This window comes from Girardinichthys multiradiatus, chromosome Y, assembly GCF_021462225.1.
Source record: "Girardinichthys multiradiatus isolate DD_20200921_A chromosome Y, DD_fGirMul_XY1, whole genome shotgun sequence".
NCBI classification, from domain to species: Eukaryota; Metazoa; Chordata; class Actinopteri; order Cyprinodontiformes; family Goodeidae; genus Girardinichthys; species Girardinichthys multiradiatus.
In genome coordinates, this window is record NC_061818.1 from 17,486,133 (window position 1) to 17,611,989 (window position 125,857).

The 125,857-nt window shown below is 40.3% G+C and overlaps 3 protein-coding genes across 4 annotated transcripts in view; 1 reads left to right on the top strand and 2 right to left on the bottom strand.

The window, feature by feature from the left end:
* The window catches only part of LOC124864206 (dual specificity protein phosphatase 3-like), a 9,530-nt gene extending 6,604 nt beyond the window's left edge, over nucleotides 1-2,926 (top strand). The window contains exon 3 of the mRNA XM_047358884.1: nucleotides 481-2,926. Coding sequence (XP_047214840.1) covers nucleotides 481-716 — 236 coding nt within the window. The 3' untranslated portion in view covers nucleotides 717-2,926. The remainder of the gene's footprint in view (nucleotides 1-480) is intronic.
* Nucleotides 2,927-27,311: 24,385 nt separating this feature from the next.
* Nucleotides 27,312-103,774, bottom strand: LOC124864207 (thyroid hormone receptor alpha). The gene is made up of 9 exons (XM_047358885.1): nucleotides 102,772-103,774; nucleotides 62,181-62,347; nucleotides 45,714-45,775; nucleotides 42,699-42,820; nucleotides 40,001-40,148; nucleotides 39,507-39,712; nucleotides 36,307-36,453; nucleotides 34,530-34,788; nucleotides 27,312-34,429 (listed from the first exon to the last, which is right to left on the bottom strand). Exons 2-9 carry the CDS (start codon nucleotides 62,225-62,227, stop codon nucleotides 34,179-34,181), a joined length of 1,242 nt encoding a protein of 413 aa, XP_047214841.1. The 5' UTR covers nucleotides 62,228-62,347; nucleotides 102,772-103,774; the 3' UTR covers nucleotides 27,312-34,178.
* Nucleotides 103,775-106,749: 2,975 nt separating this feature from the next.
* LOC124865053 (vesicle-fusing ATPase-like) lies at nucleotides 106,750-121,676 on the bottom strand. Of its 2 annotated transcripts, XM_047360059.1 has the most exons (20): nucleotides 121,591-121,676; nucleotides 118,730-118,829; nucleotides 118,597-118,636; nucleotides 118,178-118,344; nucleotides 117,989-118,093; nucleotides 117,188-117,263; nucleotides 115,514-115,669; nucleotides 115,158-115,357; nucleotides 114,352-114,517; nucleotides 113,224-113,298; nucleotides 112,521-112,708; nucleotides 111,613-111,708; nucleotides 111,352-111,508; nucleotides 111,127-111,260; nucleotides 110,871-111,017; nucleotides 110,366-110,500; nucleotides 109,931-110,044; nucleotides 108,953-109,008; nucleotides 108,673-108,717; nucleotides 106,750-107,638 (listed from the first exon to the last, which is right to left on the bottom strand). In XM_047360059.1, the coding sequence occupies exons 1-19, from the start codon at nucleotides 121,671-121,673 to the stop codon at nucleotides 108,687-108,689; spliced, it is 2,226 nt and encodes a 741-aa protein (XP_047216015.1). In that variant the 5' UTR covers nucleotides 121,674-121,676; the 3' UTR covers nucleotides 106,750-107,638; nucleotides 108,673-108,686. The 2 variants fall into 2 exon arrangements, with proteins under 2 accessions (XP_047216015.1, XP_047216016.1); XM_047360060.1 differs by lacking the exon at nucleotides 108,673-108,717.
* Nucleotides 121,677-125,857: the final 4,181 nt, after the last annotated feature.

The window sequence follows — 125,857 nt, forward strand, 5'->3', positions numbered from 1 at the left end:
AATGTTCACAAATACTGTGGCAGCTAGACTGGTTAATTCATTCTCTGAATTTATGTAAAATTTAGAAAGCAACATCGGAGAGAGTGGCATTCTCGTACAAACTGGGTTTAAATGTATCACTTCTAAAGCAATTTACACTGACTCTTAAAACTGTAAAACAAAGAGAATTCCTTATCAAACACACAAACTAATGTGTGTCAAATACTGGGCAATATTTAAGGGACTGTTGGTAACCCTTAGTCAACAGCTGGTAAAGCTTTTATCACGAGAACCAGAGCTGGTGGAAACTAACTGAAACTGTGTAAGAATATAATAAAAATCTATAAAAAATATTTTTTGAAACTAAAATCACTTAACTAGAAATAGTACAAATTTGCAACGTTGTGGTAAAACCTTTGTTTTCGCTCTGAGGTGGAGTGGGCCACAACTGCAGTGCTTTTTATCAAACTAAAATGTTTGCATTTTTTTCTCCCATTCTAGGGAAAGTGTACGTCCATTGCAGGGAAGGCTACAGCCGCTCACCTACCTTGGTCATTGCTTACCTAATGCTTCACCAAAACATGGACGTCCACACCGCTCTGGCCATGGTGCGACAGAAAAGAGAGATCGGACCCAACGACGGCTTCCTTCGGCAGCTCTGTCGGCTAAACCAAAGGTTGGCTGCTGAGGAGAAACTGGAACAAATGAGTGGCACAAGTAAAAGAAATGTATCGTGAGAAAACAAAATTATGTTGACAAAGTAGCATATGGCTAACTTTCCACTTGTTCTAGGCTTGAATGGGCCACAGTCCTGTGAAGTAATGCTTTGAACCAAATGAAAGGCAACCTTCTCACTGAGGGTGACAGCAGTAACTGTACAGAGCAGATTACCACATCCCACACACTGGCTCATTCACTAGGCAATTCACCTGTTCCTTTAAGATCATGTAAAGAATCTTCTCAATGTATCTATCCTTGCAGTATGAATTTCTAATCTTCTTTCAGGCTTCAGCAACATGTACACACAGTTTTAAATATAAGTAACAGTTATGAAGCTCTAATCTTAGGTTTATAGCCGTCTGCTTTACTGTAACAAAACAGAAAAATGAGAAAATTGGCTATTTATTATTTATGATGATTTATGGGTTCTTGGAATTGTAGAAATGTTGGTGCAAAAAAAAAAAAAAAAACCCTAAAGAAATACTAGAAATAGACTTTGTACTGTGAATAACTTGAGCAACAGTTGTGTGAGTTGGCAAGGAATGACCCGTTTTAATGAACATAGCTGATAACTCGTTTAACATAGAATAGGTTAAATATTGTTACGCATTTTCTGAATATCATATTTATTACGGTTTAGTAGTTATTTATAACGTTCAGTATAGTTTGCTGTGTGTTCTTTATGCTTAACATTTCAGTTAATAGGCATTTATGTATAGTTATTGTGAGTAGTGAGAAAATGGATTGTGTTACTCTCACATCTAGTCCAATTTCTCCACCCTTCTAGCCATGGGTCCTTCGTTCTGGCTCCTGTCCTGCAAACACTGCCAACTGTCTCAGTCACAGGCTCTCTCACTGTGATTTTTCATGTTAAATCAGGATAATTTTAGAAAACTAGAGGATTTTACTAGAGTATTTTTGCCTCTTGTATCTCTTATGTGTAAAGCAACTTACGAATCTTTGAACAGCATTGTGCTCACATTTAGAAAGCTGCTTCAAAAGCACTTCTGTCTTGTGGATTCTGTGCTTTGGAGATGAACTTGCTACTTTTGCACTGAAAACATGCTGAATTTATATTGATTAAAAGAATGTAAAACAAGCAATATAGTTTTAAGTCTACAGTTTTAGATTAAGATGCAAAAAAATTAGCATGGTAAACATGACAGTAATTGTTTTAAGATCAATTGTATTTGTGCTAAACTAATTTGTTGAGACCAATTGAAAATACATGATTGAATTTCCATAAAATGAAATAATAGTCTTCCACAATAAAACATGTATTGGGAGAGTTAAATGAGTAAATTGTAGCATTTCAATGTTGGTGTGGTCATGAAACTAAAAACCTTTAAACCCTGCTGAACAGCTTAGCCATTAGTCTGATTTCTATGAATAAAATAAAAATGACTTGCATTTTTAGACAAGTAAATTAAAAATGGCAAACCATTGGTTAGGGGTTAGGACACATAAAGACACATAAAGAAGTACATAAGTTAGTTTATACCATTTTTATACAAAGGAAGGCGTATGTAATGCCTTTTAGCTTAGCATAAACACTGTTCTTGTGTAACTAGCGTAGCAAACACTATGTTTTAGAGAGATATACATTTTTTCATTAAGATTTAACAACCAATATTCCCCTGTATATAAATAACTATTATTAACTGTTAAATAATTAGTATTGAATCATTTTTAACTTTAAAGCTTGCTAAAAGAACAGGAGTCCCATAAAAAAATGCTAATAATGTTTTTTTGTCTAAACAGCACACTATAATACCCTGAATGTAACATTAACACTGCCAGAATGACAGTACGTCAAACTGTAACTTTTTAACTTCTTAGACAACATCTTTGTAGAGTAGAATATTTATATGTTTGTTTTTTGGGCAGTTTAAATACAGTTTTATATTATACAGTTGCATGCTTTGTGATATGTGTCAGCCAAAGTGTTGCTTACAGTCCTTAATGGACACAGCTATGTCTCTGTGTAATTAATGTGCATTATTAATTGTGCATTATTTGTCACAGTCTGCTCTATTGTGCCTGTAACGTGTGACTCATCATGCACATTACTGAGAAGGATTTGATGTAACCTAATTGGTCAAATCAGAAGACTCACAGTGAGTCTCACAGATTATGACACAGCTTTGATGAAGTGCACTTTATCTAATGACATGGGATTCTGATTGTTCTCTTTTCATAAATTAAATACAAAATGTGAAAATGTCAACATTGTTTTCTGGGATTTGTTTTGTTTCCCTTTTCTCCTATTTTCTCTCATCCCTAAAGTCAGGTAAAGCAGGTATCAGTTTTCCTTTGTCAATTTGTTAGGTTTGCAGTCCATTTAAATTTGCCTGTTATGTAGCTTTGGAAACAGCATGGTTGCCTGTTGATAACCATGTTGTTACAAAGAGGGAGATACAGGATTGTTCTGGGTGTCCAGAGATCAGCAAACTCTGTCAAAACTGTTTGGTTCTCTAACACCTCGAAAAGAGATGCACTGAAAAGTAAACATTTGAATTTTATTCATTAAGAGGGAAAAGCTATCCAGACCAACTTGGCCTTCCATGTAAAAGTGATTCCTCCCTATACCTGATGGTGCCTTCCTTGGAGGCCACAACTCCGATCGAGCATCTGTGATATCTCAGACATGGGCTTGCCAGGGTGCCTAGGATAATAACCCAAAGGAGCTTCAGCTTAAGTTCACAAACTGATGGCTGTATGTTCTCCTTCAGGTGTTTCTGCTAGGGAGAGCAATCGTGAAGCAGCAAAGCAACCACAGATCATCAAACTACCACCATCATTTTGTCAGTATAATGCTACTTTATGACATGTTGTGTTAGCTTTGCATCTGATGTCACAGTGCAAAACCACCTACTGCTGCACTTTAGTCTCATTAGTCCACAGAATATTTTCCCAAAGGTCTTTGAGGAATAGAAAAAAACATGTTTTTTTTCACAAATGTGAGAAGGACCTGTGAGTTCACTATTCTTCAGCAGTGGTTTTGGTCTCTCCCATTGATTATATTTTTGCCTAGTCTCTTTCTTATTGTTCAGTCATGAACTCTGACCTCAGTGGAGAATGTTGTTCTGGGTCCTTTTGGATGAGCTCTTGATGCACACTTGAGGTATATTTGGTAGGCTGATGACTCCAGGGAAGGTTTCTCACTGCTCCACGTTTCCGTCATTTGTTGATAATGATTCTCACTCTGGCTCAATGGAGTCCCAAAGCCTTAAAAATAACGTTGTCCCTCTTTCCAGATATAAGTCAGTGACTTTCTCATCTGTTCTAAATAATTTTTAGATTGGTATAATAATGTGTCGCTTTTTGAGATTTTTTTTAGCCTATTTCATGTTAGAAGGTCCTATTCGATCTCTGGACTATATAAGTCTGTTAGTAATCAAGGCTGGGTGTGGTTAAGGTAATTAAACTCAGGTTTCCAAAAAATGTGGTTTATTACAGATAAATCCTGTTTTTACAAGGGGGAAATTATTTTTCACATATGGCCAGGTTGTTTTCAGTTGTTTTCCAGCCAGACCACAAGTAGGTGTTAATATCAACAGAAGAAAGACCCAGATCCTTAGAAACTACACAGGCAATGCTGGACACATAAACCTGGAAGGAGAAGCTCTGGAGAATGTTGATACTTTCACTAACCCACACTGTAGCTATCAGAGAAACGTAGCATAGCTGATGGACATCCAGAACTTCAGGGATTTCTGACTATGAATAAGATTTTGCATTTTCAACACTAACTTCAACAGAGATCAACAGTTACAGCCGTGAAGAGACTGCAAACATTATTTAACAGATGTTCTTGATAGATATGTCCATAAAATCACCAACAGTGATCAACATAAAACAGGCAGCTGGCAACATAAAAACCACATGCCTGGGGAAAGGACTGTTCTCAAGAGGCACTGGCAACTGATTGGTCACACTCTACACAAGCCCACGTATCACATCACCAGTCAAGCTCAGTCAAACCACCAACGAAAGAGGAAGAGAGGGTGCGCTTGAAACAGCAAGTGATGAGATGTGGAAGCATACACCAGAACACTGGACTACACTTAAAACCAACTGCAAAAGGAGCGAATAGGATAGGGTTGGCTGAAGTCAGTAGGCAATAAGATAGAGCAATAGAGTGGTCTGACAGTTTTAGGAACATCTGACACATTAGACAGCATTACCAGCTCTTAATGGAGTTTGATGTTGCTTCCCATGCGGGTTTGCATGAGGCCAAGTGGTTCAATGCAACTGCCCAACATGTTGAAGATACAGATGTTACAGTCTGTGTTGAAACCTGGACCTGTGGTCAACCACATGCTATGGAGATTGTGGTCACCGAAGAGAAACTCCACAAAAGGGACGATTGCCAAATAGTCATCCAAATATTTTTTTTTATTTTGACTGCTGGCTTTAACAACAGAGCAAAGACAACTTTCTAAAGGAACATCCTGTGTCTAAATGTGTTACCTTTCCTATCAAGGTCCTCCTGTGGCCAGCTGGGTTTCTTTGTTTCTCTCCAATGAAATCTGTCATTGACCAGCTTGCATTACATCATTGACCCACCAAGGAGTATTTTGCTGGACTTTATAGTATAGTTATATGTAAACCTTCTACAGGGGATTTTATTACTCTTGTTATATACAAGAACTTTGTCTTGCACCAAAAGCTTGTTTCAACCTATAGGGTGTCATGCCCTGCTAACACAGGCCTCTCATTTGGCCCGTACTGCCAGCCCTGTTATCCATTTGGCCTAGTTTTGTAATTAGTACTTTAGAGCCATGTGACTTTCCAACACTTGCAGTTTTTTTCTGTTTTCTCCACTCCATCGGGGTGCTTAACGTTTTTCTCGATGAACATATTTGGCTGTGGCTCAGTGAAAAGAGTAGTGGTCTTGCAATGGGATGTTGTGGGTTTGAATCCAGCTTCCTTCTACCAGGTGTAAAGCATGGAGTCCCATATCTATCTGAAAGCAAGTAGGGGTAACTTAGACTAGTGTAGAGGTGCTTTAAGTTGTCAAGCATTTGCTAGAGCATCTAACAGAACCATTCATATGTAGGTGTGGTGGTTTAGTTGATCTCCTTGTTACACATACAACTTGAACGTTTACTCTTTGTCACATTACGAATACAAACTTCGACATCCATCTATTTGCTATACTCAGTTCTTCTGTGCAGAACAACCTATGTCTATGGGCGAGAGGCAGGGTACAGCCTCACAGATGTGTTTTTGGACAGTGGGAGGACGCCAGAGTACCTGGTGAGAACCTAAGCATGCATGGGGAGAATATGCAAACTCAATGCAGAAAAAACGCCGGCTGGGAGTCAAACCCAGGATCCTTCTTGCTGCAAGGTAACAGTGCTGCCAACTGTGCCACCGTGCAGCTACGCCTATACCATATTGTTGAAATTTTATGTGACATACACAAAGAAGTCTATAATTGTGCATTCGTACAAAAATATTTAATGGTTTTCAAATGTTCTTAGAGATAAAAGTCTTAAAAGCATGACGTGCTATTAAGACCAGAAACGGAGGACCCAAATTCAGCTAAACACAAAGTAAAAAGTTAAAAGGTTTATTCAGCAAAGCAGGATCAGCTGACAGGAAACCAGAAGTCGTTCGTTCGTCGTCTTCCGCTTATCCAGGACCGGGTCGCGGGGGCAGCAGACTCAGCAGAGACGCCCAGACGTCCCTCTCTCCAGACACCTCCTCCAGCTCCTCCAGGGGGAGCCCAAGGCGTTCCCAGGCCAGCCGAGAGACATAGTCCCTCCAGCGTGTCCTGGGCCGTCCCCTGGGCCTCCTCCCGGTGGGACGTGCCTGGAACACCTCCCGATGAAGGCGTCCAGGAGGCATCCGGTATAGATGCCCGAGCCACCTCAACTGGCTCCTCTCAATGTGGAGAAGCAGCGGCTCTACTCCGAGCTCCTCCCGGATGGCCGAGCTCCTCACCCTATCTCTAAGGGAGTGCCCGGCCACCGTACGGAGGAAGCTCATTTCAGCCGCTTGTATCCGTGATCTCGTTCTTTCGGTCATGACCCAAAGTTCATGGCCATAGGTGAGGGTAGGAACGTAGACCGACCAGTAAATTGAGAGCTTTGCTTTTCGGCTCAGCTCTCTCTTCACCACAACGGACCGGCACAGCGCCCCCATTACTGTGGCAGCTGCACCGATCCGTCTGTCGATCTCCCGCTCCATTCTTCCCTCACTCGTGAACAAGACCCCGAGATACTTAAACTCCTCCACTTGAGGCAGGAACTCCCCTCCAACCTGAAGAGGACAAGCCACCCTTTTCCGGTCGAGTACCATGGCCTCGGACTTGGAGGAGCTGATCCTCATCCCAGCCGCTTCACACTCGGCTGCGAACCGCCCCAGCGCATGCTGTAGGTCTTGGCTAGAGGGGGCCAGCAGGACCACGTCATCCGCAAAAAGAAGAGACGAAATCCACTGGTCCCCAAACCAGACCCCCTCCGGCCCTTGGCTGCGTCTAGAAATCCTGTCCATAAAGTTATGAACAGGACCGGCGACAAAGGGCAGCCCTGCCGGAGTCCAACATGCACTGGGAACAGGTCCGACTTAGTGCCGGCAATGCGGACCAAACTCCTGCTCCGCTCGTACAGGGACCGGATGGCCCCTAATAAAGGGCCCCCGATTCCATACTCCTGGAGCACCCCCCACAGGGCATCACGAGGGACACAGTCGAATGCCTTCTCCAGGTCCACAAAACACATGTGAACCGGTTGGGCAAACTCCCATGAACCCTCGAGCACCCTGTAGAGGGTATAGAGCTGGTCCAGTGTTCCACGGCTGGGACGAAAACCACACTGTTCCTCCTGAAGCCGAGGTTCGACTATCGGTCGGACTCTCCTCTCCAATACCCTGGCGTAGGCCTTACCAGGGAGGCTGAGGAGTGTGATCCCCCTGTAGTTGGAACATACCCTCCGGTCCCCCTTCTTATAACGGGGGACCACCACCCCAGTCTGCCAGTCCAGAGGCACTGTCCCCGACCGCCACGCAATGTTGAAGAGGCGTGTCAACCATGACAGCCCTACAACATCCAGAGACTTGAGGTACTCAGGGCGGATCTCATCCACCCCCGAAGCCTTGCCACCGCGGAGCTTTTTAACCACCTCGGTGACTTCCGCCTGGGTGATGAAAGAGTCCAACCCCGAGTCCCCAGCCTCTGTTTCCACCACGGAATGCGTGATGGCAGGATTGAGGAGATCCTCGAAGTACTCCTTCCACCGCCCAGTAATGTCCTCAGTCGAGGTCAGCCGTCTCCAGCCCCCACTATAAACAGTGTTGGCAAAGCACTGCTTCCCCCTCCTGAGGCGCCGGACGGTTTGCCAGAATCGCTTCGAGGCCAACCGGTAGCCCTTCTCCATGGCCTCACCGAACTCTTCCCAGGCCCGAGTTTTTGCCTCTGCCACAACCCGGGCCGCAGCACGCTTGGCCTCACGGTACCCGTCAGCCGCCTCAGGAGTCCCACAAGCCAACCACAGCCGATAGGACTCCTTCTTCAGCTTAACAGCATCCCTTACTGCCGGTGTCCACCACCTGGTTCTGGGATTGCCGCCACGACAGGCACCGCAGACCTTACGGCCGCAGCTATGGGCAGCAACATCGACAATAGATGCAGAGAACATGGTCCACTCGGACTCTATGTCTCCAACATCCCCCGGGATCTGGTCGAAGCTCTCCCGGAGGTGGGAGTTGAATACATCCCTGGCCGAGGGCTCCGCCAGGCGTTCCCAGCAGACCCTCACTATGCGCTTGGGCCTGCCGAGTCTGTCCGGCTTTCTCCTCCTCCAGCGGATCCAACTCACCACCAGGTGATGATCAGTGGACAGCTCAGCCCCTCTCTTCACCCGAGTGTCCAAAACATGCAGCCGAAGGTCTGATGATACGACAACAAAGTCGATCATCGACCTCCTGCCTAGGGTGTCCTGGTGCCAAGTGCACTGATGGACACCCTTATGTTTGAACATGGTGTTCGTTATGGACAATCCGTGACTAGCACAGAAGTCCAATAACAAAACACCACTCGGATTCAGATCGGGGAGGCCATTCCTCCCGATCACGCCTCTCCAGGTGTCACTGTCGTTCCCCACGTGGGCGTTGAAGTCCCCCAGCAGAATAATGGAGTCCCCGGGAGGGGCACTATCCAGCACCCCCGACAGGGACGCCAAGAAGGCAGGGTACTCTGCACTACCACTCGGCCCGTAGGCTGAAATGATAGTCAGAGACCTCTCCCCAACCCGAAGGCGCAGGGATACAACCCTCTCATCCACTGGGGTAAACCCCAACACGAGACGGCTGAGCTGGGGGGCAACAAGCAAACCCACACCAGCCCGCCGCCTCTCCCCGTGGGCCACTCCAGAGTAGAAGAGAGTCCAACCCCTCTCAAGGAGATGGGTTCCAGAGCCCACGCTGTGCGTGGAGGTGAGCCCGACTATTTCTAGTCGATATCTCTCGACCTCCCGCACAAGCTCACACTCCTTCCCCCCCAGCGAGGTGACATTCCACGTCCCTAGAGCCAGCCTAAGCATCCAAGGATCGGGCCGTTGAGGTCTCCACCTTCGTCCGCCACCCAATCCTCTTTGCACCGGTCCCTCACAGTTCCCCCTGCAGGTGGTGGGCCCACTGGGGGAGGAAACCAGAAGTCGACTTTCACAAATTACTGAGGACGGAGAGGAGAGTCAGAGGCTGAATAAAACTCTGGATTTTGATCGAGTTGTATAAAGCCACTAACCTTCTCAGACTGGGAATGAAGTACAGAACCCAGAAGAGGAAGTAATCCAGACACTCTTTGTGAAGGCATTCAATAGACTAAAGTCGGATTGTCGACTGATCCAAATCCTCATAAGCTGTGGTCGGAACACAGAGAGCAGGGACAGTCCTCTTGACTGCTGCTCCAGGCAGGCTTGAGAGGCAGGCAGATGCAGGCTGAATAAACCAGGAGCTCGGCAGGGGAGTAAATCCGTAAACAGAAACAGGGTTGAGATCCAGGGCGAGACGCATCAGACAAGGGGCAAGAAGAGGCATGAAACCAGAGGCAGAAAACAGAGTCAAAAACCAGGATCCAATCTGTCAGACAGGGGGCAGGCAGGAGGGAGAAATCCGTTAAACAAGGCAAGGTCAAAGAACGAGATCAGGCAGGAAAGAACGCTGGATAACTACTCACAATAATGTTTCTGAAAATCTGGTACCGTCTGCCTGTCCGACGGCTGTATATAACTGCAGTCAAATGTGTGTGGCATGACGGTGATTGTGCTCCAGCACAGCAGCAGACAGGTGAAGCAGATAAGTTGATTGTATACATGAGAGCAGGGTAGAGCAGGCAGACGTGCCAGAATCATAACAGTACCCCCCTTCAAGGTCTGGCTCTGGACGGACCCCGAGGCTGATCAGAATGGAGGCGGTGGAAATCCTGGATGAGAGTCTTGTCCACGATAAATCGTGCAGGGATCCAGGACCTCTTCTCAGGACCGTAGCCCTCCCAGTCCACAAGGTAACGTACGCCACGTCCTTGCTGTCTGGACCGGATGATGCGCTGGACAGTGTAGACCGGGCCATCAGCAAGAAGCCGGGCAGGTGGAGGGGGCCCGGAGGTGGGCCCCAGATGGGGTACCACGTAGGGTTTGATCCGGGACACATGGAAGGTAGGGTGAACCCTCATGGAACGAGGCAGACGGAGGCGAACAGCCACAGGATTGAGGACCTTGGAGATGGGAAAGGGTCCCACAAAACAAGGTGCCAGCTTTTGTGAATCCACCAGTAGTGGAAGATCCTTGGACAACAACCAAACCTTTTGTCCCACTTGGTAACTTGGAGCAGGGACTCGTCGACGATTTGCTGTAGGGGATTGAACCTCTGACATCCTGATCTTTGATCTCCGTGCCTTTCTCCAGATGCGCTGACATCTTAGGGCAGCAGCTTGAGCAGAGGGAACTTTGGCTTCCCTTCCTCGGATGGAGAACATGGGTTGCTGAAAACCAAATACGACTTTTTCCAAGTCGAGACAGACCAGTAGCACTATACGGGAGGGTGTTGATAGCTATTCAACCCATGGTAAATTTTGAGACCATTTAGTGGCATCTGACTCACATAGAGCGCGAAGCTTGGTCTCCACCTCCTGGTTGGCCCTCTCCATTTGTCCGTCCGGCTGAGGGTGAAAACCTGAGGACAAACTGACAGAAATCCCCAGTAATGAACAGAACTCCTTCCAGAAGCATGATACGAACTCGGGCTCTCTGTCAGACACTATGTCTGTGGGTATGCCGTGAAGCAAAAAACTTCACGTGCCAGGATCTCCCCCATTTCTTTGGCCGAAGTCAACTTCTTGAGGGGAATTAAGTGAACCATCTTAGAGAATCTGTCAATGACAGTGAATAAAACTGTGAAGCCATTAGAAACTGGCAAACCTGTCATGAAATCCATGGCGATGTGTGACCAGGGACGAGGAGTAATAGATGTCGGATGTAACAATCCAGCAGGGCTAAGACTTGGCTTGGGAACATTAAGTACAGGTGGTGACGTAATCCGTCATATCTTTGATCATAGACGGCCACCAAAACAGGCTACGGACCACTTCTAATGTCCTGCTGATACCAGGGTGACAGAACAGATGAGAGTTATGGCATGATTCAAGTACCTTAGATACGAGGCGCTCCGGGACAAATCACCGGTCAAGAGGACATGAGGCCGGGACAGGGAGGTCTTTGGTGGCATCTCTGATTTCTCCTTCCAACTCCAACATAGTGATTGAGAGTCTAACAAATTCTGTGAGAATTAAGTCATCCTCCCCGGTGATCTGAGGTTCAGTGCGTTCCTGAATTCTAGACAGAGCATCAGGTTTAGCATTCTTGATTGCAGGCCTGAAAGACAGAGAGAAGTTGAATCTCTAAAAAAACAGAGTCCACCTTGCCCGCCTGGGATTAAGGCGTTTTGCAGATCTCAGGTACTCCAGGTTCTTGTGATCAGTCCAAACAAGAAAAGGTTCTTTAGCCCCCTCAAGCCAATGCCTCTACTTCTCAAGGGCCAACTTGACAGCCAACAGTTCATGGTCTCCAACATCATAATTCCGTTCAGGTTGAGACAAAATTCTGGAAAATAATGCACATGGGTGAACTCGGTCATCCAAATCTTTTTGACTTAGAACTGCTCCAACCCCAGTATTAGAGGCATCAACCTCCACAATGAACTGTCTTTCGGGGTTAGGAGACCGTAAAACAGGAGCTGATGTGAATAAGTTCTTAAGTTTAATAAAAGCTTTCTCTGCCATCTTGTTCCAGACAAACTTAACCTTACACGATGTGAGGGCGTAGAGAGGGGCTGCAAATAGGCTGTAGTTACGGATAAAACGTCTGTAAAAGTTCGCAAATCCCAGAAATCTTTGAAGCTGCTTGCGATCAGTTGCAGAAGGCCATTCCAACACCGCCTTGACCTTTGAAGGATCAACAATGACTTAGTCAGTGGAGATTATGAATCCGAGGAAAGAGGTGATGGTGGTGTGAAACTTACACTTTTCAGCCTTGACAAACAGGTGATTTTGAAGAAGACGGAGGAGGACGGCCCAAACATGACTTCTGTGAGTCTCCAGTTCCTGGGAATAAATCAGAATGTCATCAAGGTAAACAAAAACAAATTGTCCAACCATGTCCCTCAGGACATCGTTCACTAATGCCTGAAAAACTGCAGGAGCATTGGTTAATCCAAAAAGCATAACACAATATTCATAGTGACCAGTGAGAGTGTTGAATGCTGTCTTCCATTCGTTACCCTCCTTGATGCGAATTAGATAAGCATTTCTCAAGTCTACCTTTGTGAAGATCTTGGCACCTTGAATCTGGTCGAAAGCCATGTTCATGAGTGGTAGGGGGTAACGATTCTGGATGGTAATGCTATTCAAACCTCTATAATTGATGCGTGGCCTCAGGGAGCCATCCTTCTTCCTCACAATTAAGAAGCCTGCCCCGGCTGGAGAAGAAGGTCGAATTATTCCTGCCCTAAGGGATTCTTTGACTTACTTCTTCAAGGCTTGATGTTCAGGACACTATTCAAACCTCTATAATCAATGCATGGCCTCAGGGAGCCATCCTTCTTCCCCACAATTAAGAAGCCTGCCCCGGCTGGAGAAGAAGGTCGAATTATTCCTGCCCTAAGGGATTCTTCGAGGTACTTCTTCAAGACTTGATGTTCAGGTCCAGACATAGAATACAATCTGCCCCTAGGAGGAGACGTGCCAGGTAGGAGCTCAATTGCACAATCGTAAGGTCTGTGAGGTGGAATTGCTGTGGCCCTGGACTTGTTGAACACCTCTTTAAGAGTATGATACTTGGGAGGCACCTTAGACAGATTGGGGTACGTCTCCTCAATGTCATTATCAGGGACTTCCTCAGTCGTGGCAGAGGACAGACATGTGGCAGGACCTAGCCCAGCCCAGAATCTCCTTGGCTTGCCAATCAATATGGGGGTTGTGTTTCTTTAACCAGGAGGCCCCCAGAAGAATGGGTAGTTTGGGCAAGTTGATAATCCTGAAAGTAATCTTTTCAAGGTGATTGCCTCCTAGTGTCATGTTGATTACTTTGGTCTGGAAATGCGAGCTGTTGATGCTGTGGCCATCCAAAGCCAGAACGTTTCGGGTGTAAGATATGGGAACGAGCTTGATGTCATGGTTCGTGGCAAACAACTCATCCATAAATTCTGTGTCCGCCCCTGAGTCGATGAACACTGACACCTTATGAGAGACAGAAAAAACTTGAATGCTGGCAGGAAAGGAGCATATGGAGACAGACAGTTGGCTTCGGCTAAGTAGAGTTCTCCTCACCTTTACTGAGCCTGGGCTTTTAACAGACACTTCAAGGCAACATGACCCTGTCCCCCACAATAAAAACAAAAATTGTGTTTCTTCCGGCGAGCATGCTCCCCCACAGAAATCTTTGATCTGCCCAACTGCATGGGCTCATGGTCAGAATTGTGTCCAGAGGGGGGTGAACCATCCTTAAGTTCTAGGTGGGGGGTAGGACTGTGAACTGAGGAGGGCTTAACCTCCTTATGATGGCTCTCCCTTCTGCTTTCTGTGAGCCGTAAATCTATACGGGTTGCCAGGCCTTCGAGTTGGTGAAGAGAGACAGGATAATCATGGGTTGCTAGTTCATCCTTTATGTTCTCATTGAGACCTTGCATAAAAGCATCCATCTGAGCATGTTCGTTCCAATTACTCTTGGTTGCCAGCAAATGAAAGTCAGTGATATAGGCTGTGATGCTTCTCTCTCCGTTTCATGGAGAGTAAGCCTCTGGCAGCTTCACGACTAGGTGGAACAGGATCAAAAACTCTGATGAGCTCTTTTGAGAAAGTGGAATATGAAGTACACGTGAGTGAGTCATTCTGCCACTCAGCGGTGCCCCATTGCTTAGCCTTTGCAGATAACAGGGAAATCACAAAAGCCACTTTGGAGCGCTCAGACAGGAACGAAGATGGCTGAAGCTCAAAATGGATTTCACACTGCGTCAGAAAAGCATGGCACTGGTCAGGATCTCCCTTAAACAATTCAGGAGGCGTGAGTCTAGGTTCTCTTAACACAGTGGGTGGGTCAGGAACTCTGACGGAGGCAGACTGTGAGGACGCTGGCATGGAGGCAGGAGTCATGGAGCGTAACATAGAAATAATTGTCTCCATACCGGAATCCAGACGGGCAATGGAGTGGTCCACACAAGTGAGGCACTGTTGTGCTGGCGATGGGACCATCTTTTGGCCAGATTTTACTATTAAGACCAGAAACGGAAGGAGTTCTTTGAGGATCTCCTCAATCTTGCCATCACGCATTCCCTGGTGGAAACAGAGGCTGGGGACTCGGAGATGGACTCTTTCATCACCCAGACTGAAGTCACCGAGGTGGTTAAAAAGCTCCGCGGTGGCAAGGCTTCAGGGGTGGATGAGATCCACCCTGAGTACCTCAAGTGTCTGGATGTTGTAGGGCTGTCATGGTTGACACGCCTCTTCAACATTGCGTGGCAGTTGGGGACAGTGCCTCTGGACTGGCAGACTGGGGTGGTGGCAGACTGGGGTGGTGGCATTCGACTGTGTCCCTCGTGACACAGTCGAATGCCCTTTACTAGGGGCCATCCGGTCCCTGTACGAGCGGAGCAGGAGTTTGGTCCGCATTGCCGGCACTAAGTCGGACCTGTTCCCGGTGCATCTTGGACTCTGGCAGGGCTGCCCTTTGTCACTGGTCCTGTTCATAACTTTTATGGACAGGATTTCTAGACGCAGCCAAGGGCCGGAGGGGGTCTCGTTTGGGGACTAGTGGATTTCGTCTCTTCTTTTTGCAGATGACGTGGTCCTGCTGGACCCCTCTAGCCAAGACCTACAGCATGCGCTGTGGTGGTTCGCAGCCGAGTGTGAAGCGGCTGGGATGAAGATCAGCTCCTCCAAGTCCGAGGCCTTTGTTCTCGACCGGAAAAGGGTGGCTTGTCCTCTTCAGGTTGGAGGGGAGTTCCTGCCTCAAGTGGAGGAGTTTAAGTATCTCGGGGTCTTGTTCACGAGTGAGGGAAGAATGGAGCGGGAGATCGACAGACGGATCGGTGCGGCTGCCGCAGTAATGGGGGCGCTGTGCCGGTCCATCGTGGTGAAGAGAGAGCTCAGCCGAAAAGTGAAGCTCTCGATTTACCGGTCGGTGTACGTTCCTACCCTCACCTATGGCAATGAACTTTGGGTCATGACCGAAAGAACGAGATCCCGGATACTAGCGGCTGAAATGAGCTTCCGCCGTAGGGTGACCGGGCATTCCCTTAGAAATAGGGTGAGGAGCTCGGCCCTCCGGGAGGGGCTCGGAGTAGAGCTGCTGCTCCTCCACATCGAGAGGAGCCAGTTGAGGTGGCTCGGGCATCTATACCGGAGGCCTCCTGGATGCCTTCCTCGGGAGGTGTTCCAGGCACGTCCCACCGGGAGGAGGCCCAGGGGACGGCCCAGGACACGCTGGAGGGACTATGTCTCTCGGCTGGCCTGGGAACGCCTTGGGCTCCCCCCGGAGGAGCTGGAGGAGGTGTCTGGGGAGAGGGACGTCTGGGTGTCTCTGCTGAGTCTGCTGCCCCCGCGACCCAGTCCCGGATAAGCGGAAGACGACGAGTACGAGTACAACCAGAAACGGAGGACCCAAAGTCAGCCAAACATAAAGTAAAAAGCTAAAAGGTTTATTCAGCAAAACAGGATGAGCACACAGGAAGCCAGAAGTCAACTTCCACGAATCACTGAGGACGGAGAGGAGAGTCAGAGGCTGAATAAAACTCTGGAATTTGATCGAGTTGTATAAAGCCACTAACCTTCTCAGACTGGGAATGAAGTCCAGAACCCAGAAGAGGAAGTAATCCAGACACTCTTTGTGGAGGCATTCAATAGACTGAAGTCGAATTGTTGACTGATTCAAATCCTCATAAGTCCTCAGAACACAGAGAGCAGGGACAGTCCTCTCGACTGCTGCTCCAGGCAGGCTTGAGAGGCAGGCGGATGCAGGCTGGATAAACCAGGAGCTTGGCAGGGGAGTAAATCCGTAAACAGAAACAGGGTTGAGTTCCAGGGCGAGAGGCGTCAGACAAGGGGCAGGAAGAAGCATCAAACCAGAGGCAGAAAACAGAGTCAAAAACCAGGATCCAATCCGTCAGACAGGGGGCAGGCAGGAGGGAGAAATCCGTTAAACAAGGCAAGGTCAAAGAACGAGATCAGGCAGGAAAGAACGCTGGATAACTACTCACAATAATGTTTCTGAAAATCTGGTACCGTCTGCCTGTCCGACGGCTGTATATAACTGCAGTCAAACGTGTGTGGCATCACAGTGATTGTGCCCCAGCGCAGCAGCAGACAGGTGATGCAGATAAGTTGATTGTATGCATGAGAGCAGGGCAGAGAAGGCAGATTTGTATTCAACTCGCTGCTCTCTGCTACCAATGAATAAAATAGGTGAAAACAGATTTGCTTTAGAATTCACCTAATTAGTAAATAGAATATCCCTGTGTGTAGTTTAATCCCAGTATAAATAGAGCTGCTCTGTACAGGCCTCAGAGGTTTGAAGGAGAACATTAGAGAACAATCAGAATTGCAAGACCAAGAAACAACTACACAGGCATTTCTGTCCGCCTAATCATCAATAAAAGAAGTAACCAAAACACCCACGGTGAGTCTGGAGGAGCCACAGAGATCCACAGCAGGTTGGTTAATTTGTTGAAAATGGAAACAATCAGATGTGCACTCCAGAGAGAGAACAAGAAAGCCATCGTTGAAAGAAAGATGTAAGAAGTGCTGATTGCAGTTTTCCTCAAGTCATGTTTAGGACACAGCACAAATTATATACAACCTTATATTAGTTGATATGAAAGAAAAATGCCAATGACATACATCAAATTTGGGGGTACAACATAAACTGGGGACAATTTAAGGGGAACAAGGTGCGTTTTCCCTTAATAGTGATGTCAAACCTTTTCTTTCAGTTTTAATAAAATTTCTTTATTAGCTCAGGCAACAAATGTCCCCTCTCCCTCAAGACCCACTTAATATTTTTACAGAAATGTCTGTTTTGGAAAGAATTGTAGAAATGTTGGTGCAACATAAACAAAACCTAAAGTAATAGACTGTGTACTGTGAATAACTTGAACAACAGTTAGGTGAGTTGGCATGAAATGACCTGTTCTAATAAACATTGCTGAAAACAGAAAGGCTTAATAAAATCTCAACGACACAGGTGTTACTTCTAGAGTTTACCACTAGAGGCCAGACTACTACTTTGCCCAGATCCAATTTATTGCACCAAAGTCTCTCATTCATTAAAATAATCTTATATCCCATGCATGAAGCCTGTTGATGTTTGTAATTTCATAATTCCCCTTGCCCTCATCACATGCACTGATATTTCTAGATTAATAACGTACTTTTTGAGCTGCTGTCTAATGTGACAGAACCAACTTTAATAGGATCCATGATATTTCTGATTAAATCCATTTTTACCGTACATCTGCGTGGGCCTTTCACAGCTTTTAGCAAGGCAGGATCCTTGACATGGGGCGTCCCTTCCCTAATGTTGTTTCTCCTACCGAGTTGAAGCAAGGACATGTCTGTCAGGATAGCAGGGTAATGCTCTTATGCAACGCCAGTCTACATGAATGGATCAGTGGGGTGGGGCAGCCAATCGGTTTAGTGTCCAATCTACTTTTGTAAAATTCTTCTCAAACTGCTAGAAATACATTAGGCCATAAAATAAATCTCACACAGCCAGGGTCTCATTTATCATAAAACAAACAGACGCTGAAAGGACTTTTTAAGATCTAAGAATGACCCGTATAATGATGTGACTGAGTCAGTCATTTATGATGATTCGTAACCCAAAATAAACTTGGAAGCAGTTTCTAGTAATGCCAGCTCCATATAAAAACATGTAGGGGATCCCTGGAAGCACTTTCCCCTTACAGGAAAAATCTGTAATGGATGTCCTGGCCTGTCAAACTGTATCTGTGGGCAAGGGGATGAGCATCTCCCACTCGCCCTCCACACAAACACGGGAGCCTATACACACACAGACTATCTGTGCCGGTCTGGTCAGAGAGGGACTCTGGATTGGTGGAGAGCAAAGCTGCTCACTGTTACATCATCTCCACCACAACAAGCTACGAGCAAATGTGACGTCTGGCTGTCATGACAGGAAGGTTTGGGAATAATTTAGTTGTCATCTTCTAAACGTTGTGCTTCACATCACGTTAAAAGTATTATTCTCATTATTCTGGAAGTTAGGTGTATGCACCCTTAAGATTATGAATGCAAAACTACCAAAAATGTTGGTTAATATTTCAAATCTTCCCTTAATGTGCCCTGATGACTTTTCTGTAATGCTGTGTTACTTTTTTATATACAGCCTTAAATGTCCAACACTGACTGACATGATGCTGATAGTAAGGCAAAATTGTGACACTGATCAATGTTATCATAGCAGTATGAAAGGTGTCCTGCCAGCTTAAGCTTTTTTATAATTTGTTGCACTTTGACTGCAAATTGCAATTTATTAGATTGGACCTTTCTCTGCATGTACGTATATGGACCCTACCAGTCTTCACATCCAGAGACTGAAATTTTTCCGACAGAATCTCAATTGGTTTTGGTCTGCACTTTGACTTTTCCATTTTAACTCGTGGATATGCTTTTGTCAAACAAAGTCTCAACTCTGTATTTCCTTGTATTTGCCGCCATCCATCTTCCCTGTTCTTCATTAAGAAAAGCATTCTCACAGGATGATGCCGCCACCACTAGTCTTTGGAGATGGTGCGTTCAGGGTAATGTGCAGGGTTAGCTTTCCTACAGGTAACAGCTGTCCTGTAAACAGATTCTCCCACCTGAGCTGTGGCACTCCGCATCTCCTCCAGAGTCACAAAGGGCCTTTTGGCTACTCCTCTGATAGTTGTTCTACCTGTCTGGTTGACTGCTCCCTTCAGCTGTGGGGTCAGTGTCTGCCTCAAGTGGAGGAGATGGGGTAACCAGCAGACTGTTGTGATAAAGTACAAGCTGAATCACACGCTTTTCACATCAGAAAGTAGAATAACATCAAATGCTGAAGGTTCTTTGCTCCATGAGGAGATTTTAGGCTCATTTTCAGACACTCATCTGATCTGTTCCATTCAAAATTAAATCAAAATTAAAACTGCAAGTGCTGTCATATATACTGACCAAATAAACTTTGCTAACATTGTTTATATATTGATTGGTGTGTGGTGTGTTGGTCTCTGTGGGTTGCTAAAACACACTCACTGTTTGAATAGTAAATTGTGAACTAGCTCCATATTACATGAATACATCATTAAATATTATTCACTCATTTTCATTGCAGGATAAATTTACAGGTGATCCATTAGACTTTTGTCTGGTACTATAATATGTCCAAAATATCATTAAAATGAAGGCCATTATTTTAATTAATACTTTGTAGAGCCACCTTTAGCTGCAGTGACAGCTGTACAGGTCCTTCTCAAAATATTAGCATATTGTGATAAAGTTAATTATTTTCCATAATGTCATGATGAAAATGTAACATTCATATATTTTAGATTCATTGCACACTAACTGAAATATTTCAGGTCTTTTATTGTCTTAATACGAATGATTTTGGCATACAGCTCATGAAAACCCAAAATTCCTATCTCACAAAATTAGCATATCATTAAAAGGGTCTCTAAACGAGCTATGAACCTAATCATCTGAATCAACGAGTTAACTCTAAACACCTGCAAAAGATTCCTGAGGCCTTTAAAACTCCCAGCCTGGTTCATCACTCAAAACCCCAATCATGGGTAAGACTGCCGACCTGACTGCTGTCCAGAAGGCCACTATTGACACCCTCAAGCAAGAGGGTAAGACACAGAAAGAAATTTCTGAACGAATAGGCTGTTCCCAGAGTGCTGTATCAAGGCACCTCAGTGGGAAGTCTGTGGGAAGGAAAAAGTGTGGCAGAAAACGCTGCACAACGAGAAGAGGTGACCGGACCCTGAGGAAGATTGTGGAGAAGGGCCGATTCCAGACCTTGGGGGACCTGCGGAAGCAGTGGACTGAGTCTGGAGTAGAAACATCCAGAGCCACCGTGCACAGGCGTGTGCAGGAAATGGGCTACAGGTGCCGCATTCCCCAGGTCAAGCCACTTTTGAACCAGAAACAGCAGCAGAAGCGCCTGACCTGGGCTACAGAGAAGCAGCACTGGACTGTTGCTCAGTGGTCCAAAGTACTTTTTTCGGATGAAAGCAAATTCTGCATGTCATTCGGAAATCAAGGTGCCAGAGTCTGGAGGAAGACTGGGGAGAAGGAAATGCCAAAATGCCAGAAGTCCAGTGTCAAGTACCCACAGTCAGTGATGGTCTGGGGTGCCGTGTCAGCTGCTGGTGTTGGTCCACTGTGTTTTATCAAGGGCAGGGTCAATGCAGCTAGCTATCAGGAGATTTTGGAGCAATTCATGCTTCCATCTGCTGAAAAGCTTTATGGAGATGAAGATTTCATTTTTCAGCACGACCTGGCACCTGCTCACAGTGCCAAAACCACTGGTAAATGGTTTACTGACCATGGTATCACTGTGCTCAATTGGCCTGCCAACTCTCCTGACCTGAACCCCATAGAGAATCTGTGGGATATTGTGAAGAGAACGTTGAGAGACTCAAGACCCAACACTCTGGATGAGCTAAAGGCCGCTATCGAAGCATCCTGGGCCTCCATAAGACCTCAGCAGTGCCACAGGCTGATTGCCTCCATGCCACGCCGCAATGAAGCAGTCATTTCTGCAAAAGGATTCCCGACCAAGTATTGAGTGCATAACTGTACATGATTATTTGAAGGTTGACGTTTTTTGTATTAAAAATACTTTTCTTTTATTGGTCGGATGAAATATGCTAATTTTGTGAGATAGGAATTTTGGGTTTTCATGAGCTGTATGCCACAATCATCCGTATTAAGACAATAAAAGACCTGAAATATTTCAGTTAGTGTGCAATGAATCTAAAATATATGAATGTTAAATTTTCATCATGACATTATGGAAAATAATGAACTTTATCACAATATGCTAATATTTTGAGAAGGACCTGTATATCTTTTGAGTTACTTCTCTACCACCTTTGCACATCTACATGCAGTCTTCTTAGCAGAATAGCTCAAGCCTAGTCAGATTAAGTGAAGATCTGCAAATAATGTTTAGGTTTTGCCAAAGCTTTCTGATTACATTTATGTTTGAACTTTGACTGGGCCATTTTTACACATGATTATGTTTATGTCGTTCTAATGGAAGGTGAATGTACGCCCCATTCTAAAGCCTTTTGTCCATCCATCTTTCCATCAACTTTGACTAGCTTCCTTGTTCCTGCTGAAGAAAGCATTCCCAAAGAACGATGGTACGGCAGTTAAATTCCCCCATGGAGATGTTGTGGATGATGTGAAGCGTTAGCTTCCCACAACACAGCCTTTTGCATGTTAGCCAAAAGGTCAGTTTTGGTCTCATCTGAGCAGAGGACAAACTTCCACACTGAGTCCCATGAATGACTTGTGACAAACTGCAAACATGACTTCTCATGGTTTTCTTCTTGCCTCTCTTCCATAAAGCCCACATTTTTGGAGGGCAGGAGTAATATTTGTATGTGTAATGTTTTCCATAATGTTCTTAATTTTATGAAGAATCCTTCCCCAGAAGAGAGCCAGCCTTCTTTATCAGCTTGTTGAGCTTTTAAAAATCTCTGGCTCTGATGCTGCTACCCCAGCAGATGATGGGAAAGAGATCACACTCTCCACAACAGATGCATAGAAGACCTGCAGCATCTTGTACTGAAGGACCTAAGTTTCAATAAGAAGTACAGTCTGCTCTGTCCCTTCTTGTAGACGGCTTCACAGTTGCATCTCAACTCCAGTCTGTTGTTCAACTGAACACCGAGGTAGTTAGACTCCTCCACCACCTCCACTTCTTCTCCCATGATGGAAGTGGTGTTTGATCTATTCCTGTTTCTCATAAAATCTACAATCATCTCCTTTGTTTTATTCACGTTCAAGATGAGATTATTGTTTCTAGGCCATGCCACAAAGTGGTCCAGAAGCTCCCTGTACTCAGCTTCTTGACCATCTCTGATCCACCCCACGACTGCAGAATCATCCGAGTATTTCCGCAGATGACAGGAGTCTGTCTTGTACTGGAAGTCTGAGGTGTACAGAGTGAAAAGGAATGGTGAGAGTACAGTCCCCTGTGGTGCTCCTGTGCTGCTGACTACCTGGTTAGACTTACAACCCTTCAGTTGTCTTTTTGTCAGGTAGTCTTTGATCCAGGAGATTGTTGAGGCCTCCACCTGAGTCTGGAGTTTCTGACAAAGCAAATCAGTTTGAATTGTATTAAATGTACTGGAGAATTTAAAAGAACATGATCCTCACGGTGCTGCTGGCTTTGTCCAGATGACAGTGGGTTTGTTGAGGCAGGTGTATGATGGCATCTTCAACTCCAATGCGGTAAGCAAAAGCAGAAGGGTGAATGGCTTAGGTAGAAGATAAAACATTTGAGGTGTGAAAGGGCAGCTTTGGGTCAAAGGTGGGTGGGATGTCTGGCAGGAGAGAATGATGCTACTAATGTCCTCTCTATGTGACTAACACAGTGCGTCCCAGTCTGTAGTCTCAAAGCAACCTTGCTCTTCAGCTTCCTGTGACCATTTTATCACAGTTCTTTTTATTACAGGTTCCCTCTGAACAAGGGGCTTATATTTAAATTTAATATAAAAGAACGAAATTACTTAGACGTTGATTTCTTCTCTCCAATTTGGTAATCCAAATTGAGATATCTTACATGGGAGGGTGGACAGGATATGCTTAATGTCCAGATGCTGAGAGACGAAGGAATCAGGATGGCTGCCAGCCAGAACGAAATCCAGTCGAAGGCAATAATCCAGGAAGCCCAGGAAGCGAAGTCTAGTAGGTAGCCTTTAGCCACAGAGTCTTCTGAAGCAGTAATCCAAAAGGTCAGATTCAATAACCTGAGAGGGAGCATAAGCAAAGTTTACAAGGAGCACAAAAAACCAAAGCTGAGTTTGTTACCACTGTAGGCAAACACTCTCACATCGAAGTGCTGGCAGCCTCCTGCTTAAATCCTCCTCCAAGCAATCAACATAACAAGGCGCACCTGTCCACCAGTGCACCTGAGAGCTCCAGCACCATCTGGGAAACTGAACACAATGTTAGAAAGCAAATACAACCACACACACACACACACAAACCAAAACGCCGACAACCATAGCTGTCCACATGGACTAGCCAAATAGTTCCAGCAGGACAATGACCCCCAAACACACATCAAATTTGGCTAACAATGCACTTCTTGAACACCGCGGACCTCAATGCATTTGAAAATCTATAGGTTGTACTAAAAGTTATTTTTTGTGTGTGTGTCTGGTGTTGGGTGGAGGACAACACAAGTTTCAGGTCTAAAAAAACCAATGACAAATTAACAAAGACTTTCAGATTGAATTTAGAACCCTAGCATTTTAAAAGAGCATCTTGCTCCTCGCAGGATAACAAAGGTTCCATTATTACCGGGTGAACGATTTTTCTGATGAGAGGCTTCAGCAAAGTATGGTGGTGGTTCAGTTCTCTGAAACCTCACATGTATTAAGTTTTAAAACATATTAGAATGACTCTGAACATTGGGGGTCATTTAATATCTGCCTGACCAGAGCTTTAATCCCATAGCTCTATGTTACCTTGTTCAAACATAACACTTGGTTTAGGAGCTAATCCTGACCTCTAACTCTTTGTTCTGATATGGAATATCAGTCATGATGTTTTCTAATATTAGATCAGTACCTTCACAACCTTACAAAAGTATTCACACCCTTTGAAGTTTTTCACATTCTGTCATGTTGCAACCCATGAATTCAATGGATTTTATGTGAAAAACTAACAAAAAGGAAGGAATCTTTTACACAAATAAAAAAAAAAATCTAAAGAAGTGGGTTTGGCATTTGTATTCACCCCGCTTTACTCTAACACCCTAAAAGCTTGAGCTGTTTTATGAAGGATTAAAACATTCAGTCTCTAGATGTACAAAGTTGCTAGAGACATATCCAACAAGACTTGAACAGTAATTGCAGTTAAAGGTGGTTCTACAGATAAGCTGAATGCGCATGTGTGCCAGACGGTTTAGATTTTTATTTGTAACAAAAGTAAAAAACTTTGCATCAATTTTCGTCCACATCACAGTTATGCCCTACTTTGTGCTGGTCTATCACGTAAAGCTGGCTGAACTCAATATTGCCAAGTAGTCGGTGCGTTTCTATGTTTATAAAAAGTTGACAGAATTCTCTGATAGTTGCACAAACTGATGTCAAATACCTTCATGTTAAAAATGTTTCATACCCACCAGAAAAAACTACAATAAAACATACTTTAGATTACTGAAATACTGTTTTTTGGTTACATCGACAACGATTGGTCACAGAAAACAGGAGAACAATGGTGCCTGTTCATTTAAAACTGTTTACTTAGTGGCTCCAGGCCACATCTGCTCAGCTCTTTATTCAACAAGCAGTGGAGGAAAACTGTGGCTGCTTGCTAACAGGACATAATCAGCCCAGCTGCTTCTGCTGAGTCTCACATGATGCTTCTCTGATACACTCATCAGAGCCTGTGGTACCAACTAAAAGTTACTGTGAGAGGTGCTTCAGTGTGCAACAAACCAGACAAAACAATGCATCCAGTCATTTCTTTAAGCTTCATTGAGAGGTGCACCAAGCACCCATTGCAGTATCATATGCCAAAGTAGATTCAGGATTCATCACTGAATCCCACTTCCATCCAGTTCTACAAATAAAAACAGACAGCTAAGCAACATTTTCCTATTTATTCATCATTTTGAGTTTGCTGCTCTATATCACAGAGCATTATATTTAGCCTTTGACATATATTAGCCTGTAAAGTTAACTGGCTAGAAAAATGATTCCTGAACTGTTGGAGTAGAAATGCTTGCATGAAAAGAGCTCCACCCATCCTCATTCCATGACTCTTTAAGTCAGAAGAACCTTGTTTCTTTTGTTTAGGAGGTAGTGATGGTTTATGTTTCCTCTTGTTCCTGCAGTGATTTTATTACAGTTTGTTCATAAATGTCAGTTCTGCATATTTGTCTCTTATTTCTTTGGATGTCGATTTTGCATTTTCAATTTGAGCTTTTTCATCCTGATGTCTTCATACGTATAACTGATGATTTTTCCCTTTTCAACCTTTCCACATTTCAGGCCCAGCTGACTGGGAACAACAAACATATTTTGTTTGTTTAATCTTCTTGAAGAAGTTTTAGAATCCCTTGAATCCACTGCTTCAGTTTTTTATGCACAGGGATTTTGCAATATAATAATAATAATGCAATATACAGGGTGGACCCATAATATATTGCTAAACAAGTTATCTTTTACTAAGCCGTAATGTTAGGTTGTAAATTTTCCAAGAGTAGTTATTCCATACTGATTTTATAAATAAATGTATTTCTCTGCTTTTTAAATAACCTAAAACACGTTCTAAACTAGAGATGTGCAGAGAAACTGGCTTGTGACCAGAATCTTGACTGGTCCTAACTGCTGAATTCACCACACCTGAAGCTGAGGACACACTACATGACTTTAGTCTTGACAGATTGTTTTAAAAGACTTGGCGTTCACACTAACAGGCTGGTTTTTTGTTTAATGACTGAAAGACTGATGATCATACAATTAAAAGCTGTGCCTGCTGCTGGATCAGAGACTGGAGGATCTATCAGACCAACTAAAGACAACTGAACACATCAAATGCATTAAACTCTTGTGGAAAATCTCACAAAAGGACAAACATAGCAGTAGGTGGCGGTAACAGAAGATATTCTCAGACGCCAAACAGGTTACATTTCTGTTCCACTCCACCATAAAATGATGAGATGCACCTAAAAATATGGTTCTTTTAAAGGTGAAAATGATGTGGATAGTGTTAACTGTATTCTTTATTATACTCCTGGTGAGAGTTTGGAACATTTATTTGTGGTTGTGAGCTTTTTTGTTGTTTTATTTTTTATATTTTAAATGTTGTCTGTAATCTAAACATGTTTCAATCTGAACATGTTTGGGATGGATAGTGCAAATAAACATTAGTGATCTATTATAAGTATTCTATGTGGAAAATATTTGATTCAGAAATGTCTATTTGTTAAATTAACCCCCAATACCTTTATGTTTAATATGTGAATTATTTGGTTATTTTAATGAGGCTCTTCATTATTTATTGTATTTTGGTCTGAAATATCTGAGTATCTCTGTAGTTTTTCTGTTTGTGTTTTATCACTATGTGGATTATGGCCAGTGTGTTTATGTTAATAATGTTGCAACATTGTCATGTCCCAGCCTTTTCATTGGCTGTCAGCAACATTGCAGTTGGCTTGGTAATCAGTTCACTCTACCTGACTCAATCCAGATTCGCCTCAAAAAATTCAATAATGTTTGTTTGACTGCGACTGAGGTTGGATTGGGTCGGTTCCCTTCACACACTTGCAGACTCCAAGTCTTCAGCTCCTCTCACAATGACAGATTTTTGTTCCAACTTGCCCTGCTGACTCACAACTGTAGACTGATGCGAACGTTTGTAAAGTCGGGGAGAAAATCTTGCAATGTGGCCCCAGCTTAAATGTTACCAGATCATGCTGAAACCGTTCTTCAATGTGGAAGTTGTTACTACAGAAAGAAAAGTTAAGGTTAGCTATTTTCAGTATCAGTATACCTATTTCATTAAAAAAATGAAATAGGATGAAGCAAAAAGGCAATTGGACGCGATTAAAACAGGAAACTGATATTTCTATGACATGTTTGTGGTCATTTATGCCGGGCGAAAGCTGCGGCCTAATTGAGACTCTTGCTCACAACAGCAAAGCTAAGACATTTATTCAATTGCTGTTCACTTATCTTTTACATAATAATTGTTAGGGAGAAAGTGGAATGTGCTAATCGACATAAGCAGGTCAAATTTACAAAGCTCTGATTGGTGCATGACCAGTTTCCTGACTTGTATGAGCAGAACAATTGGTCCAAAACAGTAAAACAATGTGAGTTTGAGGTCTTTTACAATGCATCTTTAATCACATAATTGCAGTATTTTACATTCCACATAGAGACACACTCCTGCATGGATTGTCATTTTACTCCACTATTGAGTGCTTGTGGGAGCTGGGTGGGCTTCTGGATGCAGAACAGGCAGAAGAAGGGAGAGAACAAAAGGACGGTGCAGGACAGATGGAAAGACAGAAGGAACTGTTTTCCTTGGGTAAGTCAGAAGAGAACATTTAGTCGTTACAGTTTTGCGCAACGGCAGAGATTAGGATCAAATTCACATTTTAGGCTACAGTAAACATGAGAGAAAGAGAGAAGAGAGACAGTGAAATCACAATCCTGCCATTAGAAAGTGGAAAAAAAACAAAACAGAAACTGTTTGATTTATTCTGCAGTTTTGTTTCAAAGGTTGAAAAATTACCCTGGGCTGTTATCATTTTCTTTCAAATTAAAACAAAGCTGGCTTTTGCAGGTGAAGTCTGTAATTGATAAACTGACCCAAAGAGGCAGCAACAAGAACCACTCCAAACATTTAGAGCAAACCAAAGGTTCTAGTCACATTTAAGAATTAAACTGATAAACTATTCTTCATATAAAAGGTGCCAAACTGAATGTGTTACCCTTAAAGAGATCAGATTTTAAACAGCAAAAGTGTCTGAAGCTTGTTGAAGCAGCAAAACCCCCATTAGACACCCTTTTCTTTTTTAGAGGATGGCTGCCGTCTCTGCTCAGCGCTGGTGCGGCCCCCTTTCAGCCGGAGGCAAAGTGCCCTGAGGTGCTGGTGTGGTTTCTTTATGATGACAGGGAGAGGACTTCTCCACTGAACATTAGGCAGAGAAGGAGATACAGAGAGGCTGTGCTGCCAGCTTAGATCTACATCACCGACGGGGAAGCTGACCCTCAGTCACAGAAAACAAGGAACAGGAGAAAAAAAGGGAAAATCTGAAGGCATGCACAAATATCACTGAACTAAGAAGGTTACTTGGTAATCACCACGAGTCAAACAAGAATCTTCATGTCAACTGAAAACACTTTCAAAAATGTTGCAGATATTCATCCAAATGGGATGGCAGCCTCTGTCACATGGTGTCACATGATCTGAACGGGGTTGACTGCATAAAAATATATATATCTTTAAATATTTACATATATGTACTGGTATAGTACATGTAGTCCATTGCAAAAGCATTCATACTTTTTCAACTCTCTTATTTTGACAAATTACAACCAAAAACCTCAATGTATTTTATTGTGAGTTAATGTAACACACCAACAAAAATAGTGTAGAACTCTGAATGATAAAAAACAGCCCCATTGTAAATAATGGTGGTGGCAGCATCATGATCTGGGGATGTTTTTCTTTAGCAGGAAAAGGAAGAAAGTTAGGGGTGACTTTTCAATTCTGTGACATACCAACACATAACAGTGGATAACTAGTATCTGTTCTAAACACTTTTACTTGTAAACATTTGTCTGCTGAAGCATTGCATTCCCACAGGATGATGCTACCATCACCATGTTTCACTGTGGGCAGTGTGTTCACGGTGATGTCGAGTGTGAATAAGGTCCAGAGAAGTTGATCTCATCTGACCGCAGCATTTTCTTCCTACATGGTCTGTGCACTAAGACTAAATTACACACTAATGTACTTATTAACGAGATGACTTCTGATATTCTGGTAACTGTTTGCATTGGACTTTATATAGTGGTGCCAAAGAGATGAGACAGCTAAACGTTTCAGATTTGCATAAAAAAATTGAAACCTACGTCTCCTTAACCTTACACCTCATAATTCTATGTAACTTAGTGATGGTCGCATGAAATCCCAATCTAATACATTGATATTTGTGGTTGTAATGCAATGAAATGTGGAAAAAGCTCAAGAGGTATTAATATTTCTGCAAGACACTACAAAATTTAAAGATACACTCTTGAGAGGCGCATGAACATATCTGGGTGAATGAACCGGCAGTTGTCTCTGTGTAGTCTGGTTCATCAGGGCTTTTGTTCACAGTGGTATTGACAAGGCGGGTGTGGATCCATATAGTTCCTTTTGCATCTGTGCATTTGTGTCCTAAATAACCCACAACATAACACTAAGAGTGGTGGCACCTAAAGGTTCTGCTCTAAATTCTTATGGTTTGGAGCTGGTAATCAAGACATGAGATGAATAAAGCAGAGGAAGAGACATAGAGAAGTGTCCAGTACAGTTAAGGATACAGACATTGTGGTTTTAGTGCAAAGAAAGAACCTGATAATTCTTTTTTCAGTGGATGGCAGTTGGGGATATGGTTGGTAGGTGTCTTTACAGCAGAGTGTATTTCTCCCTGGAGGTTTCCAGGACCAGTCCTTTGATTAGCATGCCCATTTCTCCTGGAGAAGTATTTAGCCCATTAATACGGAGTGACAATCTCAAGACATGGCGTTTCCCAGCAATCTCATGGGTTGCTCTTCCCTCCAACGGCTAAAGCAATACCCACAAGTGAACACTGCTGACTTTATCTGGAATCTCAAAGCTGTCGCCGTCCCCATAAAGTTCTCTTCTCTGAAATTCGGGCAGCACTTTGTAATGTCACTCATCCACCCGTAACCCGCTGTCTGTTCAGGTTCTGAAATAAAAACTGAACTCAGAGTATCTCTTGGTCCCACATAGTCAGAAAATGAACAAGGGTTGAAAATGACAGATTTTGCCTTGACAGATGTTAGCGGTTAATCCACGTTAAATAGGAACAAGCGGATGTTATTGGTGGAACAGCACACTCACAGTAGTTCAATGCTGCTAATTTGTTTGTTTACTGTGGGGATATATAGCATATTTATGCATTTGCGTATCTGAGTGCGCAGATGTGCTTGTGTTGCATTCTGAGGGCAGCTTCATGGAGACGAGAGGTGAGGTAGAGTCTGTTGGGATTCAGGCAGTTGCAGGTGGAGGTTGGAGTAGGGAAGGTGGGCAACCATTACCTACCTACCACCCAAAAGGATGTGCCCTGTGTGCCTATCACAACATGATGTAAAGTGAGATAAAGGAAGGAAACTGCCAGGCAGAAAATGGGAAAGAATTTCAGAGGAGAACACACTGACGCAGCTAGTGTGTGCATCCCAGAGCTTATCTGAAACTATTAAAAGAAACCAATAAAAAAACAGTAAATACATCTGAAAATTGAATGTGTGTCTATGAGGTAATGAAAAAGGAGGTATGTGTTGGGTGAGGTATTCTAGCTACAAATACATATAGGTACATTTCAACAAATTAGAACATTGTGAAAAAAAATGTTTTGTCACTCATTTCAGAGTGAAAATCAGAGAGTGTAAAGATTCATTACAGATAGGGTGACATATTTCAAGCCTTTACGTTGTGTAAGTTTGATGAGTACAGGTTAAAGAGAATGAAAACCCAAAAATCAGTGTCTCAGAAAATTTGAATATTACATAACACCAATTTAAGAAAAAAAAACCAACATTTATAATGTGTAAATGTTATGTAATGGCCATATTATGGCCTACACCATCATAGAGAAGACCGCTGACGGGACAGATTTGTCCAGAAGACTTTAGCAATCTCTGCTAGGGAGGTCAAGCAACAAAAGGTCATTGTTAAAAAAAAGCTGAGTGCCGTATACAAGCATATTCATAGAAAGTTGAGTGGAAGGAAAAGGTGTGGTAAAAAAGGTGCACCAGCAACAGAGAAAACCACAGCCTTAAGAGGATTGTCAAGCAAAATCCATTCAAGAATTTGAGGGAGCTTCACAAGTATTGGACAGAAGACTTTTCAGATGAAAGTAAAGCTTGCATTTTATTTAGAAATCAAGGTCCCAGAGTCTGGATGAAAAGTGGAGAGGCACAGAATCCATGTTGCTTGAAGTCCAGTGTGAAGTTTCCACAGTCAGTGATGATTTGGGGTTCCATGTCATCTGCTGGTCTACTGGTTTTCTAAAGTTCACAGTCATCACAGCCATCTACCAGGACATTTAAGAACACTCAACCTTCTTCTGCTGGCAGGATTTATGAAGCTGCTAATTTCATTTTCCAGCCCACTTTCCCTAATGTGCCAAAAGCTGGTTCAGTGATGATGGTGTTACTGAGACTGAATGACCAGCAACCTGACCTGACCAGACCCTCAGAGAGAATCTATGGAGTTCTGTCAAGAGGAAGATGAGAGACACCAGAACCAACAACACAGATGACCTGAAGGCCACTATCAAAGCAACCTGGGCTTTCTGAACACTTCAGCAGGACCACAGGCTGCTCTCCTCCATGCCATGTTAATAAAAAAATAATGGCTTGAAATATTTTACTTCATGTGTAATAAATCTATATATGAGTTTCACTTTCTAAAATGAATGAAACATATGTAACCTTTTCACGAAATGTTGCATTTCTGAGATGCACCTATATATGAAGACACTGCCTAGGCTGTAAATAGTATAAGATTTGTTAGATGTTATGAATACAAAAGTGCTTTCTGTAAACATATTGACTTATAAATGAATAGACCACAATGCCAACAAAAATGTAATGGGTGAACTGGGCTTTCAGAAGGAAAATGACTTGATAGCAAACAGCGACCCATCCATCTATGATTTGATCTAGTAATTCTTGATCTAGTAGCTTATTCTTGTCTGCCAAAGAAAAAAAAGTGTTTGATCAACTTCTACAACTAATTCATGCTTCTTCATATAAAAGTGGGTGACCTTTCATCTCTTTAAAGCTAGATATTAACTTTTACAACTAACCTTAGCTACCAGATAGCAAATTAGTGAAGCTTAAATACTTATTTAGAAGCCAAAGGTTGGTCCTAAAACTGGATAAATTCTCGACTATCTGCTTCTTGAAAAAAAACAACAAAACTTCCCAGAGGGGCTTGGAACAGTATACTAATCTGGTTAAAAAATTCACTACACTCTAACCAGCTGTTGGCTATGGCCTGCACAGGTATAGGTGTACACTTTTTTCAACTACCTTATAGTATTTTAATAATTTAAAAACATTTTCTGTGTACTGTGCTATGTTTTAAAGTAAGGCAAATAACACATATTGTTAAAATAAATGTATACGTTGCTGTCGGTAGCCATACATAATGGAATGAGATTTGTGCCTATAAAATCTAGCAAAGCCTCTTAAATATCAAATAAAAACATGAATGGGAGAGAAATTAAAAAAAAAGATACCTACAAAAGTTCCACGCAAGATGTAAATGTCACAATGAAACTTACAGAAAAAAGGACAGGAAAAAAAGGTAAAAAAAAAAAAAAAAAGATAGATCATTAATTTTTAACACTAATAGTCTGCACATTGATTCTGATAATTTGCTTGGGAATCCTAAATTTTACCTTTGGAAATATGTTGATGTAAACAAATCTTTTTGGCAACCCTGCTAAAGATGTGTAGAAAGGGTCCCAAAGCATCGGAGATCTTCAGCCGTACTTTACAGGTGACATGAAGCACAGTCACCTTTTTGTTAAATGCCAAACCCACTGGAAGAATTGGAGCTGAAAAGTTCAAGCTTATCTTCATCAGACTAAACTTAATGGTTCAAGTACAGTCACAATGCAGCTCAGCAAACTCCACATGTTTGCATCATACCAAAACACCATCCAGCTGGCATCTGGATAGTCCCCAACAGTTCGTATAAAGCTATAAAGTGTACGATAAAAAAACAGTTACATTAGTTTCAAAGGGATTGCTTTCCCATTGAAATAATGTACTCAAATTAAGAAGTGGCATTTGTTTAGTGTGCTATTATGCTGATGTATAATCAATATTCATCAGCACAATGCAATACAAATTTATTTTAATTTGTTTTAAAGCTTTTCACACATCTTCATCAGGGTAGACAAGCGATTTCTCTGCATATGTATTTCCTTTTTGCTTCACTGAGGCTCCTGAAGGTGTTTTGTTTGATATTTAATTAGCTTGATTTGACTAGATTGACACAAATCTTGATTCCAAAAATGATCACTGTTTAGTGCTTACAGAATGCACTTTGATGTTCATGACATCTTGCATTGCATGATGAATGGTATAGAGTCCTCAGCTATAAGACTTGCAGTTTAAATCATGCTTTGTACATTAGTGTTTTATACACAGTTGTTCCACTGAATTTTCTCCCAGCAGCTGCATAACATATATGGGTAACAGAGGGGTGCATGGCAATATATTCTCTAATTGAACTAAATCTGCCCCCAAATATAAATAAAGAAAAACATTTGACAAGAAATGAGGTAACAGTGTTGGGGTGTGTTTAGTGCACGTACATTCTGTGAGTGTGTTTCTCTGCGTGAAGGTTTGTGTGACGGAGGTAGGTCGACGAACACTCTCAGGGCCACAGTGGATTGAAAAGAGCGCAGAAAGTGGAAGCTTTTGTTGTTGGAGATGCTAGGGAGATGGGGGTGAAGCAGGATGGGGATAGGGATTGTCAGAGGTGTCAGCTGTCAGGTCCCGGACACACACGAAAAAAACCCCAAAAAAACTCAAAGACACCTGTGTGTTACAGGCAGGTGCGCAGCTAGCAAAGCCCCTCAGTTTGCATTTGGTTTGGGAACAGTCCAGCCCTCCTTACAGATGCAATTGGATTTGCATATAGATGTACCTTTATGGCAAAGTGTTTTAAAACTGTCACCTGTAGATGTGTATGTGCACACCTGTCAAAAGCAGAAAGCAGAGTTTAAAATGCCTGTGTTTCTGTTTCATGATGCTGATGAGAACTTGCTGGTGGCAGAAGGTAAGTCTCGTGTTTGACAACAAATGGGCAAACAAAAAATGTACAGGGCACGTTCTCACAAATGAAAACAAAATCCAGTTTTTCCTAATACGTTCATCTGTCGCCAATGCTTCCTTTACTGCCAAAATGCGTATGTTTAGTGCAGGGTGCAAAGTCACACTGCCTGGTCCTCAAAGACTTCCAGGAAAAGCGGTGGGAAGAGTTCGTTTGGACACTCGACCTTCATGTGGAGGAAGCGACTGGCGTGGCAGGCAGCAATCATACGCAGGTCCGTCACCTTCATCAAGAGCTTTGGCCAAAAGTGGGGAATGTTGTGCTTACGGTAGTTTATGTAGTGCTCAAACGCCAGCAGGTAGGCCTCCTGGGACCGCTCGATCTTCTCCAAGCTTGTTAGCCCTGACCGATCTGAAGCAAATAAATAAAGGGAAAAAAATAATGGTTTAAGGAGTTTCTAAAAGTTACATCACACATTGCTATCTACAGTATAACATTAACAATACCTCACCTGAACTCATGAGTAGCACAACTTGCATCAGTGCCACTTCGGAATCATCCAAGTTGAACTGTGCCAGGCTTTTGCCCAAATCAAATATAGCATCTGAAATAACCCCCAGACCACCATTCTTCAGGTGTTCACGTTTCACAGCCATCTCACCACTGAGCGTCAGCGTTTCGCTTTCGGGGTCGTAGCGCACAGCAGCGCGCAGGGACATAATCTCCATGCAGCACCCCTTCAGCAAGATAATCTGGTCTTCACAAGGCAGCTGGCAAGAAAACAGGACTTCAGCGTTATTACATTTCATAGTTCAAAGCTTTTATACAAAGTCACAAAAAAGACAGTTACAGGATTTATAAAATGTTCTTAGAATCAAAGTTGGAAGAGTGTTGTACATATTTAACAATGCTTCACTGTGCGGCTGGTCTTTCAGACCCGCCTCTAGGGTCTCGAGTAGCAGAAAAAAATAAACTGCATATTTTTATTAAATACAGTGTGGTGATATCTGGTGTTTGATAATTTATCTTCTAGGGACAATAAGGATACAAAACATGCATCGATATCCTAATGTGAAGGTTATTTTCTTCTTCTTCTCTTTTTAGTAGTCAGTGTACAAAACACTGCATTATCACCACCTATCCGACTGTAGTGAAACTGTATTTTTCTGAGTGGAAGTTTGAGGTTTACCAGAGTAAAAAACATCATGATAGGGGGGTATGCTTGTTCGGGGGATCCAAGCGACTTATGTTCACTGACACAAAGAGGTAGGTCAAGGCCTGAGGGGTGATGTGGAGTGTTACTTTTCAGCAATAGCAGCATTTTACTTTTAGGCTAAAAAGTTCAATTTTAGTCTCCTCTGACCAGAGAACCTTTTTCCATGTAAGGGACAACAAACATGGCTTGTGGCAAACTGTTCACATGATTTCTTATGGCTTCTTTAAAACAGTAACCTTCTTCTTGCCACTGTTCCATAAAAATGTGATTTGTGATGTGAACAAATAAAAGATGTTACATAAGCTGTTTACAGTTCCTCCAGAGATGTACAAGCTGTCTCTTGCCTGTTTGTCTCATTAATGTTCTCCTTACCTGGCCTGTAAGGTTGGTTGGATGACCATGTCTTTGTGGGTTTGCAGTTGTTCCATACTATTTCCATTTTCATATGATGCATTAAACAGGTCAAACTTAGGATATTAATAACCTAACCGTGCTCTAAACATTCCAACATCTTCTCCCTGACCTGTCTGCTGTGTTCCTTGGTCTTCATCATGCTGTTCTAACAAAATACTGAGACCTTTGTACAACATCTGGATTTATGCAGATATTCATTTACACAAAGGTGGATTCAACTTAATAATTAGAATTCTAAAGACAATTGTTTAACAGTGTGGTTGTAACAGGATCAAATGTAAAAAATATTCAAGCATTATCAATACTTTGCAGGACACTAGCATGAATTGGTCTACTTTGGTTGAGTGGAACTTAATACAGTTGTAAAATTGTTCTGCTGACATCAATTTTGTGGGTATGAAGCTAAAAAGGAGCTAAAACCTTTGTAAGCCTGCTAGTACATGTATGACGGAGATCAATGTTATTTAACACAACTTCCCACAGCATCCAGGCAAGCCAAGAAAGACAAAGTCTAACCTGACATGGCTACTGTGCCTTCTTTAGATCTGATTTAACAATCAGGTGTTAGTAAATGCACAACTGAAGCGACAAGTTTAAACATGGAATGATCATAATTCACTTTGAGTGTAAAATCAGTTTACCGTCCTTTCTTACCAACCTCTGAAAACATGGGCAATTTCTTGGCAAAGTCAACAACACGGGTGATAGCAGGGGTCATGATCTTGGTGAACTCGCTGAAGACCTCAAGATCGACTTTATCTCCATCTGAAGTGGGCACCATTGGACCATGGCCGATGTCGTCTGACTGCAAACAACATATTATAACATTCATCTGTCAATGAGGCAGGAAGAAAAAAAGACCCTAGGCTCAACTGTGTCTTGTCTGCCCATTAGGCTGCGGATGCGAAACCCACACAGTATATTATACACATACAGAGATCTGCTCATAATAAATACAGCAGATATAAACTTAAATATGTAAATCAGAGAGCAAATTTTAAAAGATTCATCAGCCTTTGTTCAAAGATAAACAGGTAACACATTTCAACATGTGATGGGAGATCTAAGAAAGTCTTCCATGTATATGCATGGGTTTTAAGGGTCACTGGAGAAATATATTAAGGTCATCAACTGGATACTATAAAGTAAGTTGACGAAGCTGCTTATTAAAATAAGAACATCTTAAAAATGAGCAGACATTATACTGATTACTCATTAAAGCAGCTGAATTGCTTTAGAAAATGAATTATAAAACAGTTTTTTTCTTTATGGTGAAAATACATGAACACTCAAAGGTGCAGTCCTCTGAAATATGGGCATGTTGGAAAAAAGATTTTTACAAGCAATTTTTCGATGGCTTTTCTGTGTAGATCAGGGTAAATTTGAAATGAAAAAGCAATGAGGTTGCCAAGCAGCTACAGCCATTGTGCTCCACATCTTCCCAGAGACCGTATACCTGCGTATCCTTACCTTTATTCAAGTGTAAAACTGCTTTTGCCTTTATAATGGTTGCCTGGCAACTCTAATTGTTTTCACCACTGTAAGAAGTTATCAATTACCCTTTAAAAATTTTTTTATAATATTTTATAGCTGTATTTTAATCAGAAGAACATTTTCTAGAAACTTAGTCTTTCACTTCACGTTTTCTAGTTTGACACAATAAGAAAAGGAAATTTAAATGCTATTAAATTTCCAAATAAGCATATTAATTTGCAATGATGGTTCATTAATGGTTCAATTATAAAATTAGCCACATACATTTCATAACAATTCTAAAATTTTGGTTAGAATGTAACTAATGTTGTAGCAGTTATTGTAATCCAGTGTGTATGTATAATTTGTAGCACCTTAGTAAAAGTTAACAACCTTATGAAAACCAGTGGTTAAGTAAGTTTCTATGTTGGTGCAACAATGTAAGCTAGTGCCCAGCTTCAGCTAGTTTAGAGACAGCACTAAGAACACCTGATTGAGCAGAAGTTCCTTAACTCTGTTAGATTTGTAATAGAAATACTGACAAGTGTGCCAGAATAGTTAGTATCTAATTGAATAGCTAGCATCTAGTTAGCATCAGAATAGTTAGCAATTAGATGCTAACTATTCTGGCAAGAACTATTTACAGAACATTAACAAAATTAATCATAATAAAAAAAATGATTGGAATTTCTGTCAGTTATTTAAGCTGTTAAACTTACATGTTATTGGTTGATTAAAATCTACTTGTGTTATATTTTTACTAGTTGTTGGATCATTTGTAATAATCAAGTTCATCCAGAGATAATTCCCATCTAAAAACAATACTAAAATAGAAGTACTATATTTTTTGAGTGCCTGTCCACATTATCACAAATATTATATAGAAGCAATTATTTCTGTAAACATTCACACTTCAACCCACTTCAATAACTCTATTTTGGCCATCTTTTAAGAGTCTTGAATGATTTATCATAGACTATTTACAAATAAACTTTTTATCATGCATGTAAGAAATTAATAATAATGCCAGAGAAAATTTAGCGAGAGCTGATCAGAGAGATTGACATTTAATGGTTATGGTCAGAATATTCTCCTTAATGGTAAATGGCCTAGCACTTCATCAAGTCTGATGAAGTTCCAAAGCGCTCCAAAGCGCTTTACACTACAGTCAGTCATCCACACATTCATCCACACATTCATACACACATTCATACACACATTCATACACTGACAGTGCTAGGCTAAATAGTAGCTACAGATGCCCTGGGGCAGACTTACAGAAGTAAGGCTGCCATACAATCAGTGGCATTGGTCCCTCTGACCACCATCATTAATGCAGTGAGAAATCAGAGGGTGAGCAGAATTGTCTGATTTTTAGCCTGATTCTGCCTGGTTACTGGCTGGTGGGATCTTTTTTAGATCTGTGAGTGGATAATACTAAGTGATACCAGGTTGTGCGGAGAACACCACACTTTGGTGTGGATGCAGTCACTGAGGGAAGAACACATTTTTGCTATTTTCAGTATTGGTGATATGCTGAAAATGAAGCCAGCGAATGCACTGAGACGTAAGAAGCTGTTTAAAACTAAGCTATATTTATACATTTCCAGACATTTCTGTGGTCCATGCAGGCGTTCAGCAGGTAGCAGGAACAATGGGCTAAATGGAGTACAGCGAAGTTGCTCTGTTTTAAACTTTTGAGCTCGAGAATTTGAAAATCTCGGAGTTCAGGTAATGATCTACATTGTCTGGGAATACACACTTAGAATGATGTTTAAGTAATGCTAGTTGTGCTAACAGAATTAATTTGTAATATCAGATGCTAAAGATCTTTAAATCCTATCTTTGTATTCATTTACTCTTCTTTCTTTCAGGTGTGATGTCACCTCTGCTCCTAATATAAATTATTTAAGGACTGCTCAAGGAATGAAGGGTAGAAAGAAAATACTTTCACTGTTGTTCTTATATCTTCTTATCATGACGTTCACAAAGCGACATCTCACTTGACTAAAATTAGGTGTCAGCAGGTGAAAATTGTACAAACAGACTATGGGACTTTGTCCTTGAGATTGTCATCAGTGCAGCTCTAACTGTCATAATTCATAAACCTTGCAGTAGGGCTAATGGGATAAACAATAAACTTTACAAACGTATCTTGTAAAAGATATCCACTATTAGTGGTAAAAAGATTTTTTTTTTCAGTTCAGGTAGTTTAAAATGTTAGCCGTCAGCCTTTCACAACTTTATTTATTCACCTTTCTAAAACTCATGGTGATATGACAACTTTCTACTAGAGGTTAGGAAACTATTACTCATAAATTCACAGTAGCAGCCCTGAAACTCCAGCGAGGAATCAGTTCTTTGCCTGTAAAAACTAAAGTTTACCAGAAACTTGCGCTTCCGTTTCCAGCTGGAACCCTGGGCGTTGGTTTGGCGGTGGGCCTCTGTCGCTATCCTAATCAGCTCCCATTCTGCGCTATCTGGCTCCGGCCTCATCTGCAGCGTCCGTACCATCTCTTCTTTCTTCCTCCGCTCTCGGTTCTCTTCGATGAGGCGTCGCTTAGCCACACGCTTGCTGTCATCGAGCACCACTAATAGACAGGATGGGTCTAGTCAATGGTTGGGGTGAGTTCATGTGTAGCTGACTTTTGAAACTTCTAACACGTGGTAAAAGTCCATATGTTGTCAATTTGGCTTTTTACAGAGTATCCTGAAAGCAACACAGCTGGATGTACAATTAAATTATGTTCCCCGAAACAAAGACTTCTAGTAACATTGATGATTGACAAGTTTAAACCTAAAACCCTTCCAGTAAACTATCACACTAATGTATGCCGAACGTTTTAGAGATATCGAGTCAGAAGTCTGGGATGACTCACAGTCCATGGCCATGCCCACAGAGATGCACTTCTTGAATCTGCATAGCTGGCACTGGTTGCGTGTGATCTTGTCAATGATGCAGCAGCCATCATATTTACAGGTGTAAGAAGGATGAAGATTTTTCTGGATTGTCCTGCGAAAGAAACCCTAGAAGGAGGAGTCGAGACGTTAAATTATTCTCAACCTCTGCTATTCCTAAAGGGGGGGCTGGAAACATGGGGTTTTTAGAATACTGATATAGGGAGGTGGCTTCCTTTGGACTGGTCAAAAAAATTTTGGCTCAGCTCAGCAACATGTCTGAAGGTTGAATTAATCAAGCTGATAGAATGATGATCATCCTTCTGATCTCCTTCTTTGGTAAAAAAAATCTTTCCATAACAATAAGCATGAGCTACTAGTAGGATTCTCCTTATGCCCTGTTGTATCTACATTTGAAACTTTTATTTTGAAGTATGAAAGGAATAGTTCTTGAATTGCCTTACTGTGCTGACAGAGGCTTAATAAAACATGTTTTTATCAGTTGGATGTTTGGGGCAGTCACCGCACTGAACAAGCTATTATGGTCATGGTATAAAAAATAAATGCTGACAGAGTGAAGGACAGGATCCAAACCTGGCCTATAATTGCTAACCAAAGTAAAGTTAGCATCTGATTTTTAGCTTCCTGCTGGTGCTAAACTAAAGGGCCAGGGTGCTGCATGTCTCAGTAGTGGAGTGGGCGCCCCATGGCTATCGTCCTCTACGTGGCTGTCCTTGGTTCAACTCCGGACCTCGGGCTGTTTGCTGTTTGTCTTCCCCTTCTCTATTGGCCTTGAATTCTCCTCTATCGGCTACTAATGAATAAATGACACAAAATCAAGGGGCTATTTTAAAATCTGGTTTGTATTTTATCATCTCTTGTTCAAACCTGAACTGGATAATTTGACTGTAAACAGAAATTCTTTAAACACAGTTTGTGAATTATAATACCTTTATTTTGTTGTGAAAACACAAAAAGGAGCAGTTTCAACACTCTTAGAATTAAGACTTTCTTAGAATTAGACAAGCATAAAAACTACAGTGTATGGGCTATTTAAACCTGGACTGCAGTATTCTGCAGTATCACAGATTTTCTAAAATACTTTTAACAATTTGTGGAAATCTGGCATACTTAATTTTTCCCAAACTGTTTTGTATCATCTCATCTCCTGACTTGGATGTATCATTATTTGCATATTATTATTCAGTAAGATAAAAGTATGTCTGACAGATGACACGACATAAAAAGTTGTACCTACCTTTAACTGTAATAACTTCACACAATCATCTTCGGTTTGAACTAACAATCGTTTATGTTACTGTGACAGAATCTTCCTCTACCGTCTTTCACATTATTTCAGTTTATTCAAGCCTGAATGCTATTTTTATGTGAACCTTCTATAAGATTTCACCTCAGTTTAAGGTCTCGGCGTGACAAAGCCCTTTGATATTTGTATTTTTTAGCCATTCTGTTGGAGTTTGGGATCATTGTCCCATTGGTGAGCCAGATTATGGCAAGCTTCAGCCGATTGCCTGATGGCTTCACATCTGTCTCTAGAAAAGTTTGGTATGTAAGGTCTAAGGTATAGTGAGGTCCAGTGGCTTTAAAACAGGACCGAATCATCATCCTTCCAACACCATTTTTGACAACTGACTTGAGATTTTTGGGTTATATTGGATTTTCTTCACATTGCTGTGCCTCATTGCCAAACATGTTCTGCTTTGATAGAAGACCTAGTTCAGAAGGCTTGCTGTGTGTAAGATTCAGGTTTTCTAATCTAACATGACCTCTCAACCTGAAAATTTAATTAAGCACTAATGTGTTTTCTTGCGCAGAGATATCATCACATGTTGTTTGTGTTTCAGGATCCTTGTTGCCAAGAACAGTTAAATGATTAAGTTATTAAGCAATAACATAAGTGAACCTTCTTCATGAGCGCTCACAAGAAAATTAAGACTGTTTGACCTAAATCATGTTAGTTTACAGCAATCTGACTTTAAGCAGAATAATATGATGCTTGAAAAAAAAATTAACAAGAAACACTATGATTAAGCCAAAGAAATCCCACTAATCACTAGCTAATACCAATATCTAGAATTACCGACATCCAGTTGGAATGTGAATAAAGTGTAAATTACTTTTTTAAAGTCATTATAGGATCCAATTTAGTTGAAAGCCTAAAAAAGTTTAACTACATACATTTTCAATCAGCATCCATTACCACAGCCAAGAAATTTAAAAAGGTTTTTTGAGATGAATAACTTAAAGAGGGACTAAACCCCAAATCAACCCCAAGTCAAAGTCGAGTCCTAAATCCCATTGAGAATCAGTGGTAAGTCTTGAAAATGCAAGCTGGTACCTCGACAGATAGCTGAATTTGTGCCAGAAGGCAGTTCTGCAAATGATTGATTAGGTGGGTCTGAATGCATGTCAGACTGCTCAGATTTCTATTTGTAAAACACAACTGAAAACCATGTACCAATTTATGTCTTTTTTTAAATCATACGCTACTTAGTGATTTTCTCTTAAATAAAATGTCAATTAAATACAATGGAGTTTTGGGTGTAACTTGATAAAATGTGAAAAAGTTCAAGTAGTAGAAATTCTTGTGCAAGACACGGATGTAGCACAGCCTTGAACTATAGAACATGTTAGCAAGGAAGAAATATTCAACTGTACCTTGCAGCCTTCACAAGTTATACAGCGGTAGTGGTAGCCAGTGGCCTTGTCTCCACATACCACGCAAGGCTCGTCTTTCTCCAGGTAGCTGGGGATATACCCTGGAACAGAGACACTAAGAGCTATAGGAGAGGAGGAGGAGGTTGCAGAGCGAGATGGGATGAGGTGACAGATGAGATGATAATTAGAGAACAGACAGGTGGTAAAGATGTTTAGACGAAGAGATCAGCAGTGAGAGTGAGGATGAGGAGGGGACAAGGAAAGGGGGTGGGGGGTTGAGTGTTATCACAGGGGCCTCTGTGAAGCACCTGTACACAGGACCCCAAGAGACTGTGATACAGATTTGAACATACACAAGAGTGACATCTTCTCTTTTGCACAGAGCACTGTTGTCATGCAGGCTTAGGAGGTTTGAAATGCATTAATGCCACAAACATCCCAGTAAAGACACACAAAAAAACACCTATGCATGGCTTCTTAAGCCCTCTAAGGGCTATTATAACCAGTCAACATGAGGATAGTTATTTTAGTGGATTTTCTTTTAAAACTCTATAACCCCTTCATGTCTGCACAACTGTAATGTTTTCTACTTTAAGACTTACTTTAAGACTCTATTAAGCATAAGGTTTTGATTTTCCACCCGTAGAACTCAAACATTTAGTACAATTGTTGTGTCTCTTAAAGTCTACATAATTTACTAAGGTGACAACCTCCAAAGAAAATCACGACATGTTACACTGTGTTTATAATTAAACATTAGTAATGATTTACCTAAAGCCTTTTGTACTCTTGATTACTGGGTTTTGATGTCTTACAGATATTGTTTTATTCTTAACAAGAAGCAGGATGATTTATCTTGAAGGTTGGCCCATGGGTATATGAGGTCAACCCAGACAATTCAGGTTGATGAATCTATGTCAGACTTAGTGTGAGCCCATGAGGGGAGTCTCAGGTTCAGTTATTGGCCCAATACTGTTTACTCTATGCGACTACAACCACTATTTACTTTATTGTATTTAAACACACTGCATAAAAAAACTAAACTTTTTTTCTTGCTGTTTGATATTAAATCTGGCTAAACATTTCCTGGTTTAGGTCAGTCAGGATTATCTGCTAAATTTCTATTTCCTAAATGCCAGAATAATGAGCAATCGAATATTTTGAGTTTCTGTTCAACTTTCTTTGCTTACATTTCCTCAGTATTTGGGAGAAATGCTGTTTAAACTGACAGTCAAGTGTTTTGGACAGTCTCACACAACTTTCTGACAATAATTCTTTGATAATGTTGACGCATTCCTAGAGGCAGAACTGTTGTAACTGTGTCGGGTTTGCAGACCTCCTTGCTCACAAACACCTTTTCAACTCTGCCCACTAATTTTATCAGAAACGAAGATCAGGGCTTTCTGATGGCCTCTTCTGAACATTGACTCATTGACTCTTATTCTTAAGGCATCTTGTACCCAGTTGGTCACCATATGTAGCATCATTTTTAATTTGAAAGGACCATTTGTAGCCAAGCTTGGCTCATTTCTTGAGATGTTGCTTGAATATTTTCGTTTTATTTCCTCATGATGAAATTTATTTTGTCAGACACAACATCCCTTTCTGCAGCACAAGGAAATTAAGCGAAATAAGAAAACTGCAGCTATGCTGTGTGGAAATGATGATTCCTGGAATCAAGAGGGTAGAAATCTGCTAGCTGCTCTAAACTACAGATTACACACAAGTGTAAAGCACTGAGGAGAGCTACACCAGCAAGTTCAGTCTGGGATCAGGTGGTGGAAAATGCTCAGAAAAGATAAAAAATCTCTGCTGGTGATCAGACTCTATAGGCCTCAGTTAGCATGTTAAATGTTAAGGTTTGTCAGGTTGCAGTTAGAATAACGTTAAACTGATATGGGTTGCTTGGATGGGTGGCTAGAAAAAAATCCCTATAACTAGCCACCCCTCAGCAAGAGAGAGCGCAGCTTTCAGCCGATAACAGGAAGGCTGAATAGAATACAGGATAGTTGCTGTTTTCTCTTATGAAACTTATGCTAGCAATGTTAATCTCCAATATAAGACGCTAAAGACACTTTAAAATCACTTCATTAATCACCGTCTTTGCTTTAAAATAAAAAAACGACACGTTTTACAGCAATTGCCCTCTAATCGGACACACAGTGTGACATCACCTCTGCTCCTTAAATAAATAATTGACTGCTCATGACAGGGAGGTTAAAAAAATATTCAGAATGCTATTATTTTATTTTCTCACAATTATTAAAATCAGAATTCTTTTAAAACTGTTTTACAAAACAACCAATCATAGATTGGCCACAAAATCCCTGGGAAGTCTATCCCTTTTACAATGTTTCTACTCATAAATCCTATTAAACCAACTTTTTTGCTATTGCTGAAAATAACACTTGGTTTAATCATTCATATCTGCCTATTTTACACAAGATGGATTTTAACAAATTCCAGATTTCAAAGCAATATAAAATATATCCCTTTAGATTAAATTTTTTTGCTGTAGTGATTTACGTTTAATACCTTGTCCACGCAAAAAAAAAAAGAAAAAAAAAAAAAAACACTGATAACTGTAGGTTACAGTAACCAAAGGCTTTCTGACCCATTTAGTTACACAAAAATGTTAGAACTTGAGGGATATTTCAATCTAACTCTCATATATATTCAGCTAGAAATGACACTACTTCACATTTAGTAGTTCTGCACTAAAACTGAGCCTTCATGATCCTGTCACACACCTAGGTGGTGACTCTGTTCAACAAGGCCTCTATGGAAAAATGTAATATGATGAGGAAGGGATTATAATTTTAATGCAAGACAGGAAACCACTCAGAACTCAGGAGAGCCAGCTGTGAAGTCAAGCTTCACACAGATCACTGGCTAAATCCTCCTGCAAGTCTTCATCCTGAGCATCTTGGCGGGAACCTGTTTTGAATTGTGCTTGGTTTGCTGTTTGGAGGTGAAAACATGAGCAGGATGAGGGAAGAGATTAATAATCCTTACCAGACATGCTCTTCACAGAGCACTGGCTGTTTTTCCTCTTTCTCTTTGGCACATCTGGCCACCTGGTAGAAGAAACAACATAATGATGACTAATAATAGTAATTTAAAAAGCCAATTTGCATTTATTTTGTCCAAACTGTTTTTGAAATGAAATATAACAAAGACTGACTTTATATACATATTTTAAAGGATGTATATATACAGTAAATAACCATTTCAGGGCTTGAGAGACCAAATATAAGTCAGAGGAGAAAATGCCAATAAAATGAAAAGCAGAAAACTCTCTTTTGAGGCTACTTAGATCTAATATCACATTCTGTGAGCTGTTCAGATTTACAGGATACTGCCACAGACCCAAACCTTATTTATCCAGCCAACCTATTTTTATCCCCACCCTAACGCTACTTCAGTTCAACCATTCTCAGCTGGAAGATGGAAATTCCTAGTTGTCAATGAAAGAGAGATGACTGGAAAACAGGGATTCCATAAAAGGAAGGGTGAAATACTTCCTTTATTGGCAGCAGAGCTCACAGAACAGGAAGGACCACTAGGAAAAGGTTAATCTGAGTTCACAGAGAGTTGATTTGAACGAGGTACTACCAGGGAATATTGATTTTTCTGGGATTTGTTGGGCAAACAGGGCTTTTAACAACCAGGTCAATGTATCACATGACTTAAAACAACATTGAGTCTAAAAGATTAATCTAGTAGCAACAGGAATTAGCAGCAACTGTTCTCTGCACTCTGCTTTGACACTTCAGCACAATGAACATTTTATTTAGCAAAACTTCCTAAATGTCAACCAACTCATTCTCAGGGCAGCAGCGATACATGTATTAGCAGTCAAATAAGACACACATTCGGCTTTTAGAACATTTATTGCATACACGTGGGGCCGTTTCGTGTAGCTGTAATTAAAGCAGAGCTTCCCCTTCCTGCCTTGAATGCTTTTGTGTGCATGCATATTTGACATAAGCACAGACTAAGATAAAAATATCAATAAAATCTAGTCTCATTGTGGTGAACACAATAACATGTATTGTGAACTGCATGTATCCTTTATATTCATCTTTTACAAAGCATCAAATCAAAGTATTTGTCTGCAGAGTTGATATTGAGCTGGTAGGTTAGGCAACTCAGCTGCTTGAACCATCACTAATAGAGTTGTTAGTACTTGTTGCTAACAAGGGAAGCAGGAACTCTGCTGTGCTGCTGGTGGGTGGACAATATCTGGGTCTTGATAATCTTTACCTGGCTCACAATCTTTTTATTTTATTTTATTTTTTTTAAATCATACATCTCATTTCATATTATCCCATGGTATTTTGAGGCCAGTCAACTCTATGCTTTCAGTGTTTTTTTGGGATTACTCAGAACTGAGTAAATCATATCAATGGACAAACACATGCAATGACAGTCAGCACATGCAGATTTCCGAGGATAAAGATAATTCCTTCACTAATCTCTTTACCGCCTCCTGACTGGTTCTATGATTCTCTATGTTTCCGCATTTTCCAGCAATTCCGAGGAGAGATCTGCATTTGCTTTCTTTTCCAGCCAATCCACACAGCTGCCTGCTGGCTGTACGTTTACTACATTCCCATAAAATCTCTATCTCTAACTCTTTGCTTCGACACAAAAAGCTGTAAGCCTTGAATCCCACCTCATTTCATTGTAGTGTTTTCCTCTGTTGCAGCTTCCCTTAAACCCCATCCCTCTCCTCTCTTCTTGCCCTCTCTCCTAACTTCTATCAGCAGCAATTATGTAACACCAGTGTCCTCCCTTCTCCTTCTCTCCCTTTGCCTCTCATTGTCTCGCTTGCTGTCAAATCAGATTTCTTTTTCCAAGCAGAAAGAAAACTAATTTCTGCTGACGTATTCCAGTTCTTGCTTCCTCACAGTAGAGAGGATGTATTCGATTTTATTGCATGGCACACGGTCAGTTTGTACAGTGGTGGGAAACGCTGCATTCTTGTTTCTGGTGAAAGTGAGCAAAAAAAAACAACCCTCAATTAAATTCTGACGTGTTTTCACAACATGGTGCAAGTATTGGGAGCTCAAATGACAGCATTTGACAGGAATAAAACAGTGTTCACAGGAAAGCTTGCTGTCCAGTCTGGAAGCTGAGGTGTCTCCTTGGTCATGAGCATCGATCGGAAGCAAACAGACAGCAAGTAGCAGGAAGTAGAATTCCAGACTGGGTGTAACATGTTTCGCACATTATTAAAATGCTATTTTAACCACTAGGGGCGCTGCAATTTTGATTTTAACAACAAGTAGCCAAAAATAGTTTCTTCAAACTGATCACTGTTAATAATAATAACAGTGAATTATTAGCTTTTCAGTATTAGTTAATAATTTGGGAATTTCCCAGCTATAATAAAAATGCATATATTTATTATTTTTAAGGCATGGTAATTAAATGAACATTAAAGTCAGAATATAATAACAACATAAACATCAGCTACAATGCATGTATGCATGTATACATGCATACATGCATACTACTTTACAAATAAAATCTGGAATCATATTAAACAATCAATACAGAAAATCTCCAACAAATGCAATAAATGCTGCACCTGAAGATAAAGCCTAGCAGGTGAAAGCTGAGAATCAGCTAAGATCAGCTGCTCAGAGCGTGTTGTAGTGGACTGGGAATTTTAACAGCAGCCTCTTTATTAAGCAAGCATGGTTTATAGGATCATATGCCTGCTTCCTCCTGCACAATGATAAACTGGAAAAAGAAATAAAATAAAACCCCGGCATGTTCTAAAGATTCTCTGTGTTGATTCTGAGGTACTGTTCTTTGTATTTTTGTACAAAATACTTAACTTTATGTGAGTTATTAGCTAATAGGAGGCTTCATTTGGAAAATGTCTTCATCATATAATTCAATTTTATCATTCAAATTTAATGTAAGGACCTTTAGAACAGAAAACTAACTTATCATCCATGGATAATGCATGAAGGTAGCACAAGAACTGGTTTAGATCAATGTTTTCCCCACAAACCTGTTAATGCAGTATGGTTGCAGGATATGCATGCTGTTCTCTGTGCAGGAAGATCAGAAGCAAAGAATAAAAACTCAGCTTTCAGTTTCTCTCTGAATCACTGTCAGTGTTCCATCCAGTCTCTAACAGGAAAACAAGCTGTAGAGTTAAAATCCCCCGCTGGCTACGCTCCAGAGTGATCCTTAAACAGTTCAGTGGAGTTGGGATTAGGTTGCTGCAATGAGCTCAAACATCTGTGGCGATCCCTGCTCTCTTTCTTAGACTGGCTGCTGAAATGATCGAGCTCTCTGTTTATTGCCCTCCCTCGCTTACAGGCTGCTCTGGTCCAGCCTCCCTCCATGTGATCCAGTCTGCCCTCCACTCCCTCTCTGTCTGAGTGTGTGTGTTGTCCCTCACAGTAGTTTGCTCTGTGTTATAACACTGTTGTATGCGGTGTACCATGTGCAAACAATCTCTGCTCTATTTATCTTACTTTGCTTCAGTATTGACAGAGTTTGCTTTCAGTTTTTTTTCCTTTTTAAACAAAGTAGAGCATTATTTTGAAGTAAAAGTCTCATTTACTCTGATATCCCTAAATAAAATCCAATGCAACCAATGGCCTACAAATATCACGTACTTAGCAGGCAGAGTCCACCTGTGTTAATTTATCTCAGTGTAAATGCAGCTGTTTTGGTCTCAGAGGTTTGCTAGAGAACACAGCAGGTCAGTGGACAGAGTATGACAAAAACTGCTAAAACTACCAACATATGGCAGTCTACCTAAACTGACAAGCTAGACAAGGAGAGCTTTAATCAGAGATGTAGCCAAGAGACTCTGTAGGAGCTGAATAGAACCACAGCTCAGGTGGGAGAATCTACAATTCTGACCAGTTTTAATTTTACCATGAGCCACGAAGGTGCTCTGGTCAGATGAAATCTATTTCTAAAGAATGTTTTGGACCACATACAACACTCTCTGTGTGGCAGAGAACTAACATTGAACATTGCCCTGAAAACACCATTCCCATGGTTAAACATGGTGGTGGCAGCATCATGCTGTAGGAATGTGTCCATTCAGAAGGGACAGGGTAGCTGAATGGTAGCTAAATACATGGCAGTCCTGCGAGAAAAGCTGAGACTGTGGCAGAGGTTCTCCTTCCAGCAGAACAGCAACCCTAACCATACAGCCAGGTCTTCATTGGATCATATGTCCCCAACACATGGACCGGGTCCAAAAATAAAATATGTATTTATTCCTTTTCTTTCATCAAGTAGGAAGATTAAGCACTACCTGATGTTGGTCTTTCATACAACACCCCAATGGTTTGACAAAATGTGAAGAACTCCAAGAGCTATAAAATTTATAAGACGCAGTAAAGACGTCTATTGATGTCTAAATGGGCTTGGAGCAGAACTAGGCTACAGCAACTTGACTTTGTTTAGGCAAAAAATTCTTATACAAGATATCGTTGGGCTAAATAAGGACAAAGAAGATTTGAACTAGCCACAAAATAAGATGTTCATGGATATCCAAGCTCCTCTCTTTCTTCATCTCTGTCATTCCTTCTGATTTCAACACCTCCTGTCATTTTGTTCATCAGGTTCTGTGCTGTTCTTCTAGTGCTTGTAGTTAGCTCTCTTTTCATCTTGCCCCCCAGGAAAAACAACTAAAAACAGAATATTCCCTCTTCCCCCCAAACTTACTTAATCTTTAATGTGAACTCTGTTATATAACAGCCGAGTGATGCAGTCTCTGCAGCACGGCTGACTGAAGTCCTACAAGGACACGGAGATAGGGCTACATGCTCTAATAATTAAATTAGACTGCTCTTTCATCTTTCTTGACTGCAAGTGTGAAAAGTTATTTTGATGGCCAGAACTGCAGCTAGATTTATATTTGCGCAGTTTAATGATCAGTAGCAGGGGTTTAAGGCATAGTGCCAATGGAACAAGGTAAAGCAACTGACATTCAGTGCTCCCATGCAGTGGTTGCATGTATATTACTCTGCTCAGCTACGTTTTAATATAGTATAAACCTGTTCTCAGAAAGATGTCAACATTTCCCCCATACTGTTTGAACTCTTCGATTTGAGGACACACTGTAGAAATGACAAGCCAGAATGTATGAAATATGCTCTTTATAACAAAACAAACTCAGACATTAAAATTAGGGCAACAAACTGCATCAGATCTATGTGCAGTTGAGAGGAAACGAGGACATAAGTGCAGGGAGAGCTGGTACTCATTGGGCTAGACTGCAGAAAGCATCAGTGATGTGTGGTTCAACGGAAAAGCAAAAAGCATCAAGTTTTTCACATACTCAGGTTCACGTGTCACTAATGGTGACACAAACAGTCTGTTTCTCAGGATATACTGTTGGACGGTGTCCATGTAGTTTATATTTGTCTTGTTTCCATTTGCCCTCCTTCCACCTCTCGCTTCTGCTAATGCCTCTCTGATTTTACTGACAATGTCACCCTTTTGTCTAGCTTCAACCAAGCACAAACCGTTTTAGCAACACCTCAAGGTAAATTCCAGAGCAGCAGCCACAAATCAGATGCCGAGCTGCCCAAAGAACTGAAAATCAGCACTGAAAAGGTCGTTTAAGGCAAACTGTGAGAGTTCTATGTGCAGTTTTACTGTTGTCTGTGGAATCATTTAGAGTCATGCTTGAAATCACATGGCCGCTGAGAGGCACGCTCGCTAGCTGGTCGTATGAGTCATGTTGTGCGCTAATCCCCAATGTCATGTGTGTTCATGTGTAAAGCTGAACCGCCTCTGTGGCTGTGACAAGCCTGTGAATGTCATTGTTCCAGCCGCATAAATTAATTCAACATGGGGATGGGGGGTCGGCGTAAGTTGGAATAGGCGGAAAAAATGTTTCCCACTGACAGTACACAAACACACATACACACATTGTTTGCTCATTGTTGCATATGTCACACTCATGTTCTACATTACAGATGAGATTTTCTATAAATAAAATGGCTTTTCAATGTTTTTTACAAAGAAAGCTTTGGTTCTGATTGGTTATTCCTGCTTTTTACATGAAAAAAGCTAGATGTATGTCAGCCCTGACCTCTAAATCGAGAATAAACTGTTTTATGGTTCAAAATGAGCTCATATTAGCAACTGTTCATTGAGGCACGGTGAGACACACTGTGATGTCCAAAATCATCTTGAAAATAAACAACTGTAAAACTATTATGATAAACAACTATTATTAAATAACTCTATGACTAGTATATATCAAAAAATAAATAAATAAATAAAACAGAACTAGTGCTTCTGTGTAGAGAACATTTAGGTGAATCATGATCATAGCAGGTCGTAAGAGCAGACAGTAGATAGCTAAATTAGTGAGTTATGATTCCATACACTATGCCGGATGAGCAGCTTTGGACAGATTTTGACGTAAAGTCTTAAGCATTTTCATCCAATCACACAGACTTTTACCTGAAGCATACAGCTCCGACATGTCCTTACAATACAAACATTTTACACTTGATATTAATTGAACATACCGACAAGGAAAAATACTCGATACTTGATATTTTTGACACATGACAAACTTTCCATTGTCCTTTTCAGAGCAAAACCAATTAGTAGTAGGAAATCCAGTCCCAATTTGGAGTAAACATATTTTTTAACAGTCACTGTCCTGTACAACCAAACAGTAGACAAGATAACAATTCAGCACCTTTCAGAAAACAATTTCATTATAAAACCGCAAATGCATCGGGTCACTCATACATCATAAGTGAGGATGGCAATATTCAGTCCGCCCAGGTACCCTTCATGAACCGCTTCCATGTGCTTTTATTTACAAATTATCAACACATCTACAAATGTTCTCAATAACTGCCTACAAAATATTCTTTTTTAATAGACATGTGAACGAGAAAACATTTCATCATTTTTTTATTATTTATTATTAAACTGCTTCATTTAAACTTGGCCTGTGCTGCTGGTGTAGTAAACATTTTTCTTTATTTAAACAGAAGCAGCAGTTGTAGCAGCAGCTCTTCACTGAATGTTCTGTTTTGATCAACCTATGGCTTTCTGTTGCTGTGTTTCTAGGTAATGGAGGACTTGCCGAGCGTCTGGTGTAACTGATCATTAGGCAGAAATATTGCAGAAAGGGAGAAAAAAACGAGATATTCTAATAGTTGATGTAAATTGCAAACCAATTTGAACATTTAGGATGTAATTATATTGGCACAAGGATAATGATGCTTTTAAAGTGCCAGCAGACCCTTTCAGTGTTGTGAAATGAAAATTTTTGTCTGTCATATTTGCTCCCAAAGCTATTATTTAAATATTCCTAATGTTTGACTTCTTTATTCTTACCGCTTGAAAGTCATTTTAAACGAAGGCAAAGCAGTTGCTATAAATGACTTCTAAACCAAAACCATAGAATACTCCAGTTGTCTTGGCCTGAGTCAACCTTCCTGAACTGACAGCTGTGCCCTTCTAATAATTCCACTTCCTGAGTGCAGATCCAGTGACAGGTCCGTTTTACTGCACCAACTTTTCTCCTCTTCCTCTAGAGAGGAATGTTCAACCGTAATCCACCAACATCTGATTGGTTTTACTCATGTTAAAGGAGAGAGCTGCTGGCTGGCGCTGTCGGTCCAGATCTCTCTATGTTAGCCCTTTAGATCCTGCCAAGATCCAACTGTATGCCTGGGAGCTTCAGACTCATATTGCAGCTTTGGCACCTAAAGACAAGACAAGCAGTGTATCAAGGAATGTAAACCTTGATTTACATGGCTGCTTTAAACAGCTGATATGTTGCAACCAAATGTTGTCCACAGGATCTCAAGTGACAGCCTACTTTCACACTTCACTAATGACATAAATGGCAATACATTTCTCTGAGAAGAAACATGCCTGAAGCTCTCACATTGTGGTGCCATACGGCTTTCTCAAGACCATGGATTTATTATTGTGTGTGTGTGTGTGTGTGTGTATATATGTAGAGAGTGGTCATTTGGTTGTGTGTTCACAATGTGAAGGGAGGAGTGGAAAAGGAGACCAGGTTAGCAGGAAGATGGCACTGTGTCTTTATAATCTGTGCTTGTATTCATAGCTCTTTAACTTTTTTACATTTTGTCAGGTTACAACCACAAAATACTATAATACACTAAAAGACCATCACAATGTACAGGGGTTGGACAATGAAACTGAAACACCTGTCATTTTAGTGTGTGAGGTTTCATGGCTAAATTGGACCAGCCTGGTAGCCAGTCTTCATTGATTGCACATTGCACCAGTAAGAGCAGAGTATGAAGGTTCAATTAGCAGGGTAAGAGCACAGTTTTGCTCAAAATATTGAAATGCACACAACATTATGGGTGACATACCAGAGTTCAAAAGAGGACAAATTGTTGGTGCACGTCTTGCTGTCGCATCTGTGACCAAGAAAGCAAGTCTTTGTGATGTATCAAGAGCCACGGTATCCAGGGTAATGTCAAGCATACCACCAAGAAGGACAAACCATATCCAACAGGATTAACTGTGGATACAAGAGGAAGCTGTCTGAAAGGGATGTTCGGGTGCTAACCCGGATTGTATCCAAAAAAACATAAGACCATGACTGTCCAAATCATGGCAGAATTAAATGTGCACCTCAACTCTCCTGTTTCCACCAGAACTGTCCGTCGGGAGCTCCACAGGATCAATATACACGGCCAGGCTGCTATAGCCAAACCTTTGGTCACTCATGCCAATGCCAAACGTCGGTTTCAATGGTGCCAGGAGCGCAAATCTTGGGCTGTGGACAATGTGAAACATGTATTGTTCTCTGATGAGTCCACCTTTACTGTTTTCCCCACATCCGGGAGAGTTACGGTGTGGAGAAGCCCCAAAGAAGCGTACCACCCAGACTGTTGCATGCCCAGAGTGAAGCATGGAGGTGGATCAGTGATGGTTTGGGCTGCCATATCATGGCATTCCCTTGGCCCAATACTTGTGCTAGATGGGCGCGTCACTGCCAAGGACTACCGAACCATTCTTGAGGACCATGTGCATCCAATGGTTCAAACATTGTATCCTGAAGGCGGTGCCATGTATCAGGATGACAATGCACCAATACACACAGCAAGACTGGTGAAAGATTGGTTTGATGAGCATGAAAGTGAAGTTGAACATCTCCCATGGCCTGCACAGTCACCAGATCTAAATATTATTGAGCCACTTTGGGGTGTTTTGGAGGAGCGAGTCAGGAAACGTTTTCCTCCACCAGTATCACGTAGTGACCTGGCCACTATCCTGCAAGAAGAATGGCTTAAAATCCCTCTGACCACTGTGCAGGACTTGTATATGTCATTCCCAAGACGAATTGATGCTGTATTGGCCGCAAAAGGAGGCCCTACACCATACTAATAAATTATTGTGGTCTAAAACCAGGTGTTTCAGTTTCATTGTCCAACCCCTGTAGTGCATAACTGTAAAGCAGAATTAAATGGTCCGTGGTTCTCTAAATATTTTACATGTAGAAATCCAAAAAGTGAGGCATATATTTGTATGGAACTGCCCCTGAAGCAACACAGGACAGAAGCACATTTTACTGCCCTTTGCAGCTCTAGGTCTTTTAGGTTATGCCTCTACTAGCTTTTCACATTTAGACACGGAAAGTGTTGCCCATTTGTTTTCCTTAAATAGCTCAAGCTATTGTCTGGAGAGCATCTGATCATCAATTTTAAAGTCTTTCCATTAATTCTCAATTGGATTTAAGTCTGGGCATCAAATATTTTGATTTAAACTATTCCATTGTACAGTGCCTTAAAAGTATTTACCCCGTTGTTGTTTCTATTTTTTTTTACCTATTTTGTTACAAACCTGTAATTTAAATGCTTTTAAATTTATTTTATGTGATAGATCTGCACAAAATAGTCTAAGTTGGTCAAGTGTAATGAGAAAAAATATTAACAAAAAAATAAATAGCTGAAAATTGGCATGTGCATACGTATCCAGAACATTTGCTCTGAAACCCCTAAAAGGTTCTGGTGCAACTTATTATCTCCACCCTACACCCCATAGACCTGGGCTTTATGGAAGAGTGACCAGAGAAAAGCCATTACTAAGTGTTCAAAATAAGAAGGCATGTTTTGGGTTTGCCAAAAGGCACGTGGGCGACTCTCATAGAGTATGGATCAAGGTGCTCTGGTCAGATGAGACTAAAATTAAACTTTTTGGCCACCCAGGAAAACGCTATGTCTGGCCCAAACACAACACATCCCATCACTCCAAGAACAGTGTCCTCACAGTAAAACATGGTGGTGGCTGCATCATGCTCCTGGGATGTTTTTCAGCTGCAGGGACTTGGAAACTGGTCCGATTCAAGAAAAAGAAGGATGGTGCTAAGTACAGGAATGTTCAGTCCTGTGTCAGTCTGCCTGTGATTTAAGACGGAGGTTCACCTTCCAGCAGGACAATGACCCGAGGCATACTGCTAAAGCAACACTTGAGTGGTTCCCTTTATTTTTTGATCCAATTGTGTCCCTTGAACACACACACAAAATGCTCTTCGAAGATTGCCATACAAATGTTGTAAAACAACATATTTCCTGATTCCTTTAAACAAATGCCATTCATAATGTCAGACCTCATAATACTTGAAAAAGTATTTATACATTTTCAGATTTTTTTATTCCTTAAATACCATTTTTAGCTTTCCCATGATGCATATAGAAATTGGATTTTTTGAGTGAATATTTTTTATGGCTGGGGGTTTCAGAAATCAGCAGCAACACCGATGATGATCAATTGTTATTTTTGTGCAAAGGTAATAAAAAGTTGACAAAGCCATTGTTTTCCATCCCATGTAGGTGAAGTGGTAGAGTTATGATACATGAAAAAATATGTTTACCAAGAGAAAAACAAAAACTCTAAAGAGATTTCAACACCAGGCTATGAAAAAACAAATTACATTGCATTGCTAGCTTATTTAAAACATGCATTTTTTATGGGAGTCAATGGCACAAAAAAGCACTAAAGAGTGCTATATTTGGTTTAAAAGGGATATAAAAAAACAATGAAAAATTAAAATCCCTCTAAAAAATGCAGGCCATTTATGAAATTTGCTTCACAACAGCAAAAGTTCAAACAAATACATGAACAAAAAAAGTAGTTTAAACCTCTTCACAACACAACCTGACCTGCATGCTGTGTTCTTGTGTCTTCCATGGTGTTCTGTTCACTACAGTTCTCTGACAAACCTCTGAGGCCTTTACAGAACACCTGGTTTCATACTCAGTTACAACCAACTCAGTTTACACACCAGGTCAATCCATAACACTATATTGTATTTAGGGAAATTAAGGGAGCTTATATAAAACACTCTGAAAACCATGCATTATATATTTTTTCGACGACTGATGCACAACTTTGTGTCAAGGTGTGTGAATACTTTTGCTTGAAGTTGTTAAACGTTAAGCTGGAGGCCTCTTTTTGAAAATGACCATTTACTGTTTTTTTCTTGTGTCTTTTAAAAAAATACTACAATGCTTTTACATCAATATTACATTGTGTACACCCCTGATATTGCACACAGAGAATAAAGGCTGCATAAATCCTTTAGTACCCTCAAAGCGAGGTGTAGAACTTAGTGTCAGCCCCATGTGGATGAAAGCAAAGGAAATTGAACTGGCTAAAAGTACAATGTGCTTCAGCTGTTATCTCCTGTTGACCCTCTGTCTGTACTTAACCACATCAGTATGCGTTTGTATTTCTATTTTGAGGTACACCTAATCTGTTTGTGTTTTCTGAACATGATAACTGTGTATTTTTATGTTCATTTTAAAACGGAATATAAAACCACTTTTGACTGACAGCTTTAAAACTGCAAAACATTCTGCATCAAAAATGTTCAAATATTTGAAGACAAACACTGGTCCTTTGAATTAAAACTATATTTGCTCTTCACCAAAGCAAATTGCTATGAGGATTGTGAACTCTTGCAATGTTTGCTGGTGACGCAGTAGAAGATAGACAGAACCCCGGAGAAGATGAGGTGTGACCAAGAGAAGACAAATGGCTTTGTGTAACAGATGGAGAAGAGATAGACCTATTTTCCAGTTTTATTGGCAGAGTCATGCTAGCTCTAAAATAACCATTGAGTCCTGGGAAAATAAACTCTATGAAAGACACTTTTATTCACATAAAAAGGACACGGTAAACATTAACATCCAATGACAGAGCCTATAGCAATACTCCACTTATGTCATAGTTGGAGATGATATTCCAAGATGATTTCAATCCAATCATCTTGGACATGAAGGTCATAAATTTAGGACTCTGAATTATTATTTAAACAATTAGTTTTCCAAGATAGAAAGATGATACAAATCACAACTTAAGTGCAAATGTAGGAGTTTATATGACATTTTAAATTATGTAAACAGGCTCAATTTTTGTCTTTCAATTTTCACCTATATTTGTCTTTGTTGTATAATGCTTATGTCATATTTAAGACCTGTGTGTTGTTGTTGTTTTCTATGGGATTTATAGTTAAATGTAAAGCAAAAAAGCCAGTAGTGCATTCTCCATCTTGTTTTGTGAACAAATGGTGGAATACAGGTTTCTCGGTTTGCTTTGCTTTTGGAACTGCCCCAACATAACATCTGTTGAGAACGTATCGATTATGCCTAAAGCAGGGTCTGTGTGAGAAAATCAACATATTAAAATAAGATCAATCATTTCTGATAAGAAGAGTTGTGAAATATCCATCCAGAATTATGCCAGGACCTAGTTAATGCCTACAAAATTGTATAGTTTCTCTGGGACTTGTAAGGGACATAGTGGGAGTATAAGTATATAATTAAGAAAGAATGTAGTTTTAAAAATTATCTTTTGCAGGTACAGGAAAAGTGGCCACAGTTGATGAGTGGAGCTACAGTCCTGGAAAAAACCCTCTTAGAGTTTGGAAAAGACTTGAGAAATATAAGTAGAGAACTTCACAGTGTGGCAACTTTCAGTATTCTTGTCCAACTTCTTGCTCACATTTGCAAAAAAAAATTTGATAATATGCAAGACAGCCCCACAGTCACAGTCAAGAGACCAGTTCATTAGAAACAATATTCAAAAATGTCCTTCTAAAATGTCTTGTTGAACTCACCACTACATTAGCTCCTAGCTACATTTGTTTGCTCATAAACAATGGTTTACCACTGAGAACTTAGAATGATGGGAAATAACATTGTTCTTTACAGCAAGATGTAGACCACATGACTTACCTGAGGGTCTTGAGTGTTCAGATGCACTTGAGAAATGTTCTTGTATTATGATTTCCCAGCCATGGTCACATTACATCTATTTTGCACCAACCATCACAACCCCCAAGTTTAACTTTCATCCACTACATCATAAGGCATTAGTAATATAGAAGCTCCAGGAAACTAAGATTTGCACTATGCTTATAATCAAAATTTAACAATGTTGTCTAATGTTAGTGTTTTTACTTAGAACATCAGAGAATTAACCCTGAGTAGATTTAAATAAGAAAATGAAAGATTTGCTTTTACTCCTGGATTCTCAGTGTGTTAAAAGATTTTACATTCTTTGTTGAAACAAGCTGACACAGCTCTAATTGGTATTTCCCTAATAAATGCTCAAGAATGGTCTATACACAAACATCTCATCTGCGATATCAGGTAAAACCTGTAAAATTTCTCATGCACTCAAATGCACACATATTTTATTCCTTCTACTTAGATGTAAACTGGGTTGCATTGTTGAAAGCCAACTCTCTTGAAATATTTAGACGCCTCACACTGCAGTTAATCTGACACAAACGCGCTCAGACACACAACAAATTCTATTTTAGCATCCTTACTCCGGGCTAAGTTATGCTTGGTACATTTGTGTGTGTTTTTACGTGCACGGTTGTATCAAGAAGGCAGTGTACTCAAAAAAAACAAAAAAAAACAAAATCACAGATAGGGAGGGGCAGCATGAGGCTGCTTTCACAGGAACACGTGCATGTGAAGCGACACTATGTGGGAAACAGACATGCGCAGAAAACACAGCTACAGTGAAATCCCCTGTTGATGTCAGATCCTGATTTGTCTACTGCTTTCTGTGGCTCCATCTGCCTTCCATCGTCCTAATCCAGCTCTCTCCGCTCCACTAATCCACACATATACCGCCCAACACACACAACCACACACTTTTACATGCCCAAATTCAAAAGCTGATGTGTAGAGGGTATACAGTGCTAAGACAAAACAGCAAAAAGCCAGATGCCTGTTAAAAAAATTAAAAATTTTTAAAATGTACTTTTTACTGTTAAGGAGACATCTGTATATATAATATCAAAATTCCTACTTTAATAAAGAGGAACCTTTTATCATCAAATATTTCAACAAGAAATAACAGCAAACAACACTAGGAAATGTACTATTGTTGCGTGCAGTAGCTAGCATGCTATTCAGACAGCTGAAGCTACGCTGTTGATTAGCAATGGCTGAGGAAAGAGAGCCAGACGGACCCACAAACAACCTCACAGCTTTGAAGTTGTTCAGAGCTTCCAGCAAGATATCTTTGCCTCTGCAGTGGACAATGTTTGGCTTCCAAAAAGAAGGATGTTGGATAAACGAGCCCATTCTGCTAACTATTTGGAAGCGTTAACAAATCAAAGACAACAAACACAAGAAAACAGTTTCACCTGTTCCATACAACTCCAGTTGGTTGGTTGTAGACTTCCTACTCTCTGGGCGAGGCCTATAAAAAGTGCTGCCATGATGGTTGATGTCAGAAGCACGGATTCCATGACATTAGACAGTGGAGCTAATGTTTTCAGAAAAGCTTGATTGATAATTACACTACTGGCTGTACCATCGAATCAAAAACAGGTTTGCAGCTTCGACAATTCCCATTGAGAACGTAAACAAACCCAAAATATAACTAGTTATCTATTTTCTTCCTTCCTGTTGGGAAGAAAAGTGGGGCTTACTGTTGACGTTTTTGTCAGACCGTGTTTAATTTACCTGAAGCGGAGGTCAGGTTTTTGACCAGTCAGTTAGATAATGTTATTAACTACATATGCAACAAAAAACTACTGATTACATTCTTGAACACATAAGAACGGTTCAGTTTTCATCAGAAATGAAAATCATTTTGAATAAAAAATTTAATTCTAATGTTACCTTTGAAAAATAGTGTAAGCAAAATGGCCATCATGTATCAAATGTGCATAGGATGTTAAAACTGGTGTATGACCATTCTGACATTCATTCTCAATCTGTGATCTATCAATGTGGACAAGAACATATGACACCCCCATGTCCTTCACCTTGTCTCAGGTTGTGAACGGATATAAGTTTATTTCCATGCGGACTTAAGGGCAGCAGGTGAAAACAAGCTGTTTTGGACATTTACTGGTTCACACTAGTACAAAAAATGTTAAGCAGCAAGATTTAAAGGGGATAAAATCCACTTTTTTAGCCCTTAAGTAAATTTTGTTGTGCATTTGGAGTCTGTAGGAGTGTAGAAAAGTTTAATTTAGTCTCTCCAGGTGCTGCATAGATATCTTTTGGGTCATATTTTTCAATCTGTTCAGTTTTCTGTATTCCATATTACATTTTTTGAACTGTTACGTCACAGCATTTGTTGAGGAACTACTAAATAAGGTCCAGCTAACCTATTTTGCATATCCGCCATATTTATTTCTCACTGCAATTTTGTAGTCCAAGCTCAAGTATGCTGAAGCTGTAGGGTTGTTTGCTGTATTAACCCATAAATCCATTACACCGTCCCCCACCATCAGAACCTCTTCAAAGTGGTTACATTTTATTTTTAATGGAAATGTACCCACATCAGTGAGGAAATTCCTCTAGGTTTGCCAGTCTCTTGAAGTACTTGCCAAAGACTTCATCTGATTTAGGAGTCATTTCGTTCTGTCTATGGAAACGACGGACACAGCAAAGCAGTACGCTGCAAATATTGCTAAAACCACAACAAACCTAATTTTAGACATGTTACCAAACTACAAAAATGTCCGAACGGAGTGAAGTGGAACGTTCTTTGACCAGGGGGGCGGGGTGTGAAGTGCCTTGACCACACCAAAACGAATGCATGAGATGTTCCCTTTAAGGTTTATCGCAACAATTACTTGGCTAATGGTTTTTCTTCATCAATTTACTTTGAACATTATCAAGGATGGTTGGAAAAAATTTTTAAACCTTTAGCTTGTAAAACAGGTAAAATATTTACAAAGCTACGAACTAAACTGCCCTGACTCTGTATTTCTTTTAATAAGGTTTGATTTGACTTTCTTAAAATTTTAGTTGCTCGAATGGTGTGGGCAACAAATCTGGCCTGTATGCAACACACTTAATAGGTTTATTTTTTTACCATACAGAGTAAAGGACCGTGTTATTTTTTAATTAATCACTGATATTCTTTGACATAATTTTAGATTGTTTATATTTGCACTTCAGTGACAAACAGATAGTCAGTCAATCATGGTCTTACCCTTTCTCATCGCTCTCTGATGAGTTGCTCTCGTGCTTGTCGAACATTGCTGCTGTTCATCCAGCGACCAATCACAGGACCAAGAGGCGTACCTCAAACAGGTCGACCGGCTCAGCATTCGCCGACAGCCTTTTCAAAAGCTAGCCAGAGGAATGGGTGTACAGGAACTGTGGGACAAGAGCATCGTGTGTTAGACAGAAATCTGCATGGGTGACATAAAAAAGGCAGAGAACAATCCATCAGTAATTCACATGCTGGTATCTAGCAAGACCAAACTTTAGGCAGAATCTACTTTAGTATTAGAGCGCTAGAATTCTAAAGTATGCCACTGTTTCAGGACAGGTTGTTGCTGAGAGGGGAAAATCACCCTAAAACCTGAATTTGTTAAGTGTGATCTAAGAGTTACAAATTAGGCCAAGCTGACCTGCTTTCTAGCTGCAGAGCTGCTGGGAATTAAACTCAACACTTTAGCTAATAGCCTCCTCTGATGATGCCTCATGTGTGAAATACAGGGAGGAAAACCTAAATGGCTTATAACATTCAGTTTATTATTAATTAGCTCCATAAGGCATCATTATTTATGCATAACTTCCTTTCAAGAAGGGCCCTGGGTCAAACTGTCCCCTGAACAATTTGTACCACTATTTTGAATTCACGTGGTGCCATCATATCCTTGCCCATTCTCATTTCATACCAGTGAACCAGTTCTTTTCATATTTTTATGGATATTTATACATTATAGAAATGAATAGCATTACATTTCCGAATTTCACATTTAAATTAAATTAACTGTATAATATTTTCTGAAAATATTATGGTTTCCCCATTTCCATTTATTTTGGTTCTGATTCCTGTTAGTACTAAAAAGAAATATTATATATAAAAGAAAAATTATTACTCTAAACAACCTCCTGCTTCTACATATTTTTTGTAACATAACCATGCTTTATTGCAATAAAGAGAAAATTATTTTAAATTGGAGGTGACAGACTGGGTGTGCACTGGCGCTTGGTTGGTGTGACTGGCAGACGACTCCATCTCGCACCCATAAAAGGTAAGAAATGGAGAAGGTGATATGTCAAGCAGTGGTCTGAGAGATGTTCAAGCCTGGCATATTGTTTTTTTAATCAAAACCCTCGTTAAAACTTCTCCACAACTTTATTGCTGACCTTAATTCGTAGAAATTTGAGGATGAATAATGTGAAAAAGGTGAAGGGGTATTAATACTACATAAATAAATTTTCAAGGCACTGTAATTTCTTATTAACATGTAAATAAAATACAATTTATTAAAATTGTATTACTATGTTCTTTACAACTATGCGTGAAGAAAAATGCAATAACTGGAGTAGGACTCAGATTTCCCCATTTTTCAGTTTGGAATGGTTGGGATTTTCTTTATTAAAGAAACAATATATTCTATGCATTAGAACAAGTGCAGGTCAGACTGCAGTAACTCAGCTATAGCTGGATACCTAAAAAAACAACAATATCCAAATTTAGATTAGCACAAATAAAAAATCACATCCAAATCAGGCTTTAAACCACCTTTAATACAATCACTATGCAATGTTACCCCTTTGCTGAGTAATCTTCCCACCAAGAAGGCAATCAAACATAACCAACCACTGCACTTAAGTTAGGGACAATTACCTCCAGAACAGAGGCTTTAGGTGTCGCTAGATTAGCCGAAGTAATTAGGTACATAGCGCGGTGCGTTATTCCCTGAACTAAATTACAGACATAATAATCACAACAGATATCAACTAAGCAACATGCCTCCTCAGTACTCTGATCCATCACACTGGCTTTGTTCTGAACAGGAGGATGATGTTCAGAAAATGTACTCCCATTAAAGTGACCAGCTAGCTATCCAACAGCCACAGAACAATGTTATTTTTGGAATGTAGATTTTACCCTCACTACATTTTAACAGGGTTTCAAGATGTTACCCCTGAGAAAAACATACATTTTAAACATACAACTACAAACCAATTCATTTCTAAAGCAATGTTATACGCAGTCTGCATCTTCCTGTCTGATTTTACAACCAGCAGCTTACTTGGAGACCGGTGATGGGTGATGCTGATGTAAAACTTTCAACTCAGCTGGTTGGAAACTCAAATATCCATTTCTTTTCCAATCAGTAAACACACCATACAAAAGTGCTAACAAGTCCCAATAACAACAACACTATCGTGGGTGCATGATTATGTTATAAAAGAATGTCAGCACTATTAACTATTAATGCACTCCTGGTACATTATTGTACTAAAGGGATACATTTCCCTGTCATTTTAAGCTGTCTAAGCTGGTCTAATAGAAAACAGGCGTCAAGACGCAGTTTCTATGAGCTATATATGACATATATGACACCTGCTTATGTTCACATGTTACTGCTACAGACTGGTAGGGCAGAGCAGCCTCCACCTGAGCAGTGTATGCCGTGCAACGTTTTCCACTGTGTTTCACCTGATCTATGGTGAGTGGGAGAGTTGAAGGTCTGTTATAACAATTAAAAAGCAGATTTTACTTTTCCTTGTTTTTACTTACCTGCCTTACTGGACATGTTAAGATGAATCTACTTTTATTTCCAAATTAGACTAAGGTGCATAAGGGGAGTAGGACTGAACAAACTTAGAGGTGAGGTTGGATGTTGCTAAAATTTTGCAATTTGGTTTAATGTCATTTTTATTTTGTGAGTTTTAAAAAAGTATAATAAGAATTAACAGAGACGTATTCATTCATCTGCTTGCAGGTGGTGAAAAGATTCTTTTGAGTCAAAAAAACCTATAAGTTTGCTCCCAGACCTTTAAAAATGGAGAAGTTGCTCCACTTGCTCTATTGTTCAGGCTCTGTGCAGAAGTTGCTACTGAAAAAAGATGATTCAAACTTAGATTTTTAAATATGAAAGAAGAGAAGCTGCATTTTTTCTTCAGACGGGCTGCTACTTTTAAGCACTGAGTGAGACTTCAGCAGGTAAAAGGGAGACTGAATGCATAACATCAATGCTGCTCTGTTCGACCTTTGTTAGGTCCTGACCTTTCAGACTCGTTCTCATAAGGAACATACTGGATTTGGAAAGGTCGACAGCCTTTTGGAAATCCCAGAGATAAAATCATCTGTACTTTCTGGGGATTACACAGGGTGACAGTTGTGTACAGCTAGTAATGCTAACCATGCTAATCACTAATATAAAAAGCTATTGTTTTAAACTAACTGTAAAGCCCTGTTTTACTGCGACTTCTCCCCTCAGATGCAGCACAACGTCACGGATCCCATTAAACATAATAAAGAAGCAAACACAGCAGGAGAGCTAGAAAAACATGTTGTGAACCCTGTTAGTTAGAAAATACTTCAGCGAACACACAGGAATGATGTGTTCTCTTTACTGGCCGGAATAGACGGGACGACCCCATGGTATGATGCAACATGCCAAACTGTTCCGTTTCTTTTTCTGTACTTGCAACTTGTATTTGATTGCAACAGTGTAGCCGGTCACAAGAGATGTCAGTCTAAGCAGTGCTCACGCTTTTATTATTAGACTTAAGCTCTATGAAGAGGAGGAGGAGGAATAGGAGAAATCTGCAGTGGCTGGGAAAAAGGACAATGATGATGATGTTGGTCACAGCATCAGTCACAGTGCATGATTTTATACTGAATACTTCTAACAATGCTTGATATTTGTTTGAGAACACATTTGGTCATAAGAGTATTGAACTGGCTGTGACCCTTTCCTCCTAAATGCCCACAGACTGCTGATTAACGGCTGGAAAGGTAAAGTCAGTTTAAGCCACCATTGCTTTGGTTTGGCTATTCAGAAAGGTTCAGAAGATGCATGGGGTTGCCTCCAGAACCCAGTTGGAGATATACATAGCCCTTTCTGAGGGGTGGGCGATATGGACTTAAAATTTTATCATGGTATTTTGTGGTATTTATTGTGATAACAATAAAAAAAAAAGAACTTATTTGCAGTGACTTTTAGGTAACTGTATCAAGTAAAAGCAATCATAGCCTCACAAACACAAATACTGCTTTTAAAATACATAGCCATCTTTAAACGGGCTTCTTCAGGACACCAGTTACAGAAAGAAGTGGGATTTCTATCACCAAACTGCACACAGTAACTGCCTTTAATCATATATTTGAATGTATTGAGGCACTCACGGAACACACAGTGGAGAACATAGTAAAAATAAAAAGTTTTTGGGGTTTTGAAACATCATTAATTCAAATTTCTTGTTCTCTTGAGTCCAAATTCTCATTATGATAAGAAATATTTCACAATAACGATAAACAATATGATAAATTCCCAACCCTAGTTCAAAGTAAGCTTAGGAAAATAAACAAACCAACCAGAGTCATTATATAAGTGACTCTGGTTGGTGGTGTCAGGCTGCTCTGACCCTTTCAGAACTGGAATTTTCACACTCAGGTCATCTCTTGAGCTAAAAGACCAAAAAACAGAAAATATCCAGTGTGCAGCAGATAGGTTATTGAAAAGCCTTGTTGATGTCAAGAGGTCAGATGAGGATGGGTAGTTCAAGATAACAGAAAGGAAACTGTAGTTCATATAATCATTTGTTCCAAACAAGGTATGCAAAATGCCATCTATGAATGCACAACATGTTGAACCTTAAAGAAGATGGGCTACAGCAGCAGACAGCGACACCAGGTGTCATTCCTATTAAGAGTAGGAAACTAAGGCTACAATAAACAGTGGATTATCAGCCAATAATGGATTGGAAGATGCAACATTCAGATGGTTCAGTCAGAATATGATGGAAAACAAAATGAAAGCATGAATCCACCATCATACACATCATATCAACGGTTCAGGCTGCAGGTGGTGGTATATGGAGGATATTTTCCCCCCACACTTAGGTCCCTTTTTTACTGACTGGTAATGGTTTAAACACCACAGCATACCACACCTACGGGGCTCAGGTGGTAGAGGTTCATCTTGAAACTGCTGGGCTGATGTTTCAAACCCCCCCTCCATCTGTCTCAGTCATTGTGTTCTTAGGCAAGACACTTTATCTGCTGATGGTGGTCAGAGGGCTTGGTGGCACCGATTGTATGGCAGCCCCGCTGTTGTCAGTCTGCCCCAGCTGTGGCTACAATGTAGCTTACCACTGTCAGTGTGTGAATGTGTGTATGACTGATTGTAGTGTAAAGCACGTTGGGGTCCTCGAACTTCATAAAGCACAAAACAGAAGAACAGAGGAAAAAGGGTCTCAAGCTTAGTAATAGCAAGGTTTATGTCATAAGAAGAAAAATGTCTGATTGTTCACATCATGAAGGGAAGAATAAAGCTAACAAAGACTCCAGCCTCCATAATAGCATTAAGACCAACTTGTTGGACTTAAATTGAACATTTTCCACTTTGTCATTTTTTCAGCAAACTAAACCTTAAAACGGTACAAAAAAAAAAGTGCCGAATCAAATAAAAAACTTTATTGTGAAAATGTGGTTTGGCCTGAAAGTCTTAGCAGAGTTTGAGGGAAAGAATGCAAATAAAGACCATTTTTAGATTTTGTATAACAGCACTTTTTCTAAGAGACATTTCTGGACAGATTCCTGGCATTTTACTTATTTAGAAGCGCTCTAAGAAAGATTCCATGGAAGTACTTCTACTTTTGCAATATAACCTCTGTGTTCTTTATTTACTGCTACAGTCCTGCTTCAATTAGAGTAAACAGACTGTAGCCAAATCTAATTCGACCTAAGCTGCTTACAAGAACACAGAAAAATTCAGGCTTAATTGCTTTGAGTTTTTATCTGTTGTTTTCCAGCTTTTAAGGCTCCTAATGTCAGCCACGTTCTGTAAAGGCCAGCCACAGAGAAGCCCAAACTTCAGTCCAATGCTGAATGTATTCTCTGGTCTGAGGTGTGCAGACAACACATTTTATGTTTTATCAGTTAACTTGTGAGAGTAAATAAAGGCCACAGCCCTGTTAAATACAAACAGGTGACAATATCATGTGTCATTTCAGCTAGGGTCATGTGCAGTAAACAGATGTGCAATTTTAAATTTATATAACAGTGAAATAGCTTTCATACAATATCCGACACAATATAGATGTGCAGTGTTCATATTCATGCTTTTTTAATATCCCAATACGTCTCTGATTATAGTCTTGATAGTTATTTTTTAATTGTTTTTCTTGTCTTTGCACTGAGGAGAGTACTGTGCCCCAATTTCGTTGTGCTTGTGTACACTGTTTACCAGATTCTTCTTCTGGTAGTTGGAAGAAGGCTTCAGCTGCTGGCAGAAATCTCTAAAGATGGTTTCAAAACATCACAACAAGACCATATTAACTGGTTTTTGTATGTGTTTTGTGATTATGTGACTTTCAATTACAGCATAAAATTCCTTCAGCATGCCTTTTAAGTTTGAATCTGAAAATACCTAAACAGCAACAACAAACCTGCTGGTGAGCCTGCCACCAGATGTTAGGTCTGTTTCTACTAAATGAAATCAGAAGCTTGAAATGCCTTCGGAGAGCTGGCTGGCTTTTCTTACTTACTTACCGTTTAACAAGAACAGTGCCCTCTTGTCGATACATAACAACTAATACAATTGTGTAACGTCTCAGTACACACAGTAGATTATCCTGCTAACACCATGAACTTTTGCCACAGATCAAAATGGAACTGTCTATTCATGGTTTCTCACCAGACTAAGGATCTATTTGCAGAAGCATGGGGCCTTATTCAGCACATACGTTGCCTTGAAAACAGTGCCAAGAAAACATTCTTGCATGAATGGAATGAAATATGAACAGTGTGGCACGCATTTGTATTCAGCCCCTTTAATCCAAGTCCCATACATAAAATACATATTGGTGGCAACATCAGTGTGTGGATGCTTTTTTTCAGCATTTCAGCATTTTGTTCAGAGTTGATGGGAAAATAGATAAATCTAAATACTGGAAGGAAAACCAACCAAAAAGACTGAAGAAGACTGTAGCAGATGGACAATGACCCTAAAAATATAGCCAGAACTACAATGAAATCAAAGCCTATTCATCTGCTAGAATGGCGCAGTTATAGTCCAGACCTAAACCAGCATGTACGCCACACCTACAAGAACTTTATTTGGAAATCAATTTGAAACCCATGCTTTATTTTCTTTGGCCTCACAATTATACTCCATTTGTACTGTTTTGCAAGACATTTTATAGGTTAGCTCCAGTGAGTTCTGGATCTGTTATATCTGTTATAAAGTATAAATATATATACACATATGATACAACTGATGACAAAAATCTATTAAATTCTTCTGTGATTTCAGTAAAAGAACGACATATGGGCAGAGAAGAAGTCAAACATCACATGGCTTTAAATGTCTAAATAAATGTCAAATAAGGGTTTTGGAAAAAATCCTGAAAGGTTTTTGTAAGCTAACTGTTATGTTATGCTGAGATGACCCATATTGTGATTTGCTGCTATAACGATCAAACAGAATTAAAGTGAATTAGATTTTGGTAATAACATTGATGAGGCCTAAAAGTTAGTTCCAGTTCATGTAGTTTGTGGCTGTCACATGGCGTATTTTATTGGGATTTTTCTGTGTCAACAAAAGAATGCAGAACTGGCAACAATAGGGTACACCCCCTTTAAATCCTATTAGGAATATGCATAAAGTAATACAATAATATGATAATACCCAGTTGTTAATTGAAGCAGCAGCAATAATAGGAGGGCTAATGTTCATCTGCACTGATATAAGAAACTTACAGAAAGTGAATGCTACAAGTTGTTGCTGCTACAAGTATTCTAGAAACCACCAATAGGTCATAAACACAATGTTTTTGTTGTTTTTAGCAAAGGTATTTTTATTAAATAATACGTCCAATATGCCGTTTTTTGCATCTTGGAAGTACCATTTTTCATCTTTCAAAATGAAAAGAGACTGACCTTTTAGTGTGCCAAGAAAACTTATATCAGCTAAGTTTCTGTCACTGCTGTAAAAGATGCACCATAGCTGCTTGTCACTAAGTCCACAGGAAGTAAAAAAAAAACTGAGGCACTGAATCCCACTTCCTCTTATGAGACAGTAGATGGCATCAGAGTATGAAATACAAGTTTTTTTGCCTTTGTGTTATCCTTCAGGACATGCCAGTCCCCGTATAATCATGTATGCTACATCTAACACCACCTGTACTTTGTTGCAGAGCTCTTTAATGACACTTGAGAGAAATATGGTTGTAATCAGGGTTAGTTTAAGAGACTAGTTGGTTTTTTAGATTTATTATATATAACAAAAAATAAGCAAAACATGAAAATATAAAAGTCAGAAATTAAATAAATGCTGTGATCTGAGAGAACAGATGAAATTTGAAATGAAATTGAAATCCCAGCGTATGAATCATTAATTTTGGATTTAAGATCAAAACAGTACACACCAAGCTTGGTTTTATGATCTCTATTAAAAGCAGAGAATCTCTGTACTAACCCAAGGAGAGCAGACACAGCTGATCACATACACACCTTCAGTCGGCACACTCTGAATGGGATCCAAGCCTATTAGGCAAAGTGAGGAGTTGTCAAAGATAAGTGATTCTCAAACATCTCACCGCCAACTCTTTATCTTCCAGATCATCATTTTCTGTCATCCAACTCATCACCCATTCATTATTTACTCTGCAACTCCTTAAACTCAGCCCTTTCAACTTTCATCTTTCTATCATTCTACTGAGCTTTATTTGATGCCATTCACATTTAAAGAGCAATGTTTTTCCTGGGTCAAGGAAAATGATCAAACGATGGAGAAGAAGAAAAACATTTCACTTTGATCAAGCTAAAATACAAGCAGAGAAATGAAAGGCAACCAAACTAAACTCCCCTAAGAAGATGCTTTGCAGCTCCAGGAACAAACTGATAATGCTCCAATGTCCAAACAGCCGCATTTAGGTGTCTTAGAGTGCTAAAGGCCAAGTGGCACTTAAGGATAAGAGGCCCGTTGATAATACAGAGTGTACCTCTGCAGTAACTAACTACTGATATCAGCAGTTAAAGATTGACACTCCTGTGGGGTAGATGTCAAGACCTAGAAAGCCGAGGCAGGACAAGAATTAGAATTCCTGAGCCAAGACCTTTTTAGCTAGACGGATCTGCTGTATCTAGATGCATCCTGGACTATCTATTTAGCTGAGGTAACTGAAAGTACTTGTTAAGGCTTGATTAAACCAACCAAAGAACATGATCATATAAATTAAATACATTACCTGAAGTGCTAGCTATGTTATGGCTCAAATGATATTTCAAAATAAATGCATTTGTCAGCACTATGTCTTTTATAAGCTTCACCATGCCATTTTTGGTCAATTAGTGCTACTAGAAATGAGGCTGATTCTGGTTCTGCAGGTTATTACATAAACTATAATGTGGGTCTCTCTGGAGTGGTTATGAATGGTAAATGGACTGAACTTATATAGCGCTTTTCCAGTCATACAGACCGCTCAAAGCGCTTTACACTAGAGCCACATTCACCCAATCGCACTCACTAAAGCTCACACATTCATACACCGATACGCAGATCGGTAGGCAACTTGAGGTTAAGTGCCTTGCCCAGGGGCACATCGACATATGGCAGGAGGAAGCTGGAATCAAACCCACAACCTTCTGATTGCAAGACGACTACTTTTCCTACTGAGCCACGGTCGCCTTATGAGCTGGAAGCACCTTACCTGTGGGAGATAACTCTAAGGTGAATCTCCATCCCAGTCTTTTTCAACCTCTAACAGGATTGTCCTATATTATATAGAACAACTTCCCTGTATATGATGAGCTTATTTCATTGTGTGTAAGGTATTTTCTACCTTTTTGACTTTTGGAGGATCATTGAGCATATGCTCTGCCTAAGTTGCTAAAGGTAACTGAGACAGTAGGAACCACAAGTAAGAGGGAGAGAAAAGAGGAACATTGGGAATTCAAGTGAAATAATTATTGGACAGTTCACAAATATCGCAATCACATGGTTTTCTAATTTCCTGCAATTCTAGTACAAACTCTTTAGACAAGTAAATAGGTCCGATTGTTCTGTTAGTTAAGCTATAAAAAAAGACTTTTTTTTTTACATTTATAGATAAGAGTTTAGTTTTTTCAAAACAAGGACCACAAATCAAAGTGGTCCCTGTTCAAAGTGGAATTCAAAGTGTATTTCTGCAATCTTGACACAACTCCTGTTTTTCATGTTAAATGGCTATTTACGGCATGGTGAGTAGAGCATTTGCACCATATAGAGGCTATGGGTCTTCGAAGCAGCTGTCCGGGGTTAGATTCCCGACCCTGGGACCTTCTTCCTCTGTCCATTTCCTGTCTGGTTACTGTGAAATAAAGGCCACTAGTGCCACAGCATTAAAAAGTCTATGGTTATTCAAAGTAAAAACTGGAACCTTCCTTCTCATATGCATATTAGAGAATGGACTATGTTAATAGTCCAGAGTAGTCTTTAAATCTAAAAAACGTTGTTGATTGACTGAATACTATGGTTTTGATTCTTTTAAGTGTCGTCTTCCCTTTAAACAGTTACTCTGATTGAATAAATGTTCCGACATTGAAGCCTAATGTTAATCACTAATAGGTCAAAGTAGGAACAACACTCTTCAGAGGGGAAGTTGTTTAAAAAGAAACTTTGTACATTCGGCTGTGAGATTGCAAGAGAAAGAGAGACGAGATCATGAGCAGATAACAGAAAGGCTGACTGTATTACAGCAAAGTTCCTCCTTTGTCCTTTTGACCTTTCACCTTGTGTCTGTTTTGGAACATTTTGGATTTGTAAATGTTGCCCATCAGAAAATTTAAAGCTAAAGTAAGAAATAACATTTACAAGGTAACACACCTGCCAACTGCACTATTTCCCAATATAAGATGCTGCCGACAGTTTTTTTTTTTATTTCCGTAGCATTTACAGACATTTGCTACAAGTGCTGTAATCTGTAATTTTGTCTCAATTTCAACGTTTTAGTATAACCACTGGAGAACAGTCTGGGCCCTTTTAAGATATGGCCCTTAGTGAAATTAAAATTAATTAAAAACAATAAATTACAGTGATTAGAGGAAAGCTTTTCTGCAACACAACAATGTAAAATAAGTGTTATTAGGAGCTTCCTTCACCTGAACTGAAAGTTGCGGCTCCTTACCCTTTCTTTATCGGGACAGCTTTCTAAGATTGAATATTACATAAATAGAATTATACTGACCTGGGTTGAATGGAATTAGCTGGATTGTATCTAATGGGATTTGAATTGAACTTTAGCTTCCCTGTCACATGTCCTCAGATGCCCTCTGCTGTGAACTAGAGAATTGCAGTGAACTGAACTGAATTCTGCAGAGTCAAGCTGAACTTTGTGTTCAGTTTGTTAAGCCAATGTATTTAAACATTCGGGTTACAGAGAGGTGTGTTGATTAAGTAGAAACCAAAACAGTCAGCAAGGTTGGCGAGCTTTTTCGCATTCTGTTACGTTACAACGCAAAACTTTTGATTTGTTAGAGCAGCGCGCAGGAGCACGACTGTGAATGGAAAAAATGACACATACTTTACAAAACATTTTGACAAATAAAAACTGAAAAGTTAGCCATAGAGCTGTAATCAGCTGCCTACCAGTCCCCTACCAGCCATCCACATCCATTAAAATGTTTGCTTATTTATTTTTGCAAAATAACTCAAGCTTAGTCAGACTGAATAAAATGTATAAATCAAGTTTTCCCACAGATATAAAGTTTGATTTAGGTCTGGGCTTTCACTAGGACATTCTATATGAATATTCTTTGATCTAAACCATTCTACTATAGCTCTAGCCTGTGGCTGTGGTGTTTCAGGATCTTTGTCAAATGTTTTTGTAGCGATCTTATTTAGGGGTGTCAGAGGGTTAAGAGACCAACACATCATCCAGATTTTTATTTATTAAAAAAACATTGACTTATTTTAGTTCTGCACAGTGGCACAGTTGTTAGCACTGATGCCTTGCAAGAGGACCTTGGTTCAGATCCCAGCCCGGGGTCTTTCTGCATGGAGTTGGCATGTTCTCCCTGTACATGCCTGGTTTCTCTCTGGGTACTCTATCGCAACCTTGTGTCAGTCTATCTCACAAAATACCATTATCATAGATTTAGACATGACAAAAGTTGGATACTTTTGTAAGGCATAATATATATAGCACTCTTTACACTGTAAGGTGAGTTTTGGAATTAACCTGTACTTACTTCCTGTAAAAGAAATCCCAAAGTTCCACTGTCTTTTTTTATTTTATTTAAAATTCCATTATTGTTTTTTTACAGTTGAACTGCATGAGTGCTAAAAGTAAATTTACCTGTTAGTATACACAGAGATTTATAAAAAGGGGACGCTTCATTTCAAATTAATGCTCTTCCATTCTCCAGTTTTCCCATTTCTTCTTTGCCCTGGTTATTTCCATCCCTCCATGTGCCAACAGCATCATGTCCTCCTCTCCTCTCTCGCTCCTTTCACCCCTTTATTTACAGCAATCATCCCCTCTGTGCATTCATTGTTCTGCTCTCGTTGGCTGCTACTTCTTTGCCAGCGTGCATGTGTGGGAGTCTGCATGTGCACTCCTGTATCTGTGTTCTGATGTCCTAACTCAGTGTGAGAGAATTAGTGTGTGCATGGAGAAGTTAAGACACTGCACATGCACGTCTGTGTGTGTGTGTGTGTGTGTGTGTGTGTGAGCCCATGTCCTTTCATCCCCTCTTACTAAAGAAAAGGAAACATTTTCGATCATCCTTCACCTGAACTGAAAGTTGAGGCACATTACTCTCGCTCTGACAAGCAGGCATTTTTTAAGCATTAGTAAATCTGACAATAAAAGTCAAAACTATGTATAACACAGGGATTGTAAAGTATTCAGGGTCCACATAAGGTCCCAGTACTATCAGATCAGCTTTTCATGAACTTCTATAATTGTAACCCGAGGACACCGGTCATAAATGTATTGCATTATCTACAAATATTTGAAACATTTTAAATGTTAAATAAGCATTTTCTGTTTGTTTTGTTGCCCTGCAATGGACTGGCGACCTGTCCAGGGTGTACCCCGCCTCTCGCCCATAGACTGCTGGAGATAGGCACCCGCTCCCCCGCGACCCGTTATGGAATAAGCGGTAGAAAATGACTGACTGACTGACTGTTTGTTTTGTTTCAGAATGAGAATCTGAATCAGCTTTATTTGCCAAGTATCCGTACAGAAACAAGGACTTTCACTTATGTTCCACTTTACTCTCAATCAAGACATTTTAAATAGAAATACACTGCTCAAAAAAATAAAGGGAACACTTAAACAACACAATATAACTCCAAGTGTATCAAACTTCTGTGAAATCAAACTGTCCACTTAGGAAGCAACACTGATTGACAATTAATTTCACATGTTGTTGTGCAAATAGAATAGACAACAGGGGGAAATCTTTGGTGATTAGCAAGACACACTCAATAAAGGAGTGGTTCTGCAGGTGGGGACCACAGACCACTTCTCAGTACCTCTGCTTTCTGGCTGATGTTTTGGTCACTTTTGAATGTTGGTGGTGCTTTCACACTCGTGGTAGCATGAAACGGACTCTACAACCCACACAAGTGGCTCAGGTAGTGCAGCTCATCCAGGATGGCACATCAATGCGAGCTGTGGCAAGAAGGTTTGCTGTGTCTGTCAGCGTAGTGTCCAGAGCCTGGAGGCGCTACCAGGAGACAGGCCAGTACACCAGGAGATGTGGAAGAGGCCATAGGAGGGCAACAACCCAGCAGCAGGACCGCTACCTCCGCCTTTGTGCAAGGAGGAACAGGAGGAGCACTGCTAGAGCCCTGCAAAATGACCTCCAGCAGGCCACAAATGTGCATGTGTCTGCACAAACAGTTAGAAACCGACCCCATGAGGATGGTATGAGGGCCCGATGTCCACAAATGGGGGTTGTGCTCACAGCCCAACACCGTGCAGGACCGTGCAGCCCAACACCGTGCCAGACCTTCTTGCTGCAAGGCAACAGGTGCACCACCGTGCAGCCCGTTTTTAGAAGTTCAACAAAAAAAAAGTAGAAAAATACTAAGTGTTTTCAGTGTTAGTTAGGTGGTATAAAGCACAAATGAAATCAATGTTTTTCTCTGCTGCAGGAAACAAAATGCTCACATTTGAAGGCAGAAGGAAGCTTGCATTATGTAGAAAGTATAAAAGAAATGGCTTGTCTGGTTGGAATCAACCACTAATTCATAGTTTATCTAATGATCCATGATTTATAATAAGGAAAAAAAGCTCACTCACTGATGTATAAAAGCAAAGTGAAACCCAACACTAACCTCAGAATCAAAGCTGTGCAGCTCAACTCTGATGCGACCAGCCTCTCCTCCTCAATGTCCACCTCCTGTTCCCCCTCCATCCTCCCGGTTCTCTTCCTCTTTAATAATCAGCTGCTGTGACGACTGCCAAGAATCTAAGTCTGCAATGGCTGACCTTTATTTCGCCTCTTCCCTCCGTTTACGTGGAAGTGTTAGAGTGACTGCACTCCCCCTCATCTCTGGGCTCTGTTGCTTTTATTCATTCAGCAGAGGCTGCATAACTGACCCTGCTGATTGTAACACGTAGGAACAATCATAATGTGACAGCCAGTACTGCTGATCTAACAAGACCCAAATTCAGGCTTAGTGGGGAGCTAATACAACAACTCATTGTGTCCCTATTTTACTAAGATAAACCGTATGAAGTTTTCTTGAAGCTTTCAAGCTCCACATAATCATTTATTGATTTTTGGAATTGAAATTTAGGCTCACATGGATTCATCTGAAAATTACGGTTATTGTTTGTCTGTTAATCAAGAGCTAATATTAATTAAATACTATTTGTTCAATCATATTAGATTCATTCTCAAGAGTTTCCAAAAAACACTGAAAACCTACTGATGATCTGAACAAAGAGTTCAATGCTCTAAACACTATGAATGGTGAATTATCTCCTGCTGATGTATGGCATGGATGTATGGATAGATGGTCACGGTAAAAATTGTGACCCTAAAACAGTAAACAGAACTAAACCATTGATTCTGTAAATTGTTGCACCACTGTGGTGGAGAACCCTAGGTCCAATAAGGCTAGTTGCTACAATGCTAACTAATATAATGCTCCACAAGAGGGATATACTCTCCTGGATAAAGTCCAGCGTCAGAAGGGCATTGTTAACTGCAGTTTCCTGTTGTTGAAAGACCCAGAAAACACAAAAAGGGGGCTTTTTCAATGCTTTCCTTCCAAATACATTGAAATCCGGTGATCTGTTGTGCTTCACCACACCCTCAGTTTCATAGATCCAGTGTGTTAATGGCAACATATTATGTAGGTATGTGTTTTTGCTTTAAATGCTGCATCCAACTGGTTGCAGAGTCTGTATGTTATCTCTGCTCTCACATTCTCGAAGTTAACATGCAAGCTTTATTTAAAGAGAGAAATAAAGTCTTAATGCTTGCCATTGTCCTTAAAATGGTTCTAAAACTTAACAGTTAAAAATGCTAACAACCTATTTTACAAGACATATTCAAGTTGGGCTTGAGAGTTGGGTCTTGCAGTCTTGGTGTGACTTGCTGAAGTTGGGTTGAAGCTAAACTACCACAGTTGGCTAATAGGTGTAAAGGAGGGCTAACAGCAGCCTATCATAGCCAACTGTGCTACTGTTGTGGGCTAGTTCTGCAGTGTGACCTTCCTTATGGAAGTGCACATCACAGCAGAATATCACCAGGCTGACATTGATGTTTTGTCTTTGGAGCAATGTTGTGGTGCTGTTATGTAAAACAGGACTGGTGTTGTGGCCTTTTGTTTTTACTTTGATAGTTGTTGAACACCCACAGACTGTCCATTGTTTAACATGTTTTAGCAAAAAACTATCTGCAGTTTTAATTTCATTCTTTGCTACTCTTCTTTTTGCCATAATTTTTAACACAAGTCTAGCTATAGCCTTTTATTCCTGAGTTATTGAGCATCCTTAAACCTTCAACCCAGCCTTCATCTCTCAGACTGCTCTTTCCTCATCTCGTCTGCTCACCTTATATGACCTGCAGATCCCTTCTCAGCTTCCTACCATCCAATATTTCATTTTATCTTCTTAAGTTATTCTGAAAATGCTTTGGCATTAGAAACAGGTAATAAACCTCAAGCTGCCTCAACGTGAATCCCACTGTTCAGTTCTTCACAGCATCCAAAGGATGTGAGCTTCGGTTGATCCATGTTGTGGTTTTATAAATTCCTCCTGACCTTAGCTCACAGTAGTAAAAAAAAAAAAAAAAGAAAGCAAAAATAAAATGTATTTAGATACTTAAAATCAGGTTTTCACAACTAATAGTCAATGTTATAAAACCCTGGACAAAGAAAGACTTTGTAGAAACTTGTTTTTTTAATAAAATGACAATAAATCTGACTTAAATTACTGTTTTGATGACCACTAAGGCACATTAACTAACCTGTTTGTCAATACTCTACTACTTCATTTCTAAAATCACAATGATACAATACAAAAACCCAGTCTCTTGTATTTTATTCCATCTGAACCCTCTACCGACTATTTGATTGTTTGTATAAACAGCTCATATCAAGTCATGAGTGACCAAAGCAAATTATTCCACATGAACATGCGGAGATACAATTGAAGTACTGTTGGCAACTTGAAAAATAACCATCAGACAAACATTAAACCGAACCATGATCTTAATCCAACCTTGTCACCCAGATTGTCCAGTCCCAGTCCACCAGAAAAAGCGCATAAAATGACTGTTGAGTAGGATAAGAGAAAGGTTTTTTTTTTAAATCACAGTTTTTAAAGAATCAGTAATCTGTGTAGAATATTCCAGACTTGACTAGTTCATACAGTGTCTTGCGAAAGTACTCGGCCCCCTTGAACTGGTCAACCTCTCTCCACATTTCAGGCTTCAAACATAAAGATATAAAATTCAAATTTGTTGTGAAGAATCAACAGCAAGGATGTTTCAAACTTTTTTAATAAATAAAAAACTGAAAAGTGGGGCGTGCAATATTATTCGGCCCCTTTACTTTCAGTGCAGCAAACTTACTCCAGAAGTCCAGTGAGGATCTCTGAATGATCCAATGTTGTCCCAAATGACTGATGATGATAAATAGAATCCACCTGTGTGTAATCAAGTCTCCATATAAATGCACCTGCTCTGTGAATGTTATATATTTATGTTTGAAGCCTGAAATGTGGCAAGAGGTTGAAAAGTTCAAGGGGGCCGAGTACTTTCACAAAGCACTGTATATACTGTAGCATTTTCAGCTAGTCAAAGGTAGTCCTGCACTAAAAATGCTACCTTTTTTCCCTTTTTGTTCCAACAATACCAGGATTGATTTAACAGATCACGAGTAGAATTGTTTAATTTAACCAATAGTCAGTTTTTTAATGTTATTACATACCAATATTAAACTAATCTGGTTTGCTCAGTAGGACAAGCTTAATTATTCTGAGCAAGGTCCAAATTCCATCACAACGTTTCCTCCACTTTTATAATAGAGCGGACCCTCACTCCTTCAACAACCCCTCTGCCCCCCGTAGATGGTCAAGTTAAAAATTAATTTTCTTCATTATGAAGATCGCAAAGATTGCAACACCTGTCATTTAAGGTTAGGTCTACACACTGTCCTTTGATGATGTCATTTATGTTATTTTCACAACACCACGTCATTTCTGCCTCTGCGTGGATATGCCTCTACAATTTTGTGATCTCTGTATGATTTGTGGCTGAGTTCCATCCCAACGTGCAGGTGAACGCACACTCCCGCCAGTAGCCACAGACCGCACCGGAAAAGATGTCGCATCCACCTGCAAAACAAGCTAAAATATCTGTGGTTCTTAAACGCCCCTGAAGTTGTGAGGATAGCAGTGCTCACTCTACTTCAATTAGCAGCTATTATTCTCCTACTCTATAAGTGCCTCAGGCCCTGCCCCTTACAAGCAAAATTCAACACATCACCGAATGACGGGTTTTGAAACCAGCTTGGCTGTCAGAGATTTCTGGCCTTCTCACATAGCCCCCTGTTTGGCCAAAACATAACCCTGCTTCATCGACTGTCGAGCATGGTGGTGGAGGGCTGATAATCTGGGCTTGTTTTGGTGTCACAGTACCTTACAGATACTGAGTCACCCATGATTTGTTCTTCAAACCAAACTGTTCTGGAGTCCAGTGGACTATTAGGTAATTAGCAGAACAATGATCCCAAACAGCAGCAGAAAATCTACAACAAAATGGCTGAATATGAAAGGAATCAAGATGTTTGAGTAGTCAGTCCAAACATTACTGACTGAAATGCTGTGGAGGGACCTTAAGACAGCTATGCAGAAACTTCAAGGATCCCCAGAGATGTTAGAACAAAGATCTGAATTTCTTCACAATTATGGGAGAGACTGATGACATTATACAGAAAAAGATCACTTCAACACACCACTGAATCAGGGTGTACTCAATTTTTCACAATCAGCTTTTCCCTTTTAACTTTGTTAAATACAGAATGACAGTGCTGAACCAGTTTTTGGACTTACCAATTAGACTTAAAAAAAACTCTTGAATCCGATAATGACTAGATCAGTTTTATTATATGCTGACATGTAAAACTATAGACCTGAAAGAGGATGTTCTTTCCTTTTGCCATTTATTTTTGAGCAATTTCATTTCAGTTATTAATGTCAGGGGTTTCATAATCTGCCTGGCTGTATCATAATATGTCTGGAATGACATTTAAATGCCAGGCAGAGATGAAGAGTAATAAAATGATAAATGAAAAAATATAGTTTTTATCTATGAGAAAAAAAGCCAATAATAGAACCACATGCTATACATTTACTTTCAAAAAGAGTCTGTTACAGAGTATTTCCCTATTTAAGTTCTTTTTAAAGTTATAAACAAGGGATGGTTCTAAGAGTTAGTTCTTAAATGGTTTTATAAAACCATTTTTTCAGATCTAGAGAGCCAATTAGGGAGTATCATCATTATGTCACCTAAAACATATCTACAGTACAGGTCCTTCTCAAAATATTAGCATATTGTGATAAAGTTCATTATTTTCCATAATGTAATGATGAAAATTTAACATTCATATATTTTAGATTCATTGCACACTAACTGAAATATTTCAGGTCTTTTATTGTCTTAATACGGATGATTTTGGCATACAGCTCATGAAAACCCAAAATTCCTATCTCACAAAATTAGCATATTTCATCCGACCAATAAAAGAAAAGTGTTTTTAATACAAAAAACATCAACCTTCAAATAATCATGTACAGTTATGCACTCAATACTTGGTCGGGAATCCTTTTGCAGAAATGACTGCTTCAATGCGGCGTGGCATGGAGGCAATCAGCCTGTGGCACTGCTGAGTTCTTATGGAGGCCCAGGATGCTTCGATAGCGGCCTTTAGCTCATCCAGAGTGTTGGGTCTTGAGTCTCTCAACGTTCTCTTCACAATATCCCACAGATTCTCTATGGGGTTCAGGTCAGGAGAGTTGGCAGGCCAATTGAGCACAGTGATACCATGGTCAGTAAACCATTTACCAGTGGTTTTGGCACTGTGAGCAGGTGCCAGGTCGTGCTGAAAAATGAAATCTTCATCTCCATAAAGCTTTTCAGCAGATGGAAGCATGAAGTGCTCCAAAATCTCCTGATAGCTAGCTGCATTGACCCTGCCCTTGATAAAACACAGTGGACCAACACCAGCAGCTGACACGGCACCCCAGACCATCACTGACTGTGGGTACTTGACACTGGACTTCTGGCATTTCCTTCTCCCCAGTCTTCCTCCAGACTCTGGCACCTTGATTTCCGAATGACATGCAGAATTTGCTTTCATCCGAAAAAATACTTTGGACCACTGCTTCTCTGTAGCCCAGGTCAGGCGCTTCTGCTGCTGTTTCTGGTTCAAAAGTGGCTTGACCTGGGGAATGCGGCACCTGTAGCCCATTTCCTGCACACGCCTGTGCACGGTGGCTCTGAATGTTTCTACTCCAGACTCAGTCCACTGCTTCCGCAGGTCCCCCAAGGTCTGGAATCGGCCCTTCTCCACAATCTTCCTCAGGGTCCGGTCACCTCTTCTCGTTGTGCAGCGTTTTCTTCCACACTTTTTCCTTCCCACAGACTTCCCACTGAGGTGCCTTGATACAGCACTCTGGGAACAGCCTATTCGTTCAGAAATTTCTTTCTTTCTTACCCTCTTGCTTGAGGGTGTCAATAGTGGCCTTCTGGACAGCAGTCAGGTCGGCAGTCTTACCCATGATTGGGGTTTTGAGTGATGAACCAGGCTGGGAGTTTTAAAGGCCTCAGGAATCTTTTGCAGGTGTTTAAAGTTAACTCGTTGATTCAGATGATTAGGTTCATAGCTGGTTTAGAGACCCTTTTAATGATATGCTAATTTTGTGAGATAGGAATTTTGGGTTTTCATGAGCTGTATGCCAAAATCATCCGTATTAAGACAATAAAAGACCTGAAATATTTCAGTTAGTGTGCAATGACTCTAAAATATATGAATGTTAAATTTTCATCATGACATTATGGAAAATAATGAACTTTATCACAATATGCTAATATTTTGAGAAGGACCTGTAAATGTTTGATCCTCCCTTTGGTATTTTCTGAGTTTCTATAAGGGAATGAAGCACAGAGAGACAACAGAACTTTCTAAATCACCGCTTTTCAGCATCCCTGGAAACAGATGTACTATTTTCACTAACCTTCTATATAAACATGGTTTTAAATAACATGAAGTGTTTGTGGATATCACTGCAATCCTTTTCAGATGATGTCTGCTTGGTATTTATAATGACACATTTCACATCGGTTTTTATGAAAACAACCTCACATATTACCAGACTGACAGGTTTGAAGAACTTATTCAAAATTTACATTTTCAGTTGTCAGTCCAGCTGTATGAGGTATAACTCTGGGATGATATAAAAAAAAAAACACAGCAGGAAAAAAAAGAGACAGTGAGCCCAGGTTACTTAAGTGTAAATCTAAACTTTATTCATTGTTGAAATTTTGTGGTTTTACCTTCAATAAGGCAAATTAAAGTCACACTGACCCCTGGGTTTTAAACTTTGACCTAAAAACATTTTGATTGGTCTACATTAGATGAACTGATCTCCATTAGCCCACCTTCAGCTCCCAGGAAAAGCAGTTCTTTTCTCTGGCCAAGCAAAGATTTGGTGCAGAGTACAAGCTGGTGGAAGTGATGACTAGGGCTGAAACAATTAATCAGATTAATTGATTATTAAAATAATTGGCAACTAATTTAGTAATCAAATAATCGTTAACTGGAGTATACAGACTCAAACATGCCATTTGCTGAAAGAACTACCCACTCAGTGCAATAACAAGGCCACAATTGTACAGAAAATATATACATTTTGCATTTAAGATAAAAAAAAAACCTTCTTTGTCTCCAACTATGCTCCATCCAGAACTACTCAAGTGGCATAGCTTTAGCTTCACCAGGTTCAAAAAATAATGGTTGTAAAAAATCTCCTATTAAACACCTTTTGATATCCAATTATTAATCGGTTAATCGAAAACATAGTCGACAGATTAACTGATTAGCAAAATTATCATTAGTTGCTGTCCTAGTGGAGACAGAACGGACAAGTAAGCACTAGTACCAGTTGAACGCCCCCCAAAAGAAATACTCTACGGCCCTTTCAGACTGTAATTGACTTCAAAGTGTTTCAATAAACAGCTTTGAGTTAGGAGCTGTCAAGTATTACCTTGCTGAGCATCTTGTCACTGCAGCACACATGATTTCCTTACCAGCTAAGACAGACTGTCATGGGTTTTTCTGAACACCTCCCAGAAATGGTCCGCAGTCATTTTTCCCCAAGTCAAAGTAAAGTCTCTAGTCTCAAACGACTTAAATAAACAATATTTTTTAATCAAATGCTTGCCTTCTAATTTAGCACATGAAGACTGTCCTGCCAAATTAGAAATCTGAATTTGACACCCCATTTTCCCAATGCACATACTTCAAAGACACAACAGTACTAAACATTTCACAGAATGTACTTAATTTCCTCATGTTCAAGCTCAAATAACAGGCGTGGTTGATGCACTAACATACATGGTAAATCAAAATAAGAGAAGAAAACTCACCATTGCATTCTTCTTTACTTGCAACAGCTGGTGGGGTTTTCAAGACCGTCTCCTGCTCCTTGGAGGGTTTGACTTCAATACAGGCTTCAGGTGGTTAAAAGTAAACTCACTAAAGAAGAGATGATTGAGAGCTCCAAGTGTTTTTGCCAGTATAATCCAATAACTTAGATAGCATGGCTTATGTGTTGTGAAACCTGAAGTTATTACTTCTGCCAGGCAGTTCTTTGCCTTCCTGGTGGTCCCCAGGGTAATGTCGCTATACAGGTCCTTCTCAAAATATTAGCATATTGTGATAAAGTTCATTATTTTCCATAATGTATTGATGAAAATTTAACATTCATATATTTTAGATTCATTGCACATGTAACAGTAGTTAAGTTGTACAATTCCACTTGCTTTATGTATAAGTGCAATGGGGAAATAGCGCCCCCCCCTCTCGGTGTGGCTGGTTATATGCTGCTGGCTACGGTATTCGGTGCCAGTCTGTGAAAGCTGCACCAGAGGTGAGTTGCGTTTTTCAGCACAGAGCATAGAAAAACATTAGCAATCCATAAAACATGTCTTTATGAATTTATACACATTGAGAGTGGTGGGTGCAAACTGGATGTGTACTTGACACCAGTTTTTGCACTTTCAGTTTGTTTAATATAGAAAGACACTGCATGCTAAAGCTAAATGCTAACATGAAGCTCTGTTGTAGTGTGCTGTACGAAGCTGAAGCCGATTGCACTGATACAAACCCGTTATGTTCTCACGCAGGAAATAAAATGTCTGATCGACCAGAAACTCCTTGACTTCCTTCATAAAAAAAATCACACAACGCAGAGTCGAGGGGTTATTTGGTCTGCTCTGAGACTTTGGAGTGCAGCAAGAATCGGTTACACACACTAACTGAAATATTTCAGGTCTTTTATTGTCTTAATACGGATGATTTTGGCATACAGCTCATGAAAACCCAAAATTCCTATCTCACAAAATTAGCATATCATTAAAAGGGTCTCTAAACGAGCTATGAACCTAATCATCTGAATCAATGAGTTAACTCTAAACACCTGCAAAAGATTCCTGAGGCCTTTAAAACTCCCAGCCTGGTTCATCACTCAAAACCCCAATCATGGGTAAGACTGCCGACCTGACTGCTGTCCAGAAGGCCACTATTGACACCCTCAAGCAAGAGGGTAAGACACAGAAAGAAATTTCTGAACAAATAGGCTGTTCCCAGAGTGCTGTATCAAGGCACCTCAGTGGGAAGTCTGTGGGAAGGAAAAAGTGTGGCAGAAAACGCTGCACAACGAGAAGAGGTGACCGGACCCTGAGGAAGATTGTGGAGAAGGGCCAATTCCAGACCTTGGGGGACCTGCGGAAGCAGTGGACTGAGTCTGGAGTAGAAACATCCAGAGCCACCGTGCACAGGCGTGTGCAGGAAATGGGCTACAGGTGCCGCATTCCCCAGGTCAAGCCACTTTTGAACCAGAAACAGCGGCAGAAGCACCTGACCTGGGCTACAGAGAAGCAGCACTGGACTGTTGCTCAGTGGTCCAAGGTATTTTTTCGGATGAAAGCAAATTCTGCATGTCATTCGGAAATCAAGGTGCCAGAGTCTGGAGGAAGACTGGAGAGAAGGAAATGCCAAAATGCCAGAAGTCCAGTGTCAAGTACCCACAGTCAGTGATGGTCTGGGGTGCCGTGTCAGCTGCTGGTGTTGGTCCACTGTGTTTTATCAAGGGCAGGGTCAATGCAGCTAGCTATCAGGAGATTTTTGAGCACTTCATGCTTCCATCTGCTGAAAAGCTTTATGGAGATGAAGATTTCATTTTTCAGCACGACCTGGTACCTGCTCACAGTGCCAAAACCACTGGTAAATGGTTTACTGACCATGGTATCACTGTGCTCAATTGGCCTGCCAACTCTCCTGACCTGAACCCCATAGAGAATCTGTGGGATATTGTGAAGAGAACGTTGAGAGACTGAAGACCCAACACTCTGGATGAGCTAAAGGCCGCTATCGAAGCATCCTGGGCCTCCATAAGAACTCAGCAGTGCCACAGGCTGATTGCCTCCATGCCACGCCGCATTGAAGCAGTCATTTCTGCAAAAGGATTCCCGACCAAGTATTGAGTGCATAACTGTACATGATTATTTGAAGGTTGACGTTTTTTGTATTAAAAACACTTTTCTTTTATTGGTCGGATGAAATATGCTAATTTTGTGAGATAGGAATTTTGGGTTTTCATGAGCTGTATGCCACAATCATCCGTATTAAGACAATAAAAGACCTGAAATATTTCAGTTAGTGTGCAATGAATCTAAAATATATGAATGTTAAATTTTCATCATTACATTATGGAAAATAATGAACTTTATCACAATATGCTAATATTTTGAGAAGGACCTGTATTCTTGTACTTAAGGCAAAGGGAAGATGCCAGTGCCACTTGCCTACGTTGTAGCTTGCACCTTGATAGTAAATTGCCTGTTGTCTGCAGGACCGATAAAAGCGCCAGGATGAATGTCATCAATTAATTTTTGCCCTGTGTTATGTGTACACGAATATCATCCAAAAAGCTGTAATAACTGAGGTACATGGCTGTCGGCCAGGTTCAACACTTAGAAGTTTGAGACCGAATTAGCTGTTGTCTTCCTTCCAGTTAAAATACTTTCCACTGTCCCAGGCTATCAGTAATCAGTACGGTTGGTTAGTATGCAGTTAATAAGACGACAGGCAGTTTGAAGTCCTAAGTCAATGCTGGGTTTAGAAAAGAGCTTAGAAGGTAAAACAGCTTGCCACGTGCTTTGCTCTTGTCTCTAGGTTGAGTGTTTTAGTGCACAAGGTAGCCTTTGGGAAATAATACCTGAGTAAAACTGAGAAACACTTCTGGCTTCTTGTGAGATAGAAAGGAGAAGTGTTTTCTCTGGTGAGGCTATGACAGGATTGTTGGAGGTAAAAATGTGTAAACATGGGATAGTACCCAACATTCTCTCCTCCGTTTTCTAAACTGTATAGTCAATCAGCCCGGACTTCATGTACTCTGAACATAAAACACTGCTGTTAGCATAAATTCTGACAACACACTTTTGCGACCATGGCATGACATCATGGCAGGAAGTGTGGGAATTCGTCATAAGAAATGTAGGAAATTGGTGACACTTGGGGAAACTTTCGAAGTTTTCCCACTTGTTCGGACTGACTGACCTTCATTTCTTATAGTAATGATGGCCACTCGTTTTTCTTTATTTAGCTGCTTTTTTCTTGCCATAATACAAATTCTAACAGTCTATTCAGTAGGACTATCAGCTGTGTACTGTATCCAGCTCCGTACTGTATCCAGCTCCTGCACAACACAACTGATGGTCCCAACCCCATTTATAAGGCTTGAAATCCCACTTATTAAACCTGACACCTGTGAAGTGAAAACCATTTCAGGTGACTACCTCTTGAAGCTCATCAACAGAATGCCAAGAGTGTGCGGAGCAGTAATCAAAGCAAAAGGTGGCTACTTTGAAGAACCTAGAATATAAGACATATTTTCAGTTGTTTCACACTTTTTTGTTCAGTATATAATTCCACATGTGTTAATTCATAGTTTTGATGCCTTCAGCGTGAAGCTACAATATTCATAGTTATGTAAATAAAGAAAACTCTTTGAATGAGAAGGTGTGTCCAAACTTTTAGTCTGTACTGTATTTGGAAGGCTTTTTGCACTGTCATGGGCCAGCTCAAAACCTTAGACATGGCTTTGCAACCCATTGTCTGATATCAAAATTTGTATGATCTGAAACATCTGGTTGTGACAAATAAGCAAAAACAGAAAAATCTGTAAAAGGACAAATTCTTGGTCATAGCATGTAGTATATGTGCCATGCAATATTCAACCAACAGGATGGACAGTTTCTACCCTGATGGCCACACCTGATGCGAAGTTTAGTGGCCGAAATGCTAAAGCTCACAGAGACACTGTGATGATGGAACAATAAGAGAAGTGTGAGGCAGATGTGGATTATTTGCAATTTATATCATTGCAATATTTAACAGTAATATCCTAATTGCATGGTTTCCCATTATCATTGTGCGCAGTACTACCCCTACTTTCTTCTAAAGCGCAAGCATCATCATGCATGTCAGCAATCTGAGCAGTCCAAAGGTAATAGCAGCAGGGCTATAAAACTGTGAAGTACCGTAAAACATAAAGCAAATATATGTTCTTGCATACAATATTTCGTGACAAAATAAAAGCAAATTTCAAACAAATGAGAAGATTTTGTTTCGCAACAGAAGCTGTCGGACTTGTTAAGCTTGCAACGTTGCTGTGCTATACATCAGCTGTCACTGACCTGCATTTGAAAGTCCACATGTCTGAACACATCCACAGATGAAACTACCCAGTTTATGTTTCCAGCATCTGTGCTCTAGTTTGTTTCACACAGTGCTTATGGCTCGTTCCCATAAATTCAAACACAAGTTAATAACATTCCACTCATGTTAACAGAATCCACGCCAGTCAGGGTGTCTTTTTTTTAGTAACATACAGGACAAAAATATTAATGCACCTTGTATTTTCACATTACAACCACAAAGTTCAATGTATTTCATTAGGATTTTTGGTGTTGACCAACACAAAGCAGTGCATACTACTTTAGTGACAGTAAAGGATACGTGGTTTCCAAATCTTTTACAGATAAAACTGGTAATTCTGGCATGCCTTTGTACTCAGCCCTGTTTAATCTGATGCCCCTAAATACCCTGTATTTAGCTCCACCCATCATTCCATAATCTCTCACCAGCTTCCCTGTCATTCTTGAAGGAAAGCAGTCCCACAGCAGTACATCCTTGGAGATGTTGTATTTGAGTTGAAACTCAGTTTTAGTTTCGTATGACCAGAGCAATATCTCCCATATGGTTGCTGTGTCACCTAAATGGCTTGTAGCAAACTTTACACGAGCCTTCTTACGGCTTCCTTCCTCCTGTGTGACAAAATGTGAAATTTTAAGCAACGTGAATCCTTTTGCAATGCACTGACTGACCACAATCGCCTGTAAGAAGGCAGCAGGGGGACTTCCATCCCTTTCCAGTCACAGTGACAGATGCATAGTGCAGACTGTAACAAGAAGATTTCCAGAACTAGCCTACAAGTGAAAAAACTGGTTGATGTTGGCATCTGAATGTTGAAGCAGAAAAAAGACCTCTGTTCTAAATGGGAAGTAACAGAGCAGCAAAGTCTATTGTTTTTAATGTCTTTTAGTGTTGTGGGATGTGACACATCAAATAACAGATTGATTTGAAAAAAAGACTAAAAACTGCATTTAGATTATTAGCACACATCACTAATGGTAGAGCTTATAGTATGTCAGTCATAAATAAAAACATGTAGGGATGATGAGGGAAAGAAATGTTATGTACGAATATTAATATCTGACATGCAAATGAGAAAAAAAAAAGAAAAAAAAAGAGTGTTGGCAAATATGTGGCCAGACAAGACGTTTGGAAAAACAGCTGATATATCAATTGAGTCAGCATTGGTTTACAAAATGGGGAACAGAAAGAAAAAAATACTTCCTTATGTAAAATGAACACGGTGTTAAATTTGCTGAAAGGGGCCAGTGTGCCATAGCATGATTTTCACCCAAAATCTCATCCTCCTTTAAATTACAGTCCTGATACTCTCCACCAAGCAAAACATGAGAATGGACTGGCGACCTGTCCAGGATGTACCCCGCCTCCCGCCCATAGACTGCTGGAGATAGGCACCAGCTTCCTCGTGACCCACTATGGAAGATGCGGTATAGAAAATGACTGACAGATTTCTGTTGATTTCAATGATTTGTCTTACAACTAATGAAAATCTAAAATTCAGTTTATTAGAAAACTAGAATGTATATATAATCTACAGAGAGAAGCATAAAGTCAATGCAATCTAGTCATTTAGACAGACAGTCAATTAAATACATTCCAATTCAATCTAGGAGTACATTCTATGTTAAAGAAAGAGCGAGGAGTAAATGCAGCAGTAGGTTCAGCAGTAGGTTCTTTAGCTGTGTCTCTATAAATGAGACATAGCTTAACATATAAGCTCTGAACTAAAAGTAAAATCTATGTCATAGAAATTATTATATAAGCAATAGCTCATCTATTTGCTTTGTTGTGGAGAGAGGTTAAACACAGAAAGACAATCAAGTGTATCGGCAATGTCAAAACATAAAGTTATTCACAGCAATAGCTCAGGTGATGCCCCCTTTAGAAAGGTGTCACAGCTAAACAACAGCAACTGCTCCAAAAAGAAAATAAACTAGAGAGAACAAGCAGTTATTTTAGCAATTACTGCAGATAATGCATAATTGGAGAGTAGGAGAAAGTAGCAGAGTGGACAAAAGTCATCAGTATGTTCTCCAGCAGCCTACTGTAAGCCTAAAGCGGTAAAACTATAGAGTTGGCTCAGGATAGCATAAGCCACTCCGACTACATTTTTTTTGTAAGTTTTAAGCCTAGCCTTAAAATTAGGCAGGATGTCTGCCCTTGTGATTCCAAATTTGGCCGATACCGATTTTTTCTATAACTGGTACTGTGAGGTGTTATGAGGTCACAGTTCACATTCAGAATTCCAATTTTATTTTATTGAAAAACATTGAAGATTACAAACTTGTCTTAACTGCATGTGGTACTGCTCTCAAAATAAATGAAAAGTTGTAGTTCCTTTAGTCTTTCATTTGTCACATTTAAAAAAAAAACTTGCACAACATGTTAGACAAGTAGATAAGACTGGTGGATAAGATGAGTTTCACTTGTATCAGTCTTCGCCGATCAACCCAATTTAAGGAAATTAGGCACCCCTATTTATGAGTTACAGGTCCTTCTCAAAATATTAGCATATTGTGATAAAGTTCATTATTTTCCATAATGTAATGATGAAAATTTAACATTCATATATATATACACCCCCATACCATCACTGACTGTGGGTACTTGACACTGGACTTCTGGCATTTTGGCATTTCCTTCTCCCCAGTCTTCCTCCAGACTCTGGCACCTTGATTTCCGAATGACATGCAGAATTTGCTTTCATCCGAAAAAAGTACTTTGGACCACTGAGCAACAGTCCAGTGCTGCTTCTCTGTAGCCCAGGTCAGGCATTTCTGCCGCTGTTTCTGGTTCAAAAGTGGCTTGACGTGGGGAATGCGGCACCTGTAGCCCATTTCCTGCACACGCCTGTGCACAGTGGCTCTGGATGTTTCTACTCCAGACTCAGTCCACTGCTTCCGCAGGTCCCCCAAGGTCTGGAATCGGCCCTTCTCCACAATCTTCCTCAGGGTCCGGTCACCTCTTCTCGTTGTGCAGCGTTTTCTGCCACACTTTTTCCTTCCCACAGACTTCCCACTGAGGTGCCTTGATACAGCACTCTGGGAACAGCCTATTCGTTCAGAAATGTCTTTCTGTGTCTTACCCTCTTGCTTGAGGGTGTCAATAGTGGCCTTCTGGACAGCAGTCAGGTCGGCAGTCTTACCCATGATTGGGGTTTTGAGTGATGAACCAGGCTGGGAGTTTTAAAGGCCTCAGGAATCTTTTGCAGGTGTTTAGAGTTAACTCATTAATTCAGATGATTAGGTTCATAGCTCGTTTAGAGACCCTTTTAATGATATGCTAATTTTGTGAGATAGGAATTTTGGGTTTTCATGAGCTGTATGCCAAAATCATCCGTATTAAGACAATAAAAGACCTGAAATATTTCAGTTAGTGTGCAATGAATCTAAAATATATGAATGTTAAATTTTCATCATGACATTATGGAAAATAATTAACTTTATCACAATATGCTAATATTTTGAGAAGGACCTCTATATATATATTTTTTACTCCTCCTTACTTACAACTCGCTTCATCACAGGAAGTATATATATTAAAGACAATTGGTCCAAGTACTGTACACTTTGTTACTTCACTAACAACTCTGGAACATGAAGAAGATTCATCATTAAGATAAACAAAAGTGCCCGCCTGGAATCTATCAGACAATATGATCCAAACCAGTCTATTGCTGTTCCCTTGATCGCTACAGGATTTTGAGCCTCTGTCAGAGAATAATATTATAAAGTGCATTAAATGCAGAGATCCAAAATGACAAGTACAGACACAAGGCCATTATCTAAGGTCATAAGAATATCATTAATGACTTTCACCACTGTTGTTTCCATGCCATGATGAGCCCTGAAACCTGACCGAAATTCTTCAAACAGAGCAGTACTGTGGAAATGCTCACAGAGTTGATAGGCAATTATTTGTCATAATTTTAGGTAAGAAAGACTGAAAGTAAAGACTAAATAGTAGGTCTGTAATTTATTAAGGCATGACATAGTAGACCAATAAAAATATTTTAATGAAGAAATGTGGGACTATTGAAAAGTATATACACTACAGTGTTTTCAGTACATGCAGTCAATAGCAGCTTTTAGCTCATCTGTATTATTGGCTCATGTGTCCCTCATCTTCCACATTACCCCATACATTCTCATAAGGGTTTACGGCAGGCCAGTTTGCTGGCCAGGCAAGCAGTGATGCCGTGGTTATTAAAGCAGGTATTGGAACTTTTGGCAATGTGAGTTGGTTCCACATCCTGCTGGAAAAGTAAATCACCAGACAAAGATTGTCAACAGAGGAAAGCAAGAGGTGCTCTAAAATTTCTTGGTAGATGTCTGCCCTGACTTTGGACCTGGTTAAACACCAACAACAGCAGGTTACATGGAATCCCAAACCATTACTGAGTGTGCTTCTGCACTCTTCCTCACAAGTCTTTGATTTTCAAACAAAATGCAAAACATATTTTTATCAAAAAATACAACTCTGGACCACCGAGTAAAAGTCCAGTCCATTTTCTCCTTCCAGGTAAGACGCTTCCTACAATGGCTCTGGTTCTGAGGTACCTTAACACAAGGAGTGCGACAAATATTCTGAGTAACTGAATTTAGGGTTTCATGAACTTAAACTATACTAATCAAATTTTGTAAAAATAAACACTTAAAAGGGTGGTCCGTGTGGTCTGAAAATGTATTCCATTTTCCTTCAGTATCTATTAATTTATTCTCTCCTATTATTCTAACCCTCTGTGGCATAATCATGGTCAAAATACACCAACTTGTTCCGCACCTATATTTTTCAAGCCCTTAGGAGGATTTTCTCTTTAACTGCATACCTGTAGAACTAGTAACTACCATAGGGCGAGGTGCCGTTTCAGATCACAGCCTTCATTCCAGAGCTTTGTGTGAACTTTCGATTACCAGGTCTAATCTTAATTTAAATTGGCACCGTCACCCAGGTATGATGTTATCAATTTCAGCAAAAACATTACATGGATATTCTCTCGGCACTCTTCGATGTCATAAGTCCTAATATTATTGCAGCTTGACCATCTTTTCAGGTCGGATACTTTGTTCTGTGTTGTCCGTTGCCTTTAAAACAGCTGGGAGAGAAAGATGGCCATATCATTCAGGAACATAAAGACAGATAGATAACCATCAAATACTGATATGAACAATAGAAGAACAACAGATAAGAGGTTTAGAAGGACGAGCAGTAAAGATTAAAACTAGGTGGGTATATTGTGTTTACAGATAAGATGGAGATCCTCTGTATCTGGCTGTGAAGCAATCATTTGAATGTCATAAACACTGAACTGCGTTTATATAGTCGATCAAAGTAAAATGAAAAGGACCAACCTCTGTTTTCCAGCCCCTCACAGATGAATGTTTTCACACACAATGTTTCCATTGTGTTACATCCACAACGAGGAACAGGTGTGATCAAGGAGGTGAAGCTTAAAGGATAGGAAGCTGAAATATGAGTCTGAGTCAAAGCTTGAAGAAAAAAAAAAACCATCTCTGGTTTTGGTTTCAAAATGTTCCGAAGTTTTCTGGTTGTATTAGACAGAAACAGCATGCTGTCCTAAATAGTTTCACCAAAACTCACAGTGCCACACTATTACGAGTTTATGGTGAAAGAAAAGGCCAATATTTGCAGGCTAAATAATCTAAAATATACAATTGAAACTAGATATTTATATACACTGTATTAAAAAAGAAAAGCTGTTTCTTTGTACTCTCTTACATTAGATCCTACAAAACCATTCCTATTCCAGGTCAGTAAGGATGACCGGAATTATTTCTATTTACTACATATTATTTGCCACAAGAGTGGAAGAGTGATTTTTTTAATAGAAATTTTAAAAACAATTTTAAACTTAGAAATGTACATAGATTTCCTGAATGTTTGGTTTAATTGCCTTTTACACTGTCTGACTTGGGTCAAAGCTTTGGGAATTCATAGGCTTTTCAACCTTCACAACCCAACTAACTTGACTTAATGATTTCGGTCATTTAAAAGACCCATTTGTGCCTAAGCTTTAACTTAGAGGTTGACCTACTAAGATGTCGCTTCCACATTTCCACATAAATCTTCCTCCTCACGACACCATTTAGTTAGGTGCACCAGTTCCTCCTGCAGCAAAACATCCCCCACACCCCAAAAAAAAACATGTTGCTGCCATCCCCATTACGAAAAGTCACAAAGGAACATTAGGCTCACTTTAAGGAAATAAAATTGTGGCTGTTTTTTGGTGGATGTTTCATTTTCCTTATCCATTTCAGAATAAAGTTGAAATATTGAGAGTAAATAAATTTGATTTTAAGAATAAAGACTAAATGTTGAGAAAAAGAGGAAATTGGGTTTTGCGATTACATTTAAAAAAATTGAGATTAACGTTGATATATCTTGAAGAAAACAGCTGTGTTGTTCCCAAATAGGTTTAATATGAGTCATATACAGGGGTTGGACAATGAAACTGAAACACCTCGTTTTAGACCACAATAATTTATTAGTATGGTGTAGGGCCTCCTTTTGCAGCAAATACAGCATCAATTAGTCTTGGGAATTACATATACAAGTCCTGCACAGTGATCAGAGGGATTTTAAGCCATTCTTCTTGCAGGATAGTGGCCAGGTCACTACATGATACTGGTGGAGGAAAACGTTTCCTGACTCGCTCCTCCAAAACACCCCAAAGTGGCTCAATAATATTTAGATCTGGTGACTGTGCAGGCCATGGGAGATGTTCAACTTCACTTTCATGTTCATCAAACCAATCTCTCACCAGTCTTGCTGTGTGTATTGGTTCATTGTCATCCTGATACACGGCACCGCCTTCAGGATACAATGTTTGAACCATTGGATGGACATGGTCCTCAAGAATGGTTTGGTAGTCCTTGGCAGTGACGTGCCCATCTAGCACAAGTATTGAGCCAAGAGAATGCCATGATATGGCAGCCCAAACCATCACTGATCCACCTCCATGCTTCACTGTGGGCATGCAACAGTCTGGGTGGTACGCTTCTTTGGGGCTTCTCCACACCGTAACTCTCCTGGATGTGGGGAAAACAGTAAAGGTGGACTCATCAGAGAACAATACATGGTTCACATTGTCCACAGCCCAAGATTTGCGCTCCTTGCACCATTGAAACCGACGTTTGGCATTGGCATGAGTGACCAAAGGTTTGGCTATAGCAGACCGTGTATATTGACCCTGTGGAGCTCCTGATGGACAGTTCTGGTGGAAACAGGAGAGTTGAGGTGCACATTTAATTCTGCCGTGATTTAGGCAGCCGTGGTTTTATGTTTTTTGGATACAATCCGGGTTAGCACCCGAACATCCCTTTCAGACAGCTTCCTCTTGCGTCCACAGTTAATCCTGTTGGATGTGGTTCGTCCTTCTTGGTGGTATGCTGACATTACCCTGGATACCGTGGCTCTTGATACATCACAAAGACTTGCTGTCTTGGTCACAGATGTGCCAGCAAGACGTGCACCAACAATTTGTCCTCTTTTGAACTCTGGTATGTCACCCATAATGTTGTGTGCATTTCAATATTTTGAGCAAAACTGTGCTCTTACCCTGCTAATTGAACCTTCACACTCTGCTCTTACTGGTGCAATGTGCAATCAATGCAGACTGGCTACCAGGCTGGTCCAATTTAGCCATGAAACCTCCCACAGTAAAATGACAGGTGTTTCAGTTTCATTGTCCAACCCCTGTATGTTACGCGCCATAAGAAAAGCAGGAACAAGTTGGCAGAGCGCAAACGGAGAAAAAGAGGAAAAATTATCCATTTCTGAGAAGAGTGATTTGGTTTTATTGCAAAATGTGCAAGTTGAAGTTATGAAGTAACCACTCAGTGCTCTAAATGACAGTTTCAGAGGTTTAAAAACGGTACATTTTGTGTTTAAACTTGGCCTGTTTTCAGCGTAAAACCTAGCCGGCCCACATCTGCATATAAGGGGGTTAAAACCCACAGCTCATTTATATAGCGGCTTTGTTTGGCTCCACGCTGGCTTTTGTTATGCCTGTCAGCCAATAAGCTGCATGTTTGAAGTAAGCACATGGCTACTTATAGCAGCTGCTATTTGAAAAATAATGTGTTTCTTCAAGATGGACCAAGCTGAACGTATCGCCCAAGAACTGAACTGCAGCTGGAGTACTTGTTCACTAGGACCGATGATGACGCCGGACTCTCTTCAGATTCTGAAACAGAAGGAGATAAAGCAGTAGAAATTGATGACAGCGACTGCATAACTTTGGAGAACATTCCTAGTTTCCTGCTGACGTTAACCCAAGACGAGGATGACGAAGAAAGCTTTGGACTAGTGACAGAGGAGCTAGAACGTCGTAAGATATCAGAAGCTATTGCCATCACACAATTTGAAGAAGACAGAGACAGCTAAATGGACAATATCTGTAACTTTGACTGTAAATGCTACGGGAGAAGAAAGGAGAATTCTTCGCTTGGGACACAGTCCTGTAGCCGCAAACGTTCTCCAGAGTTCGTGTACAACAGATGGATCCTTTAGCAGCAGAAAGGGAGTGGCAGGACATGAGAATCAGCGGAGCTTCTGTTCTTAACATTGTTAGGGGAGCTGTTGCAGCAAGCTATTCTAAGTAATTCAAATGAACAACTTTTGATACCGCCTAGCTTCCAGGGTGATTCTAACCAAACTTTAAAGCCTGTTTCGTCCTCTCTACTTTGGAGCGTGCAAACATTCAAATGGTCATATCCTCTTCAATTCTTTTTTGATTTACACAAGTTTGACATCATTGGAAAGCTTAGACTCCACTTTTTTAGGATCTGTAAGTAACTCAAAATGACCCCGAGTAGACTTGTTCATGGTTTTTCCACAGCCTGTCACATATGTGTGTCCACAGTTTATATGCTAAAATAGATAGAATGTCTTTTTTTTATTAAATCTTTTTCTAAAATACAGTCTAAAGTTCATTTACAGAAGGCATGGATGACACAGGTCTTTGCACCAGTGGCATTTCAACATTACTGTTTACATACTTTGTCCACTGTTCCATGTTTCTCATAATTTTGACTTTATTGTTGATCATTTTTTTCTATTTTTTCTCATTATTTCAACTGTTTTGTTTAGCTTTTTCTATTCAATTCTATTCATTTTTTTTCTTGTCACCTTCTCTTCTTTCCTCGTCATTTTGTGTAACCTTAATAGGGTACATGTCATGCAAAATCCTCTTTTTTGTTGTGTTCTTGAAGTCAGTGGAAGTGCAGAAAAGTTTAATTTAGTCTGTCAGAATGAGGTTGCATTCACACTGCTGGTCTGGTCCAGGGATTGGTAAAAGTGAGAAAAATCACACCTTCTGTTGGCTCTGATTGTTTTCACACACAGATTTTTTTAGACCAGAGTCATGCAGTTGCAATGAATTGTTTCGAGGGCAGTATTGCACTGACTGAGAAGAAAAAAAGCATGAAGAAGAAAGTCCATCTCATCAGAATTTCTGTTGCTACTTTGGTGTTCAAATGTAACTGTGCATCTGCACCTTTTCACTACTCCACGTCTTCAGAGTCGTGTTCTTTGTTTTTTCTCTACTTCTACTGAAATGCTCTGCTCTCACGTTACATCTTCACTCTCTGCTTTTGGTACAGTGGCCCGGCATGTATTCAGACCTCAACCAAACAGCTCCAGGGTTCACATAAACTGGGCAAGGACCGGCAGTTGTAACTGTGCCAGGGCACGCTTCTCTGGTTCGTTTCAGGGTCCGGGATGGGTTTATACCGGAGAGATCACCCCAGAAACCTGGACCCTGGCACGGTCTGTGCCACAAAGGTTTGGTGTGACAGCACTTAGTATTTTAACTGGATTTTCCGAGCTTGGTTGTGGATCTCTGCAGCTTCTCCAGAGTTCCTGTGGGCCTTTTGGATGCTTCTCTGATTATCTGTGTTCTTGCAGAGCCTGTCAGATTACACAGGAGTTTGTGGCATGGATACCTTTGCAGGTTGCTGTATAGACTGGCTGGTTTTTTTGAAGACAGGCCTGTTTTACACCAGCACCGTGTGTTTTTACACTGTGTGTCGTAGCACTAACCCTACCAGGCCTGCATATTATGATCATTGTAGCATCTATTTTCACTTTATCATGATGTTTATTTTCGGTCTCCAGCTTGTGTAATCACGCTCTGTTTCTCTGGTACAAAGAAGGAGACACAGACCGAACTACATAAGAACATATTGCGGCCTCCTGTGATTTAGATGTTGAGGTCATGAAACTGGTAAGTCGGTGATTATATGCAAGTGCTTTCATAAATCTAATTTATTTATTTAATTAGGTCACGTGTGCCCGCTAGGAGATTATATGTTGGTCTATATGTGAAAACGTCACATGGACGCTACTTTTACATGTGCTTAAATCTATTATTGATCCGTTGCAGGATCATGTTTTATCTCTTCTTTTTAGGCGTATTATTTCTGCATCTCTAAAATTGAAATTATCTGCAGTGTTTACACTGTTTCCTGAAAGGATAGAATAAACACTGCTGCACATAAAACCTACAGTTACGCTTACAAAAATGCATCTGAAGAATAATTATTGAAAAACTGCAACACTGTAAAAAACACAATAACGATTACTGGAGATCATTTTTGATGTGATTACGCTTCGGTTTTCAGACTGTATGGATTTTATTTTCTCCCACCTGTGTGGTTCTTGTAGAATCTAAACTACATATGCTCTGTTTAAAGCTATTTTCTGCATGGTAATATAACTGAGGACATTATATAATTATCACTGCACTGTAAAAAAAAAAAAAAACAGAGAAAATGGAAGGTGCTGGATGTTATAAACAAAACAAACTACTATTATTACATCTTTGGATTTGCAGCTTATTAATGCAGTGAGCAATCTGAAAATAACAGCAACTATTATTTTGTTGTTATTTTTTTAGGTTTTCTAATATTACAGCCACCAGTTTCCAGGCATTCGATTTGGATTTTGTGTGATGCATTTCCACAAAGTAAAATCTGCTAAATGTGGTGTGTATTTTTTTATTTATCCTGTTTATTCTGCTTTAGAGAAGCTTAAAGCAGGGTTAGGTTATAAAACAGTATCCCAATAAAATGTTTAGTACTGTAAATGGAGACAATACAGCAAAACTGCAGACCTACCAGGACATGGCCATCCACTTAAACTGACAGTCAAACAGCATTAACCAGAGAGGCAGGGAAGAAGCATATAGTGTTATGTTTTATAAATCAACTTTCCTAATTATATTTGTCCTTTCAGATGCGATTGGCTGGCCAGAAAATAAAAGCCTGAAGGAATGACCTCACCCCCACCTTCTCCTTCTTACTGCTGCCTTTGAACCCATCTTTTGCTGACTTTTATTTCTGGCTCTTTTTGAGTATAATTTTCATTAAATCTCGGTTGTCTTTTGTTTAGGGAAGTCTTGGCCCATGTGCAGTATGAATGAAATCAGTACAAATGACTGCGCACGCATACAACGTAACGGCTGCCGACCAGTTTAAAACCCACAGAAGACAAAGATAACCACAATAACAATGGTTAATAGCAGAGTACTCACGTGTGCGGTCCTTGAATCTAACAACGGTTCTCCAACAAAGTTCTCATTTTCTCCCCCGTTTTGTAAGCAGAAAGTGAAAGCCAATTAGTGGCGCGGCGGGGGAATTACACCATTTTCACGTCTACTGTTGCCATGTGAACGGAGATTGTTACAAAAATGTTGTGTGTAGATGTTTTAACAGAAACGGGGAAAAAACAAATCCCGCTGTTAATGGATCGTTGTCGTTTAAACAAGCCTAAGGGCCTAAGTTGGATCCATAACATTAACCAATGGCTGATATAGTGGCCATTGTTCCTCCAGTCTTTTAATCTTAACATATTAAAAGCAATCGAGTTGTACTGACACACATGGTCACACTCATATTTGTGGGATGTGGTTTAGTTGGTGTTTAACCCTCTGGTCAACATTTAGAATTAAAAAGTGTTTTGAGCCCCTTCTTACAGTCGTGCTGTTTGGTTGTCAGTGTATGGATAGGCAGGAAAGAAGCCCAGATGCAACTATAATTTATAGACTGTAATATATGGTAACTTTGGCAGAGCTGCTGAGATCCATAGCTCAGGAAGAGAATACGTCACCCGGAGAACTATTAATTGTGCAATCTACAAACCTGGCCTTTATCGATGGGTGGAAACAAAAAAGCAAATGACCAAAAAGGGGCATAAAAAATTAACATTTGCAGGATGCCAAAAGTGAACGTGGATGAAGGTGCAACCTGCAGAAACTGGTTAGAGCTAAAAGGGAGATGAATGGAGCCAAATACAGGGCAATCCCTAAGGAAAACTGGTTAGAGGTAGACAGTTAGCAGCATCCCCTCAGCATGATGCTGCCACCACCATGTTTCTCTGTGTATATGCTTTTTCTCCAGCAGTGACAGGGCACAAAAAGGTGGAACCTATCTGCAACAGACATCTGAACGGGGCGAGGGTTCACTTTCCAGCCGGACAATCCCAAACATACAGCCAGAGCTACAACAGAATGCTATAAATGAAAGCATATTAATTTGTTAGAATGTCCTAGTCAAATTTCAGAATTAAATCCATTTGAGAAAACATGGCCACACTTGAAGATTGCTGTACGCAGAAGCTCTTCATCCAGTCTGGCAGAGCTTGTACTATTTTGCAAAGAGGAAAAGGCACAATGTCATCCTCTAGATGTGCTAAGCTGGTAAAAACATCCCCCAAAAGGCTTGCAACTGTAACTGTAGCAAATGGTGGTTCTACAAAGCATTGACTCAGGGGGTTTAACCAAACAACGACAAACAACAAAAATGGACGTGACACTTCTTCAATTTTTATATGGAAAAGGTCTTAAAAAACATGTATTGATTTTCGTTTTACTAATATGCACTAGTTGGTGTCTATCACATAAAACCACAATAAAATACATTTACGTTTGTGGTTGTGAAATGATGAAATGTGGCCTCTTAGTCTATTACAGACAATTCCGGGCTCAATGCACCACTTGTTCCAGGCATTGTGAGCATTGTGTATACGGAGTTTGCCACGTGTGTACCGATTGCAACAAGACCTCATCTAGCACAACACACACTCGATGCCAATAAAGAGTCAATAATGTAAGAGTAAAGTGCCGGAACCTGAATAAAAACATTTCAAGAGTACAATTGATGACTGACATCTACATCAGAAGTACCTGCAGCAACCCGTTTCCAACAAACACAATCCAGTGTTGAATTTGGATAGTGCAGACTGGTTTTTGTAGCACTCATTTTGAGAGTTTCAAACATTTATGTTTTTCATGTTTGCCATTTACAGCTGAATCAGGAAGAGCACATTAAATATAACATATATCAAAACTGACATAACAAATAACATGGAAAAAACTAAAGACCAGAATATTCCACCAAGGCTGTATAAAAAATTGAATTCTGAGGATTTCAATTATTTGCGTACACAACCAAGAGAAGCTATTGGCCCTGCTGCATGGGCGCATTCTCATTTGAGAAATATTCTTGTGGGTAAAACTTAAAAGTATTTTAAATTGCATTGCTTTCATTTTACGGGCGACTGAAACAATTATAGTCCCGTTTAAATCCTTAGAATATCTTCTATTGCTGCCACCTACTGATTAACTGATTTACAGAACACGGTGCGCTCTATTTATAGGGGTGACCATCTCGCCCTCCCTGGCCCCCCACTGGCGTCGCCACTGTGTTGAAACAGCCACGTTTCCAATCAAGTGTTCAGTAGCATTTCAAGCACAGCCAGCTGGATGTGTTTGAGCTACACTACGTGAGGTGTGGCTGCAGAAGGAAGCCCGCTTGGGTGAACAGAACATCCAGAACCATCCGCATACCTCCCTGTCTACATGCTGGCACCGCGTCCCTTACGTCACTGTTCCGAGCTATTAACAGAGACTGTAGGTTAGCAGGTTTGTGGCTCCAGCTGTCAGATGACGTAGCATAATGAGAGCCAGAGAAGTCTTGACAGAGATTAAAGTCGTCGTAAATTTTTTTCAAAGTCGACATAGAGCCCAGGTTGGCCAGCGTCATAATCTGCGGGCAGTGGGGTTGACGTGAGGACACCACTCACCTTGCACCGCCGCGACAGTGGGGCAGCCCTCTCCGTGTCAGTTTGTAGTGCTGTAATCCACTCCGGATAGAAAAACACCTCCAACAAGGTCAGCGTGTAACACGTCACAATGAGCGGCAAATGAAAGAACCGGGACACAAGTACATGTGTCAGCCGGTTCCCCTGACTGGGGGAGACTGTTTCCTCTTTCAACACGAAGTCAAGAGCGAAAACAGGATGACGGCAGCGTTCGGCCCTCCCGGGACTGTAAAAATCTCACGGTCAAGGTATGCGTGGAAGGAGGACACTCCACGGTGTTGACAAGTTCGCTACGGTCGGTCCTGTCCCGTACATGTATAGTGCTGGTGAATGCGGGTCAGCTGGAGCGGGGATGATACATCGTAAGGCTCTGCAGCTCCCCCCACCGGCCCGACAGGAACACTGCCTCCACAGAGGTTACATAATAAACAACCCAGTCCAATCCATGAGGCTCTTAGCAGAACACTAAATGGAAAGAGGGTCACAACCCAACACTTATAGTATGCTTTAATGACCTACTGTTGTTTTTTACTACTCACACATTCTTCAATTCAAAGCCATCTTCTATAGTTTGAGGCACTTTTTAACCATATCACCGGATGACACTACACAGAAGGGTAGTATACATTCAGTAAAACATTATTCCCTCCTTACAGATTTCTTCTAATTGTGCTTTTTTTTTGTCAAACGTTATCATCAGACCAATGATAAAAATCTAACCTGATTAAATGTAAATGCTACGGGAGAAGAAAGGAGAATTCTTCGCTTGGGACACAGTCCTGTAGCCGCAAACGTTCTCCAGAGTTCGTGTACAACAGATGGATCCTTTAGCAGCAGAAAGGGAGTGGCAGGACATGAGAATCAGCGGAGCTTCTGTTCTTAACATTGTTAGGGGAGCTGTTGCAGCAAGCTATTCTAAGTAATTCAAATGAACAACTTTTGATACCGCCTAGCTTCCAGGGTGATTCTAACCAAACTTTAAAGCCTGTTTCGTCCTCTCTACTTTGGAGCGTGCAAACATTCAAATGGTCATATCCTCTTCAATTCTTTTTTGATTTACACAAGTTTGACATCATTGGAAAGCTTAGACTCCACTTTTGTAGGATCTGTAAGTAACTCAAAATGACCCCGAGTAGACTTGTTCATGGTTTTTCCACAGCCTGTCACATATGTGTGTCCACAGTTTATATGCTAAAATAGATAGAATGTCTTTTTTTTATTAAATCTTTTTCTAAAATACAGTCTAAAGTTCATTTACAGAAGGCATGGATGACACAGGTCTTTGCACCAGTGGCATTTCAACATTACTGTTTACATACTTTGTCCACTGTTCCATGTTTATCATAATTTTGACTTTATTGTTGATCATTTGTTTCTATTTTTTCTCATTATTTCAACTGTTTTGTTTAGCTTTTTCTATTCAATTCTATTCATTTTTTTTCTTGCCACCTTCTCTTCTTTCCTCGTCATTTTGTGTAACCTTAATAGGGTACATGTCATGCAAAATCCTCTTTTTTGTTGTGTTCTTGAAGTCAGTGGAAGTGCAGAAAAGTTTAATTTAGTCTGTCAGAATGAGGTTGCATTCACACTGCTGGTCTGGTCCAGGGATTGGTAAAAGTGAGAAAAATCACACCTTCTGTTGGCCCTGATTGTTTTCACACACAGATTTTTTTAGACCAGAGTCATGCAGTTGCAATGAATTGTTTCGAGGGCAGTATTGCACTGACTGAGAAGAAAAAAAGCATGAAGAAGAAAGTCCATCTCATCAGAATTTCTGTTGCTACTTTGGTGTTCAAATGTAGCTGTGCATCTGCACCTTTTCACTACTCCACGTCTTCAGAGTCGTGTTCTTTGTTTTTTCTCTACTTCTACTGAAATGCTCTGCTCTCACGTTACATCTTCACTCTCTGCTTTTGGTACAGTGGCCCGGCATGTATTCAGACCTCAACCAAACAGCTCCAGGGTTCACATAAACTGGGCAAGGACCGGCAGTTGTAACTGTGCCAGGGCACGCTTCTCTGGTTCGTTTCAGGGTCCGGGATGGGTTTATACCGGAGAGATCACCCCAGAAACCTGGACCCTGGCACGGTCTGTGCCACAAAGGTTTGGTGTGACAGCACTTAGTATTTTAACTGGATTTTCCGAGCTTGGTTGTGGATCTCTGCAGCTTCTCCAGAGTTCCTGTGGGCCTTTTGGATGCTTCTCTGATTATCTGTGTTCTTGCAGAGCCTGTCAGATTACACAGGAGTTTGTGGCATGGATACCTTTGCAGGTTGCTGTATAGACTGGCTGGTTTTTTTGAAGACAGGCCTGTTTTACACCAGCACCGTGTGTTTTTACACTGTGTGTCGTAGCACTAACCCTACCAGGCCTGCATATTATGATCATTGTAGCATCTATTTTCACTTTATCATGATGTTTATTTTCGGTCTCCAGCTTGTGTAATCACGCTCTGTTTCTCTGGTACAAAGAAGGAGACACAGACCGAACTACATAAGAACATATTGCGGCCTCCTGTGATTTAGATGTTGATGTCATGAAACTGGTAAGTCGGTGATTATATGCAAGTGCTTTCATAAATCTAATTTGCATACACTATTTCAACAAATAGATGCAAAGTCTGGATGTGTATGTGGGAACTGATTAAATGCAATATGCAGTTTTTAAAATGATATTTTTATTTTTTAGGTGAAAAAAGCTTTCCAAACCAAGCTGGCCCAATATAAATCAGAATGAGCTTTATTGGTTTCATGCATTCACAGCGTACAGACATTAAGTATAAATAAGTATAAAACTTTAGAGGAGATAAAATAAAAGATGACATGAACAGTGTGTGCATTAATGTGCTTGTATAAGTACAGGCATTTTATTTATAAAGAAAAGAAAAAGAATGAAAACACAAGAAGAAGATGCTCCCCAGCCTCACCTGCTGCTGCCGGTCTTTGGGACTGGGATGATGTTGGAATGCTTAAAGCAGTAGGCAAAGCCATGCAGCTCCAGAGACTTGTTGAAAATAGGGGCCAGATGGTCAGTGCAGGCTCTCTGGCAGAAGGGGGAAATCAGGTCTTGGAGCTTTTCTGGTCTTCTGAGGTTGAAAGAGCCTATTTAGATCTTCCTCGGTGATCTTTAGTATAAGCAGGAGGTCAGAGTGGAGAGGGTAACAGGCTGTTGAGTTGTTGATGGGGGGTTCAGGTTGTTCTTCTGTGTGTAGGAGTGGGTTGTGGGTGTATGGCATTGGCCATTGTCCACTAAAACTAATAAAGCATTTGCAATGACTAGCAAAGAGTCTTTTATATAGTTGTGGAGGAATTTTTCGCCCATCCTTCTTTGCAGATTCAACAACAATGGGATAATAAAGATGTTTTTTGGCAGTGGTTTTGAGCTTGTAACTCTCATAGATTCCATTTTGCCCACTCTCTTGTCTTGTTGTTGAATCATACTCTCACCTTAACTGAAGGTGAGGTCTGCAGTGCTTTATACGTTGTTTTGGGTCCTTTTGCGACCTTCTGGATGAGTCATAGATGCAGTCTTGGAGAAATGTTGGTCAATACCTGTTTTTCCTTGAAAATGAACTTAGAATTTTTGAACCTATTGTATATAATTAAGCTATATTTGTCTGGGGTAAAAAGCTGCTGATGGTGTTGTGTATTACGTCATGAAGAGAAGAACATTTGTCACTGTCCATCATTTTGTCTTGTGCAGCGATAAAGGAGGCCAGATATACATCAGATCAAAGGTTTGTTTTGCTGTGCATATGAGTGATTTATTGCAATAATCCATCTGAACATTGACATTTATGTACACACACACACACACACACACACCCATCGTCAATGGTCTGTACAGAACAGGAAGTTTGGATTAGTTTTGAGCACTGAGCACAAGGCATAAGCAACAAAAATACAAATTAATATACAGCTATCTTTTTTTGGGAGTACACAATTAATTACAAACACACGATTCCATTTGAATAAACTTTAATCAACCACTCATACACACACACTATACACATGCAGCATTGGGTTTCCAACAATTCCCAACAAAGAACTGAACTGCACTGTATACACAGAAAGAGGCCAACAATCATTAACATATTTTTTATTACTACATTGAAATCAAATCTGGTCGAATAAACATCTCCAGCTCCACAGCAAGGAGGACCATACTGATAAACTATGAAATATCCATCTTCTGTTTAACTGTATTTTATCTTTCTATGTAAATTATTTACAGAACAATGTCATACTGTATATTTAAATGGATTACATTTACACATGAAACAGCTTCTTTATACAGCCACAAGTAAATCACTAAAAGCCTTTCGTAAATTCACTTCTCAGCAGCCAAAGGGCTATTTGAGTCACTTTTGCCTGTGTTGTGTTTATACTGCTTGTGGGGATACACAACAATAGCTACTGCCAGCAGGACAAGAAATATGCAACAAATACAACAGCTAGTACAGCTAAAAACGCGGCTTCCTCTTTTTGTTCTTTTTTACGCACAATGCACAAAACAACACTTTTTTTCCTCCATAATCATCTATTGCAGTTCCTTTACAGAGAACAGATTTTAACACTACCACTTCCAATAGTTGGCTGCAAAATGTTAATAAGTGCTGTTAGTGATGAGCAGGAGGAAGGGGATACAGACACATTTTCTCAATGGAACATGCAGTAGATGAGAGCAGTTGTCAAGTATTAATTTAGACCAGGTGATCAGTGGGTGAATGGACAACAGGGGATCTGGTTTTTCTTTTGCTTCTCCTCCCTTATTGGTTCCTGTTAATGCTTTGCAGATAGTGAGTCTCCTCAATTCCAGTTGCTCCCTCTACTCTTACAAACTGCGATCACTAGAGAAAGAAAGAAAATAGAAACAGAAGGCGAGACTTATTTAATATCTATGCAAGTTCAGACGCCATCTTCACTTGCTCACTATCAGAAAGGAAACCTCAGCTTGTTTCCATAAAATGTATGCACAGATGTTGGGAAGAAATAATAAAGGCACACATTGTACACAACACAAGAAAAATAATTATTATAAATTATAAAGCTTTATACCACTGCTCATGGACTCTCAAGCACTGTTTGGCAGTCCAATGTGCCTCTGCAAAAATACTCATAAATTCCTAATTACATGTTCCAAAACCTTCTGGAAAGCCTTCCCAGAAAGGTTGAAGCTGTTATAGCAGCAAAAGGTGGGGCAGCATTATATTAAACCCTAATGATTCATTTGTGAAGACAGAGAAGTAAATACGTTTAGTAATATGATGTTTATTTATTGTTGACTCCATGTGCTGCAATGGAATTATTTGTTTAATGGTGGATTGGCTTCTTATGTTTAGGTTTACAGCCTGTTATGGAGGAAGGGCTGCATGGCTGACCGCTGAAGGGCAGAGTGAGAAGGCTATGAAAGCTGGTTTACTTGGAAATGATGGTTGGGCAGCAGAGCCAGCAGCACACTGTAAACTTGCAGACTGTCAATACAACTCTGTGGTCTCACAGTCCAAAACCCTTTCTGGGTGATGCCTGATATTGATTATGATTAGCACATAAGCAAATGAAAATCTGTCCTACTTCCCTTCTGCTTCATTACTGCGTAGAGCATCATAATTTGTGTTTCAGATTAGGATTAGTGGAAGAGGTCCAGGTACAGTTAAAGCTAAGTCTAGGTTTACATGTTAGAATTTATGAACTAAGAAAAGCCTAGCTGTTAGCCAATCATATTATAGATCTGATCTATTATGAGCTGAGTAATACTTTAATTACTTTGTAATTAAATTATTACTCAGCTCTTTACTAAAGGGTATAAAACCTAAAAGCTAATCTAATGAGCCAACTACAGAATCCACTAGTTCTAGTTTCATTGAACCATTGTTGGTCTTACCAGTTAAGAGCGACTTAAATTCGGATTTGATCACCGTCATTCAACCTGGTGATTGCAAAATAAAGTCACTGTGGTTAGTTGTTGTTCAGTGGAAACCTATTACTTTTAGACTTGTTATGCTCTTGTAGAGCAATATTTTTTAATTAAGGGTTGTGCTGAGTGTAACCTAAAGAAAATTAAAAAACAGACACATTAAAGGAAGGAGGATGACAATGATACAGGATGAGTTCCTAATCTGATGGATGTTGTTGCTGTGATTTAAAAGTATAAATATACTTACGCTCCCTCGTCTCTAAGCAGAGTCATAAATTTGATCACTCTGTAATCTGGATCCATCTAGAGATAGACAACATTGACCAAAGGAAAAAGTAAATGATTTAGTAGCAGTACAAAACATAAAAACTATCCTAACAACATTCCAGAGTGTTGTTATGATTCCCAACAATATATCAAATAAGAAATAAAATCTTCAGAAACGTTCAGTCGTAAATTGCTGATAATTTTCATTTCCTTCCAAAAACCTCAAATTACATTGATCCAGGTTGGTTTGGACAACCCAACCTGGCATCATCTGACAACCTCTTTTTGTATTTTCTTTGTTTCTCTTTGTCTGGTATTGCAATTTGTTTAATGATGTGATCTGAGTATGACAAAATATCAAAAATACAAGAAATCTGTTAGGGGCAAACACTTTTTTTTACAGCACTGTACATGGATTATGGAAAAAACTTGATAACTTCAATGAGTTAAATATAACTTCTAATATCAGTGTGCTTCTACACTTCAGTACCTTGCTGAAGATGGGTTTTAGACACCTATTGAAAGCATTACTTTGAAGTCAACCCTTGTCATTTATATTCCTTTCCATTACAATGGATAAGGTAAGGTTTTGCTAATTTGCTATTTAGTCATCTAAACATCCAGCACGCCAGAATCAGGAGCAGAATTCTTTAGTAGGTTTGCTGGGAAAGCTGAATATCTGGGAATTCATTTCTTATGGCTTGGCCTATTGCTATGAATCATGGGGCTTGTAGTTTAGTCACTACATAATAACATCTCAATTCCTCAGACAGAACCACAGATCCCATGAGAAATAAAAGCTTCTGCAGCATTTTTCAAACCAAATAAACTAATTAATGAATTAATCAAGAAACGAAACAATAATTAAACAACTGTAAATATTTTGACTTAACTGCACAGGATTTAATACCTTGTAGCTTATGGACATTTTTTTTGTTTGTTACTTGATCTTTCTTACTTGAAGTGACATCTCAATGAGCACTAGGAGCTTCTTGATGCCGATCCAGACCCGCTTCCCTTTGAGCTGCTGTGCAATGCTGGCTCGCTCTTTATCGGTGAAGCTTCCCAGCAGCTAAAAGGTCAAAGAAATGTTGAGATTTTCAGTGTTAACTTCCGACCCTCCATTGACAGGGATAAAGAAATACACTCATAACAATGCTATAGCCAAAAATATTTTTTCTGGTAGGCTGAAATAATGTTTTCCCCAAAAGTAGAGAAATGTCAAGGCTGACAGTTCTTTTGAGCCTAGACTGTAAAGTGAAAATTTTTAATCTATCATTGATAAAGTTTAGAATGTTCAGTACTTATCCACTAGAAGGATCCTAACATCTGTCCAGATGCGAACCTCAAACAAACCTAACTTCATGTGTGATTTGGATTCTTTATATTGTACCTCTAAAGCATCGACTAACTGCTCCCCAGTGGAGATGTTGGGAACGTGGATAGTGGTGCTGAAGGCATCCAGCATCTCCATCTCTTGCAGAACATCCTTTCTACTGGTGGTGCCGATGATAAGCAGCTTCCGGCCCTGCAGGATGAGGACACAACTCACTTTTATCTGTTTTTGATTACACTACAGAATGAATGAAACACATGCAAGCCAGCAATGGGCATGTAAATGATTTGATCTGCAAGGTGCTTCAACAACAGCAACATGTGACAAGATTTGGCATCATAGGTTGAGTTTCCTTAAAATCAGACAGTAAGTTTTGGATATGCATTAGGCAAGACCTCACTGCAGCCTAATGTTGGAGCCAGTCTCCATCTGATCTTGTCATGTCATCTTAAAGCAGCTGGTTGTAAAGAGTACACCGATCTCTGACGCTTCACTAAGTTTTTGTTACTTAGTGTTTATAACATACAACATAAATGATAACAGGTTTCAGAAGATCTCTCACCTTGGGTGGAGGTTTTTTAAGCAACACCAGCAGAGCCTGTAGCACAAGGTTGGAGAAACGAGGGCCAATAGGCACATAATCAAGCAGCCGCTCAATGTCATCCACCACAACACAGCTGAGCTGGGACTTGTATGCATCATCAAAGACCTGTGATAGACAGAAGAGGAGGAAGGTATTTGACAGGAAATTAAGTAAATATGAAAGCTTGGTTGTTTAACTGTAAACTTTGAAGCCAAAAATAATTTGCAACACTTGCCTTTTTGATAGCCTGGCATTTGGAGATCTCTGAGTTTCCAATCATCTTGTCTGGAGAGCAGATCTTAATGAAGGGGAACTGAGAGTCCTCTGCAATCTTAGCTGCCAAGGCTGTCTTTCCACTGTGGGATGGACCTGTGTGTGTACACAGAAGTGGTACACTTTACCATCTGAATCTGAGTTACTTGTTACTTTAGAATGCTTTGGTTAATAACTCTTTATTTACCCTCCAGAAGTACAGCCACCAGAGGAGTGCGATCACTGTTCTTTGTCTGCTGGACAAGCAGCTCTCCATCATCCAGGACATGGGTAACAGGGTCGCCCCATTTGATGATACCGTTCATGACGTAGCTGGAATAATCCTCCTGGTTTGTTCCAAAAGCCTGTAAATAAAGAATTTGGACTTGTGAGTAACCCTGTTTGGCCTGTTTTCCACGTCGATAGACCATAATGATTTTACACAACATGAACCTTGACTGTTACATACAGGCTTGATGTCATTGTTGAGGGATCCCATGAAGTCATCTCTGGTGACCTGAAGCTTCTCTGCCCGCTCCATGTCGACCTCAACCGTAGATGTAGCCTGGAGAAGAACATGAAGCCAAATAAATATTGACGGAGCAGTAACTGTTTAAAAATATTGACTTTCGGTTAAAGACATGCAAAAGTTCCTTTAAAATGTTCAATGTCAAGATTTTAAAACAATATTTTGCAAAAGTAAAATTTTTGCAAAGCGCTATCCAGTTGCTGTCGGCATGTGACTTCTAGTGAGGTAAGTTTATACTATTATTATGAGCCCTTAAAGTGAGTGCTTTAAGCTCGACACCCTGTTTGAGACTGTTGAAGTATAAAAGGAAGTAGTCCTTGAGTAGTTTGCTTTGTTACGTCAGCTAATAATGACTATTTGTCAGGCAGGGTGGCCACACTTGGTTACAGTACCATTGAAGGTGGTCCCACCACTTTAAACTATTTATCTGGCAGCAGTTTGGATACAATGTACTTTTGAGAAAGTTTAGATATTTATTATCCACTAATAAAGCATTGTAACCCCCCCCCCCCCCCTTTGTTTTTTCAGTTTAAGGCACTTTAAATAGCTAAAATCAGCTAAAATAGGCTGACCTGTAGATTTTTATCCTTTCACTGCTTTGAGGATTTCTTCCTCTCTTTACAGGCTTGCAGAACACAGACAGACTGTGGCTGTTAGGATTACAGGCCCTCACATTTAGCAGGGCCTATGTCCTTATCACAGCAGCTGATTAATTCCAGGCCAGGGTGTTTGATCTGTGCTGACACCATATCCTGCTTCCTATCCAGTAGGCTATCTCCCATCCTGTTTCCCCCAAAACTGAAGCCATCTCAAACTGAGGCACCAAACATTAAAGAGAGTCAGGAGACCTTGATATGTCGGTTCATGGCGGTGGATTGTGCTGCCCTGACAAGCCCTTCCAGCTCGGCACCGCTGTAGTTTTTTGTCTCCGAGCCCAGCTCTTTGATGTCAACATCTGAGGCCAGCAGATTGAAGCTTCGCATCTTAGTGGTGTGGATGTTTAGAATCTGGACACGGCCCTTCTCATCAGGTAGACCTGAAGGACAAATGATTAGGGCATAGTGGCAGTGAGAGACAAACGGAGGGGCATAGAAGGAACAGACAGGGGAGGATAGATGTCTAACTGATATCATGCAGAAGCACTACTGATGTATGCCCCTGATGGGTTAAAACACACTAAGTCTGTGTTGGAAGTTTTTGCACAGGTCACACTGTAGGATGCTTGCAAAAATCCTTCAAGTCAACCTAAAACATGCAGCAGGAGCAGATCAGATACCCTACAAGGGAGCTACATTGGTTGGCTTTAGGGAAGTCTATTATCTACAGGGTACTAGAGGGGGCCCGAGTTCAAAGGATTAATGTAGGCCATTTCTGGCTCTTCCTACGCAAGACCCATGTGGATTATCTCTGGCCCATATGGTTTACCTTGCATATGCTGCCTGCTAAGAACCCACAGAAAATTATACTCATGGTGGACATGTGCACTGTAATAAGCACTTCATAAATTAAAATGAAAGATTAAAATAAAGCCAAGACTGTTTTAGCACTCACCAATTTCCATCTTCACCTCAAACCTGCCAGGCCTCATCAGAGCATCATCGATGAGGTCGGGCCTGTTGGTCATTCCTGCAAAGAGAGACAGTTGGTCAGAGGTCAGAAATTTACAGGAAAAAATAAGGATTTATGGGGAGACCAGCAAACTAAAGTAGGAGCAGAGGCAGATGTGTTTCGATTACTAAGAAATCTACAACAAACGTTGCTAGTCAGCTGTGTTTCACTGGCAACTTTTTGCATTTGTCATTCCTTTCACCACCTAGAACTCAATCCGAAAAAGATAAATACCATGAGTAAGTTCTACTAGATAATAAAGAAGTTTAAGCTAAAATGTCACTTCAAACCCCCCAAATAACTATTTGTTAAGTCAGGTTAAATTAAAATATCTATAGCTTAATTTTAAGGTCAGTTGGAGAAATTATGTCCTGATTTAAGGGTGTTTTTGTTTTTGCTTGGGTTTTAGTTATTCTTATTTCCAGTTTACGTTTTTGCATCTTACTTCTGTTTTCCTGGCTGTGCTTTACTTCCTTAGTATTGTTCATGTTCTGTACTTCATGTTTTCCCGATGGGTTTGTATTGTTGGAGATCTGTTTGCCATAGTCACGTTTTGTTCTTCCTGCATCTGTCAACCTGCAATCAGCTTCATTCGGTCCACCTCATCATGTAATCAGTCTTCTCGTTTCACCTGTATCATGATCCATATATACACTATCATTCTGTTCATTTCTTGCAGTAACTTTTCAGTTCACTCTGCTCATGCAAAGCCTGTTTTGCCAAGTTTGTCCTGTTCATGTCAAGCATGTCTTGCCTGCCTGTCCATGCCTGTTTTTCCCACCACCTGCTGAAGTGAGTTTCATTTATTAAATTTTTTACTCACCACGCTACACTGCTTCCTGCTTGTCTGCATTCTGGGGTCCACCACTACACCACGTATTTGACAAATTATTAGTAATAGTTTTTAGTCATGTTTGCCCTAAATCTTTAATGTTCATTTCTGGGTAGCAGTTTTGTGATTTTTTTTATGCTGATCAGATGAGAGTTAAATAGTCCACACTAATCAGAAAACCAGTCAGTAGAGTGATTGTGCAGGTTTACGTGGCTCTATTCTGATTTCACTGTCCTTACCAATAACCAGGATGTTGTTAAGTTGCTCCACACCATCGATTTTCGACAGGAGCTGGTTGACCACAGTGTCGTGTACACCAGTGCTGCTAGCGCCCGTGCCTCTCTGCTTGCAGATGGCATCCAGCTCATCAAAGATAATGATGTGGAGACCGCTGTTGGCGCCAAGCTGAAAACATGGATGCTTTTTTAGTTTCATTCATGTTCTTTAACATTTTGCATTTATAGCCTGAGATGCATTCATTCAAGGTGAACAAGACTTTTAGTCAGACCTTTTACTTTTATTGAGAAATCAGTTTGTTTCAAGTGATCACACTTTCATCTCCTGGGAACATACTTCACGACTTTCATGTTTCATACTTCCTTTGAATCCTGCTTCATTAGTGCTTATGTTCTTGGGAGAAAGACTCGTTCCAGCTACCACCAAGGGTGAGGACACCTTCTGCCTTTCTAAAATGCCACGGAGATGCCTCTTCTAACCAGCTTTTTGTTTTCTTTTAACCGGCACATAGAAGCCAGGAGGACATTCCTTCAGTAGCCAGACAGCTCCAAATACGAGTGACAACATGGTATCAGGAGCCAATTTGGGAGAATTTTCATGTCAAACGTACTCCACACACCTATACCCCCCATTTCCTCAACCCCTCACCACACATGCACACTTAAATATGACATTTATGAAAGTTCTACATCGACCATGTAAAATTGTAGTTAGTACAAAAGTGCTTTATAAGTTTAGTTATTGTGATTATTAGTTCCTGATATTCATGCCTCAGTGGTCGATAACATAAGTCAGAGAGGTCTCTCACCCTCTTCTGCTCCTCCTCTGCATCAGCAAACAGTTTGCGGATGTTGGCCTCAGACTCTCCCACGTACTTGTTGAGGATCTCTGGGCCGTTGACAACCTTTGGCTCACGGGCGTTGAGCATCTTGCCGATCTGCCTGGCCATCAGTGTTTTTCCACATCCTGGTGGCCCAAACAGCAAGATCCCCTTCACATGCTTACAGCCTGGAACAAAAAAAGCACCATTAGAATAATGACAAGACTAGAGAACATTATTAAAGGAAGGAATGCAAAGAAGAAAATCAAAGAAGACATACATATAATAGTTTCTAGGTCCTTTCTATTTTACAGATGTGAAAATGTCTAAAAGCCATGTCTTACCCATCTGCTCCACAATGTCAGGAGGGAAAACCCTGGAAGCAAAGGCTCTGCGGAAAATGTCAGAGAATTCTTTGTCCAGACCTCCAATTCCCATTTTCTCAAAGTTCCAGTCAGGGTTAATGATTGTCTGCCGTGCCTCCTTGGTTTTTGCCTTACCTGTTCAAAAATAGAAATATTATCAGATATTCTAAGACCTACCGGGGTTGGACAATGAAACTGAAACACCTGTCATTTTAGTGTGGGAGGTTTCATGGCTAAATTGGACCAGCCTGGTAGCCAGTCTTCATTGATTGCACATTGCACCAGTAAGACCAGAGTGTGAAGGTTCAATTAGCAGGGTAAGAGCACAGTTTTGCTCAAAATATTGAAATGCACACAACATTATGGGTGACATACTAGAGTTCAAAAGAGGACAAATTGTTGGTGCACGTCTTGCTGGCGCATCTGTGACCAAGACAGCAAGTCTTTGTGATGTATCAAGAGCCACGGTATCCAGGGTAATGTCAGCATACCACCAAGAAGGACGAACCACATCCAACAGGATTAACTGTGGACGCAAGAGGAAGCTGTCTGAAAGGGATGTTCGGGTGCTAACCCAGATTGTATCCAAAAAACATAAAACCACGGCTGCCCAAATCACGGCAGAATTAAATGTGCACCTCAACTCTCCTGTTTCCACCAGAACTGTCCATCAGGAGCTCCACAGGGTCAATATACACGGCCGGGCTGCTATAGTCAAACCTTTGGTCACTCATGCCAATGCCAAACGTCGGTTTCAATGTTGCAAGGAGCGCAAATCTTGGGCTGTGGACAATGTGAAACATGTATTGTTCTCTGATGAGTCCACCTTTACTGTTTTCCCCACATCCGGGAGAGTTACGGTGTGAAGTCCCAAAGAAGCGTACCACCCAGACTGTTGCATGCCCAGAGTGAAGCATGGGGGTGGATCAGTGATGGTTTGGGCTGCCATATCATGGCATTCCCTTGGCCCAATACTTGTGCTAGATGGGCGCGTCACTGCCAAGGACTACCGAACCATTCTTGAGGACCATGTGCATCCAATGGTTCAAGCATTGTATCCTGAAGGCGGTGCCGTGTATCAGGATGACAATGCACCAATACACACAGCAAGACTGGCGAAAGATTGGTTTGATGAACATGAAAGTGAAGTTGAACATCTCCCATGGCCTGCACAGTCACCAGATCTAAATATTATTGAGCCACTTTGGGGTGTTTTGGAGGAGCGAGTCAGGAAACGTTTTCCTCCACCAGTATCACGTAGTGACCTGACCACTATCCTGCAAGAAGAATGGCTTAAAATCCCTCTGATCACTGTGCAGGACTTGTATATGTCATTCCCAAGACGAATTGATGCTGTATTGGCCGCAAAAGGAGGTCCTACACCATACTAATAAATTATTGAGGTCTAAAACGAGGTGTTTCAGTTTCATTGTCCAACCCCTGTAGACAAATATAGAGTCAATGACAATGATTTGTGATTTGTGTTTGCAGATAGCTCTGATTCATTTTGTTTGCTCTTGCTGCCATCTTATGGAGAAAACAGACTCAGGGGGTACCCATGTTGCTTTTGCAGCATTCTGGCTTTACATGTATAAATAAGTTGGTATTCAAATAGAATCTGTGCATATAAATGGAGATGAAAGAAGAACGTACCCACTAGTGTGAGAGAAGAATTCTCTGCCTTCTCAAAAATCACCTGGCTGTTGCCCACCATCAGACCGCTGTCAATCTGTCAGGGTAATTACAGTTACTCACACTCCTCAACCGAGAATCTAAGTTTTTTTTACATGTTCTGTACCTTATTTGAATCAAATCCTGCATTCTAACCCAATATAAACATACATTATAACAAAATAGTGCTTTAAAACAAATTAATTAAAGTAAAACTTTAAATAACCAAAAGGAAAGAACAGGCCTTCTGCAATATATATGATTCAATATAAAAAAAGCAAAATTAACCTATTAAGCATTTAAAATGTACAGAAGTCTTATTAGAATCCAAATGTAAGGTCTGCTTGTTTCATACAGATTTAATTTAAATGCATCTTTCATGAAAATGCCAGCAGTTAAACTTATAACCAATGCATGCATATTTTATGTGAAGCCAATACCTTATATACATTTAGAGCTGAACAGCTCTGTGAGCTCATGCTCTAATTTATTAGGACTTGACTGCAATCATATGTGGATCATTCTACGTTCTTCAGAGCAATTTTCCAGCTCACTCTCTGGAGTTTAATTACTTAGAACTAATGATGTGTCTCAGAACAATCAACAAAATCCCATCAGTGGCAGAACAAATCCTCAACTCTTATCAGAGTTCCAGCAGCAGATTATCCAGCATCTCAGACGTCTTGCTTTGAATCATGGCTGCAAAGTCCTATTTTACTTCATTTCTTACTTTTGGTTCTCCTTTTAGTTTTGGTGTTTGAGCTCTTTAAAGAGGTCTGGTACCTTTTGTGGCTTCTTTCCTGGATCCCCTTTCAGGATGCTGGCGTCCATTGCCTCGACATCCTTCACCACCAAGCCAAACAGCTTATCGCAGAAACTGAACACTAACTGGAATTTGGAGGCAGGAAAAATATTTTTTATAAAAGCCTATAATTCAATGTAAAAGTGAAAGGAAAACTGTGGAGCATTGACCTGCTGGGTGACAGAGAAGGCTTGGTTGTTAAATTGCTGGATGAACTCAGCAGCCATCTTGTCTGAGTCATAGGGAGAGGAGTCGGTGTTCTTCTTCTGCAGGAAGTCGATTTCGATTGTCATGGCACCAATACACTGCTTGGCCTTGTCAAAGTTGTAATTGGATACTGAATGGGCAGACAAACTCAGTTATTTTTCATAAAATAAAGGTCTGAATATCAACTGTCTCACTTAAAACATTTTTTTATGTCTGTCCGACCTTCTACTAACTAAAGCATCTCAAATAGTTCAGAGCACAACATCTGCCAGCATCATCACTGTGAATTTCATGCCTGCCCTAGGACTAACTGACAGCCTAACATTGCTAACAGTTATTTACTAACATCCGATGATGCATGAGTTAAAAAACAAAGTTTTACCTTCCACCTCCTGGCCAATGGAGAGACCTGCCCATTTTCTCTGCAATAGAAAAAGATAAACACCTAAGAATGAGGCCAACAACTATCTTATAATATAGGAAGGATTTGTTTCAGTGCGTGCGTGTGTATGAACCTGCGGCAGGCTGAAGGCGATACTTCCAGGTGCTACAGTATGATGGGTCTTGACTGTGAACACATACTTGTGGTTTGGTGTAGTTTTCACTGTCACGTGTCTGCAGAGAAAGGCAACAATCCCTGATTAAGCTTCATGGATGACTTTATAGTGCCCATAAGTTGTTGTCAGGATAATCACAGTAATGGGCCACTGAAGTCACTAATACGGCAATTGGGACATGTGAGTCACTGGCCCTACCCTCTATTCAGCTAAGTGCTTGGGTGGTTGTTCTTCACAATCCAAACATATCCTTAACTATGCCATGTCCGCCTGAGGAGTAGGTGTTAGAAAGATGAAATCTAAGGCCACCTCCTCTGTTTAGAGATGGTTTTTCATGTTCAACATCGATGGCTTCTTTCACTCCTGTCTCAAACCACCAGCCTTTCCTGTCCCAAATGTCCACATTGCTGTCTTTCAACGACAGTCCCTTTTCTGTGTTGTATCATCCATTTTTGTAGCTACTGTTTAGTTTCTTCATTATAGAGGTCTGAACATTACTTGCTGCACTGGACCACATTTGCCTCACTGCTGAGTTTGTGTTTGGATGTTTTATCATTGGGATGAACCAGTCTCTGTCTGAGAGTGATCTTGGGTTTAAAATGCACCGGAATATTACGCTTGGAAAATGTCCTTCTTAGTTTCTCGAATACTCGAGCCACATATGAAAACTGGCTCAGAGTTTATCTGTTCTTTCTTTCTAGGTGAAACAACTAAAGGAGCTACATCCATCAACATTTACTTTTCCTTCCCATAGAAAGTACTACTGGATCAGTGCTTCTGTGTTCTTTTTGTGTCTCTGCTCTGTTCTCTCAAACCCCCAGTCGGTCGTGGCAGATGGCCGCTCACCCTGAGCCTGGTTCTGCTGGAGGTTTCTTCCTGTTAAAAGGGAGTTTTTCCTCTCCGCTGTCGCTACATGTATGCTCAGTATGAGGGATTGCTGCAAAGTCAACGCCAGTGACTGTCCACTGTCTCTACATGCTCATCCAGGAGGAGGGAATGCTGCAAGTCACTGACTGGATGCAATCTGCTGGGTTTTCTTAAGATAGAAAAACTTTTTATCCAATTTGAATAAATAACTGAATCTGACTGCACTGTTCAATTGTTAGGATTAATAGGAATGTATGTACCTGACTGTTGGGAAGTGCCTTGAGACAACATGTGTTGTGAATTGGCGCTATGTAAATAAACTGAATTGAATTGAATTGAATGGAGGTCAAGGTATATATTCTAAGAATTTTAACTTCTGGGCCTGTTCCAGGGGTTTTCCTCAACCATGTGCAGAGGCTATAGTCCTCAATGTGGCTGTCCTGGATTTGAATCCCGGACCCGTCGACCTTTGCTAAATGTCTCCCCCTCTCTTTGCACTCTGTCTACCTACTGTCAAAAAATGAAAAATAAAGGCCTCTGCTGCTGCTGCTGCTGCTGCTGCAAAAAAAAATATATATATATATATAAAAAAATGCAGGGTTTATCTTTATTGTCAGCACTAAGCACTGACATTGCTAATCATACTAAGATATATAATAAATTATTATCTAAGTGTTTTCAAACTGATAGGAATGTAGCACCACTAACAGCACCATATAAAGCATTTTAAAGAATGCATTGCTTGTGCAAGTAGCTAATTCTGGTGTTAACCTCTAGAGTTTTAATATTCTTGTTGTATAACAAGATTTCCTGTCACAAGATCTGGAAATAATACAACAATACAATTTTTCCCATTGCCCTCATGCGATGGCCTGAGGTCGATTACAAATTTTTTAAAACAGTGAGTAATTTGTGAAACTTTATGGCCTGGGACACCCTACATACATTTTTTGCCCAATTTTACCCCCGATTCCCATTACAGAAAGGTTTGCTGTACTAGTTGGGGAAAGTCAGCAGGGTGAGTTGAGAGGGTGTCTGCAGGTGTGTGAGGGGAACCGACCTAGGGAAACACTACACAACTTTTATCAATGTGAAGTGTTTCTCCATGACAAACAAAAGAGAGACACTCAGATATTTAAGAGAAAAATATGTTAAATAATGAACGACTCTTGGTCTTCCTTTCCTGGGGCGGTCCTCATGTGAGCCAGTTTGTTTGTAGCGCTTGATGGTTTTTGCGACTGCACTTGGGGACACTTTCAAAGTTTTCCCACATGTTCGGACTGACTGACCTTCATTTCTTAAAGTAATGATGGCCACTCGTTTTTCTTTACTTAGCTGCTTTTTTCTTGCCATAATACAAATTCTAAAAGTCTATTCAGTAGGACTATCAGCTGTGTACTGTATCCAGCTCCTGCACAACACAACTGATGGTCCCAACCCCATTTATAAGGCTTGAAATCCCACTTATTAAACCTGACACCTGTGAAGTGAAAACCATTTCAGGTGACTACCTCTTGAAGCTCATCAACAGAATGCCAAGAGTGTGCAGAGCAGTAATCAAAGCAAAAGGTGGCTACTTTGAAGAACCTAGAATATAAGACATATTTTCAATTGTTTCACACTTTTTTGTTCAGTATATAATTCCACATGTGTTAATTCATAGTTTTGATGCCTTCAGTGTGAAGCTACAATATTCATAGTCATGAAAATAAAGACAACTCTTTGAATGAGAAGGTGTGTCTAAACCTTTGGTCTGTACTGTATATCATAATTATTTCAATATTATATATTCAAAAAATGAAAGTCTCATACTACTGCCTTTGGCTTAAGGGGTTGAATGCTGGATGACCAGGTGGATAGATCCGTAGATAAATAGGTGAGTTCAGATGGATGAGCATAGAGATGTCTTGCTTTAAATTTGCATTGAGAACACATCAGTGATGACTACTCACTGTCCTGACTGCAGATCCTTCTCGCTCACGACGGCACAGTTAGTCAGCGACAGCTCATCTGTCGGACATCGGCCAGCTTGCATGGTCTAGAAAACGAAAAGAAAAAAGGAGGTGGGGGTGGAAAATAAAATGGGCACAATTTGAAATGTATTTGGAATAACAGCACACTGTATTCCACTAGATTTGCTTCAACCTCATAGAAAACTGGATACAACAACATTCTTCAGAGTGGAAACTACTAAGTGAAAAAGTCAAAGAGTTATTTTAAAATCAGGTGTTTAAAAATAGGGCTGAGATTTAATAACTCCTCATTTTGGAAATTGTGAAAACATGCATTTTTAATGTTAACTTTAAAAATGCATGTTTTTGTTAACTTGCATGTTATTATTTATGTGTACATGTTTGAAATGAACTGAACTAAATTAACAGCTATTTAAAAGGAAACAAGATGTTTTTCATTGCATGTTGTGACATCTCTGCAGTATATTTAGGCTGCAAGAGAGCAAGAGAGTGAGACTTTCAGCAGATTACAAGAAGGCTGAACAGAGTAAAGCAAACAACCTCTGTCATATCTTCCTGAACTTCCAACCCACATCTTTAATGAAATATATGCTATATTTGGAAATGGCGGCAGTCATTTGAAAAGCTAAGATTTAAGGTAAGAATCTATTTTCCAATAGTTATTTAAAAATTAAATATTGTTTAACTGTCCTGTTGGAAGCAGAAACTGGGTACTCAAAGTTGGACTTGTTTATCATCCAGGCTGAAGTCACTGAGGTGGTCAAAAAGCTCCACGGTGGCAAGGCTTCGAAGGTGGATGAGATCCACCGATAGTCGAACCTCGGCTTCAGGAAAAGCAGTGTGCTTTTTGTCCTAGCCGTGGAACAGTGGACCAGCTCTGTACCCTCTACAGGGTGCTCGAGGGTTCATGGGAGTTTGCCCAACCGGTCCACATGTGTTTTCTGTGTTTTGTTCAACTGTGTCCCTCATGGTGCCCTGTGGGGGGCGATCCAGGAGTATGGAGTTGGGGGCCCTATATTAGAGTAGGTGGAGCAGGAGTTTGCTCCGCATTGGCGGACCTAAGTCGGACCTGTTTCCAGTGCATGTTGGACTCCGGCAGGGCTGCCCTTTGTCACCGGTCCTGTTCATAATTTCCATGATCAGGATTTTTAGGTGCAGCTGAGGGCTTGAGGGAGGCTGGTTTGGGGACCAGTGGATTTCATCTCTTGTTTTTGCAGATGATGTGGTCCTGCTGGCCTCCTCTAGCCAAGACCTACAGCATGCACTGGGATGGTTCGCAGCCGAGTGTGAAGCAGCTGGGATGAAGATCAACTCCTCCAAGTCCAAGGCCATGGTTCTTGACCGGAAAAGGGTGGCTTGCCCTCTTTAGGTTGGAGGGGAGCTCCTGCCTCAAGTGGAGGAGTTCAAGTATCTCTGGGTCTTGTTCTCGAATGGAGGTAATTATGGAGCGGGAGATTGACAGACAAAGTAATGAGTAATGAGGACGCTGTGACGGTCCTTTGTGGTTAAGAGAGAGCTGAGACGAAAAGTTCCTACCCTCACCTATGGACATGAAATTTGAGTCATGACCGAAAGAACGAGATCCCGGATACAAGCGGCTGAAATGAGCTTCCTGCGCAGGGTGGCCAGGCACTCCCTTAGAGAGAGCTCGAAGTAGAGCTGCTGCTCCCTGTTTAACAAAAACAAAAACTGTGTCCTCTCAGTGATGTGATGTTGCCTCTTCTGCTAATATAAATGGCTAGCAGCAGCTGATTGCATAAGGGCTAGAAGAAGATGAGGGCTGGATTGACTTAAGGAACATTTGCTATTGGACAAAATCTGTACCTGCAAGTAAAGGTTTTACAAAGACAGATTGCCAACAAAATCCTGAGAGCATCTCTAATAGAGGTGATCAGGAAAGTGACAAAACAGCCATTTAGCATCCTCAGCTTACACTTTAGGCTTAGACTAAAAATAAAACCCGAGCTGCATCTTCAGTAAAACAAAGAAAGAGTTTCCACTGTGCCTGAGAGAAAATGATTCACTCTATTAGATGCTGTATCTCAAAGGGAGTCAGGAATTAACACTGCTAACCTTTCAGCAGTAGCAAGGGAAATGAAAAGGCTGAGATGCAATAAGTCTGATAGTTTTAAAAGTGTTGTAATCAGCAGTTGGTCAGAAATAAACCGAACTGCTTGAATATTTCATGTTTACAATGAAGTTAATGCATGTAAAACATCTGTAAGCCTTTTTCCATTTTAGCTCCTTAATCACTGAGGTATTGTAAGTTCCATTTGTATCTCTTTTCTTTATAACATTCCTTAGATTAGTCGATGTTTCAGGGTCTTCTCTTTTAGTTAGATGATGTTACCAATCTATCAAAAAGGAAAATAACGGTGATGAAACCTTTAGCTCCCTGATCCAGTTTTCCACTGACTGAGAGGCTATCAGATGTCAGCAATGAACAAACTGACATTTTCTCATGTTCACACAACTCGCAAACGGTTTTGACAAACAAGCATGTCTACTGCAGGAAAAGAACGTCAACAGAGATGGAAATGCAGCACACACCACTGCAACCTGAGCCTTTCAAGCGGTAACCATAGTAACAACACAGTAACAACAATGAAACAGAGCCAAGGACAATAAATCAGGTTGATTTGTCTGAATGAATATTACTTGGAGGCAGCGAGTGTTATGGCAACGGAAATAATTTGATTTGATATTGCTTTCAACAACGCTTTGCAGAACATTTGTAAAAGCTGCACCAAAAGTTGATACATGCATTAGTGTATAAAGTGGTCCATAAAAAGATAAAGTTACATTGAGATATGCTTGCTGACAATAATGAAACTAAGCAACTAAGCTATATTTATTTATTTACTGTATTTTATTCCAAGCACTGTATGCATTTAGCATGATTATAAACAAATAAAAAAAATTTGTTGCTTATTTTCTAGCAATATGCAAAAATATTATGAATGTGTTTGCTGGTCCCTTTAAATAGAGATTAGTATTACAGTCACGCTTCAAGCTAAGTGTTTAACTTTAATTAGTGAAAATACTGTAAAACATTCTGTGGGCTCCGTTTTTCTTTGAAGCTCCTTTGTTGAATGGTGAAAGGATGAATCTGTGCAGGTCACACTGAAGTCTCAAGTCCACCGAGGGAACCTGGAGCAAAACAGTGTCACAATGATCAGTCACAGTCAGAGTTCATGGGTCCTCCAACTGGATGGGCCAAAACAAACAGCTACAATCACTCAACATCAGGTGAGAAAAAAAGGCCCCAAACCTGAATCTTATTGTTTGTTACATCAGTGAACAAACAGCATCATAAAGACCAGGAAACACAGCAGACAGGTCAGGAAATGGAAATAGCGTGGTGGACATTAAGACATGGTCATCTGCCTATTTAATTAAGAGAAGCAACTAAGTGGTACCTCTGGAGGAGCCAGAAGAATCCATAGCCCAGGTGGCACAATCTGTTCATATGACAAGTGACAAATGTTTGTTCCACAAATCTAGCCTTTATAAAAGAGTGGCAAGAGCACAGCCATTGGCGAAACAAAGCTACAGGCAGTCCTGTTTGCAGTTTGCAACAAGCCATTGTTGTGATTATGAATATGAATATATTATTTAACATTTAATATTAATACTTTATTATTTTATTAAATAATACTTCGGTCTGTTAAGGGTTGTCCTGTGAATACCAGCCCGATAAGGTGATGGTATTAGGACAAAATAGAAAGGTGTGAGACGAGCTCTGACATTACTGAACAGCAAAACTCTGCACACACACGAAGTGAATTCACACAATTTCTTAAAATACAAGAATTTATTAACAAAAATAAGTCAACTCAAAGTCAAACATATTTCAATCAACAAACTCTTTACTATGCTAAAACAATCCAACTAAACTACCAAGCAGGATGAAAGAAAAAGGAAGACTAATGGGCTATGTACAATATAAACAAGTTGATCAAACATGGCTGAAAACCATGACCGAAAGAGTGATGCAACATTACCATGTAATGTTCATGTTTGAGAACCAAGTTTTATCTTGAAGAATCTGAAAGTGAAGTTATACTTGGAACTAACTTAGGTAATAATTGGTATTCCTTTAGACAATCATTCACAATGCAAGATCAGATAAAATATTTTTTTAATAAAATAATATTTTAAATAATGATTTGCTGAATAAAACCAACCTTCTGGATGACCAATTAAGCTTATAGCTTATCATAAGAATCAAAACACGTACCTTTAA

Bases quoted from the DNA above. Each gene is read 5' to 3' on its own strand.
- LOC124864207 (XM_047358885.1), bottom strand. From the start codon at position 62,227: ATGTTCGACAAGCACGAGAGCAACTCATCAGAGAGCGATGAGAAAGG. The intron at 42,821-45,713 runs GTAAGGATTATT...CCTCTCCTATAG, and splicing joins CTCTGTGAAGAGCATGTCTG to CTCTTAGTGTCTCTGTTCCA. The intron at 39,713-40,000 runs GTGAGTCATCCC...CCTGTCTATTAG, and splicing joins TGTGGGCATGGCCATGGACT to TGGTGCTCGATGACAGCAAG.
- LOC124865053 (XM_047360059.1), bottom strand. From the start codon at position 121,673: ATGCAAGCTGGCCGATGTCCGACAGATGAGCTGTCGCTGACTAACTGT. The intron at 111,709-112,520 runs GTCTCCTGACTC...GTTCTTCTCCAG, and splicing joins CCATGAACCGACATATCAAG to GCTACATCTACGGTTGAGGT. The intron at 110,045-110,365 runs GTACAATATAAA...TTGACCTTTTAG, and splicing joins AGTTAGTCGATGCTTTAGAG to CTGCTGGGAAGCTTCACCGA.